The sequence below is a fragment of the Capricornis sumatraensis genome, chromosome 3, assembly GCF_032405125.1.
Source record: "Capricornis sumatraensis isolate serow.1 chromosome 3, serow.2, whole genome shotgun sequence".
Classification (NCBI taxonomy): Eukaryota; Metazoa; Chordata; class Mammalia; order Artiodactyla; family Bovidae; genus Capricornis; species Capricornis sumatraensis.
Window position 1 is genome coordinate 40409674 of NC_091071.1, and position 105183 is coordinate 40514856.

At 46.7% G+C, this 105183-nt stretch overlaps 2 protein-coding genes across 2 annotated transcripts; both read right to left on the minus strand.

The window, feature by feature from the left end:
- Positions 1–1827: 1827 nt before the first annotated feature.
- CCNF (cyclin F) lies at positions 1828–18376 on the minus strand. The gene is made up of 17 exons (XM_068969174.1): positions 18298–18376; positions 17102–17256; positions 15849–15955; positions 14859–14926; positions 13335–13528; positions 12904–12957; positions 12228–12332; positions 11865–11942; positions 10348–10499; positions 7792–7956; positions 5938–6061; positions 5559–5739; positions 5150–5237; positions 3904–4003; positions 3703–3830; positions 2983–3152; positions 1828–2370 (listed from the first exon to the last, which is right to left on the minus strand). The coding sequence occupies exons 1-17, from the start codon at positions 18311–18313 to the stop codon at positions 1886–1888; spliced, it is 2370 nt and encodes a 789-aa protein (XP_068825275.1). The 5' UTR covers positions 18314–18376; the 3' UTR covers positions 1828–1885.
- Positions 18377–18478: 102 nt separating this feature from the next.
- LOC138076202 (ATP-binding cassette sub-family A member 17-like) lies at positions 18479–104116 on the minus strand. The gene is made up of 32 exons (XM_068968417.1): positions 104063–104116; positions 103235–103496; positions 95936–96063; positions 94027–94189; positions 92159–92418; positions 89596–89712; positions 88561–88678; positions 85287–85460; positions 78809–78985; positions 77716–77840; positions 75660–75789; positions 70843–70997; positions 65918–66073; positions 65624–65834; positions 61856–62006; positions 57442–57540; positions 50057–50129; positions 47311–47614; positions 45974–46247; positions 45605–45809; positions 44843–45062; positions 40047–40205; positions 35828–36030; positions 35089–35193; positions 32005–32199; positions 23587–23774; positions 22461–22631; positions 22039–22229; positions 21829–21902; positions 21226–21346; positions 20973–21103; positions 18479–18847 (listed from the first exon to the last, which is right to left on the minus strand). Exons 1-32 carry the CDS (start codon positions 104114–104116, stop codon positions 18479–18481), a joined length of 5463 nt encoding a protein of 1820 aa, XP_068824518.1.
- Positions 104117–105183: the final 1067 nt, after the last annotated feature.

Below are 105183 nucleotides of genomic sequence, written 5' to 3' on the forward strand. Positions count from 1 at the left end.
GATGAGTGCCAACCCCACAGGGGCCAAGAAATCTCAGGGGAGAGCAGGATGGAGGACAGACCTGGGAGGGGATTTGTTTAAAGATAGAGGGGTGTCCATTTCACTGTCACTAATAGGAAGGTGCTACAGCAGAGAACAGACGCAAAGGAGGGGAGCTGAGGGTGCTGGGACAAAAGGGAGAAGGGTTGAGCGGGACCCAGGCATCCCTAGGACTGCTGTTAGGGCGGGACCGTCCATCAGCAGCAGCCTGTTTTCTTGCCCAGTATGGGGAGCCTGAAATGAGATCGTCAGTGAGAAAGGAGGGGAGGGGAGCAAGTCAGGCAGTATTAGCTCCCCACCAGAGCGCTCTCCTGTGTCTGCAGGCCGGCCGGGAGAAAGCAGAGAACTTTTGGGTTTTGATAAGGGGCCAAGGGGACAAGGCAGTTCAGACATGCACACCACTCAGCTATTATCCTCATCACATTTAATCCTCACAACACCCCTGTGAGGTAGGTACTGTCACCCCATCGTACAGATGAGGAAACTGAGGCTCACACATGCCTAGGGGCACACAGTCGACAGGGAGGTATGCAGTCCCAATGCTGGGATTCCCTTACTCAACCACTGCCTACCCAGGGTGGTCAGAATTCGCCTACAGCAGCAAAAAAGATAGTTCCCACAGGGAGTCAAGAGCCCAGAAAAGCCTCTCCGGGCCAGCGTCTCCTGGTCCCTGTAGTTTTGGTTCAAGAGCATTTGGGGGGACACTCCTGGCTAAGTGGTCCTTTCTGGCGTTTCAAGAGGAAACAAAAGCTACGGCAGTTGAGTGTTGGGCTCAGCCCAGCGGGGAGCGCAGCCAAGGTCATGATTCACAGGGACTCACAGGTTCACCCTCACCCAGCAAGCCAGGCCTCTGGTTCATGTTGTTCCGTGTCTTGGTCACCTCAGATGTTACAAATGACATTTAATTTTTTCCTGGCTAACCTCTCTGGGAAAACTGGTTTTGCATACAGTGTCATGAGAGCACCTAGGAGTTTGAATCAAATTGTCATTTTTCAGTTGAGCCTAAATAATGTTGAGAATTTTTAAAAATGTAATACCTTCTATTTTTAATTTTTCTTTTGTTTTTATCCTAGAGGGATGAAGGATGGAAATAAAGACAGGGAAAGAAATGGCCCAGAAATTCAGTGCAGTGAGAGGGTCATGCAGATACCATCTAGTGGGGACACAGATGGACCGCTGCAGGAGAAGGGACAGATTTTTAAAAGGAGCTGAGAATATGGGAGGGAGCGAGCCTGTGACAGAGAATCAAGGCCCTCAAGCCCAGTGTTCAGGCGCAGTCCACCACAGTGCCTGGGGCAGAGGTCCCCCATTGCAGGAGGCACCAGCCCGTGAGGAAAGGAACGCATGCCCAAGGCAGGGCAGTGTGGGCGCAGGGGTGGCGATGTGCTCAGGGCTGTCAGCTCTCCCGGGACCCCAGACCAAACAGACGGGGGGACGGGGAGCTGTGTCTGGGCACTCGGGCCACATGTGTTCTCAGCTGTGAAAGCTCAGTTCCTGGGGTGCTGGCAGTGGAGGGGATGTTTGCCCAGGACGTGGGCTGTTTCCCAGAGGAAGCAAGACAAGACACGGGAGGGGACAAAGACACAGGGCTGACATGGCATGGCGTGACTGCTTTGAGGCTAAACCTCCCTAAGAGGAGGAGCTGAGTTTTCGTTGTGCTTTAGAGATTCTGATGGCTCGTGATAGGCTCCCCAGGAGAAAGAGTCCCTGCCCCTGGATCTTCTCTAGGGTCCCCGTGCGAGGCCAGTGGGGATCCGCAGGGATCCGTCTTGTCCCCTGCCCCGCACTAGCACAGCAGCAGCCCCCCCTCAGCCAGACGTCCACTGCAGCACACGCTCCGACACACTCACAGCTTCAAGAAGCCCAAGTTCATGTCTTCTTCCTCCTCCTCCTCACTGTGGGCTGACAGGTTCTTCCTCTTCACCTGCTGTTGGGGAGCACAGCTCTCCGGGGGGCTGGGGGGGCGACACTGTAAACACGACTTCCGGGCATGGTGGTGGCAGGGCTGTGTGTTCAAGCTGCTGCCTGTGGGCAGCTCTGAGGTAGACCGGGGGGGCCCCCCCAAGGCGTGCCCGGAGTCTGTGGGACTCGTGCTGCTGACGGAGGAGTACCCCGATGTCGTGATGTCCTTGCCCAGCCCCCACCTGCTGCACGGGGGGGGCTCCGGCCCTGGGGTCCGCAGCGCCTGGTGGCCCGGCGCCAGCGCCTGTGTGTCCTGGGGCCCCCATGCCTCCTCCGGGCAGGCCTCCTCGTCACTGGACTCCTGGCAGCAGTGCTCCTCCGGACTCAGGTAGACCACGGTGACGTCGAGGACGCCGCTGGGACCCGTCACTGTGAGAGACGGGGAGACGTCAGGGTGAGCCTCGGCCCAGCCAGGACCCAAGGCAGCCTGGAGTCCCGTCTCAGCCATAGCTCCTCAAACTCGCCGGTCAGTCCCCTTCCCTCTGCTTAAGAAATCGAGGGCAAGGTGTGTCTTCCAAGCTTGAGGTGACACCCGTGTGACATGGGGAACAGGAAGAAAGGACAACAAATCGTGGCCATCTAATACTTAATCCTGAGTGGACGCAGAAACACCCAACTAGAAAATCCATAGACATGGCCTTGAACTGGGCCCTCCAGTTCCCTTCCCCCTGTCTGCAGATGGCTGACCAAACATAGGGACGGAGCCTTGTGTGGCCTGTCCTGGAGGGATGCCCGAGGGACAGAACCCAGCAGGGGAGCAAGGGGCACATGGCACAGGATGTTCTAGAAAGATCTTGTCGTGAACGCAGGTGGGTCTGTTCTGTTCCTGCCCCGTGCGGTCCTCCCGGCAGCACAGGTCCGGCTGGGCCACAGCCTGTCCTCCCTGTGGGCTGCAGTGCCGGGAGCTCTGCTCTCCAGGGCTCTTTGGACACAAGCCCCCGCAACCCCAGCCAGCCCCGCCCGCCGCGGCCCGGCGCTCACCGTCGCCCTCCTTCTCCCCCTCACTCTCCTGGTCGCCCTCGTAGCCCGAGCAGTAGTCCAGGCTCCAGTCCAGGAAGCTGCCCAGCAGCGTCTCCTCCTGGCTGGACAGCTCGGCGGTGGGTGTGGTGACGAAGCTGCCCCTGTCCTCCTGGAGGCTGTTCTCCCGCTTCCTGCGGTGAGGGCAGGTGGGAATGCAGTCACAGGCTGCAGTGTCATGGGGCCCAGCCTGGTCCCTGCCATGCCCCGCCCGCTCTGTGTGCTGTGAGCACCCAGGAAGTGCCCTCGGAGGCGCACAGCTGATTCGCAGAGGTCGGGCCAGCAGCACAGTGAGGTCCCTGCTTATCTGGACTTTGTAGGATGAATAGGAGTTCTTTGCAGGGGCGGCAGGGGGGGGGGGTGGTGGCTTATTCCAGGCACCACAGCCAGGACACTGAAATGGAAGAGACGGGGTGAAGGGGACACGTAGGGGGTAACGGGGACCGAGTGCCCCAGCCTCTCATCAGGGTACAGCTGGAGCGCTGGAGCGACATGTGGAGGGCCAGTGTGGCCCCGGGGGGCTCCGCCTGTGCTCGGGACCACCAAGCCCACAGGGAGCTGGGCTGGAGCCACGCAGGGGAGGAGGCAGGGCTGCAGACCGCCGGCCCAGCTTCCGTTTCTGGGGGATCCCCGAGGGCTGCAGGGGTCACACGGGAACCCAGCTGGGCCCGCGGGCTCACTCACCGCTTGGTCCTCCTCCCAGAGGGTGAGCTGAGGAAGGCGTGAATATCGCCCGCACTGAGGAAGGGCGCAGGTTCCAGGCTCTCCTGTTTCACGCCCAGGGCAGCACACAGCTGGCCGTAGCTCAGCACCTGCAGGGCAGCCAGGGTCAGAGGGCAGGCGAGGCCCCAGGCGGGTGGGCCCACCACCGGCACCCCTCAGTACCTCTTCCAGGCTGATCTCCTCGTAGCGCTTGTCCTCGAATCGCTGCTTGACGGCAGTGAGAGACACCTGCCTGTAGTCCTTGGGGGCGTCATCGTGGAAGCTACCGACAGAGGGACAAGTGAGGGACCTCGAGGGGCGGGGAGTGCTGGCACCGCCCCCAGGAGGCTCCACCTGCAGCCCCCGCTCAGATGGGAGATGTCCTCGGAGCGGGCCCAGCACCGCCAAGCAAACTCCCGGCAGTCCCTTGGTTAACCCGAGAGGCACCTATGACCCAGCGCCCACTCCCAGGTGTGTCCCCAAGAGAAAGGTGGGCAGAGATCCCCGCGGAGACCTGGACACAGTCGTCCACAGCAGTGGGGAGACAGAAAACCCCCAAATGTACATCAGTGCACAGATGGAGAAATAAGACGGGGTCTCTCCGCCCAGGGGCTACCTGCACAGTGGAGACACCGTGTAGGTGTGAGCGGCCTCCCACCTACAGGCCTCACAGTGTGTGAGCCCGTGATGAAGCATGCAGAACAGGAAGGAGAGGAGTGTTGCGCGGTGGGGGGTAGTGGGGAGGGGACACCTGGAGGTATTAGGGAGGCAGGGCAGGTTTCTCTTGAGGGAGATGTTCTCTGATTGATGGTGGTGATGCCTGCACAACTCTATACCAAAAGCCTGTCAAATTGCACACTTAAAAAAAAGTTTCATTTGTAAATAAATATTTCCAGTTTATCTGGATTGAAAAAACAAAAAAACCAGGGGAAGGTAGCAGGGAGGCAGAATCATCCAGCCCCTTGGGTGGGGGAAGGGGATGCTGAGGCAGCATGGCCTGAGAAAGGAGGGGGCCCTGGGGGCTTCAGTGCACACAGTGTGGGTGGGAGCGAGTGGGAGGAGCGAGGCTGCCAGCCGGGGTGAGAGGAGAGGCGAAGGGCCGGGGGCCTGAGGCAGGCGTGGCCGGCCTGTGCCCTGGGCTGCAGTCTGCCAATGCCAGCCTCCTGCAGTGAGTTACCGCCGTTGTGGAGAGACCGTTTTTTCTTATGCTCTACTGTCTGTGAGTTAGGTTTGGGTGGGGAGGAGCTGCTGCCCACACAGCAAATGTTAAAAACGTGTGTGCTAAGTAACATAGCCCTGGGATTTCTAAATGCCAACCCTGAGACCTGCAGCTCACGGCCCAACAGCCCTCCTGTGACGTGAACCCCCTCTGGACCCATGGTGTGGAGGATGTACCCTGTGTGTGGGGCTTGCTTCCTTACACACTTACCACTTCTGATGAAGACTTAAGACACAGGGGATGAGGTCTTCACAGGAGAAGCCGGTAAGGTCCCACAACTGGGTGGTCCAGGGCTGTGCTGGAGAGGCAAGTGGGGGTTGTGGGGCTGCCTTGACGCCCACAGCCCCAGTGGTTCTGGGATAGAGCTTCCTAGGGCTCAGCACTGAAAAGGCCCTGTGCCCAGGGCACGCATGCCCACTGCGCCCTGTGGGGTAATACCAAGCCACCCCCAGACCAAGGCTCTTAGTCCATCCTGTTGCCTCCTCCTCAGGGGAGAGGAGCACGCCGCTTTGTCTTCCTCCCTCCCCCAGACCCGAGCACCAGCTCCTGACTCCCGGAGACCCCTGCCCACCGGCTCAGCCCGGCTCTGAGAGGCAGGTGAGAAGGACCGGCCGCTTACTCTGCCCGTGTGTCAGCCTCGCCAGCAGCAGGGCGGCCGCAGCGAGGTGGGCCGGGGCGTAGGCGGCCAGGCTGGTGTGCAGCAGGGAGAGCTCACAGAGGAAGCCGCACAGGTGCTGGGTTCTTGGTGCCATGGGGACCAGTGTCAGCAGGACATCCTTGTAATCGACCACGGTGGGGACCTGGGGGGACGGGGCAGTGGACGTAGGGTTGCAGCATGCAGAGGACCCTCTGCCCGCTCGGGGGGAGGCTAGAATGCAGACACGCTGCCAGGGCTTCCCTGAGCAGAGAAGCCAGACCCACACACGTGCCCTCTGCTCCCCACACCCCCTGGTGCAACTCGGCTTTGATTCAGGAGGGAAAGGCGAGCGGCCGCTTACCCGGATCTTCCCGTCCAGGGCCGAGATGATCTCGCCCATCATCCTCACCAGGTCCTCGTACTTGTACGTGTTGTCTGTGAGCCACACAGCCTCCCGGATTGTCAGGATCTCTTTGCTGATGAACCTGGAGTGTCAACAAGGGATCTGAGCTCGCGCCCCTCAGTGGGCTTTAGGCTTCAGTGATGGGGTGGCGAGTCCAGCAAGTTGACCTGGCTGCCCCCGGCAGGTGAGGTTAACTGGAAAGGTCACAGCCTGTCGGAGAGGCTGAGGGGCAGGGGTACGAGCACCACAGGCCCGCGGCAGGAGATTGGCTAGGCTGCTAGGCATGCAGGTGTTTCTGCAAAATCCAGCCGTGAACGGTGTAAGCGGCCAATTCTCTTAACCTCCCGACGCATGAGGGTTTGCCCTGCTCTGTGCCAGCTGCTCTGGAGTGAGCATGAACAGCTTTAACCCAGAAGGCAGGCGAGCCAGCAGAACCAGAGCCAGAGGCTGTCTGGAGGTCTGGACCCGGCCCGGGGTTGGGCCGAGGGACTCGGGCAGTCCCTAGGCAGGTGGTCACCCTGTTCTCTCCCCTCTCCCAGTGCCAGCTAGCAGGGGACACGCTGGTCCAGCGGCCTGTGAGGGCCCCTCCCTGCGCCAGGGTCACTCTGTAGCTCCCGCAGTGGCTTGGCTGAGAGAGGGCAGGGCAGTGGGTACCGTAGGCACGGTGGGGCGGTGTGTGACGTCGGGGGGGGGAACGCAAACCCGTGCTTGGGCAGCGGCAGGTGCTGCTTTCAGAGTGGATGGAGGGGTGTCTCAGCCCCTATAAATCTTTTAAAGCGATTATCTCACGGCTGGTCTCCCAGTCTCTGATGGCAAGGACGTAACCATGCCGTTTAGACCTGGGGAAGCTGGGGACCCGTCATGTGTCAGCCCTCTCTGGTGACAAGACCCAGAGCTCCGGGTTCTGAGGCACATGTGAGAGGTGCCAGACCGCGTGTGGCCTGTGCTCACCGGGCCTGAGCCCCACTACCTCCGCCTGTGGACACCCTGCTTCCCTGGCCACCAGGAAAGCATAGCACCCAGTTCCCATCAGGGCCACAGGACGGAGCTCGCTGCAGGCGTGGACCTGCTGGCCTCAGGGGCCATGGTAAGTGGCAGAGAGCAAGTCAGTGCCTTAGGCGCCTGCATGAGCTCATGAAGCAGATACACTACACCCCAGTGACACACGCCTCTGGGTCACTGTGCCAAAGATTGACCAGTCCTCCGCAGATGATGCCACTGTGTGCAGCGAGCCTGCCCCTCACCCCCTAAGCCTTACAAACACTGCCCGGGCGATGGCAGACCATGTGGGAGAAAGCTGGTTTAAAACACAAAAAAATACAACATGTATGGTGGGACGTGCCAACCACGCTGTGTCCACAGGCAAAACTGGGCGGAGAGGTGCTGGTTTTAGGAAGGTGGACTTCCGTGAAACTTAAGACGGCCTACGGGAAGAGCCAGAACCGCCACCTCTGAGGAGCGCGCATCCTGTCCACAGGTAGGAGGGGGTGTGAACCTGGCTGGACGTGGGTCTCTGGACACAGAGCTGACAGCCTGACTCAGAAGGGCAGCCGACTGTGGCCTCCCTCATCTCCGTGTTGCCCTCGGGCCAGGGGAACAGGGTTCCTGCCCAAGCGAGGCCGCCACATGGGATGAGCAGCAGCTGCCCGCGCATGGAGGGTCAGCCCTATCGTCCCTGTGTGGGGAGGACCACCCGCTCTGGGCACCCCTGAAATTAGAACCCCGTTATTATGAGGTAGGGCACTGAGGGCCTGTCCGTCCCACTGGGAAGCCTGCCTGTGAACTGGGCAGGGCCGGCTGGGGGTTTCTCACCGGGTGCAGATGACCATGCAGGCGATGCCCAGCAGCTGCAGCCGGTACCGGGGCACCAGCCGCCTCTGCAGGTACCGGTCCACGCACTCCACGGTCAGGTGGAGACACAGGCTCGAGAAGTCCTTCATGGTCGCGACCTCCACCAGCCAGTCGATGAGGATGTACCTGTAGGAAGAGCGCTGTGCCTGAACACCAGGCAGAGCCCCTGTGGGGCCCCGAGCCTCCACGGGGTCCCGTCTCCCGCCCCTCGAGCCTCACGGGGTCCCGTCTCCCGCCCCCCGAGCCCCGTCTCCCGCCCCCCCGAGCCTCACGGGGTCCCGTCTCCCACCCCCCGAGCCCCATCTCCCGCCCCCAGAGCCTCCACGGTGTCCCGTCTCCCGCTCCCCGAGCCTCACGGGGTCCCGTCTCCCGCTCCCCGAACCTCCACGGGGTCCCGTCTCCTGCCCCCCCGAACCTCCACGGGGTCCCGTCTCCCGCTCCCCCGAACCTCCACGGGGTCCAGTCTCCCGCTCCCCGAACCTCATGGGGTCCAGTCTCCCACTCCCCGAACCTCCACGGGGTCCAGTCTCCCGCTCCCCGAACCTCACAGGGTCCCGTCTCCTGCTCCCCGAACCTCCACAGGGTCCTGTCTCCCGCTCCCCGAACCTCCATGGGTCCCATCTCCCAGTCCCGCCCAGCCATCCATCCCGAGGGTGAGCGGTCACTTCAGGTGTCATGGGCTTATGCCAGCAACCGTCCGAGGGGCTGGGGGCCCCAGCGCTCCTGACCTGGTTCCTGGGAGGCATGTGGGCACACATGTGGACCCTGCCCACCCCTACCCTGGGGCCCCCTGGCATTGGATGAGCCTGGACCATCACTTATAAGTGGGCAGAGGGGGTCTGCTCTGGAGACTGGGGACTGGTCACAGGTCAAAGGTTACTATCCTGGAAACCTGTCTCCTCCCTGAAGAACTCTCACTGTGGGGTTGTTTGTCACAACCCCCTGCAGTTGAGCAAAGAGCCAGGGATGCAGCCCAAGCAGGAGGCACTGAGCCCGGGCGCTCGAGCTCTCGGCCACCACGACGGAGGGCTCGGGCTGCAGAACTAGCAGACACAGGGCCCCTCCTCCTCGATGGCGCCAAGGCCAAGCCGGGACACTGACGTCACAGGGACACTGCACGCAGCGCAAGGATGCCCGGACGGGGTGGACAAAGGAGAGGAGACAGCAGAAAGGAAGCCAGAGAGACGGGCCATGATGGTTAGGGGCTCTGTGCAGCCAGACAGGAGCGTGTTTCTCAGGCAGAGGGAAGGCGCAGGGGGTGAGGGCAGAGTGAGTGGGAGAGTGGAGGGGGTGGCCGGGAGGAGCGCCCAGGGGTATGAGGGTCACACCAGCCACGACTGGGAGCAGAGGACGATGCTCCCTGCGCGGACACCCTAGATAAACGCAATGATCGGACAAAAACTGACCAACCGGACCATACACTTTGAAGTGGTCAAACCCGAAACTAATGTTGGAAATCAATTATAACTCGACTAGAGAAAAGGAAGAAGTCAGCTGTTGTCTGACATGGAGGAAAACAGATGCTCAACTTGGGGCTGAAATAATATTATGTTATTATTTCAGTAAAACTACTTTAGCTCTTGAAAAGCAGAAAAGGTTAAGTTTATGTTAACCCTCACTCCCAACACACAAAAGGAATAGCAAAAGTGTCCCCTCACCCCCACCTGCCAAAAAAAGGGCAGACTGGGAGGGCACAAGGCGGGAGGGGCACCAGCAGCGCAGGTCCAGGACTCAGGAGCACAGCAGCTTGGGACTCCCCTCGTGGTCCAATGGCTGAGACTCTGAGCTCCCAATCTCCCAGTGCAGGGGGCCTGGGTTCGATCCCTGGTCAGGGAACTATATCCCACATGCTACAACTAAGAGATCCTGCGTGCTGCAACTAAGACCTGGTGCAGCCAGATAAATTAATTAATTAAAAAGAAAAAAAAAAAGGCACAGCAGCTTGGTGACACTGAATGTGGGAGCAGGGGACACTGCAGCCCTGCTGTGAGCGGAGACCCGACCGCACAGCCAGGGCCTGCCCGTCATACATCTAAAACGCACTTGAAATCCCTAGCACGAGCTTAGAAAATTATTCACATTTTCCACTTTGCTTTCTAACATGTTCTGTGATTGTAACAGTGTGTCATCTCCAAACTTCAGAGGAGAATGGACTTGTGGGAAGAGGCAGGTCACGGGGTTCCGAGGCTGCAGGCCCCCACTTCCCCTGATGACGCTGATGCACGTGAGGATGGGTTGGAAAGAAAAGGTAGTTTTTCTGGCATCATTTTAGAAAGATGTTTAAAGTGGTTTAACACTTTCTGAGGCCTAAAAAGGGAAACTGGAGAAAACAGACTCATATGGGAATTTTTTTTTCCCCAAAGCCCTAGGTAACTTGGGCATTACTGGTTTTAGAAAACACACACACACACACACGTGCACACATGTACACACACACACAGGGGGATCCCAGTGGGGCTGACAACACAGCGGGCCTGTCACAGGACCTCGTCACCGTGGGCAGTTTGGGCCCCTTACCTCATCGTGTCATTGAGCCCTTTCTGGACAGAGAAGACCCTCTGCTTATTGACAGCGTGGGAGGCCTGGAACAACTGGCAGACTATCTCGCTGGAGGCTTTTGCTTCCAATCCAAGCTGGTGTCTATGTGCACAGGCTTTGGCTAGAGACACCTGTGGGCGGAAGAGTCATGGGGTGAGCAGGGGCCAGGGCCTTCCTGTCTGTCAACACCCTGGCCCACTTACACCCTCTAAGCCTGCTGGAACAGGAGGGCCAAGATTTTACTTATGCTTTTGGAAGTAACTAGTAAGTCACGGTAGAATGTTTAAAACAGACGAGGTAGAGAAGGGGAGGTCAGCCCCTTCTTGCCCTGTCCTTCCTGAGGGGGTTTCTGTTGGCTTTGTCGCCTGGGGGGCGGCCGCTGTGGAGGCTTCTTGCCCTGTCCTTCCTCTGAGGGGGTTTCCTGTAAGTTTTGTCGCCTGGGGGGCTGCCGCTGTGCAGGCTTGCGCGCCTTCTGCTCGTGCGGCCGACCTCCAGGCGCTGCCTGTGCCCTGATGCTTTCTGGAAGACCTGCTCGGATTGCCACCCCACTCACAGAACACTGAAGACTATCTTATCACATCTTGGCCGGCACAAACTGCTCTCCTTGAGAATGTTTGTTTTCAGAAGTTACTAGCTAGCCACTCAGAAGCAAAGAATACGTGTGTGTGTGATCTGCTTGTGGGATTGGCCATGACTTCTCTAAACAAGCACCTTTCCGATGAGCAGTGAGGTCAAATCTGCCCCATATTTTAACGGCTTGTATTTACTCCCTTGTTTCTGCGCATACTGAGGCCCCGGGTACTTCTATGGGGCCTTACTGTTCTTATTGATTAGTCTGACCTTGTCTTAGAAACACACTGTTGATTGTTACATTTCTTGTAAACGTGCTGCGTGCCTTTCTGGACACAAACGTTATAGTGGCCTGTGATGTGTCAGGTGGGCATCCCTGCTGGGGACTTGGTCGCAAGTTTTTAAGGGCCAGTGACTAAAGCCCCAACTCGGTGGGGTCACAGGCACCAGCTTGGCCAAGGGGGACTTCCTCTGATTTGTCTGGAAATAGTGACTTCCTTACAGCTGCACAGGGATAGTGTCTGGTGAACGCCAACTACAGTCCTCCAACGTCCAGGTCCAACACTGGACAACCTGGTGAGGGGTCAGATACTGGAAAGAGGATAGCGTGCCTCACGCCAATCTGCTCTAAGGAGCCTCAGGTCCCACTGCCAAGATGCTGTCCCCGCAGGCCAGCTTTAGGGAGCTGTCCACACTCTGGACAGCAGCTGTGGTTAGTCCACAGCATGTAGGAATGATGAGGCTGGCTGTCTTTGGTGCCATGGGCAAAGCGTTCCCAGGCTGCCCTCCCTGCACACCTCAGAGCTGACCGCCCTCAGAGTTGCCCCACAGTGACCCCCCCCAACCCCGCCCTCCGCAGGAGCCTGGCAGCCCCGCCCTGGGATCTCAGAGAGGAGGCATTGAGACCAAGCTGGCTCCCAGCTCACCTGCGCTTCCCAGCAGCCTTTGGCAGCAAAGTCCCTGAGCTTCCGGAAGCTGTGGAGGCACCGTCCGGGGTCCAGCATCTGTCAATGTGAGATGCCCTTACATGGGCGTGTCTCTGGAGGAACGCAGATCCAACCCCTGGGGTTCTTCAGTGTTCCCCCAAAATCCCCAGAGGGGCCCCAGCTGGGCCTTTCTTCTGGCCCTTCTTCCCCTGAGTGGTGGTGGTCGTTCCCAGGGTAGAGCTGAGAGCAGCCCCAGGGGGCCCAGGAGGACCCCCTGTGCTGGCGGACCCTTGACCAGGGCTGCTCTGAGACCGCGCATCTGGCCAGCGTCACCCACGCTCTCCCAGACCTGGGCCCACTCACATCCATCCGCCTGTCACTCTCCCAGAGGAGGTATGAGCTGGTCAGACACCCGTGGTTAGCGGACTCTTCAAACAGGTTCCGGGCCTGCTTCTGTTTCTCTTCATCCTAGAGTAAGAAACCACACATGCAGCGCTCAACTTTAATAAAATCAGTTAACTAAATTAGCGGAGAAACAACCTCCCTGAAGATACGCGATGTGAGAATCACGTGGCCTGAGCCCACGAGCTCTGCCCTCCCGCCCTGCCTCCTCCTGCCAGGGCCCACACGGTGACCGAGGTGGGGGGTGGTGGAGATCCCCAAGGCCCTCTGGCTCCTCGCTCACACCCCAGGTCCTTCCCTGCTGCGGTCAGAGCACCTGTCGCCAGAGGCCACCACCCTCCCCGAATTGCTGCGGCGGGGCCTTTCACTCTCGTGCGGTGGAGGGAGCCGCCCAAGTGGGCCGGGAAGCATCCAGGCCCGTCCTGCCCATCAGACGCTCTGGCTCCACCAGCTGCACAGACAGGGCTCTAGTCTGGGAGACCTCGGGGCCTCCTCCCACGGCCCCTCGTGAACGTCCCAGACCTTGGTGCTGGTAGCTGCCGGAGAGATGAGAAGCACAGAGCCGCAGACCTGCTGTGCCCAGTGCCCACCCGGGCTATGACGCCGAGCAGCACAGGGGGCGGGCGAAGGGACTCACCTCGAAGAGACTCAGCACCCTCCCCAGGCAGTGAAGTATGGACGCCCTGTGGGTCTAGAGAAGAAAGGGTAACTGTCGATGGGGAACTTCCTGGGGCCCCCCTCGATCCCTGCCACACCCCCTGTGCAGGTCCTCTTGCTCCCCAGCCGGCCTCGACTCCAGGCCTCCCCCAACCTCGTCTCGGAGCCTCTGGCTGTCCTTCTCCGTGGGCACCCCATCTGCAGCCCTGCCCTGCCCCCAGGCCCCCAACCCTGGATCTGCCGTCTCCCCGCCTGCTGGTTGTTTGCAAACGCTCCCGTATTTGCAGTTTTTGGAGCCTCCGCTGCCCTCAAGTCCCTGACTTCACATGGTCCACAGCATCTCCCCTCAGGGCTGTCTCATCTCCTGGGACCCCGTGGGGTGCCCCACCTGCACCCCGGGCTGGGACTCACTTTCTGTAGCTGGCACTCCGCCCTGAGGCTCTCGTGAACCACAGCCTTGCAGCAGCTCCCGGACACCGACCAAGGCGGGCGGATGAAGAGCCAGATGAAGGGCGCGGCGCCCACGTTCAGCCGCTCGGCCAGGCTGAAGTAGCGAGAGGCCCTCAGGCCGTTCACTTCCGCCCGGGCCTCGTCAGACACCGACACTGCAGAGATGGACAGAGCAAGACGGGATGTCTCTGGGGGCGAGCACAGCAGTCCCTCCAGTCCTTACGGAAAGTCTATGGCCTTATGCCACTGGCACGCGAGGCTGCTGGTGTTTTAGGGCAGAAGAGTCGGGACGGGGGCTCCATGCTTTTCTTCCTGTGTCCCGTGAACCAAGTGCCCTGTGGCTCCTCCCACAGCCTGAAGTCTGAACATCCAGGAAGGTGCTCCCCACCCCCGACCCCATGGAGGCATCACAGGCCCACCCTCCTGTGGGCAACTGCTGCCCAGCTCCCAGTTAACGGGGGTTTCTTTCTGGGGTGACAAGAACATTTCAAAATGAGTGGTGTTGGTTGCACAGCTCTGTGAAGACACCGACTGGGCTGTACACCTGGATGGGTTAGCTGAACGGTGGGAATTCTCTACGCAATGCCGGATGATGGGATGATCAGATGACGGGAGGGTGGACGGCTCATCGTCTCCAAAAAACAGTCCAGTCAACCAACTATGACTGGGGCGACCTCTCAGCAAGATGCCAGGTCTTTTAGAAGCAGAAAAATGGTGGACGTACTCAAGACTTTATGCGTTTTGGGAGCTGGGACAGGACCAGGTGCAGGCTCCTTCCTTAGTGAGCCCAGCATACCAGCAGGAGTCGGAAGAGAGGGTCATATCAGGCTCTTTTGAGGAGCACCTGCCCCTGGGGGTGAAGGAATCTAGGTACCAGGCTGGCTTTGGCCTGCGTGAACTTGCCTCCCGCCAAGGGCCTTGGCTCCCTCCCTGTGTTACTGACACCAGGCATCAGGCATGCTGTGACCGCCACCCCAAGTCCCTCAGATGAGCTGTGGCCAAGGAGTGGAGCTGGGGTCTACTCGTGGGCTACGGTGTTCACTAGGGAGCCAGGAGGGCTGGCTCACCTGAGAAGTTCCCATTCCGAGTCTCTGCTCAGAGCCACTCGTTATCAATCAAAACTAAAGGCTCATTAAGAAAGAGGTGACCCCCGACCTACAGAATCAAAGCTCATCAATGGATCCCTGAGCAGGACACCTCTCTGACACAGCTCCCAAGATACAATGGTACACAGCCAGACACGGCGAGAGCAGTGACTAAACTGTGAACACGGGCAAGGGCTTATGTGAGTTCTATTTTTCTTTTTTTTCTGACTGCAGTGTATGGCATGTGGGATCTTAGTTCCTCAACCAGGGATTGAACCTATGCCCACTATAGTGGAAGCTCGGAGTCTTAACCCTGGACCACCAGGGAAGTCCCTAGCGCTTGTTCTAAAGTGTCAACACCAAGTGGGGCGAGGCCAGCCCCAGACCCAGCAGCACTTACAGCCTTCGTTGTAGAGGTAGGCAATGCCCAGCTTCACGGCAGCTTCAAAGTTCCCTTTCTCAGCAGCCCTGGAACAACAGGAACATGAAATACTGCATGATTTTATTCTATTAAGGTTATGTTCTACCACAGCACCTGAAACTATAGTACTTACTTTCTGAACAGAAACTTTTTTCTGGTAATGCGACTAAATATCTATTATCCATGACACGCTACAACATGGATGAGCCTTAAAACATGCTTAAGCAAAAGAGTCACAACAGGCCACATGGTTTATGACCCCACTCGTATGAGATGCCCGGAACAGGCAAATACATGGAGACAGACAGTAGATGCGAGGTTGTCTAGGGTCTGGATTACTATTGGGAAGATACGGACAGACAGCGAATGGTTATGCGGCTTCAGCCAGGGGTCATGAGAAGGTCAAGTCAGACAGTGTGGATGATTGCACAATGCTGTGAATATATTAAAAACCACTTGATCAGTACACTCTAAGTGGGTGGGCTGTATGGTTCGTGGACTATGTCTCAGGCAGCCTGCCTGTGACCACGGGCACACTGTGTGGCTCCTGGCCCCTCTGGCTCTTCCTCCAGGTCTGTCGGAGGGGGTGGGATCAGCCAGGGAATGTAATGCACTAGGATTCAAACCACATGGTCCTGACCAAAGTAAGAGAAATAAGTTTCCATGTGCAGGTGACCTGCATCTGAGCCACGTGGGATGGGTCACAGCCGAAGCGGACCTTCCAGAAGCACCACTGTGACTAATGAGTGGCAGGTCTGAGCTGGGGGTGCGGATGACCCATGACTGTGCTGGAAGTCATGTGACTCGATGGGTGCGGTCTATACTCTCAGTCACTCCCTGGGGGATATGGTGTTGGCAGAGGCCTACATGCAGAAGGAAAACCATGGCCAGGTCCAGCCCTGAGACAGGCTGGCACGGCAGGGAAGGCCAGGAGTGAGAGGAAGCCCGGCTGCTCTTGGGTGCAGATACCTTTCAAAGAGCTTCAGGTTCCCCGGAGAAGGCCACAGCTCCTGGAAACTGGCGCATGCCCACACGCTGGCATGGTTGTCCACCAGGTACTTCAGGTGGGAATGTACCTGAGGAACAACGGGAGTGGGGTGGGGGGTTATCAAGGGACTACAGGGAAGGCCCACTTCTGGAGCTGTTGAAGACAGGGTTAGACAGACATAGGATCTCCTGTCTCCCTCTGACCCTACCAGTAAGGCCTCCTGGGCTCTGTGTATCAAACTAACTAGCAGTTGCTTTGAACAGAGAAAAGAAATCAGACACAACTTTCTCTGTGGTTCTAAAGGTGGGGACAGGTCCTAGAAGTGGGGTTAAGCACCAGGCTGAGAAACAGGATATAATGCTATATACTTGCAACGACCAGGGAAACCGACTCTAAGGCTAACGGGTAGGTCAGAAATCTGTTTTGCTAGTGGGAGCACAGCTGGAATCTGGGCGGTCAATGGGGGCACTAGCAAGCATTTTAAGTGCAAAAGCTCCCACTGCCACTGGAAATGGCACTTGCAGATGTTATGAACACAATGGAGGCAGGTTTGGGAGTCAGACAAATGGGTTCTTGTGGGTGTTCCCCTACTAATTTGCTGGATGCCCTTGGTTAAGTGGCTCAGGGTGAGGCTGCAGTTCTGATGTCTGCACAATAAGGCCCAGAGCCCCTTTCAGCACTGGATATTATATGAGATTTGTCCTCATAAGGGCTTCCCTAGTGACTCAGACGGTAAAGAATCTGCCTGCAATACAGGAGGCCAAGGTTCAATCCCTGGGTCAGGACGATCCCCTGGAGAAGGAAATGGCTACCTACTCCAGTATTCTTGCCTGGAGAATCCCATGGACAGAGGAGCCTGGTGGGCTACAGTCCATGGGGTCACAGAGTTGAACACAACTGAACAACTAACACTTCTACTTCACACCATCCTCAAGAACATACTCTTTTTCTTCTTAACACTGTCCCGTATCTTGAGGGATTCAGATTTCACTGCCAGGAAAAGGTACTTTCTCTGTTAAAATAAACACTGCAAAGAGCGGACTCAAACCTTGCTGTCCTATGTTTTTGCTTTCCTGTCGTCAGAACAACCTCAAATGTCTACTACCAACATCACCGTTGGGGATCATCTACCCTCATCGGTAGCCAGAGTTTTTGTTCTGACATTTGAGACATGAAGCCTTCGTGGTAAAATCAACAATGCCAGGGTTGACACTGTGTTCATCTGACAACTTACAGCTCGGACAGCGAGGATATCTCCAACAGAAAGCCATTTCAGGATATGAAAGAGCACATCTTCAGGGAGATTCAAGATTGTGAGGTTTCGAGGTCTCCTTCTTATTCTCCGCTTTGAAGGATAACAGAAACACTTGGCACACCTACAGTGGATCACTTAAGAAAACAAATCAGAATGGTTTAAGTGATGTGTTGGAAATGAACTGTGATATGAAAAGTTACATCTGAACATGTTTTAACAGTTACTGGTCCTCTGCCCCAGCCATAGTTACAGTCCCAAAGATTAAATAAAGAAGCGGTAGTGGTATAAGAGATATCTTCATTCATTCAAATTATTCGATAAATGTTTACAGTGAGTAGTAATCATGTAAGCTGGCCATTGGGAAACCGTCTGACCCAGAGCCCAGATAACAACGAGGAAGAAAGGAAGAGCAGACAGTGTTGATGATGATTAGCCAGGGAGACGCCTGGACTCTAGCTGATTTCTTTGCTTCTATTTGCACACATGACTAAAACATGAAATGTTAATAAGGATTTGAACAATCAGGTTTTCGAGTTCAAATTCAGAGGGTCCGCCCTGCAGAGAAGCCAAGGGTGGACTTGGAGGGCAGGCCAGTCCCAGTTCTGTGGATGTCAGAGCTGTCCCGCCAGTCTCAGGGTCCTCTGAGACCCTGACAGGGGGTCCTTCCAACTTAAACTCCAGCAACTCTTTCCTCCCTCCAAGCAGAGGAGCTTGTGGCAGAAGGAGCCATCCCTGACGCTTCACCCGGTTCTTCATCCGCTCCTTCCTCCAGTCCCCATGGGAGGTGGCTGCTCCACCACCGGCAAGCTCCCTGCTCAGGGCGTCTTCCTGCCCTCTCCCCTCGTTCCTCACCCGGGCTTCTCATCAGTAATTAACCTAATGCGAAAGCCGAGCGCATACGCAGCTCGACCAATCCTCGCCTTTTGCCCCATTATCCTCACTCCCTTGCCCTAGGACAGCCACGGTATAACCACGGAAATTGCTCGGCGGCGCTCACGGCTCTGCACAGGTGGCGGTCCCCTCGCGCCGCTTTCTCGCGGAGCCGGGCGCCGCTGGGTATTTAAACCGCGCGCCGGGTAGGCGCCGTCGGGACGATCCGAACCCCAGGCTGAAAGGCTCAAGCTGGCCCCACTCAGTCTGGAGGCCACTCCACCGCGTCCGCGCCCCACGCTCACCGCCTCCGCTCCCCATAGCCGTCGTCGCTGCCGTGGCCGCAGCCGCCGCCGCTGTAGCCGCCAGACCCGCCCGCGGGCCCAGAGCGCGCCTCCCCACGCAGGCGCAGACCCGCCTGCCTCCCGCCTGAGTTTTCAAACGCGCCGGGCGTTCCCATTGGCCCACCACGGGGGGCGAGCGCCACTACCCCACCGGGCTCCGCCCCGAGCCACGCCCCCTCGGCATCGGGCGCCCGCGACTGGCTGGTCCAGGATGCGAATTCGAACGCCGGCTGTTGATTGGTGGAGCCTGCGCGGCCGCCCCGCCTCCCAAGCACGGGCTGGGGTCTGAAGAAGCGCGGCTCCGGGGCAGTCGGCAGTGGAATTCCTGGTTTCGCTCCGACCCGCGTTGACCTGCCCTGTTCTGGGATTCGGCCTTGCCGCTGAGTCGGCGGCAGAGATCCCGGCGACCAGAGCCCATGGCGCACAGTGGGTTGTCAGTGAAGGTCTGAGCGGACCGGCAGCGCCTCCGAGCCCGGGGTCTCTGAGCGCGGACCCCGACGCGGTCTTCGACCTGCGTGGACGCAGGCGAGCGGGCGTCCGCGGGAGGCACCTCACCAAGGCTGCCCCCTAACCTTAGTGGCCTGCACCCTGAGCCCGAAGGCCTTGCCTCCCGTCCTTGCTTCAGGCGAGGAGACCCTTGGTTCTGTGCCGCGCCGCTGTTGGTATAGATCGCGGGGCAGAAACAGGCCTGGGTGATTCATTCAGCGCGTCTGACTCCTTCCCTTGAAACGCGGCTCACCCTGGACCCCTCCATCCCTCCCAGGGCAAGCCCTCAGAGTGTCACCTGGGCCTTGTCAGTCTTCACCATCTCCTCGCGGTCAATTGGGAGCCCACTAAAACAGAAGAGCACGCCTGCTTGCTTTAGTGGCTGCAGCACTCCGTTCACCCAAGTATTAGGCAGTGCCCACCCGGCCTTGTCTTTCAGGAACCAGCTCACACCCCACCTCCTCCGTGAGACATTCTGACAAGGAAAGAAATGCAACTTCTGGGAGAAGTGCTTGATGGCCAAAGACATAGTGGTTTTTCCCAGAGAAGCCAGGGAATCTGGGTCAAGGCTCTCTTCTTACACTCTTCCCAAGGCCTCAAACTGCTCTGTGTCCACACCCCTCGCTCACGCTGCTCTCTGAACTCCATCAGGGTACTGGTTCTGTGCTCAGCAGCTGAACACACACAGGACCCAAGGTGCCAAGCCTCCAAGCCAGTCTGGAGTAGGAGACAAGTGAACAGATGATCACAGCGTGGCTATGAGGTTCCAGGGGTGAGGAGGTGGGGGTGGTGTGTGCAGAAGAGGAGTGGGTAGAGCAGAGCAAGCCTGGGGCCTGCTCCACCCGGAGGGGCGGGTCCTCCAGGCCTGCAGGCTTTCAGCCTTTCTCATACACCTGTGTTCCCACTGGCTACAGCTTCCTGTTTGGTACTTTTTGTCCCCCCCCCCCTGCACTGTTAACTTTGTTGCTAGACTCCTCCAGGCAGAGGCCCTGGCTCTGAGCAGTCACAGGAAGTCACAGGAAAGAGGGGTGGGTGTGCAGCCAGATGTGGGGGTGGGAAGTAGGGCCAGGAACAGCAGACACCACACTCTTTCCTGGAGCTTGGCTTAGAAGGGAGGGAGAGGGCTACCTGCAAAGGAGCCCAGCGGGGCTTGTGAGAGGGGCTAGCGAGACCACGCTGGACAGAGAAGCTGTGTGCCCGGGCCCTTCTTGGAGGAGGGCCCTCTTGATAAAGGTGCAGGGCCACACCCATGCACACTCAGGCTTGATGGTCCCAGCTCACTGCTGCTCATACCTGAGCTGCATCATAACACAGATTGCTGGACCTCACCTCCCAAACTTCTGATTCAACGGTGCTGGGGTGGGGCGCAAGAACCCACATTTCTAACAAGTTTCTGAAGGGGTGGATGCTTCCAGCCAGGAACCCCACTTGAGAACTTCTGCCTACGGTGAATCCTGGCTCTGCCATCAGCTGACCATGGAAAGTTGCTGGATGTCTCTATGTCTCAGCTTACTCTTCCAGGCAATGGGGATAATTAAGACTACATCACAGGTTGATGGAAGGCCACACACAGGTTAGGGTTAGTGTTACGGCCAGGGCAAAGAACAGATGGAGCCACCCAAATCAAAATATTGAAATATTGGAAAATGGTGACTTAGGTTTGCAAACTTGTCCTACCTTCAGAACCATGGCCCTGTTACACCGTGGTCAGGGGCATGGCCCTGTTACACTGTAGTCAGAAGCAGGGCCCTGTTACACCATGGTCAAGAGCACGGCCCTGTTACACTGTAGTCAGGAGCACGGCCCTCTTACACTCTGCTCAGAAGCACGGCCCTGTTACAGCCATGGTCACCCCCAGGCCTTCATGCTCCTGATGGGATATGACAGGTGTCCCTCTGATCCCACGGCCAGGTCTCAGTGAGCCTGTAGGCCACTTACGTGTGATCCAAGGGGATCCCTTCCCACAGAAATGGACCTGGATTCTCCACCAGGCCTCTAAGGCTGGTGCCCTCCATCTGGCAGAGAGCTAGCCCACTCCTCCACCCCCAAGCTGAGCTTACTGGGTCTTCAGGTTGCCTCTGTACGCGCCTTGCAGCCCATGGCAGGCTGTGTGCACCCGGGCTAGCCTGGCACAGGAAACTCTTTATTACAGCAAGGCAGTTTTTGAGGGATGTGGTGAGGGAGGCTGGGAGGCAGGTGGAGAGCGAGGCAGAGAGGGTGGCTGAGATGAAGACCAGGAGGAAGGCCTGAAGGGAATTGGAGTGGGAGACCAGGAGAAAGGCTGGGAGGAAGATGGAGTGGGGGGTGGAGTGGGAGGTGGAGAGGGTCGCTGGGAGGAAGAGGGAGAGAGAGGTGGACACGGAAATGTGGGGTCTGCGGGCTTGGCCCTCTCTTGTCTGTTACTCCCTCGGGCAGGGGGCACAGGGCAGCTGAAGCTCAGGAAGATGTCCTCCAGGGAGACCTGGTTGACTGAGTAGTCCTCCAACATGTACATCGCCTTGGCTTGCTCCATAATGCCGAACACCTACGGGAAGGGAGGGGGCCACTGTGGACGGCAGGCACAGGGGAGCGGGGGCGGACGCAGCAAGGGGTGGGAAGACGTAGGGTCTCAGATTGTTACAGAGCCCCCAGAGGCCCATTCCTCTCTCAACTGCTCCCAGACCACCTCTCAGGCAGTCAGTCCTGCGGAATTCAGCTATCTGTGATCTGAAGGAAAGGGACCTGGCTGGGAGTGGTGCCAGAGGCAGAGGTCCCGCTGGGTCCTGGCTTGCCTTGTACCTTGGGCATGTGGCGTGCCCTCTTTGAGCCAGCTCCCCTCTCTGTGAGATGAGGGGGCGGAAGGAGCTGATCTCTGAGGTCCCTTCCAGTTCAAATATTCTTATCAAAATTTTCTATGAAATTCACATGAATGTTGCAGCAGGACTGAATTGGACTTCCACTGGAAGCAGAACTCTGAAAGTGCACGACATCAGAGGTGTGCTCCCTGATGTCCAGGTATGTGCTCACCTTCGCCCAGCTGAGGTCGTCGCCGGGCAGGTGGTAATGGACCATCCCTTGGTGCTCATCCTCCAGGACGCTGCCTGCACAAAGCAGAGACCATGTCCCCCTGAGGGCCAGGCTGGACGGCCGGGGGAGGATGGAGTTGGCCCCGGAATCATGACTCCCAGCCCAGTCCTCAGGGATGCACAGATGCATGGCGCCCTCTGCGGCACATACCTGGGAAGGTCAGGCCCACGAACGCCTTGAACTCCTCCAGGGCCTCCTGCTGCCCGTCACTCCGGATCTTGGCCCGCAGGGAGTAGCCACTGCCAAACTTGCTCTTGAGGTGCTGTGGGCTGCCCAGGCACTTGAACTGACCCTGCACCATGATGGCCAGCCGGGTGCACAGGGCTTCACACTCCTCCATGCTGGGGAGAGGGGGCGGAGCCTGATATAGCAGCAGGGAATGCTGATGCCCGCCCTCCAGGCCAAAACCGTGCACCTGGGAAAGTGCTGATGCCCAGATCAAGCTGTTCCTGATTCCCATGCTCAGGGTGTGGCCCACTCGCCTCACAGACTCTTCACCAGAGGCTAACAGGTTTTCTGTCCACCCAGCCCCTCCTGGCCCACCCAGCTCACAGCCCCCGTCCTGGCTGAACCTGTGGGAGGTGATGACGATGGCCTTGCCGGACTTTCGGGCCCGTGCCACAGTGCCCCAGAGCAGACGCCGGGCCACAGGGTCCATGCCAGTGGATGGCTCATCCAGGAAAATGACCACAGGCTCTCCCAGCAGGGCAATGCCGGCACTCAGCTTCCGCCTGTTGCCGCCACTGCGGCCGAGGGGGAAAAATTGGGTGACTGGCAACCTTAAGTTTCCAGAAGTGCAATCTTCCCTGCTTTTTCCTTTGTTAAGAAAGTGCTCATGCACCCTGGTGGGGTGTTCAGTAACATGACCCACCACCCTCCCCCAGGGGTACACCGTGACTCAGCTGTCCACTCAGCATCTAAACCATTCTCCTGGGCATAGGGATTGGTCCAAGCTGAGCACACGGTCCGTGGATTTCCTCTGAGGGCCTCTATGGGTGTCACAGGGTAAGGGCATAGAACCGTTTTAACTAACTTCTTTTAATGAACACATAGCATTTATGATGGAAAGGTACTTCCCAAATGTTAATTCATTTAATCATCAAAAGATGCAGGGAAACATGAAAACATGATTAAAACAGAAGTTAACGGAAGAAAGAGGGCACCATCCTCTAACTCCTGGGCTCCCTGACCCAGTTCTGCTAACAGTCTGCAGGGGCTCTGTGCACAGCTCAAGGGGCGGCTTGGGACTTGGGACCGAGTAGCCTTGCTTTGTTTAAGCTAACTGGAATTGGGTTAGGATCACTGGTGACAAAGACTCAGGAAGACCCCACACTCTTCAGCTGAACATCAGCTACTCAGATGGCTCACACAGAGCAGGGTGCGGGAGTGTGGGTGTGCAGTGCAAATCTGCTGCAGGTAAGAAGCCCTTGTGAAGCGGCAGGAAGAGTAACAGCTGTGGTGCGTCAGCCCATCCTCAGCCAAGTAACCAGAGGAAGCAGGGCCATGGGACAGCCAAGGCCGTTGACCCATTCTCACAGAGGAGGAAGGCTACCTCCCTGGAAACCTGAGCAGTGGTGAGGACCACACAGCTCCCCCAGGCACAGAGCCAGCAGGCCTTGCCCTACCCCCCAGCACTGAACAGAACCAGAGCACATCTTATTTTGGGACAGGGAGGGCTGAGGGGACCCAGAGTCTCACCTGTAGGTCTTCACCAATTTGTCGGCATACTTGTACATGAGCAAGTCATCAAGAATTTGGTCCACACAGGAGCTGATGTGACGCTCAGGGATGCCCCGGAGCCGGGAGAACATGACCAGCGTCTCCCTGCCCGTCATGTGGTCCAGCAGGGCATCGACCTGGGGACAGTAGCCAATCCACTGTCGCACCTGGAGTTGGAGCACAGCCCAGGGGGAAGGCGGGTCAGAAGGAAAGCTGCCCACTGGGCAGGTGCCTGGCCTCTGCCTCATGCACACCCACAAGTGCCAGGTGAACAGACGTGTGCCAGGTGAACAGACGTGTGCCAGGGGCCACCAGTGATATTTGGGAGCCTGGATGCAGCACTGGCTGCTGGCGTGAACCCCAACCCCAGAGGGCGCACATGGGTCTGGAGCACTTACAATCCTGCCTGCCCAGCAGGAAACCTCAGTGTCCAGAGTTGCCCTATCTCTTGCCACTTACCAAGTGTATGGTCAGCAGAAGACACTTTATTTTTTTCCCGTTTATGCATATTTTCTATTAGACAAGTAACCCACAAATACATTTTCTTTGTGAGGGTGCTGGAGTCTCTTGTCCAGGGCCTGCCCCAGGTGGTGCAGTCACATCTAGGTACACTTCCAAACTTCTGCACAGCTGCATAAAACACAACTGGATCACCTTTATTTACCATTCTGCACTTACCATTTTACCATTCTATCATTTTAATTCAATATTAGGTGTTAAAGATCTGCCTTGGTCAGTAAATATTAATACAAACCTACTTTACCTTGGGCTTCCCAGGTAGTGCAATGGTAGAGAATCTGTCTGCCAAAGGAGGAGGCACAAGAGACACAGCTTCAATCCCTGCGTTGGGAAGATCCCCTGGAGAAGGAAATGGCAAGCCACTCCAATATTCTTGCCTGGGAAATCCTATTGACAGAGGAGCCTGATCATGGGGTCGCAGAGAGTTGAGCACTACTGAGCAACTGAGCACACAAGCCTATTCCAACTCAGTTTGATTGCAACTTAATCATTCAGATTTGGGTTCAGTTCAGTTCAGTTGCTCAGCCGTGGCCAGGCCCACATGCCAGGCCTCCCTGTCCATCACCAACTCCAGGGGTTTATGCAAACTCATGTCCATTGAGTCAGTGATGCCATCCAGCCATCTTATCCTCTGTCGTCCCCTTCTCCTCCTGCCCTCAATCTTTCCCAGCATCAGGATCTTTTCTAATGAGTCAGCTCTTTGCATCAGGTGGCCAAAGTATTGGAGTTTCAGCTTCAACATCAGTCCTTTCAATGAACACTCAGGACTGATCTCCTTTAGAATAGACTGGTTGGATCTCCTTGCTGTCCAAGGGACTCTCAAGAGTCTTCTCCAACACCACAGTTCAAAAGCATCAATTCTTCGACACTCAGCTTTCTTTATAGTCCAACTCTCTAGTCCATACATGACCACTGGAAAAACCATAGCCTTGACTAGACGAACCTTTGTTGGCAAAGTAATGTCTCCGCTTTTTAATATGCTATCTAGGTTGGTCATAACTTTCCTTCCAAGGAGTAAGCGTCTTTTAATTTCATTGCTGCAATCACCATCTGCAGTGACTTTGGAGCCCAGAAAAATAAAGTCAGCCACTGTTTCCACTGTTTCCCCATCTATCTGCCATGAAGATTTGGGTTGGCTGTTTATAAAAGATTCAGGCATGTGTGTGATATTTCCGAGTTTTTGCTGTTATGAACTTGCAGCAAACCAAGCTCCTCTGTCCATGGGATTCTCTAGGCAAGAATACTGGAGTGGGTGGCATGCCCTCTTCCAGGGGAGTTGACCATAAATGCATGGGTTTATTTCTGAGCTCTCTATTCTGTTCCATTGATCTATGTGTCTGTTTTTATGCCAGTACCATATAGTTTTGCTTACTGGACCTTTGTAGTATAGTCTGAAGTCAGGGAGCATGATACCTCTAGCTTTTTATCTCAAGACAGTTTGTTAACATATTTTTAAAAACCATGAGTGGGTACTGAATTTTTATCCAATGCTTTTTCCGCTTCTATTGATAAATATTTTCCTCCTTTCATCTATGAAGGTAGTGCTTTATACTGGTAGATTTCCTACTGTTAAATCTTACTTACGTTTCTGGAATAAGCCTGACAATTGTCATTTTTATTCTTTCAATATCCTGCTGAATTTCTATTGTCAATACCTTCAGTTTAGTTCTGTTCAGTGGCTCAGTCGTGTCCGACTTTGTGACACCATGGACTGCAGCACACCATGCTTCCCTGTCCATCACCAACTCCCAGAGCATGCTCAAACTCATGTCCATCGAGTTGGTGATGCCATCCAACCATCTCATCCTCTGTTCCCCTCTTCTCCTCCTGCCTTCAATCTTTCCCAGCATCAGGGTCTTTTCCACTAGGTCAGTTCTTCACATCGGTTGGCCAAAGTATCAGAGGTTCAGCTTCAGCATCAGTCCTTCCAATGAATATTCAGAACTGATTTCCTTTAGGATGGACTAGTTGGATCTCCTTGCAGTCCAGGGGACTCTCAAGAGTCTTCTCCAACACCACAGTTCAAAAGTGCTCAGCTTTCTTTATAGTCCACCTCTCACATCCATACATGACTATTGGAAAACCAATAGCCTTGATTAGATGGACCTTTGTCAGCAAAGTAATGTCTCTGCTTTTTAATACACTGTCTAGGTTGGTCATAACTTCCCTTCCAAGGAGTAAGTGTCTTTTAATTTCATGGCTGCAGTCACTATCTGCAGTAATTTTGCAGCCCCCCAAAATAAAGTCAGCCACTGTTTCCACTGTTTCCCCATCTATTTGCCATGAAGTGATGGAACCAGATGCCATGATCTTAGTTTTCTGAATGTTGAGTTTTAAGCCAGCTTTTTCACTCTCCTCTTTGACTTTCATCAAGAGGCTCTTTAGGTCCTCTTCACTTTCTGCCATTAGGGTGGTGTCATCTGCAAATCTGAGGTTATTGATATTTCTCCCAGAAATCTTGATTCCAGCTTGTGCTTCATCCAGCCTGGCATTTCACATGATGTACTCTGCATATAAGTTAAATAAACAGGGTGAGAATATACAGCTTTGACATACTCCTTTCCCAATTTGGAACCAGTCTGTTGTTCCATGTCCGGTTCTACCTGTTGCTTCTTGACCTGCATACAGATTTCTCAGGGGGCAGGTCAGGTGGTCTGGTATTCCCATCTCTTTCAGAATTTTCCACAGTTTATTGTGATCCACACAGTCAACGGCTTTGGCGTAGTCAATAAAGAAGAAGTAGATGTTTTTCTGGAACTCTCTTGCTTTTTCAATGATCCAGCGGATGTTGGAAATTTGATCTCTGGTTCCTCTGCCTTTTCTAAATCCAGCTTGAACATCTGGAAGTTCACGGTTCATGTACTGTTAAAGCCTCACTTGGATAAATTTGAGCGTTACTTTGCTAGCGTGTGAGATGAATGCAATTGTGGGGTAGTCTGAACATTCTTTGGCATTGCCTTTCTTTGGGATTAGAATGAAAACTGACCTTTTCCAGTCCTGTGGCCACTACTGAGTTTCCCAAATTTGCTGGCATGTTGAGTGCAGCACTTTCACAGCACCATCTTTTAGGACTTGAAATAGCTCAGCTGGAATTCCATCATCTCCGCTAGCTTTGTTCATAGTAATTCTTCCTAAGGCCCATTTGACTTCAGACTCCAGGATGTCTGGCTCTAGGTGATTGATCACTGTGGTTATCGAGGGTCATCAAGATCTTTTTTGTATAGTTTTTCCGTGTATTCTTGCAACCTTTTCTTAATATCTTCTGCTTCTGTTAGGTCCATATAGTTTCTATCCTTTATTGTGCCCATCTTTGGATGAAATATTCTGTTGATATCTCTAATTTTCTTGAAGAGATCTCTAGTCTTTCCCATTCTATTGTTTCCCTCTATTTCTTTGCTTTGCTCACTGAGGAAGGCTTTCTTCTCTCTCCTTGCATTTGGAACTCTGCATTCAAATGGGTGTATCTTTCCTTTTCTCCTTTGCCTTTCTCTTATTTCCTGAGCTATCTAAATATTTTACTTAAGGCTTTATGTTCCTATATGAAGCTGGCCTATAGCTCATGTTGGACACTGTCTTTGTTTGATTTTCACTTCAGATTGGGTAGCACCCCATCTTCTCTCCTCTGATTCAGACGAGGTATACAAGAAGGAAATAACTGCTTGTTGGTGGCTGGTAGACTTGTCCATCAATCCCTTTTAGCCTGGACTCTTTTAAGAAAGGGTAGATCTTCAATTATTATTTCAACTTTACCTCCAGCATTGGTCTATATAGGCTTTCAGCTTTGTGAACAAATTTTTGGATAGAAGGCTTGAAAATGTTTTAATTTGATGCAAAGAAAATGAAGGAATGTCTCTTTCTTACACACCTGAGTCTGGAGTAAGCCTACTGCCATAGGATGGCCACGGAGCCCTGCTCAGAGCACGGAGGCCCCACGGACCAGGGAAAGTCCCACAGTGGAGCCAAACGATTCTGAGACAGTGAATGATTTTGACAGAAATGCATGTGGACATTCAAAAGTCACTGCTGACTTTTGGCATACCAGCAGATTCTGAAAAGAACCGCTGTTGCTGTTCAGTTGCTAAATCATGTCCGACTGTTTGTGATTCCATGGGCGGCAGCACGCCAGGCTTCCCTGTCCTTCACTATCTCCCAGAGTTTGCTCAAACTCATGTCCACTGAGTCTGTGATGCCATCCAACCACCTCATCTTCTGTTGCCCCCTTCTCCTGCTCTCAATCTTTCTCAGCATCAGGATCTTTTCCAATGAGTCAGCTCTTCACATGTGATAAGAATGTATTTTAGGAAATGTGAAAGAATGTTTAAAAATATTTGCACATGTAAAGGGTGCTAAGCAGAAAGCTCACAAAAGAAGAGAGCAAGGATGTAGATTTGAGTTTGCTAAAGAGATTAATCCATGTGGGACTTCTAGGAGAAAGTGAAGAGGAGCATGTTGAACTATATTTCCTACCATGAATTTTCACAAGTTTCCAGGAGGTGATGTGCAGACAGATTCCAGGAAGACTGAAATCCAGTTTCTTGCCAGTCAGACAGGAGGAGGGTCTTGTAGGCAGATGCCGCCTGATTTTAAATAATACAAAGAAATGTAACGTTCCTTTTCATCTGAGTTTACAGAGCAGGTTTGTACTTGCCTCTCAGTGAGCTTCAATAAATTGGATGGATGACTGGTGATGATAAGGCTAGTGGGTGGGTCTGTCATGACCACCTGGCCTCACCCTGTCTTGTCGTGTCTTTTATTCCTTTGCTTGTTCATTCCTTCTTCCTTTATTCGGTAACAGCTTATTGAGATATAATTCACATATCATACAATTCACCCATCAAATGTGTTCAATTCAGTGGCTTTTAGTATATTCACACTGGTGGTCCATGATCACAGTCAATTTTATAACATGGCATTGCTCCTCCCCAGAGAAACCTCAAATCCATGAAAAGTTACTACCCATTTTCCCCAGAACGCCCAAGCCCTGGCAACCATCAATTTGCCTGTCACCATGGATTTGCCTGTCCTGGATGTTTCATATAAACAGAATCGCACAGTCTGTGCCCTTCTGTGATCTGCTTCTTTCACTCTGCATCCTGCGTTTAAGGTCCATGCGTGGTGTAGTGTAGGTCAGTGCTTCACTCCTTCTTTATGGTTGAATGATATCCTTGCGCATGGATAGATCACATTTTGTTTATCCATTCATCTGTTTGTTGGTGGACATTAGGGTTGATTCTACCTTTTGGCTACTGTGAAAAATGCTGCTATGAACATTCATGTACAAATTTTTGTGTGACTGTGTTAACAGTTTTTTAGTTCTCTTGGATATATATACCTACGAGTGAAACTGCTGGGTCATATGGTACCTCTGTTCTAACCTTTGAGTATCTTCTCTAATAATCTCAGTCTTCCACTTGAAGTCTTTCATCCATTTGTATGTAATGTAATTACTAATGTAATTGGATTTGAATCTACCATCTTGTTAGGGCTGTCTACTTGTCCCATGCGTTCTATATTCCTTTTTCTCTCTCACTTTGTCTTCTATTACATTGATTATTTTTTATGATCCACAGGGCTGCCTAAGAGTCTTCATGACATGGCCATTAGTCTTCCCCAGAGTGAGTGGTGTGAAGGGGAGTATACCCCAAAGAGAAGCTACAGTGTCCCTCATGACCCAGTCTCAAAAGTGACATACCACTTCTTCCACAGTATTCTGTCAGTCACACAGACCAACCCTGGTACAATCTGGGGTGATCTTCTTAAGGGTGTAAATCTCAGGAGGGTTACTAGGGGCTGTCTTGAAGGTATACCACAATGTCTCTTACCTTCTTCTGTATATTTGTTTTCTACACTTTGATTCTCCATGCTTCATTCTAAATTATTTTTTTTGTGGGGAGGAGTTGTTGTTTAGGTACATGTGCGTGATTGTTATTATTTTTTTAATGTGCACCAAACACTGCATTTCAAGTCGTTTGCCGAAATCATTTGAAGCCTAGGATGTGAGCCTCTTCTGCCAGCTTCTCCTGACATTTGCTCCTGCCAGGCACCTGGGAGCACTGGTGGTTTAGAGTCACATCAATTCCATTTCAGGGACTGATAAGAGTCCAGGTGTTCTGCAATTCTTGCATGAACTTGTCTAAGTACAGTTCATCCCTACACCTGGGATGCAGCCCTCCAGGGTCCTGACTCAAGGAAAGGATGCTTGCATCAGGCCTCCCCATGCCCCAGAAAGCTCATCCTGAACTCCAGTGCAGGCCAGTTCAAAACTAAGGGCAAAAAATATTCACATCTCAGCAACTCAGACTTGAATGGGCCACCTCCTTGGGTCCCTGTCCTCCCCTACCTCTTGGCTCATTAGTCTTCACTATCTTTTTAGTTCTTTGAATCCTTCAAAGACATGTTTCCAAAATTTGGTCCTATTTTTCTAGTTATTAATGACCACCAGGAAAGGGATTAGAGTTACCTGATTTGCCATTACCAAAAGGCTTGTCCATAATTTCTAAAATAATAAAAATTAAAATTAATAGTAAATGGATCCTAGCCATGAGATGCTTATACTGGTTATGGTTGTTCGGTCAAGCAGTGTATGCTAAAAGGTGACAGAGAGTAATAATTATGAGCACGGATTCTGGAACTAGCCCATGTTGATTCTTCTGCCTTCTCTCTAAACTTTGTGTTGGTCATGGGCAGTAAAGCTAGTACAGTGCACGCTGTGAATGGCACAGCTTCAGATAGGCCCCTGTAGTTCGGTCTCCTTGTATGCCTGTCATTGAATCCACTGTATACTGACCCCACTCCCCCACCATCATTACACTTAAGTCACTGCATGGCAACGGCTGGTTCTCATGATCATAAGCTCCTTGCAAGTGAGAGTCACTGGGCTTACACAACTGTTGGCATACACTAGGCATTCAAAAATTGTTTCACTGAATTGGTGCCAAGTAGACTCCAAGAAGAGGGTCAGGTGTGAGGGATATATACTAAATTTGACTATGTCTGAGTCAAGCTGTTTAGAAGGGATGTATATGCAGGTCTGAAACACAGGACTGGGATTGGGCTGAGGGTGTGGCTACTTGGGAGCCATCAGCAAACAGAAGATAATGGGAGTCAGTGTAAGGAATGAGACTGGGGGGGTGGGGACAGTGTGTGTGGAAGGACAAAGACGGTGGGCTGATGCTACGGCCCTGGGGAGCAGTGCAGTCTAATGGGCTAGAGGAAGAAGATCCACCACAGGAGTCTAAGGAAGAAGTGCCAGTGAGAGAAGAGCCAGAAGAAAGGGGAAGCTATAGGAGCAAACAAAGGAAAGCTAGAGTGTGAAGGAGAGAAAGGCCTGCGTTAAGAAATGCTTCAAAGAAAGCAAGGAAGCTGAGGCTGAAAGTTAGGAGTGGCCTTGGCTTGGGAAGTGCAGTGGGCACAGAGTCAGGGAAGACAGATTCCAGGGCTCATTGGGAGGAAGAATCCATGGACCGTGGCTGCCGGCTGGGTGTCCTGAGTGGTGCCTGGGACAGCGGTAGATGGTGCCACTCACTCCTCCAGGGAGCACGGGGGGGTGGGGGAAGAGACAGGGGTTTGCGGGGACAGCTGATGGCTTTGTGGGTCCACTGGGCTTGAGATGCCTTGGGTTTCAGGGACATTTTCAAGGCAATGTTGATTAAGCAGCTTGACATAAAATCTGGAGCTCAGAGAAGAGGTCTAGGAAGGAGCTATGGATTTGGGAGTCAGAGATAAACCCGACACCTGGAATTTTCAAAGATGGGTTTCATTCCAGTTCCCTGTCCCCAACCCTCTGTAACACCCACAGGTGTATTTCAGGGGACCCTCTTCCCGATATACCCACACCACCCCTAGGTTCATGCCCCCTTGTCCCAGGTCACCGCCTACCTTCCTCAAGTCAGAGCTGACGCTGATGCTGTTGACAAAGGCGTCCCCTGAGGTGATAGACTCTTCCCCAGTCAATATCTTGAAAATGGTAGTTTTCCCAGCTCCATTGAAGCCAAGAAGACCAAAGCACTCCTCTGCTCGAACAGCGAAGGAAACCTTGTTCACAGCCAACGGAGGCACCTTCCTGGAATAGACCTGAGATAGCCAAGACAGAAGACAAGACACCCAGTGAGGAGGCCTGGAGCCAGAAGCCTGGAGTTGTCAGCTGCACTCCAGTTCTGTCCCCAGGGCTCCAGGACTCCGAGGTATCCAGGCTGGGATCTGCCTTCTCATCCCAGCTGCTGCTCCCAGTGGGCTCAGGAGGTTTTCTCTCTTCCTGCCCCTGCACACTGAGAACATAGTTCTCTAAGATAAGCCTCTTTCCTGCTTTCCTCGAAGCAAAGAAAACCACTTTGATGTTGCCTGAGCTGGTTTCTGAGGGCTTTTTTAAAAAAATATAAATCTATTTATTTTATGGAGGCTAATTACTTTTCAATATTGTATTGGTTTTGCCATACATTGACATGAATCTACCACGGGTGTACATGTGTTCCCCATCCTGAACCACCCCCTCACCTCCCTCCCCATCCCATCCCTCTGGGTCATCCCAGTGCACCAGCCCCGAGCATCCTGTATCCTGCATCGAACCCGGACTGGCGATTCGTTTCACATATGATATTATACATGTTTCAATGCCATTCTCCCAAACCATCCCACCCTCGCCCTCTCCCACAGAATCCAAAAGATTGTTCTATGCATCTGTGTCTCTTTTGCTGTCTCGCATACAGGGTTATTGTTACCATCTTTCTAAATTCCAAATATATGTGTTATTATACTGTATTGGTGTTTTTCTTTCTGGCTTACTTCACTTTGTATAAGAGGCTCCAGTTTCATCCACCTCATTAGAACTGATTCAAATGTATTCTTTCCAATGGCTGAGTAATGCTCCATTGTGTATATGTACCACAGCTTTTTTATTTGCTGATGGACATCTAGGTTGCTTCCATGTCCTGGCTATTGTAAACAGTGCTGAGATGAACATTGGGGTATATGTGTCTCTTTCAATTCTGGTTTCCTCGGTGTATGTGCCCAGCAGTGGGACGGCTGGGTCATATGGCAGTTCTATTTCCAGTTTTTTAAGGAATCTCCACACTGTTCTCCATAGTGGCTGTACTAGTTTGCATTCCCACCAACAGTGTAAGAGGGTTCCCTTTTCTCCACACCCTCTCCAGCATTTATTGCTTATAGGCTTTTGGATTGCAGCCATTCTGACTGGTGTGAGATGGTACCTCATTGTGATTTTGATTTGCATTTCTCTGATAATGAGTGATGATAAGCATCTTTTCATGTGTTTGTTAGCCATCTGTATGTCTTCTTTGGAGAAATGTCTGTTTAGTTCTTTGGCCCATTTTTTTATTGGGTCTTTTATTTTTCTGGAATTGAGCTGCAGGAGTTGCTTGTATATTTTTTAGATTAATTGTCAGTTGCTTCATTTGCTATTATTTTCTCCCATTCTGAAGGCTGTCTTTTCACCTTGCTTATAGTTTCCTTTGTTGTGTGGAAACTTTTAATTTTAATTAGGTCCCATTTGTTTATTTTTGCTTTTATTTCTAGTATTCTGGGAGGTGGGTCATAGAGGATCCTGCTGTGATTTATGTTGGAGAGTGTTTTGCCTATGTTCTCCTCTAGGAGTTTTATAGTTTCTGATCTTATATTTAGATCTTTAATCCATTTTGGGTTTATTTTTGTGTATGGTGTTAGAAAGTGTTCTAGTTTCATTCTTTTACAAGTGGTTAACCAGTTTTCCCAGCACCACTTGTTAAAGAGATTGTCTTTTCTCCATTGTATATTCTTGCCTCCTTTGTCAAAGATAAGGTGTCCATAGGTGTGTGGATTCATCTCTGGGCTTTCTATTTTGTTCCATTGATCTATATTTCTGTCTTTGTGCCAGTACCATACTGTCTTGATGACTGTGGCTTTGTGGTAGAGCCTGAAGTCAGGCAGGTTGATTCTGGGGGCTTTTTAACCACTAGTAACTATAGGGAAACAACTCTCTCTGTCTCTGTCTCCCTCCCTCTCTCTCTGCGTGCATGTGTGTGTGCATGTGCGTGAGTGTGTGTACATTCCTGGCTGTCTGAAGAATCTCTCAGCACAGTCCCCATGGGCTCTCAGGGAGATTAGCAGGCTTGCTGTGGGCTTTCAGAGCCCACATCCCCTCCTTGGCTCCTCCACAGACTGCTTTCTAGATCCAGGAGAGACTCAACCATGTCTACCCTTCAGGGCTTCTGGGGATCCATGGCTCCGGCGCCCCTCCCATCCCAGGCCTCCTTGTCCTCAGGGGCCCCCAGAAGACAATGGGCGGCTGAGGCGCTACCTGCTGTCTCTGGGTGCACGAATGAGCTCAGATGCCATCTGTTCAGAGGAAACCTCTCTCTGAGTCTTTCCCATCAAAACTCATCTGAATCCTCTGCCAGTGCAGTAGTCCCCTTATCCCCGGGGATATGGTTCAAGAACCCCAGTGGGGGCATGAAACCATGGATACCATAGGACTCTCTACTTACTATGTTTCTTCTATACTACATTCCTCTGATAAATTAGGCACAGTAAGGGAATATCCAAATTGCCAACATCAGTACCCTTGGGCTTTGGGGTAAGTAAAATGAGAAGACCTTGAGCGCAAGCACTTGATACTGTGATACGGGATCGGATAACTGAGCCAGCAACTAAGCGATGATACAGCGGAGAAGCTGGACAAACGGGTGGAGTGGGACGGCTTGGGTTAACCACGCTACCCAGAATGGCACACAACTTAAAACTTATGAATTGATATTTCTGGAATTTTCCATTTAATATTTTTGGACCATGGTTGACCGCGGGTAGCTGAAACCTCAGAAAGCAAAGCTGCTGATAAATGGGCGCTACACTGTACTCCAAGCCAGTGGGCGGGGTCCTGGAGGCATGATGGCTGCTTCCCTACACAAGGATCCCCAAAAGTAATGGGGATGAAAAGTAAAGTAATGCTTTTCAAGCTACACCAGACTTTACCTTAGATAGTTCTTTAAGGACCAGTGGGTTTTTCTTACACAGATCTTCCCAAGAGTTCTTGATCATTTTTGCTTCCTCTTCCACATCTTGGTCTCCAGGCACAGACTCCGCATTCTGCAAAACAACCTGTTTTCCCGAGATAAGGATGGCAGGTGTAAGTGCTTTTGCAAGGATAGGAGGAAGATATCAAGGTCCTTCCCCGTAACGTTGTGAAGGTGCCCTGGCCATGCCAGTTCCCATTTGCACACCACCACCCATTCTCGGAAAGTCGCAGGCAGGACTGAGTGCGTGTTGACACGACCGTGATATGCTAGACAGGAAAGCATTGGTTTTTAAAGAAAAAAAAAAGACTTGAAGCCCAGAGGTGTTAAGATACAACAAATCCCATTTTGTACAGGATTTCCATGATCATGGGGCTGGGGGAGGTGCTTTGCCACTGGAAGATATTCAGGTCAAGAAATGACACAACAGACCTTTCTCCTATCTGGCTCCTGAATGACTGAGGGGAGAGATGTTACAAGCTGACTAGTTTTAGGGAATCCACGGCTGGCCAGGGTCACAGGGCCCAGGCCAATGCCCTTCCCCCTTCTCCCATCAGGGCCCGGGGTCCTGGGGACCTCAGTAACCCCTCTGCCCTGAGGGAGGTTTACACCATCTCCAGGCCCTCTGGCTCTGAGAATCAAGGTCACTGCAGACTGCAGGAATTAAGCCGTGAAGCCAGCCTCTTACCTGTCCTTACAGACTTACACTTGGACCCACTCACCATTTTTTGCTTCCAGGAGAGGCCAGAAAACCTGGATTTCAGTTCCCATAAGACATTGGTTTCAGTGAGGAAAAGCAGGATGAGGTACACGAGCCCCAAGATGGCGAGGACTGTCAGGTACTTCCCTGTCCCAAGAGACTCCCAGGCATAGATGTCCTCCTGGACCACATAGCCCTCCGCTACAATGGGACAATGGACACGATCAGATTACACAGAGCAGCTAGATTCCTACGATAACAAATGTCATTTAAAAGGAGCATTATTGTCATCACTGTAGTCACTTCACCCCAGCAGATGGGAAACATATACAGTATTCTGCTTTTCTTGCTGGAACCAATGTTTAGCAGAAATTATGCAGTAAAAGTAAAAGACTTCTCCCTGTCCATATGACAGTCACTTGAAACGCAAGCTATTTACATGTTTGATTCTGTTATCAATCACCCTGTAACGTCAATTGACCACTCATGCAGAAACACTCTGCAGCCTCAAGTCTATTTTAATTTGATTTGCCTTCAAATTTTCTTTTAAATACATGTATTTTTAAATTATACAATACACACTCATTGGAAAAAAGAGACACGTCTGAGGTAGAGTCAAGGTATTTCTCCTCTCCCTACAGCTGTTTTATGTATATATATATATATAATAAAATACTTCCATACTCTCTGGATATAATCTTTTAAAATACAAGTAGACTGATGCTATGCATTATCTTCTCCAATTCATTTGTTTTGTTTCAGTTCAGTTCAGTTTGGTTCAGTCGCTCAGTCGTGTCTGACTCTTTGCGACCCCATGGACTGCTGCATACCAGGCTTCCCTGTCCATCACCAACTCCTGAACCTTACTCAGACTCACGTTCAGTGAGTCAGTGATGCCATACAGCCATCTCATTGTCTGTCATCCCCCTCTCCTCCTGCCTTCAATCTTTCCCAGCATCAGGGTCTTTTCCAATGAATCAGTTCTTTGCATCACAGGTGGCCAAGTATTGGAGTTTCAGCTTCAGCATCAATCCTTCCAAGGAATATTCAGAACTGATTTCCTTTAAGATGGACTGGTTGGATCTCCTTGAAGTCCAAGGGACTCTCAAGAGTCTTCTCCAACACCACAGTTCAAAAGCGTCAAATTTTTGGCGCTCAGCTTTCTTTATAGTTCAACACTCACATCCATACATGACTATTGGAAAACCATAGCTTTGATTAAATGGTCCTTTGTCAGCAAAGTAATGTCTCTGCTTTTTAATATGCTGTCCAGGTTGGTCATGGCTTTTCTTCCAAGGAGTAAGTGTCTTTTAATTTCATGGCTGCAGTCACTATCTGCAGTGATTTTGCAGCCCCCCAAAATAAAGTCTGTCACTGTATCCATTGCTTCCACACCTCTCTGCCATGAAGTGATGGGACCAGATGCCATGATCTTAGTTTTCTGAATGTTGAGTTCTAAGCCAGCTTTTTCACTCTCCTCTTTGACTTTCATCAAGAGGCTCTTTAGGTCCTCTTCACTTTCTGCCATAAGGGTGGTGTCATCTGCATATCTGAGGTTATTGATATTTCTCCCAGAAATCTTGATTCCAGCTTGTGCTTCATCCAGCCTGGCATTTCACATGATGTACTCTGCATATAAGTTAAATAAACAGGGTGAGAATATACAGCTTTGACATACTCCTTTCCCAATTTGGAACCAGTCTGCTGTTCCATGTCCAGTTCTACCTGTTGCTTCTTGACCTGCATACAGATTTCTCAGGGGGCAGGTCAGGTGGTCTGATATTCCCATCTCTTTCAGAATTTTCCACAGTTTATTGTGATCCACACAGTCAAAGGCTTTGGCGTAATCAATAAAGAAGTAGATGTTTTTCTGGAACTCTCTTGCTTTTTCAATGATCCAGCAGATGTTGGAAATTTGATCTCTGGTTCCTCTGCCTTTTCTAAATCCAGCTTGAACATCTGGAAGTTCACGGTTCATGCACTGTTGAAGCCTCACTTGGATAAATTTGAGCGTTACTTTGCTAGCGTGTGAGATGAATGTAACTGTGGGGTAGTCTGAACATTCTTTGGCATTGCCTTTCTTTGGGATTAGAATGAAAACCGACCTTTACCAGTCCTGTGGCCACTACTGAGTTTTCCAAATTTGCTGGCATGTTGAGTGCAGCACTTTCACAGCACCATCTTTTAGGACTTGAAATAGCTCAGCTGGAATTCCATCACCTCCACTAGCTTTGTTCGTAGTGATGCTTCCTAAGGCCCACTTGACTTCAGACTCCAGGATGTCTGGCTCTAGGTGAGTGATCACACTGTCATGGTTATCTGGGTCATGAAGATCTTTTTTGCATAGTTCTTCTGTGTATTCTTGCCACCTCTTCTTAATATCTTCTGCTTCTGTTAGGTCCATATGGTTTCTGTCCTTTATTGTGCCCATCTTTGGATGAAATATTCCGTTGATATCTCTAATTTTCTTGAAGAGATCTCTAGTATTTCCCATCCTATTGTTTTCTTCTATTTCTCTGCATTGTTCACTGAGGAAAGCTTTCTTATCTCTCCTTGCTATTCTTTGGAACTCTGCATTCAAATGGGTATATCTTTCCTTTTCTCCTTTGCCTCACTGGCATGAACTCCTTATTGCCAAACTCAACTTAAACTGAAGAAAGTAGGGTCCTAAATCAAATTCCTTACAGTTTTGTTTACATCATTCAGGTAAGACCTAAATCAAATCCCTTACGATTATACAGTGTAAGTGACCAATAAATTCAAGGGATTAGATCTGATAGAGTGCCTGAAGAACCATGGAAGGAGGTTGTTTTGTTTACGCATATACAACAGACATCGGCCATATCAGGACATACAGATCAAACTAATACAGATCTCTTGCAAAAGTAGATACATGGACGTTATAATGGCTAGTATTGCACTAACTTTGGTTTGTAATTCCACTTTTTGTTTTCTGTGTAACTTAAGAAACTGATGCATAAAAAAACAACGAATCTATGGTTCTAGGTACACAGTGGATAAAGAGGTCTTGTGATATCAATAATTAAAACCGACTGGGGACAGGGCTGCATAAGAGCAGTTTTTCTATACTGTTGAAGTTAAGCTAATACAAATTCAAATTAGAATGTTAACTTAAGGATGTTAAAATGCAATTTCCATGGTAACCACAAAGAAAATAGCTATTGAATATACCCAAGAGGAAATGAGAAACAAATTAAATGTTTCATGTGAGGCAACTAGAGTAGCCCAACTCAGAGAGTGGAATGGTAGTCGCTAGAGGCTGGGGTGGGGCCGTTAGTGTTTCGTGGGTTCAGAATTTCAGTTCTGCAAGTTGAAGAAAGTTCTGGAGAGGATGGTGGTGATGGTACAACAATGTGAATGTATTTAATGCCACAGAACTGCACACTTAAAAATGGTTAAAATGGTAAACTTCACGTTTTTCCACATTTAAAGAAAATAACTAATTTTAAAAGGTGTTGGAAAGGACGTGGACAAATTGGAACCCTCATTTGTTGCTAGTGAAATGTAAAATAGTGCAGCCACTGTGGAAAATAGTTTGGTGCTTCCTGAAAAAGCTAAACATAGAGTCAAAAGCAAACCCACTCCTAAGTATATACTCAAAAGAACTGAAAACTGGTTCACACAAAAATCTGTATGTGAATGTCCACGGCAGCATTATTCATAATAGCCAAAACATAGAAACAATCCAAATGTCCATCAGCTGATGAACGGATAAACTACTGAGTCCATCCATACAATGGACTATTATTCAGCCATAACAAGGAACAAAGCAGAGATGCATGACACAACCTGGATGAACCTTACAAATACTGTTGTAAGTGAAAGAAGCCAGATACAAAAGGTCACACAGTCATTCCATTTACAAGAAATGCCCAGAACAGGCCAATCCATAGAGACAGAAAGTAGGTTATTGGTTGTCAAATGCTTGGGGGAAAAGGGAATGGGAAGTGACTGTTAATGGATGGAACATTTCTTTATTCCCGGTGACAAGAATGTTCTGGAATTAGATGGTGGTGATGGTTGCACAACCTTGTGAATATCCCAGAAACCAATGAATTGTATACTTTATAAAAGGGTGAATTTTATATGAATTATATCTTAATAAAAATGTAATTAACACAGAAACAAACACAACATTGTAAAACTTAAAAATTAAAAAACAATGTAAATAATAAAAGTCTGTTTGTCATACTCACAAACTTTACTGCACTCAATCTGGTCCAAGCTCTTGACCTTGCAAAACTTCTGCAGTTCAAAGTTGTAGTACAGGTTGGATAAAGCCATCCCTAGGCAATGGCCTGGAAGCGGTAGGAACATGTTATCCAGGGACTCTGAGATCGCTGTGTAGCCAAGTTCTGTGGGGGGAACAGAAAATATTAACCCTTCTTTCAGGAAGAAGCGGGTACATCCCCCAGCGACTCTCTAGGCCCCATGGGCCTCTTCTCCTCTATAAAGGGTTTGTTCTTTTTACCTGTGGCTGTATCTGTCTCTGCTCATCACACTCCTGGGCCCAAGACCAGAAATCAGGTTCTCCCTGACTCCTAGTGTTCCCTCTTCTGAGGCAGTCACCCAGTCTCTAAGCTGTAACTATTTTTCTTTTGCAGCACTTCCTGAAGTCATTTTACTTCTATTCCAACTGTTTATGAAGGCAAGTTAGAAAGAGCTTGCTGTGTTTGAGAAAACCAGCACGGCATGGCTGCAGTAGGGGATGCACTTCTGGAAGTCCTGGCTTTGAAGGCTGGAGGCTTACAAATGAGTTAGTGCCAAATAGGAAAGCCTGGGGCACCAGCTTTGGATTTTTTAGAGTGTCATCTTACAAGTAGATAAGGAGAACACAGTTGCTGTGTGGACAGTTTGCGGAGACAAAACCACCATTATTTGCAGATGCTGTACATTATCACATACCTAGAAAAGCCACAAGAATCAACCAAAGTGGTCCTGTGGTTAGAACTCTTTGCTTCCAATGCAAGGGGCATGGGTTCCATCCCGGGTCAGGGAACTAAGATCCCACAAGCTTTGTGGCAAAAAGAAAGAAGAAAAGAAAACAGACTCAAGGACCTGGAGAATATGCTCGCGGCCGCCAAAGGGCAGGGGGCGGGGCGGGGCAGCAAGCCGGGCATGGCGGACGCATGTTACGCACAGGACGCATGAGCACCAAGCCCTGCTGCACACAACAGGGCCCTGCAGCCAATATCCCATGAGAAACCATGATGGCAAAGAATGCATAGATGTGTAAATCACTAAGTCACTTTGCTGTACAGCAAAAATTAACACATTGTAAAACTGGAATTCCAGTTGAGCCATTTCAAATCCTGAAAGAATATGCCAGCAAATTTGGAAAACACAGCAGTGGCCGCAGGACTGGAAAAGGTCAGTTTTCATTCCAATCCCAAAGAAAGGCAATGCCAAAGAATGCTCAAACTAGTGCACAATTGCACTCATCTCACATGCTAGTAAAGTAATGCTCAAAATTCTCCAAGCCAGGCTTCAGCAATACGTGAACCGTGAACTTGCAGATGTTCAAGCTGGTTTTAGAAAAGGCAGAGGAATCAGAGATCAAATTTCCAACATCTGCTGGATCATTGAAAAAGCAAGAGAGTTCCAGAAAAACATCTATTTCTGCTTTATTGACTATGCCAAAACCTTTGACTGTGTGGATCACAATAAACTGGGGAAAATTCTGAGAGATGGGAATATCAGACCACCTGACCTGCCCCCTGAGAAATCTATATGCAGGTCAGGAAGCAACAGTTAGAACTGGACATGGAACAACAGACTGGTTCCAAATTGGTAAAGGAGTACGTCAAGGCTGTATATTGTCACCCTGCTTATTTAACTTATATGCAGAGTACATCATGAGAAACGCTGGACTGGAAGAAACACATGCTGGAATCAAGATTGCCGGGAGAAATAGCAATAACCTCAGATATGCAGATGACACCACCCGTATGGCAGAGAGTGAAGAGGAACTAAAAAGCCTCTTGATGAAAGTGAAAGAGGAGAGTGAAAAAGTTGGCTTAAAGCTCAACTTTCAGAAAACGAAGATCATGGCATCTGGTCCCATCACTTCATGGGAAATAGATGGGGAAACAGTGGAAACACTGTCAGACTTTATTTCTGGGGGGCTCCAAAATCACTGCAGATGGTGACTGCAGCCATGAAATTAAAAGACGCTTACTCCTTGGAAGAAAAGTTATGACCAACCTAGATAGTATATTCAAAAGCAGAGACATTACTTTGCCAACTAAGGTCTGTCTAGTCAAGGCTATGGTTTTTCCAGTAGTCATGTATGGATGTGAGAGTTGGACTGTGAAGAAGGCTGAGCACCGAAGAATTGATACTTTTGAACTGTGGTGTTGGAGAAGACTCTTGAGAGTCCCTTGGACTGCAAGGAGATCCAACCAGTCCATTCTGAAGATCAGCCCTGGGATTTCTTTGGAAGGAATGATGCTGAAGCTAAAGCTCCAGTACTTTGGCCACCTCATGTGAAGAGTTGACTCATTGGAAAACACTATGATGCTGGGAGGGATTAGGGGCAGGAGGAGAAGGGGACAACAGAGGATGAGATGGCTGGATGGCATCACGGACTCAATGGATGTGAGTCTGAGTGAACTCCGGGAGTTGGTGATGGACAGGGAGGCCTGGCATGCTGCAATTTATGGGGTTGCAAAGAGTCGGACATGACTGAGCCACTGAACTGAACTGAACTGAAAACAAGTATACTTCAATTAGAAAAAAGAAATAAAGGAGCGGTCAGTAAGTTGTCTGGTCCTAAAACAAATACAGAAACTGGGGCCTCTTAGAGATGAGAGAAGCCAAATTTTTATCTTATATTGAAAAGTGAAGAAATAACAAACAAGGTTATAAATAACCTTTGGTATATTTAAAATATTTTAAATATTTACAACAAATAAACACAACTGCTCTGCGAAATAACCATGCTACTCATAAGCAAATTAATCTGTAAGAGGGTGAACTTGGTGTGCTGCATGGGAACGGACCTGCATTGGGGCTGTGCTTACAGCCCTCTCCTACCCCGCAGGCTGCCTGGTGCTAACCCCAGGCCACTCCACGTGCCACCAGCTGCCACCCTGCACAAACCACAACACATCTCCACCAACAAGGAGGTGGGATTAGAGCTCTCATTTCAGGCTTCATGACTGGCTACACCACCCGCTCCAAATCAGGGGGGTCTGCAAGGAAGACAGCCCGGGGACACGTGACTTTCTTCAGACTCCCTGAAGAGAGGCTAAACAGACTCTTCATCTGAAAACAGGCTCTACTCTCAGGGCTTGGATTTAGAGTAGTACAGCTTTGGGGGATCAATTTATGAAATTCCTGTCAGCGGATGCCACTGCGATGTACAGGGAGTTGAACTTGGATGTGAGGTCTCCAGACCAACATTTCCTGGACCAGGACCCAGTAACTGAGCAGCAGAGCCATGGGGTCCACCTGTGGGGATGGAAGCACCATTTGGGGGCATAGCTCGAAAGTCGTGGCTCCACATTGTGGCTGAGGCATCAGGGTCATGGCTCTGGTGATCAGACAGTTGCACCTGCGGATACTAGGCCCCAGTGCGTAGTTGCAGAGGGGAAGAGGCACAGTGGCTCGTGTCCTCTTCTCATATAGAAGTCTAAATGTGGAAATCTACCCTGGAGACTGAAGTAGCGCGGAGCAGGGAAACTGCCCCAACTCAGCTCTGTGGCTCCTGGGTGGGACAGAGACAGACTTAACCACAAGGCAGTCTTGAGAGCCCTGCCTGGAGTGAACAGTCAGCCACAGCGGCTCCCAGACCTTCCCGGGTCAGTGACCATCTTCCGACGCCCAGGAGAGGAGTGCTCGACAATCCCACATGTGGTCACAGGGACAGGTATTCACAGCTCCTGCTTATTCACCTGCCTGCCTCCCTTCTTTCTCTGCTGGTCCTACTCTAGCACTGGCTGAGGACGGAGGAGAGGCCACAAACCACCCTACCTAGTCGTCCAACTGAGGAATCTCCTCTGCCACACTCCAGGGTGGGATGCATCCTCTGCTGGCTCTTGTGCTTTCCTCCTCCTTCGCTTTACTCCTGCACTTTGTTGGCCGAGATCCTTGACAAACTTTCCAAGAAAGTGGGGTATGGGTTCGATTGCTGTTGCCCAGCTGAAGTAGTCTTTGCTCTGTCCCCCCATCTGCCTGACGACAGAACTCAGTGCCGAAACCCCTGTCTTTCAGGAAGTGTTTGGGTCTCTCTTCATTCAGTGTCAGACATTTGATAAATCCTTTCAATCTTGAAGTCTGCTTTTTTCAACTCTGGGAAACTTTGTTTCTTGGGCAGTTTCCTCAACCTGATTTCCTGTTTTCTCTTTCTGGAAGGCTTATTGATTGAATACAAAGAGCATCTCCCGCATTTACTGTCACCTTACCTGCCTTTTCTCTCAACTTCTCTATTTCTCTTAACTTTTTGTTCTACTTTCTGGAAAATTCATTGTCTTTATTTTCCAACCCCTCTGCTAAATTCTTATTTTGGCAATCAGATCTTTCTTGTTTCCAAAGTTTTTCTTCTTCATGGAATTCTACAGAAGTCTCTTATTACCTTCTCTCAAACTGAGGAGTAGTCTGTTTCAGTGAAGTGCGTGATCACCAGTGAATAGTTTGATGATTCTGACAAGTATTTTTGCCCATGTAATCAACATCTCAATCACAATACGGCTGTCCCCATCGCTCCAGGTCCCCTCTGGTCTCTGTGCAGTGGACCCCCAGCCCCGAGCTCAGGGCTGCGTCGTCCAAGCAGCACCCGGTGTGCCGTCTGTCAGCACTGCGGCCTATGCTGAGTGTCTGTCCCCTGGGGGGTGCATGTCTGCAACACTGACGGTTTGGGGCTCTTCCAGTGACCACTGCTGAGAAGAGCCTCATGCAGGCCCCTACAGACACATGCTCTCACAGGGACGACTTGTGTGGCTGCCAGAGGGAGGGTTAAAGCTGTGTGATGTGTAGACCTGATGGGCCTCACCTTTTTCACTTGTGACCGAGACAAGAACAAAGGGGCCAATGCTCAGAAAGGTCAGCATGATGATGAGTTTGACACAGGCATTCCCCGCATTGTCAAAGCAGAAGCTGGTCAGGTAGATGAAGGGGATGATGGCCCAGGCATAGAGCATCAGCATCAAGAAGACAGCTGGGACATTCTCCTCGTGTGTAAAAGCCTCCTCATCATAGTATAGAAACACCAACTGGGGAAAGTGGGGCAGAATTTGGAAAAGTCACTAAGACTCAGGCCTAAGCATGAGAGAAAGGATACAATAATCTCAACTTATTCTTCTAAGGTAAACAAGGTGTTGGCAGGACTCCAGCAGCACCGCCCCTCCCTCACTCCTCTGGCCGTGCAGGGGATACCAGTGCAGTGAGACGAGGAGCACAGAGGCAGAACCAGGGAGGACGTGCTCCAGGCTGCACCCCTCACGGCCCTGGTGGGCTACGTCTGGAATGTAAACACCTGTCCCCAGGGCACTGTCTTACCAGCCTGAGGCAGTAGCTCTGGGGAAGTCACCACCTAGAGGCCCCAGAGCAGGGCCCCTGCTCCTAATGACACTGGGACGGGAATCACCTTTCACTGAGGGTCAGCGAGGAAGCTGCATTCACAGCCATGCGGCCCATCAGGGGCGGAGCTGCCAGCCTAGACTTCTGGTTGGGTCCCGGTTCTTTGCAGGGGCCCCAAGGCCAGTCCCCTGGACACAGGGGGTTGGGGGGAGGGGCCCCTCACAGTGCAGCTCACCAGCAGCAGCAGGCTGGGGACAAGGAAGGACAGGAGGTCCCATAGCAGAGACGAGAGCCAGAACGTAGCCACGTGGACGCCGCTGATGAACTGGACCTGCTTGGCCTTGAGGCCTCTCTCTTTGACTGTCAAGATGGAAAAGGAACTCGAAAGGAAAGCCATTCCAAAAAGCAAGTTGATGACAAGATAATGTCCTTTAGGGCCCCTGTCAAAGGCAGGATATAAAGAGAGAGGCAGTCATTTAAGTAGAACCGGTCAAAGCAACCATATTCCAAAATAACAATTTGTAATTAAAACAAAGAGACAAAAAGGGAGAAAGCTGGCGGTAAACGAAGAAGCTTAGCGAGGAGGAAGGAAAGCTGTACATACTCATACAAGATGTCCTCCGCGGTCTCCACGCTCGACTGAGGCTGAGGGTGGTTCAGTACCGTTATGGATGCCCTGGGCCCAGAGAGCAACTTGAACAGGATGTTATCCACCAGCGCCAGCACCTGGGCCGTGGAATGGTACGCCTGGTTATTGAACAGTGCTGTCACGATGGTGTGGTTCCCCACGTCGTCAAAAGAAATGGCTACCAGGTAGTTCTGGTCAAAGGCCTCGGGCTCCTCCTCCAACTTTTTCAGGAGGAATGGTTCCACTGGGCCTGGAAGAAAACAGACCACTGAGCGGGTCGCACCAGGCCTCGAGAGGCAGGGAGGACAGCGGCTCCTCCTGAACGTCTCTCTCCTCACCAAGCCTCACACATATCCCCAGTGGGGTCCTCCTGTCGTGGCGGTGCCCTGACTTCCAGTCATCCACTTGGCCTGCAGGGCTGCCTCCTGCCTGAGCCCCTCAGGCCTGGGGCCTCAAGAAAGTTTTCCCTTCCTTGACTGGAGCAGCAGTGAAGTCTTGTCCAGGCATCTTTCAGGCTTCCCTGCTGTGCAGCCCCCATTCACACCACAGGCTTTGAACTCAGGCGCGCCCTCTGACCCTCTGAGGCTGAGCTATGTCTATGTGACCATCATGGACTGTTCCTCTGTATTACTGCTTATCCACAAGACCTCTGGGCTAGGAGCTCTCTGAGAGCTGTTCATCACCACACTTCTAGCACACAGGCTGATTGACCAAGCACCCTAGAATTTTTAAGCTGGAATGATCACTGTACTGGTGGCTGAGGGTTACTGAGTGCCAGTGTTGCAGTGCGAAGCACCTTTGATGGGCACTCCCCTGGACCCTCCAGTGACAGTGTGAGGAAGCCAAGGTTGGGAGAGGCAAGGCACTACAATCCCAACCATTTCTGCAGCTGATCTCTTGTACTTTACTAAAAATGAATCCTTAAAATTTTCATTTTAAATTAAAATAACACATTAAAAATGTAATTTTTAAAATCAAATAATTATACCAAACTTACAGTGAGAGATGACAGTGCCATGGCCTTCCACAGCACTATCCCTGGCCCCTGCTCACCAGGGCAACCATGTTGAAGTCTTTCAGTCTGGGTCTCTCAGGATCAATAAATAGTCCATTTCTCCACTGACAGCCTATCTCGGAAGCAAGGACTTGGCTCTCTTAGAGGACTATCCCCACCTTCTACGGCCTTCCCTAGAAGGGCCTTCTAGCCACACACTCTGACTTCAGAGAGCATCACGTAGCCTAGAAGCACATGGCTTCACTGCAGGGAGCAATGGGCCTGCTTCCTGCCCCGCTTTCCTGGGCCTGGTACTTACTTTGCAGCTCCAGAGGATTCTGGTCCTCAGCCATAAGCACATCTGTCAGATGGTCTAGAAGCTGTGGACCCAGCCTGGAGTTCGGAGAAATGTAGAATGGAACAATAGTTTGACCATATGATTTTAGGGTCAGCTCCAATGGGCTGTTGTCCATGCTTATATCGAAGTTGAGGAATGAGAGGCTGATGCTAAGAATGACCAGAGGCACCAGGATCTGTATTGACAGCATCATGATCCAGTTGCGCCAAGAATAGGTAGCCCTTTTCAAGAACATGGCATAGAACTGTTGGCAGAGAAGGCTGAACTACAATTTAAAAAAAGGACATACCATTACCATGGTCACAGGTAGGAGCTGGCAGGCAGTGAAGCGGCTCGTGTTCAACTGTATTCTCTCATATTATGTCTAACATTTTGATTGTGTCAAAAATTGCTTCAAATTAAAATTCTTTGACTCAATTATTAGATTAACATTTAATGGCACAAAAAGCAGGCACAGATTGGAAAGAGTTTGAAAGAGAAGTCTAAACAGACACCAAATGTAAACAGGATACATTGTTTTTACCTGTCAGATTGGCAAAAATTTTATGTTGATGAGGATATAGGGGGAGGGAAATGCCATTGCTTGCTGGCATTTTAATTTGATATTACTTTTTTAGAAAACAAATGAGCTGAATGCATAAATTTAATTCGACATCCACACAGTCAAAGAGAAGAGACTGCACTTCTAGTAATGCACCCACAGATGCACCCATGGAGGGATGCAGGCCATGCACAGAGAGGTCCCTGGGCTTCGACAGTGAATATCAAAGCGTGCAGGCATGTGCACTGGGATCCCAAGATTCAGCCTTGGGCCCAGAGGTGGCAGCTGTGGAGGTCGGCGCCACAGGCTCCCATCAGCTTCTCTTTCACTAGCGCTGCGCTAGCTGGGTGGGCTGGGGCCATCAAGCCTCAGGTTTCCCAAATACCAAATACCAAAACACCCCAGAAAGCCTCTCCCAAGCACCCACCATGTCTCCCACATTTGGATTTGAAGCTCCTTCCTCTCAAGCATTCACCAAAAGGCATTGCTATTACCCTGCCGGAGGTGGTGCTCTGAGAAATACTTCCTGGGAAGGTTCTGGAGTTGTTTCCAAAAGCAAAGCTTGGCCAAGTAGAGGCTGAGTAGATCCTTCCTGGGGTTGGAGAAGAGCCTTCTGTGTAGGACAGGCACTGGTCTAGATAACCCCCAAGACCCTTTCCAACTAGGGGCTCCATGGATGGCAGCTTCCCCTTGAACAGGTGATGTAAGACTATGAAACAGTGAGTCCTCTTCACTAACCCATGAAAAGGCTCCCTGGTGGCTCAGTGGAAAGGAACCTGTCTGCTAATGCAGGAGACGCAGGAGACACAGGTTTGATTTCTGGGTCAGAAAGATCCCCTGGAGGAGGAAATGGCAACCCACTTCGGTATTCTTGTCTGGGAAATTCCATGGACAGAGAAGCCTGGTGGGCTCCAGTCCATGAGGTCACAAAAGAGTCAGACACGACTAAGTGATTGAGCATGCATGCATGCAATCCAAGAAAACCAATCTCATTATTTTGTAATATATCTCATAGATAGATAAATCAAGACGACTAAGTAAAATGTATATCAACATTCTTTTTTAAGCATTAAAACCTGTATGAAATACAGGTTGTCCATGTATTTCATAAGAATTTTTTTTTTTAATTAAGGATTTCCCTGGTGGTTCAGTGATTAAAACTTCACCTTCCAATGCAAGGAGTGCAGGTTCAAATCCTGGTGAGGGAGCTAAGATCCCACATGCCTCGTGTCCAAAAAAACCAAAATAGAAAACAGAGCAAATTCAGTAAAGAATTTAAAAAATGGTCCACATTAAAAAAAAATCTTAAAAATTTTTAATTTCAGGTGGTACCATGCATGATCTGTTTCATAGTGAAAGACTAAAAAGAAAGGTTAAATATGCTTTTTGGACAGCAGATTTAATGCTTTTTTTTAAAAGCTAAGTCTCTTGATTTCTTTTTTTTTTTTTAATGCTTATCTATTTGTTTTTGGCTGTGCTGGGTCTTTGCTGCTGTGTGGGCCTTTCTCCAGCTGAGGACAGCTGGGGCCCTTCTCCAGCTGTGGCACACGGGGTTCCCACTGCGGTGGCCTCTCTTGTTGCCAAGCATGGGCTCTAGGGCACTGGAGCTTCAGTAGTTGCAGCCTCCAAGCTCTAGAGTGCAGGGTCAGTGGTTGCGGTGCTCAGACTTAGTCTCTCCACAGCACGTGGGGATCTTCCCGCGTCAGGGATGGTGCCTGCTCTCCCGTGCTGGCAGACAGGCTCTCCACCATGGAGCCACCAGGGAAGCTCGATCTAGTGCTTTTACTCTTCCTTTTTTCTGGTGAAAGAAATGGCCACTCCCTTTCTATGAGCTTTTCTGATACTTCCTTTCATTGGGTTGATCCTGGTCAGAAAAAACACCAGCATTCTGATTTTCAACTGGAGCAAAGAGCACGGTATTCCTGAAATCCAGCAGAGCCAATCTTTTATGTCTAAAATCTGCACAGTTTTTCTTAAGCCCCTATTAAAGGTTGACATTCATGTCTTGACAGAATAATATCATGATTCCAGGAATGAAACAGAAACCTGCTTCCTGCATTTGATGTATCTGCTCACCCCAGTGTTAGGATGGATGGGTAGGCCGGATGGTATTGAGAAAATCCTTGAATGAAGATGTTTAATCCTGTTGACAGGAACTCTGCTCACCAGTGGATGAGAATGGAAGGAGGGAAGCTTGATGATCTGCAAGTCTATGTCGGAATCCATCAGCTTATTAACCCTAAACCAAACCAAAAACACAAAGAAATGAGAACTCTCAAAATCACAACACATTCCATTTTGTTCAGATTTAAAGAATGAAAGTCATGTAAGTTATGAAAAAAATAAGTTAGGACACAAACAATGAGGAGAAAAAAAGCCACACCAAGATTACATACTGTTGGCAAGTGTATACTGGCTGCTGCTGCTGCTAAGTCGCTTCAGTCGTGTCCGACTCTGTGCGACCCCATAGACGGCAGCCCACCAGGCTCCCCCATCCCTGGGATTCCCTAGGCAAGAATACTGGAGTGGGTTGCCATTTCCTTCTCCAATGCATGAAAGTGAAAAGTCAAAGTGAAGTCGCTCAGTCATGTCCGACTCTTAGTGACCCCATGGACTGCAGCCTACCAGGCTCCTCCATCCATGGGATTTTCCAGGCAAGAGTACTGGAGTGGGGTGCCATTGCCTTCTCCAGTATACTGACTAGAAAGGGCTTAAAAAGGAACTAACAACTGAATTAACTGACCAATAGCTTCTCCAAATAACTGAGGCAATGCTAGCTTGAATAGATTTCATTATTTTCCTTAAAAGATACCACACACAAATTAAAACAAAAATATAATATCACTTAATATGTATTTTATGAGCAAAACTATAAATTATAAAAGGTGGCGTTTCTGACACTCCAGGTCTGGGGTTTATAAACTATGGCCAGTGGGCCAAATCCAGCCCAAGTGGTATGGGACGAGCTCAGAAAGGATTTCACATTTGTAAATTGCTGTTACATGGTTAATTAAGTGCCTACATAATACCCTTGTTACGTGACCATTCCTACACAGCCTAAAGTATTTACCAAAGCTGTAATAATACTTTGGCCACCTGATGCAAAGAGCTGATTCATTAGAAAAAACCCTGATGCTGGGAAAGACTGAAGGCAAAAGGAGAAGGGGGCAGCAGAGGATGAAATGGCTGGATAGCATCACCAACTCAATGGACATGAATTTGAGCAAACTCCGGGAGATAGTGCAGGACAGGGAAGCCTGGCGTGCTGCAGTCCATGGGGCTGCAAAGAGTCACACACAACTCAGTAACTGAATAACAACAACACAATACCCTTGATTATGCGACCAAGCCTACACAGCCTAAAGAGTATACTATCTGACCCTTTAGAAAAAAGTTTGCAGAACCCCTGTTCAGGGTCAAATTCAGCAAAGTATGAGGTCAAAAAACATACTTTTACTCATAGTCTTTGAGCTAGTTATTCCATTGCTGGGAATTCGTCACAAGAATATAATTCAATAAACTGGTTCATTTTCCCTCCAGGACAGTTCTGCAAAGGACAGTAAATGAACTGTTATTTATTGCGGTGACACAGATTATCCCAAACTTAGCATCTTAAAACAACAGTAAGCATTTACGATCTCACACAATTCCAGTGGGTCAGGAATTTGGGGGTGGCTCAGCTGAGTGGCTCTGCCTCAAGGTCTCTCCTGCAGATGCAGTCCAGCTCTCGGCCAGGCTACAGTTGTCTGAAGGCTGGACTGGGGCCAGAGGGTCTGGTCCACTCACAGGATAGTGCCCTTATGTGGCAGCGGAAAGGAGGCAGTGGTGTGTGGTTCTCTAAGTGTAGTTTGGACAAGAACACTGGTTGATGTTTTAATTAACATTAATGATTAAGACAAAACTGAAACAACAAAGATGTTATGTCAAAACTTCACTCATTCATCCACAAGGTGAGTAACGTTTTTATTGGACTAAATAACACATTTAAAAACCTCAAAGAGTATTTCCTCAAATTCTATTAATTAAATTGCTTCAGATAGGACATACTTGGAAGTTTAATTCACACTATTAACATTTTCTCAGTCATTACTTTCTAAATCTAGACAGTCAACAAAGAAATAAACTCCAATTTATAGTGTTTACCAATTTTCATGTTGTAAATACTCTCACCAGTATTGATTTCAAATTGTCAACATAATGCTTCCATCACACAGTGTAAGTAGATGTAAAAATAACCTCAAGAGCACTGATCATAGTAAAATGTAACCAAATCATGAGGACATAGGTTTTATTATTTCCCTCTGTGATTATTGTTATTTATAAGAAATATAGATTTGTTCTTTGTCCCGGTTCCAGACAAGAGCTCCTAAAACTCTTGCAAATTTCTAAGTGAAGAGAGCCATAAGAGTGTCCTTTGCCATGGTGACTTGAGATGGGGTCTGGTTGCCAGGGGAACCAAAACCATGTGATTGGCAGGTTAGAGCTTTTGACCACCTTCATCCAGTTACCATACCCCTGTCTCCAACCTCTGAAGAAAGTGAAAGCCAAAGTTGCTCAGTTGTATTCACTCTTTGAGACCTCATAGACTATACAGTCTGTGGGATTCTCCAGGCCAGAATACTGGAGTGGGTAGCCTTTCCCTTCTGCAGGCAATCTTCCCAACCCAGGGATCGAACCCAGGTCTCCCACGTTGCAGGCGGATTCTTTACCAGCAGAGCCACAAGGGAAGCCCAAGAATACTGGAGTGGGTATTTCTATCCCTTCTCCAGCAGATCTTCCCAACCCAGGAATCAAACTGGGGTCTCCTGCATTGCAGGCAGATTCTTTACCAACTGAAGTATCAGGGAAGCCTGCCTCCAACCTCTGGCAACCACAAATCTGTTGTTTCTGTGAATTTTTTTTTTTATATTCCACATTTAAGTGAGATCACATAGTGCTTGTATTTCTGTGCCAGACATTTCATTGAGCACAATCCCCTCAAGGCCCATCCATGTTGTTGCAAATGGCATGATTCCTCTTTAAAAAAAATTTTTATGGCCAAACAGTGTGTGTGTGTGTGTATGTGTGTGTGTGTGTGTATGTCTTCTTTATCCATTCACCTGCTGATGGACACTTAGGTTGTTTCCACAACTTGGCCACTGTAACTAATGCTGAAATAAACATGGCAGTACATGTTTGAGGTAGTGAGTCCACTTCCTTTAGATATATACCCATAAAGTGGAACCAGATCATATGATAGTTCTATTTCTAATTTTTCTGAGGAAATTTCAATATTGCTTTTTATAGTGGTTGTATATCAATTTACATTCTCACCAACAGAATACAAGGGTTCTCTTTTCTCCATATCCTTGCCAACACTTGTCATCTCCTGTCTCTCTGCCATTCCAATGGGTGTTAAGTGATAGCTCATTGTGGTTCTGATTTGCATTTCCCTAATGATTAGTGATGCTGAACACCTTTTCATGTACCTGTTGGCCATCCGAATATTTTCTTTGGAAAAAAGTCTATTCAGGTCCTCTGCCTATTTAGAAATTGGATTTTTTTGCTATTGAATTGTATGAATTGTTTATATATTTTAGATACTAACCGCTTATCATACGTGTCTGCAAATACTTTCTCGCATTCAGTAGGTTGCCTTTGCATTTTGTTGATCAGTTCTTTTGCTGTGCAGAAGCTTTATTTTGATGTAGTTCTTCTTGTTTATTTTCCCTTTGTTACTTGTGCTAATATTCTCCCCTTTACTGTGAGCTGGACCTAGTGACTAACTTCTAGTAAATAGAATATAGCAAACGTGATAAAATGACACTTCCAAGATTAGGTGACAAAGTGAACATGGTTTCCATCTGGTCATCTTTCTCTGATCACTCACTGTGGGGGATACCAACTGCCATATCACAAGGTCACTCCAGCACCCTGGGTGGGGAGGCCCACATCATGAGCAACTGAGGCCAGCCAGCAACAACAAGAGTGAACGTGAAAGTGGATCCTTCCCCAGGTGAGCCTGTAGAGACTGCAGCCCAAGCTGGAGACCTGACTACATGCTAATGCTCAGACGCTCAGTTGTGTCCAACTCTTTGTGACCTCATGGACTGTAGCCCACCAGGTTCTTCTGTCCATGGGATTTTCTAGGCAAGTATATTGGAGTGGGTTGCCATTTTCAACCACCTCAAAAGAGATCTGAGCCAGAATCTCCTACCTACTTTCTCCTGGGCTCCTGACCCACAGAAACTGTGAGGTAACAAATGTTTGTTGTTTCAAGGCTGCTAAGTTTCAGAGTAATTTGCTAGCACCAACAGATAATCAATACAAGCCAAAAAAGGAGCATAACAGACATGAGACACCTGAAAGGGAAAAATCATGTCTAAGTAGCTGTCTCAGTAAGAGTGGAAAGAGAGGATGGATCAGAAGAGAGATTAGGTGAGAATTTTCCAAAACTGACCAATAACAGCAAACCACAATGTGAAAAGCAGTAAAAATCCTAAGCAGAACACAAAGAAAACCACACAAATGCATATCACTGTAAAAATGTTGAAAACCTAAGAGAAAGAAAAAATAATATTAAAAGCAGCCAGAGGTAAAGGACAGATTGCATTAAAAGAATAATAATAATACTAGCAGCTGACATCTCAGTGGACATATGGAAGTCAGAAGACAATAGAATGGAAGGAATAAGCAAAAATGATCTATTCATATAACAGAGAACTATTCAGCAATAAAAAACCAAAGTATTTATTATACATGCTACAACATGAATGAACCTCCAAAAATTATTCTACAGGAAAGAAGCCAGACATAAAATACACACTGTATGATTTTCTACATATGAATCCAAATGATTCCATTCTTATGAAATGTCCATAATAGGTAAATATATAAAGACAGAAAGTAGACTAGTGGTTTCCTTGGACTAGAAATGGGAACAGGAATATTTGGAATATTTGCAAATGAACATGAAAGATCTTTCCAGAGTGATGAAAATGTTCTAATGTTGGCTTATGGTCCCACCATAAATTTACTAAAAGCTATCAAACTGTATGGTATGAATTACTGGTTAATGCTACAGTATGTAAATTATACCCCAACAAATCTGTTTTAAGAAGAAGAAATCAGAATTACATTTAGAAGTATTAAAAACAACCCCTGACAATGTAAAATTCTGTATCAAGGGAAAATTCTTTTAAAAATGGAGGCCAAAAATATATTTTCAGGCAAACAAAAAACTCTGAGACTTCATCAGATCAGAAAATCTGCACTAAAGGAAATGTATATCGTTTGGGCAGAAAGAAAATAGCCTGAGAAGGAAGCTTAAGGATGAATGATGCTTAAGAGTGTAAGAACAATGCAAAGGGTAAATACGTGCTAAATTTAGATGAATGCTGATTGCACAAAAAAACAATAATGTGCTATAGACTTTTAAATATACACAGAATTGAAATAGTTGAATAAATACCACATAACAAAAGTGGAACAAATGGAATTTAAGAGTGCTATAGATTGCATTGTCTGGAATGCAGTAAATGTGCTAGTTTATTGTACACTTTAATAAGCTAAAAATGCACACTGAAATCTTAGGATAACCAATAAGAGAAGAGCAAGATAACATACAAATTATAAACTAACAGAGGAGAAAATACAAAGCAAAAAAAAAAAAAAAAAACCCCACAAAAAACCCTCTAAATCAATTCCAAAGACTAGAAAGGAAATAAGAGAATATGGAATTGATGGGATAAATAGAAGACACTGAGCAATATGACAGATTTAAAACTAAATGGATTAGAAGTTTATTACTCACTAGAAAAGACCCTGATGATGGGAAAGATTGAAGGCAAAAGAAGGAGGCAGCAGAGAATGAGATGGTCAGATAGCATCACTGACTTAATGGACATGAATCTGAGCAAACTCCAAGAGGTAGTGGAGGACAGAGGAGGCTGACATGCTGCAGTACACACGGTTGCAAAGAGTTGGACATGAATTAGCAACTGAACAACAACACAGAACTACTTAAAAGATAAAGATATACAAATGAATGTTTTTTAAACTCCAACTATATTCCATTTATAAGAAACACATCTAAAATATGTAGCTATAGTATGAATGAATGCAAAAGAATGGATAAGGAGAATATGCTTCAAAAATGAGAAACAAAATCATTTTCAGACCAAAATAACTGAGAGCCTTTGGCACCAGCATAAAAACAATAAATGACATGGGACAGAATGTACTTCAGGCAGAAGGAAAGTCTGAGAAGCACAAGGAAAAAAAACACAGAAAGAGCTGAATATGTATATGAATTTAAATGACCATTGTCTTTGACAAAACAATAATGTTTTGTGGACTTAAAAAAGGCAATTAAAATACATAATGATAGTATAATGTATAAGTTGGTAATGGTAGGATGTGTGTGAATAAAATTAAGGTGTTTCAAAGCCTGGATATTTTCCAGGAGCAGAGTAAAGATATTACTTCACCTGAGACTTTGATAAATTACTTATGTGTATCTCAATATCTAGGCTTACCATTAAAATAATAAAATAAGAATATATAGTTTCCAACTAGTATGGGGTAGGGAGGAAACTACAGAATGAGAAAAAAATAATCCTTAAAAGGGAGAGAATGTCATACAGACTCAACAGGACTTGTAGAAAATATAAGGTAAAATGATAGATATATTGTATTGTAAAGTAATTAGCCTCCAATTAAAATAAATAAATTTATATTTTTTAAATGATAGATATAAATTTTAATATATCATAAATAATACTCATAAATAGCTTGCATATTCTATTTCAAAGACAAACATTACCAGACTGGGTAAAACAATACTGACCTGGTCTCCTTGCCACTTTATGGCCCAGTGTGGCTGCCTGGGTAGTTTACCAGGGAGGCCCTCTCAAAGCCTTCCTAGCACTGAGCCAGCATTCCTGCTTCATTCAGATAGCTTGGTGGATGAATCAGCCAATGCCAGAGCTGCCCTACCTTGGGAGATCTTTTTTTTCTTTTAATTGGAGGCTAATTACTTTACAATATTGTGGTGGTTTTTACCATACATTCACATGAATCAGCCACGGGCGTACATGTGTTCCCCATCCTGAACCCCTCTCCCACCTCCCTCCCCATCCTATACCTCAGGGTCGTCCCAGTGCACCAGCCCTGAGCATCATGTCTCATGCATCGAACCTGGACTGGCGATCTATTTCACATATGATAATAAACATGTTTCAATGGTATTTTAAATGAAATAATAAACCTTCCTAATTGTCTAAACCAGTCAAGTTCGGGTTATCAGTTACTTAGAGTCAAAAGCATCCCAACTGATATGATGCCACTTTTTGCTTTTCATCCTTAGGAATTTATGCTAAAATTATGTTTGTTGGATGATATTATATTCAATATTTTCTACACTAATGAATATCCCTATTATTGGAAGCACTAGTCAGAGGCTGGAAGACTATTCAGTGAGGATGTTATAGAAAGGATTCAAACACTGGGCAATGTTTAAGTACCCTTCCAATTCTAAGATTCCTGGAATCTATGGTTTTGTATTCACTTACCGAATGAAGATTTCTTCCATAGTGGTGACAGAGACCCCAAAGCTGGCAATGCCCAGCTCTTCCTGCCTCAGTTCCAAGTCAGTAAACAGAGCTTCAAACCTGGAAGGGAAGAGCAGTTTTATTCATCAAAGGTGGAAGTTGAATCCCTCCTTATTACCCTTGGCTTTCTACAAAGGAAAAAGCATGGACTATGGAGTTAAGAAGATATTTGTTCAAATCTCAATTCTGTCCCTCTTGAGCTTCATGACTCTGAACTTGAACAATGAGCATAAATAATACCATTTACTTCAAAACTTTCTGTAAGGATAAATCAAATATACACCTAGCACACTGCAGGTGCAAAGTAAATATTAATTCATCTCTGAAACTGTATCAAGCATCTTTTCTGACTAAAACACTATAAGACTAGAAATCAACTACATGAAAAAAAAAAAAAACCCTGCAAAACCACAAACACATGGAGGCTAAACAACATGCTACTAAACAACTGATGAGTCACTGAAGAAACCAAAGAAGAAATTTAAAAATACCTTCAAATGAAAATGAAACCACGATCATACAAAATCTACATAGTGTGGCAAAAGAAAGAAGGTCTAAGACAGAAGTTTATAGTGATACAAGTCAACCTCAGGAAACAAGAAAATTTTAAAATAAATGACCTAAACTTAACCTAGAGGAACAACAAGAAGAAAAAACCCAAAGTTAGTAGAAGGAAATAAATCATAAATATTAGAGCAGAAATGAATAAAGACCAAAAACAATAGAAAAAAGCAATGAAACTAAGAGGAGTTCCTTTGAAAAGATAAATAAACTGATGAACCTTGAGCTAGACTCATTAAGAAAAACAGAGTGGGCCCAAATCAATAAAATCAGAAATGAAAAAGGGGAAGCTACAATGGATACCACAGAAACACAAAGGAATATAAGAACTGTATATGAACAATCCTACACCAATGACATGGACAATAAAGAAGAAATGGGCAAATTCACAGAAATTCAAGACTGAGCCAGGAAGAAATAGAAAACATGAACAGATCAACTATCAGTAATGAAACTGAATCAGAAATAATTTTTAAAAACTCCCAACAAACGAAAGTCCAGGACCAGCTGGCTTCACAAGTGAATTCTACCAAACATTTAGAGAGGAAAAATCCTTCTCAAGCTACTTCAAAAAATTGCAGAGGACATAATGCTTCCAAGCTCATTACAAAGATATCACACACAAAAAGAAAATTACATGCCAATATCACTGATGAGCATAGATGAGAAAATTCTGAACAAAATACTGACAAACTGCATTCAACAACATATTAAAAGGTTCACATACCATGATGAAGTGGGATTTATTTCAGGGATGCAAGGTTTGGTTCAGTATCTGCAAATCAATCAATGTGATACACCACATTAACAAACTAGAGAATAAAACTCATATGATTGCCTCAACAGATGAAGGAAAAATTTCTGGGCAAAATTCAATATCCATTTACATCAAAAACTCTCCACAGAGTGAGAATAGAATGAACATTCCTCAACATAATAAAGGCCACATATAAGCCCACAGCTAACATCACACTTGATGCGAAAAACTGCAAGTGTTTCTTCTAAGATCAGGGACAAGACAAAGATGCTCACTCTCACCACTTTCATTCAACATAGTTTTGGAAGTCCTGGCCACAGCAACTGGACAAGAAAAGAAATAGAAGAAGAAGAAAAAAAAAAAGAAATAGAAGAAATCCATATTGGAAAGGAAGAAGTAAAGCTGTCTCCATTTTCAGGTGACATGATACTATATGTAGAAAATCCTCAAGATGCCATAAAAAAACTACTAGAACTCATCAATGAATTTGTAAAATTTAAAGGATACAAAGTTAATATACAGAACTCTATTGTTCTATATTATTCTGTTCTGTACGCAGAACTCTGTACACTTACAAAAAATTATCAGAAAGGAGAATGAAGGAAACAATTTCATTTACCATCACATAAAGAACATTATAGCCAGGGACAAACATACCTGAGGAGATAAAAGACCAGTACTTAGAAAACTATAAGGCACTGATGAAAGAAATTGAAGACAACACAAAGAGGTAAAAAAGATATACTTGTTCTTAGACTGGAAGAACTATTATTGTTAAAATGACCATATAATCCAAGGCAATCTACAGAGTCAATGCAATCTCTATCAAGATACCAATGACATTTTTGACAGAACTAGAACAAATAATTCTAAAATTTGTATGGAAACATAAGAGGGCCTGAATAGCCAAAGCCATCTTGAGGGAAAAAAAAAAAAAAAGACTAGAGCTGGAAGTATCACATAAAGCGACAGTATGGTATTGGCACAAAACAGACAAGTGGATCAATGGAACAGAACAGAGACCCCAGAATAAGCCCACGCAGCTACAGCCAATCAGTTTACAACAAAGGAGACAAGAACAGGCAACAGGGAAACACAGTCTCTTTGTTAAGCTGTGCTGAGAAGTAAACTGGGCAGCTACATGAAAAGAATGAAATTAGAACACTGTCTCACACCATATACAAAAATAAACTCAAAATGGACTGAGACCTAAATGTAAGGCCAGAAATCATAAAACTCCTAGAAGAAAACAAAGGTAGAACACAGTTTCACATAAACCATAACAATATTTTTTTGGACCTATATCCTAAGGCAAAGAAAACAAAAGCAAAAACAAACGGGACTTAATTAAACTTAAAAGCTTTTGCATGGCAAAGGAAACTATTGACAAAAAAAAAAAAAAGATTAGCTACTGAAATGGGAGAAAATATTTGCAAATAGTATGTGACTGATAAGGGGTTAATATCCAAAAACATATAAATGGCTCACTGAACTCAATATCAAAAAGACAAACAACCTAATTTTAAAACGGGCAGAAGACCTGAATAGGCATTTTTCCAGCTTGCATGGAAGGGTGTGAAAGTCACTGTGAAGTAAACTGAGTAATGCGTGGGCAATGAGATAAAGCAGGCAACATGATTAACCTAGTTTTAGAGAGCTTCAGCTGTGCAGGGTTACAGGACATGGAGTGGTGGCTGGAAAGAGAGGCAGGCTCAAGACAGTGCATCTCCAGAGCACACTAATATGTTCATGGACATGAACCAAAGAAGAGAAGTCGATGATATAGATGAAAGAGGAAATAATCAAACCAGCAAACTCCTAAGACCAAGTGGCTCAGTACTTGAGCTGGTGTTGAAAAAAGCAAGCTTGTAGGTCTGTTAAAAGGGATAAATAGAGTACTTGTTGGATGGTGTTTACTTTCTCAATGAAGTATAACTAAGATTCCTATCCGAAAGAAACATGAGGACTGAGGAGAGGGAGAGAGGGACATGTTGGGAACAAGTCTGAGGTCTGAAATAATTACAAGGCTGACCTTGGCTCCCACCCCACATGGAAAATCCACTTATAACTTTATAGTTAGCCCTCCAAATCCAAATGTTCTGCATCCACAGATTTAACTAAACGAGGGGTAGTGTAGTACCATAGTAACCTATTTATTGAAAAATCCGGGTATATGCAGACTCACACAGTTCAAACCTGTGTCGTTTAAGGGTCAACTGTAATATAAAGGAAAATCAAGCACAGTTTTCATCTGAGCCCAGTTACTTGGGTGCCCGTAATTAGAGTTCACATAGTCAAGGACCCCTTTGACGCCATCATAAAGAATTTTATTTTAATCTGAAAGCAGCTGGGAGCCATCAGGGGTTTTTAACGAGGGAGGGAACATGATCAAAAGGCTTCCCTGGTGGCTCAGATGATAAAGAACCCTCCTGCCAATGAAGGAGATGCAGGTTCGATCCCTGGGTCAGGAAGATCCCCTGCAGAAGGAAATGGCAACCCACTCCAGTATTCTTTCCTGGGAAATCCCATGAACAGAGGAGCCTGGCGGGCTACAGTCCATGGGGCTGCAAAAGAGTCAGATGTGACTTAGTGACGAGTCCTATATTTTCAAGTGCACTCTGGCTGGAGTGTGGTGTCTTTCTGCTGCTGCTGCTGCTAAGTCGCTTCAGTCGTGTCCAACTCTGTGCGACCCCATAGACGGCAGCCCACTAGGCTCCTCTGTCCCTGGGATTCTCCAGGCAAAAACACTGGAGTGGGTTGCCATTTCTTTCTCCAATGCATGAAAGTGAAAAGTGAAAGTGACATCGCTCAGTCGTGCCCGACTCTTAGCGACCCCATGGACTGCAGCCCACCAGGCTCCTTTGTCCCTGGGATTCTCCAGGCAAGAGTACTGCAGTGGGGTGCCATTGCCTTCTCCGATTTCTTTCTAGGAAATATCAAAGGCCTAGAAATCCAAACCATTACAGAATTGAGAGTCCTTGGTGAGGACAGGGGTGGGAGAGATGACTGAACACTGAGCATATGCAAGCAATTACTCCAGCCCTCTCAGGTCCATACCTGTGCGTGCTCTCTTTAGGAAGTACAAATGTCAGTTCTTCTCCAATGCTAGACTGGAAAACTGCATTTGGTATGTGCTGGTAAACCAGAAGGGAAATCTTCTCTGTGTCACAACGTGGTTTTCTTACCAGAGTTATATAATATCCTGCACCTGAAACATTTCAAAGATCATGAAATGGTTTTTCTCTTTTTAGTTACACTTAAATGTTCTATAGCCTAGAACATGACAGCTCCATAGGTTAGACAAGCTGGAGAGCTGTGGTGAATTTGCCTTGGAAAGTCTATAACACTATTCTTGAGTCTCTCCTTTGACTCCATAGTTGGGAGGTGATAACAGCATTTAGCAATACTAGGCAAAATAAAGGAGGGCTGCATTAAAGGCAACACTCTGCTTAAGGGATAACTAATGTGGGGAAGTGAAAATTGAGCAGAGACCTTGAACATTAAGGTTAAGAACAAAAGTATCTCTTTCATAATTAAATTATGTTTTGAGAATACATACCCTATGGTAGTCTAAATATTCTTTCAGAAGCTACTAGTAACACTTGTTGCTACATTGCTGGCACTGTAGTCACTCAACAAACAGTCACTGAGCTCTTATGACCTGACAGGCACTTTTCTAGATATTGAGTATATAGAAGCAGATCAAACAGTCAAAAATCCCTATTCTCACTCAAGGAGCTTTCATTACAGGAACGTGAGACATATGATAAGGTAAATAAGTAAATAAGACCATATTAGTGACAAGTGCTAAGGTGAAAGATGAACAGGAAGGGGATACAGAGTATTGGGGATCATGACTTTGAAGGTGGGGAAGGCCTCACTAAGAATGTGACATCTCTGAAAGGACTGAAGACCTGAGGAAGAGGAGGAGGCGTGATGATATGTGGTCTGGGATGCAGGAGGAGGCCCATGTCCTGGATCAGAAAGGGGGCCCTGAGGTGGAAGCAGAAGAATATCGGGAGAAATGGCTGGGGAAGCGGGACCAGGCTAAGCAAGGCGTTTGAGCAACTCCCAGGACCCTGCCTTCTCCTTTCAGAAAGTGGGATGGGAAGTCATCAGTGGACTGAGCAGCAGAGCGGCACACTCATTCCGACAAGCGGGCCAGAGGCCAGCTGTGGGCTGGAAGCAACTTCAATGATTCAGGTAGGGAGACAGTAGGCTGGGCCAGGGGATGAGGAAGGCAAAGCCACGGGGATTGGCAAATGGATCAGATATGGGCTATGAGACGCAGAGGATCAGGGAGCCCTGAGATTCTGGCCAAGCTGCTAAAAGGATGGAGCTGCCTTTACTTTGCGTGAACTGGTGTGTTGGTCAAGAGCTAGAGTTCAGCTGTGCATCAGCCATGGACAGTCCAACAGATACGTTCACTGTCTAGGGGTGTGGACAGTAAACAGTTAGATACACAAATCTGGAGTTCAGCTGAGAGGTCCTGCAGAGACATTTTTCAGCACAGATACGTATAAGTCAGGACAGGGAAAAAATAGTGACGCGACCTGGGCACTTCCAAGCCTAGAAGTAGAAGTGATGCAGAGGAGCAGTCAGAGACACTAGAGGGAAACCCAGATGGCCAGGGGCCAGGAAAAGAGGGGGATGTCTGTGGCGAGACGTCCAGCAGGAGTGCACCCCACTGTGGAGAGAACAACTCGCCCTATGCAGGCATTAGCTCCCTCTTTGAGGAACAAGGTCTCTTAATCTTCATTTTAATAAAGGAAAATAATAGAATGGGAAAGACTAGAGATCTCTTCAAGAAAATTAGAGATATCAATGGAATATTTCATCCAAAGATGGACACAATAAAGGAAAGAAACGGTATGGACCTAACAAAAGCAGAAGATACTGACAAGAGGTGTCAAGAATACACAGAACTGTACAAAAAAGATCTTCACGATCCAGATAACCACGATGGTGTGATTACTCACCCAGAGCCAGATACCCTGGAATGTGAAGTCAAGTGGGCCTTAGGAAGTATAACAAGGAATAAAGCTAGCGGAGGTAATAGAATTCCAGCTGAGCTATTTCAAATCCTGAAAGATGATGCTGTGAAAGTGCTGCACTCAATATACCAGCAAGTTTGGAAAACTCAGCAGTGGCCATAGGACTGGAAAAGGTCAGTTTTCATTCCAATCCCAAAGAAAGGCAATGCCAAAGAATGCTCAAACTACTGCACAATTGCACTTATCTCACACACTAGCAAAGTAATGCTCAAAACTATTCAAGTGAGGCTTCAACAGTACGTGAACCATGAACTTCCAGATGTTCAAGCCAGATTTAGAAAAGGCAGAGGAACCAGAGATCAAATTGCCAATATCCACTGGATCACTGAAAAAACAAGAGTGTTCCAGAAAAACATTTTCTTCTGCTTTATTGATTATGCCAAAGTCTTTGACTGTGTGGATCTCAACAAACTGTGGAAAATTCTTCAAGAGGTGGGAACACCAGACCACCTGACCTGCCCCCTGAAAAATCTGTATGCAGGTCAAGAAGCAACAGTTAGAACTAGACATGGAACAACAGACTGGTTCCAAATTGGGAAAGGGGTACGTCAAGGCTGTATATTGTCACTCTGTTTACTTAAGTTATATGCAGAGTACATCATGCGAAATGCTGGCCTGGGTGAAGCACAAGCTGGAATCACGATTGCCAGAAGAAATATCAATAACCTCAGATATGCAGATGATACCACCCTTATGGCAGAAAGTGAAGAGGACCTAAAGAGCCTCTTGATGAAAGTGAAAGAGGAGAGTGAAAAAGCTGGCTTAAAACTCAACATTCAGAAAACTAAGCTCGTGGCATCTGGTCCCATCACTTCATGGCAAATAGATGGGGAAACAATGCAAACAGTGAGAGACTTTATTTTCTTGGGCTCCAAAATCACTGCAGATGGTGACTGCAGCCATGAAATTAAAAGATGCTTGCTCCTTGAAAGAAAAGCTATGACCAACTTACACAGCATATTAAAAGCAGAGACATTACTTTGCCAACAAAGGTCTGTCTAGTCAAAACTATAGTTTTCCAGTAGTCATGTATGGATGTGAGAGTTGGACTATAAAGAATTCTGAGAGCTGAAGAATTGCTGCTTTTGAACTGTGGTGTTGGAGAAGACTCTTGAGAGTCCCTTGGACTGCAAGGAGATCCAACCAGTCCATCCTAAGGGAAATCAGTCCTGAATATTCGTTGGAAGGACTGATGCTGAAACTAAAGCTCCAATACTTTGGCCACCTGATGCGAAGAGCTGACTCATTTGAAAAGACCCTGATGCTAGGAAAGACTGAAGGCGGGAGAAGGGGATGACAGAGGATGAGATGGTTGGATGGCATCACTGACTCGATGGACGTGAGTTTGAATAAGCTCCAGGAGATAGTGATGGACAGAGAAGCCTGATGTGCTGCGGTCCATGGGGTCGCAAAGAGTTGGACACAATTGAGCAACTAAACTGAACTGAAACTAAGGCTACAAAACGGTGAACTAACCTGGTAACAAGGATGAAGAAGGAGTAAACTAGCAGCATGGAGCTCAGGCACAGGCCTTCTGACTCCAAGTCTCAGAGACTCTTTCCACTCTCCTCCTCGTCATTCTCACAGCCCCTCCACCTGGGCCTCGGTCTCCAACTACAGGGAGTAGACAGGCCGCCTAGAGAAGGCCGCTCCTCACCTGACCTCAGGGGCCCTTGGGGAACATGATCGGTAGACACTTTCTCCCGCTCCTGGGCCAGCCACGCAGACCCCGTGCCGGACGGACTTCCGGCTGCCCCCCGGCCCCGCCCACCGTATTTCTCCTTGAGGAACAGCGGCGACCCGCAGCACTGCAGCTCCCCCTTGGCCATGATGGCGATGCGGTCCCCCAGCAGGTCGGCCTCGTCCATGAAGTGCGTGGTCAGCAGGACGGTGCGGTCGCTCTTGTGCTGCTGCAGAAGGTCCCAGATGGCCCTCCTGGAGACGGCGTCCACGCCTGCGGTGGGCTCGTCCAGCATCAGCACCTGGAGGGCGGAGGGGCGGCCCCGTGAGGACGGCAGAGCCCCGGCCTGGGCTGCAGGTCATGCCGCAGGCCCCCCGGGCCTACCTTGGAGCCCGCGATGAGGGCGATGCCGATGGAGAGCTTGCGCCGCATCCCGCCGCTCAGAAACCTGCTCTGGGAGTCCCGCTTCTCCTCCAGCCCAAGCACGTGCAGCATGCGTTTGACCTCCTCAGGGCACTTCTGACGCGGCAAGCCCTTCAGCTGAAACGGCAGGGATGGAGATCCGGCCTGGGCTTCCAATGGGGCCAGGGAGCGTGCAACAAGCATTTTGCTTGTAGAGCAGTAACTCCTTATCTCCTTTATCTGAGATTTTCCTTTCCACAGTTTTAGTTACCCATTACCCACAGTGAACCATGGTCTGAAAACATTAAATAGAAAATTAACAGAAATAAACTTGTAAGTTTTAAATTGTGCACACCCTTCTGAGTGTCTTGAACTCTGAAATCGTGTGCCATGCTGCTCTGTCCTGCTCAGGATCCCTACCCATCGACATCATCTGGTTTTGACATCCAACCATCAACACTTCCATGACCTGATGATCCAGGATCGCCTGGAGCCTGGATCCTCCTTTTAATGAATCATCAGAAGGTCAACAGCCTAAAGCTGTGTCACAATGCCCGAAGTCCTTCACCTCACTTCATCTCATCACATGGGCATCTTACCATCTCAAATCACAAGAACGGTGCGTGCATGCTAAGTCGCTTCAGTCGTGTCTGACTTTGCAACTACACAGACTGTAGCTGCCAGGCTCCTCTGTCCATGGGATTCTCCAGGCAAGAATACTGGAGTGGGTTGCCATGTCCTCCTCCAGGGGTTCTTCCTGACCTAGGGATCAAACCCATGTCTCTCATATCTCCTGCATTGGCAGATGGGTTCTTTACCACTAGTGCCACCTCTAAGTACAGTACAATAAAATATTTTGAGAGAGACAGATCACATTCACATAACTTTTATTACAGCCCATCAGGCTCCTCTGTCCATGGAGCCCTCCAGGCAAGAATAATGCAGTTGGTGGCCATCTGCTCCTCCAGGGAATCTTATTGACATAGGGGTTGAACCTGAGTCTCCTGCATTGCAGGCGGATTCTCTACCATCTGAGCCACCAGGGAAGCTCCTTTATTACAGTATATTGTTATAATTGTTCTATTTTATTGATTGTTTTTAATGTCTTGCTGTGCTTAATTTATAAATTAAACTTTGTCATATGTTGCATGTACAGGAAAAAAACAGAGGACATATAGACTTTGGTACTATCTGAGATTTCAGGCATCCACTGGTGGTCTTGGAGCAAATCCCCCACAAATAAGGGGGGTATCATATATACATAAACTATACATGAGAAAGATACACAGTAAACTTACTACCTTCAGGGAAAGGGATACAACGCTTTTGCATCTTTTTTTCCCACAAGCTGTGAGGTGTGTGGGATCTTAGTTTCCTGACCAGGGATTGAACCTGGGCCCTTGGTAGTGAAAGGGCAGAGTCTTAACCACTTGACTGCCAGGGAAGACCTGGCTTTTGCATCTTGAACCATCTAAACAAATGACTTATTAATACTAAGTTCAGTTCAGTTCACTTCACTTCAGTCGCTCAGTCGTGTCCGACTCTTTGCAACCCCATGAATTGCAGCACGCCAGGCCTCCCTGTCCATCACCATCTCCTGGAGTTCACTCAAACTCATGTCCATCGAGTCGGTGAGGCCATCCAGCCATCTCATCCTTTGTCGTCCCCTTCTCCTCCTGCCCCCAATCCCTCCCAGCATCAGAGTCTTTTCCAATGAGTCAACTCTTTGCATAAGGTGGCCAAAGTATTGGACTTTCAGCTTTAGCATCATTCCTTCCAAAGAACACCCAGGACTGATCTCCTTTAGAATGGACTGGTTGGATCTCCTTGCAGTCCAAGGGACTCTCAAGAGTCTTCTCCAACACCACAGTTCAAAAGCATCAATTCTTTGGCACTCAGCCTTCTTCACAGTCCAACTCTCACATCCATACATGACCACTGGAAAAACTATAGCCTTGACTAGATGGACCTTTGTTGGCAAAGTAATGTCTCTGCTTTTGAATATGCTATCTAGGTTGGTCATAACTTTCCTTCCAAGGAGTAAGCGTCTTTTAATTTCATGGCTGCAACCACTATCTGCAGTGATTTTGGAGCCCCCCAAAATAAAGTCTGACACTGTTTCCACTGTTTCCCCATCTATTTCCCATGAAGTGATGGGACCAGATGCCATGATCTTCGTTTTCTGAATGTTGAGCTTTAAGCCAACTTTTTCACTCTCCTCTTTCACTTTCATCAAGAGGCTTTTTAGTTCCTCTTCACTTTCTGCCATAAGGGTGGTATCATCTGCATATCTGAGGTGATTGATATTTCTCCTGGCAATCTTGATTCCAGCTTGTGCTTCTTCCAGCCCAGCCACTACAGCATATTAAGAGGGTTATACACCACAACCAAGTGGGATTTATCCCAGGAATGCAAGAAAGGTTCAATATGTTAAGAATCATTATAAGTATTAACTAATAAAGAATCTGCCTGGTGTCTGTCCCCAGTTACTGGGAGGAGCCTCTAAATCCTTGGAGTGATGGGATGTTTTTGTTATTCCTGGTAGTACCCTCAGGTCACACCTGCTACTGAAGTGATCAAGATCCTGGCTGATCATACCAGAAAGATCAACCATGTGATTTGAGAGCTGGGACTTTGAGCCAGGTTATCAATCTGATCTCCCGATCTGCTAGGAGGGAGAGAGTGCAGATTAAGTTTAGTCACGAGGTTCATGATTCACTCATGAACCTATGTAATGAAACTCCAATAAAAACTAGACACTTGGGTGAAGCTTAGGTGAGCGACCCTCTATACAGTGATGCACCAAGAGGGTGACACAGTCTTAAGACATGGAAGCTTTTCATCTGGGACCCTCCCAGACATCACCCTGCATGTCTCCTCTTTCGGCTGGTCCTGATTTATGTATCCTTTATAATATATGCATAAAATATATACTATAATCCTGCGTTCTGTGAGTCCTAGTGAATTGGTGAAGCTGAGGAGTCAGTGGGAACTCCTGACTTTGTAGCCGGGTTGCGGGCAGTGCTTTGTTGGGAGCCCAGGCACGCCGCTGTTTTCTGACGTGGCCTCGGGCACTGTGCCTGTAGCGTGTGAAGCGTGCACTGGCTCCATCCTTAGTGCTGAACTGCATTGCAGTGATGCAGCATATTAGAAGAATAAAGAGTCCAAGGGGCAAGCTGACCCTAGAATTTACATGGAAATGAAAGGGACCTGGAACGGGCAAAACAATCTTGAAAACAAAAAAGGACTCACATTCTTTGATTTCAAAACTTACTACAGGGACTTCCCTGGTGGTCTAGTGGCAAAAACTCCCATGGTCCCACTGCAACGGGCCCAGGTTTAATCAGGGAACTAGATCCCAAATGTCTCAACTAAGACCTGGCACAGCCAAATAAATAATTAAATATTGTTTAAAACTTACTACAAAGCTATAGTAGTTAAGAAATTGTGGTATTGGCATAAGGACAGATGCATAGACCAATGAAATACAGTTGAGAGTCCAGGAATAATCCCATATATCTACGGTCAATTGATTTCTGACAAAGGTGCCAAGACTATTCAATGGGGAAATAATGGTCTTTCCAACAAATGGTGCTGGACAACTGAATACTCACATGCAAAAGAATGAATCTGACCTCTATCTCACACCATCTAAAAATTAGCTCAAAATGTATCAAAGACCTAAATGTAAGAACTAATGCATGAAACTCTCACAAGGAAACAGGTGTAAATCCCAGGCAATGCTTTTTAAAATATGACATCAAGAGCATAACAAGTAAAGAAAATACAGATACACTGAATTTCATCAGAATTCAAAACTTTTGTGCATCAAAGGACATTATCAACAAAGGGAAAAGAAAATGCACAGAAATGGGAGAAGGTTTTTTGCAAATCATATACTTGATAAAGATCTACCATCTAGAATACATTAAAAATTCTCAAAGCTAAACCACAAAGAGATAAGCAACCCAACTGAGAAATGGGCAAAGGACTTTAGTAGACATTTCTCCAAATAAATAAATGACCAATAAGCAAATGAAAAGATGCTTAATATCATTATAGTCATTGGGGAAATGCAAATCAAACCCACCATGAGATATCAATTTATGGCACCTAGAATGGAAGTACCTCAGAAAGTTTTTTAAAAAGTTAAACACAGAGGTAGATCTTATGACTCATGAATTTCACTGCTAGGTATATACTCCAAAGAACTGAAACTAGGTGTTTAAACAAAAACCTGAACACTAGTATTCATGGTATTATTCACATGGCCAAAAGGTACAACCCAGGAGTCCATCGACTGATGAATGGATAACCAAGATATGGCATACAGTTCCATACAATGGAACATTATTCAGCCATCAAAAGGACTGAAATATTGATACATGCTGAAATATGGATAATTCTTGAACACATTAAGTGAAAGAAACCAGACACAGTCGACAGTCACATTTTGTGTGATTCCACTCATATGAACTACTTAGAATAGTCAAATCTACAGTGACAGAAAGCAGATTAGTGATTTCCAGGGGCTGGGGGGAAGGAAGAATGGGGAGTTACCATTGATGGATCCAGGTTTCTTTTCAGGGAGATGAAAATGTTCTGTAGTTAGAGAGTGCTGTGAAAGTGTTTAAACTACTGAATTTTATATTGCAAAATAAGCAAAATGGTGAATTTTATGATATGTGAATTTCATCAATAAACAATTAGACTAAAACAATACTTTCTAGAAACTCTTTAATTCAAAGATCTTAAATGCCACACCCCTTCCTCTTCCTGAATGTTTAGGGAATAGTGTCCATACGGGGCTTCAAGTCCCTCTGAGGTTGAGTCAGAAAGTTGTAAGTTTTCTTACCATCCTTAAAAATAGATACAGAGGAAACCAAGTCTATCACCCAGTGACTCACCTGAGCATAGAAATAAAGATGTTCCGCTACAGTCAAGTTATCATACAAGATATCATGCTGGGGGCACCAGCCCATGGTCTTCCGGATTTGAAGCATGTCTTGAGAAATTTCATATCCATTGATAAATGCCTGTCCACTTGAAGGAGTAATAAGTCCTAGAAGCAAGTGGAAGACATAACATCCTAAAGTCATTGTCATTCAGAGCCACAACAGTGCAAAGGCTTACTGAGGCCCCCCGCTTTGTCTGCTGCTCTTACACATACTATCCTACATTTCATGTCAGAGTCAGCAGCTTTCAAGGAGTATATGTTCCATGACTGTGTACAGGGACATTTAGGGGTAGTAGAAACAGATGCAAAGAAATAGAGGAAAACAACAGAATGGGAAAGGCTAGAGATCTCTTCAAGAAAATTAGAGATACCAAGGGAACATTTCTTGCAAAGATGGGCTCGATAAAGGACAGAAGTGGTATGGATCTAACAGAAGCAGAAGATATTAAGAAGAGGTGGCAAGAATACACAGAAGAACTGGACAAAAAAAGATCTTCACGACCAAGATAATCACGATGGTGTGATTACTCACCTAGAGCCAGACATCCTGGAATGCAAAGTCAAGCAGGCCTTAGAAAGCACTACTACGAACAAACCTAGTGGAGGTGATGGAATTCCAGTTGAGCCATTTCAAATCCTGAAAGATGATGCTGTGAAAGTGCTACACTCAATATGCCAGCAAATTTGGAAAACTCAGCAGTGGCCACAGGACTGGAAAAGGTCAGCTTTCATTCCAATCCCAAAGAAAGGCAATGCCAAAGAATGCTCTAACTACCGCACAATTGCATTCATCTCACATGCTAGTATTGCTCAAAATTCTCCAAGCCAGGCTTCACCGCTATGTGAACCGTGAACTTCCAGATGTTCAAGCTGGATTTAGAAAAGGCAGAGGAACCAGAGATCAAATTGCCAACATCCCCTGGATCATGGAAAAAGCAAGAGAGTTCCAGAAAAACATCTATTTCTGCTTTATTGACTATGCCAAAGCCTTTGACTGTGTGGATAACAATAAACTGTGGAAAATTCTGAGAGAGATGGGAATACCAGACCACCTGACCTGCCTCTTGAGAAACCTATATGCAGGTCAGGAAGCAATAGTTAGAACTGGACATGGAACAACAGGCTGGTTCCAAATAGGAAAAGGAGCACATCAAGGCTGTATATTGTTACCCTGCTTATTTAACTTATATGCAGGGTACATCATGAGAGATGCTGGGCTGGAAGAAGCACAAGTGGAATCAAGATTGCCGGGAGAAATATCAATAACCTCAGATATGCAGATGATACCACCCTTATGGCAGAAAGTGAAGAAGAACTAAAAAGCCTCTTGATGAAAGTGAAAGAGGAGAGTGAAAAAGTTGGCTTAAAGCTCCACATTCAGAAAACTAAGATCATGGTGTCTAGTCTCATCACTTCATGGGAAATAGATGGGGAAACAGTAGAAACAGTGTCAGACTTTATTTTGGGGGCTCCAAAATCACTGCAGATGGTGACTGCAGCCATGAAATTAAAAGACGCTTACTCCTTGGAAGGAAAGTTATGACCAACCTAGATAGCATATTCAAAAGCAGAGACATTACTTTGCCAACAAAGGTCCATCTAGTCAAGGCTATGGTGTTTCCAGTAGTCATGTATGGATGTGAGAGTTGGACTGTGAAGAAAGCTGAGCACCGAAGAATTCATGCCTTTGAACTGTGGTGTTGAAGACTCTTGAGAGTCCCTTGGACTGCAAGGAGATCCAGTCAGTCCATTGTAGAGGAGATCAGTCCTAGGTGTTCTTTGGAAGGAATGATGCTAAAGCTGAAACTCCAGTACTTTGGCCACCTCATGCGAAGAGTTGACTCATTGGAAAAGACTCTGATGCTGGGAGAGATTGGGGGCAGGAGGAGAAGGGGACGACAAAGGATGAGATGGCTGGATGGAATCACCAACTCGATGAACATGAGTTTGAGTGAACTCCAGGAGTTGGTGATGGACAGGGAGGCCTGGCGTGCTGCAATTCATGGGGTTGCAAAGAGTCAGACATGACTGAGCAACTGAACTGAACTGAAGGAGATAATGAAAAATCTGAATCTGGAAAACTGTAAGATACTGATGAAAGAAATGGAAGACAACATCAACAGATGTAAAGATTTACTGTGCTCTTGGATTGGAAGAATTATTATTGTTAAAATGATCAAACTACCAAGGCTACCTACAGATTCAATGCAATCCATATCAAATTACCAACGGCATTTTTTTCCACAGAACTGGAACAAAAAGACGGTTTAAATTTGTACGAAAACACAAAAGAACCTGGATCACCAAAACAATCTTGATAAAGAAGAATGGAATAGGAGGAATCATGCTTCCTGACTTCACACCATACTACAAAATTACAATAATCAAAACAGTATGATACTGGCATGAAAACAAACACATTCATCAATGGAACAGGATAGAAAGCCAGAAACAAATTCATGCACTTATGGTCAATTAATCTACGACAAAGGAGGCAAGAATATACAGTGTAGAAAAGAGTCTCTTCAATAAGTGGTGGTGAGGTAATTGGGACATTTACATGTAAAAGAATAAAATTGGAACATTTTCTCACACCATACACAAAAATAAACTCAAAATAGAACTAAATGTAAGACTGGCTACTCTCAAACTCCTAAGAGAAAACAAAATTCTTTGACATAAATCATAACTTTTTTGGATCTGTCTTCTAAGGCAAGAAAAATCTAAACAAAAATAGACAAATGGGATCCAAAAGCTTTTGCACAGCAAAGAAAACCACAAACAAAACAAAAAGACAACCTACAGAATGGAAGAAAATATTTGCAAATGATGTATCAACGAGGGATTAATATTTCTAAAATATACAGGTAACTTACACTGATTAATATTTAAAAAATCAATCAAGAAATGGGCAGAAAATCTAGAATAAACATTTCTCCAAAGAAGACATATAGATGGCTAACAGGCATATGAGAAGACACTCAATATCGCTAATTATTAGAGAAATACAAAGCAAAACCACAACAAAGTATTACCTTACACAAGTCAAAATGGCCATCTTAACTTCAAAAAATTTACAAATAGTAAACGCTGGTGAGGGTAAGGAGAAAAGGGAACCCTTCTACACTGTTGGCGAGAATGTAAATTAGTACAGCCACTATGAGAAACAGTCTACTACTACTAAGTCGCTTCAGTCGTGTCCAACTCTGTGTGACCCCATAGACAGCAGCCCACCAGGCTCCCCCATCCCTGGGATTCTCCAGGCAAGAACACTGGAGTGGGTTGCCATTTCCTTCTCCAATGCATGAAAGTGAAAAGTGAAAGTGACATCGCTCAGTCGTGTCCGACTCCTAGCGACCCCATGGACTGCAGCCCACCAGGCCCCTCCGTCCATGGGGTTTTCCAGGCAAGAGTACTGGAGTGGGTTGCCATTGTCTGGAGGCTCCTAAAAACTAAAAACAGGATTACCATATGATCCAACAATCTCACTCCTGGGCATATACCTGGAAAAGACAAAAACTCTAATTCAAAAAGATACATGCACCCCATGTTCATAGCAGCATGGTTCACAATAGTCAAGACATGGGAGCAACCTAAATGTCCATCAACAAAAGAATGGATAAAGAAGGCTTTACTCAGACATAAAAAAAAGAATGAAATAATGCCGTTTGTAGCAATATGGATGGACCTAAAGACATCATACTAAGTGAAGGAAGGCAGACAATGCAAGACAAATATCATGACATCACTTATATACGCAATCTAAAAAAATGAATACAAATAAACTTATTTACAGAACAGAAACAGACTCACAGACGTAGAAAACAAACTTATGGATACCAAAGCGGAAAGGGGGCTGGATAAATTAGAAGTTTGGGATTAACATATATACATTACTATAGACAGATAAACTATATTTTACCACAGGGAACTATATTCATTAATATCCTGTAATGACCTATAATGGAAAAGAATCTGAAAAAAGAATATATATGTGTGTGTGTCCCAATAACAAAGGCACCTGAGAACAAGCTTCACAATATCGCTGCTCTTCAAAGTTTTCAGTGGAAGGATGTCAGCAATCTGTGAGGAGGGTTGAGGCAGCTGGAGTCTGAGGAGCTCACAGCTCTCCAGATGTCTGGTGGTCTGTGTCCAAAACCAGTAGAGGAACTGGTCAGCTTTCAGAGCTCCTTGAGATTTGGAAATGTATCTTGCTGGTTTTGTACAGAGCCTTACATGGGTTAACCCTTCAATAAATACATTTTTCTTGAATGAATGAGGTTTCAAATATCACAGATACTATTTTAGTTGATGGGAAGAATTATTTAGGCATAAAAATTATTCTGAAACAGACAACTTCAACATAATCCACCAGGTATCACTCTAAAAGTGCTCCTGGCAATCAAAAGTATGATTTGTTTGGATGAAATGTTTGGTTGAGGGATCAGTGGTGCCTCACTGTACTGGAAGGTTCTGCTTGGAAGGAAACATGCCCACCACTGTACTGGAAGGTTCTGCTTGGAAGGAAACATGCCCAGCAGTGTTCACAGTTTCCTGGAAGTGTTTGAAACTAAGTACCTCAGACTGACTGAAAAAGTCAGATATTCCCTTCTCCTGACACAGGGTAATGTGAATCACTAGATGGTAAAAAACAAACAACAAACAAAAATGTCAGGGAAATCCGATGGCGGGAAATGGAGCCAAACAATCTGGATCTGGATCAAGGATCTCTCCAGTGCCTCCTTGGGTGAGCTGGTCCACACGCACCTGTGAGAATGCTGCAGGTGGTGGTCTTGCCTGCTCCGTTGTGGCCCAGCAGAACCGTGATCTGGCCCTGGTATAGATTCACGGTCAGGTCTTTAACTGCCAAGTGTTCATCCCTTCCCTTGTAGAACACCTGTTGAAAAGCCAAGTGTGACTGATAGCATAACATACACGCTGTGGCGTTTCTGTAGAACCTATGACAGGCCGAGCACCCACACCAACATCCCCTGGAAGTTCAACAGTGGAACTCCAAGTGGAAATTCACAAAGGGAGCCCCTTCTTTCAGTTTAGCTGCCTGGAGCTACTGAGGACCAGCAAGGTGCAGGGGGGTTTCCCTGGCCTCGGGAACCCGGTGGGAGAGCAGCAGGACCACAGAGGCCAGAGTTCGAGGATGAAGGGATGGAATGAGATCATCTCCCTGCTTCTCAAGCCCACCTTGCTCCTCACTGCCTGGCCAAGCCCCAGAGAAAGGGCACCCTGCCTCTTCTGTGGGTGGTTGTCCTAGGGAGAGAACCCCAGACAGACTGGCCTGTTTTCTAAATCAGATGTTTTCAGTATTTTAAACACCATTTATTTTTTTTCTTATTATACAAGTAATCCATTTATAAGAGCATAAAGAAGAAAATGAAACCACCCACAATGCCATTTGCAGAGATAACATCACATTTCAGTCTATGCCTTAGACAATTTCTGCCCTGTCAACTCCATCAGGGCTGGATGTGGGGTCCGGAGTGCAGACACTATAGGTGGGTGAGACTTGGGTATCACTCCTCCCCACAATTTATCTACTGTGCTTGGGAGCACGGTGCTGAGGAAAGGAAGCTGGCACACTTCCTTGCCTCCAACACCATTTGGTGTGATTATTATGAATCAAGTGTGACAGGCCTCTTCCCTGACTTCTCACTCCCCTTTCTGAAGTCAAGGTGGACACTTGGCAGAATTCTAGGCCAAGAAGAAGAAGGGGTGATCTACCGAAGGGCAGAAGAGAAGGGAGGGAGGGAGGAAGGAAAAAATTTTTCCCAAGAGAAAGCCCCTTGCTCTTATCTTTCCCTGTAGATGAGCTTCAGCAGCCGTCTTGTAACCAGGGAATGACAAGCACACAGCAGGGAGCTACATGCTTCCACTGGTCCAGGGAAAATAAACGAAAGTCAGTGAGTAGAAAGAGCAAAGGGCTCTGGGATGGCTTTACTGAGCAGCCAACGTCATGGCAGAACCATGTGCCTGCAGGCTGCCTGTTTTGAAAAAAAAAAGAGAGAAATCCCTGCGTACTGAAGCCACAGTAAATCCAGTGAAGATGGAGCATTCCCAGCTGCTCCCACAGGGTGTGGAGGGGCTGGGGATGATCCCCCGTACCATGGATCCCCTGGACTAGGACGTGATCCACTTGATCTCATAGGTCAGGAAAGGTGACACAAAGTGCTGAGCTAGTGCCTTGCCTCTGACCGTGTATCAGCCACACGGAGGGCACCACCTCTCCATAGGTCCATCCTGTCTGAGGAATGGAAGACTCCTCTGGAGGACACAGCAGGTATAGAGCTTACCCCCCAGGCATCCTGTCAGGGGAGCCCTTGGTCAACACAGGACTCAGCAGACGCTGGAGAGAGGATGAACACTTCCATATCTGGAAGCCAGCAGTAACATCTGGTTTACCACTTGATTTGGTTGCATAATAACACTGGTGGATCAAAGCTGGCCATCAAATGACTGAGTTCTAGGGTGTCCCCAGTAAGAGATGCCTGGCATTTGTAAGACTGTTTCAAGAGAGATCATCTGGACCCTCCATCTAGTAATTTAACTTTATGACAGACAACAGGACATTTTACGTTAAACTTCTAATTTGGGGGATAATGTGACAGAGGGAATTAAAAATCTATCACGAGGCCACTCCTTTGGGGTCAGCCTACCCTCACTGCCTGTTTAATAAAGTTCTGCTTGTTTGAGATGTAAAAAAAAAAGAAAGAAAGAAATCTATCACAAAATGTACCTTGTAACTGTCAGAATGAAACAGAAACCTCTATACACTATTTCTCAAGTTCTCAGAAGATCTGAGAGCTGATACCTTGTATAGATGCTGGATTTCAATGCCTTTTATCAAATTGGTAGGCTCATCCTGAATGAACTTGTTTCCCAGAGCTTGCTGAGGATCCTCTAAGTCTAGCACAGGATTCCTAAGGGATATAGGTTCTCCCGACCAGTAGGAGGGCTAGAGAGGAAGTAAACTCATTAATATGTTTAGGTGAACTGGCTTCTTGTTCTGAAAGAGAAATATTTTGGTAAATTAAATTCTCACACTTCCCTCCTCCCACCCCTATCCTCAGCCTCGCCTGCCAGATTTCCTGGTATTGAACACTTGATGATGCCTGAAGGAGTCAAGAATTTGCTCACAGACTCACTATTAATAAACTGCATTTCAACCTACAACCTATGGTCCGGGGGATGGAGCTACAGAAGATGCCTCACTTGCACACTCCTGGCGCAAGGGGGAAGCTGTTGGGACGGCCAGCAGCCTCCCCATGGGCAAAGGCCTGGAGAAACACTGGTGCTAACAATCCACCCACTTCTCCACAGACCAAGAAGGGCAAGCACGGCGGCCTTTGCCAAGGCCTGAAGTGAGGACCTGTGCAATTCAGATGGGATCAGACTGAATCTGCAAGAGGCAAAAATCAGGCATAATGAGTTCAACTTTGTAAGAAAAATGCAGTCATTGTAGAAGAGAAGAGATTCTGAGGACTTCATGGGGTCGTCAACGAAAGCTGTGCTCTCGGGTCACAGAGGTTTCAAAGAGCGCCAGGGCCTTGCCACTAGTCCAAGAGAAAAGAGGCCAAGGAGTCCTGAGGGCTCTAGCTCTTTGGGGTGGAATTCTGTGGGGAAATGTAGGGCCTGCCACTCAAGGGGGCCCATGAGACAGCCACCACACTCTTAAGGGGCCTCTGCACAGGGAATTAGCAGTGGGGCAAGAGTCAGAGACTGAGACTCATTAATCATGCTCCTTTGGCAACCATAAGTTGACAGGTTTGGGGTGAATCCAGACTGGAGAACCCCACTTAGATTCCTCAGAGTTTGAAGGTGCAACCAATATCACCAAGAGGGATAGGAACATTGATGACAAGCATTGATCCTGGTGTCAATCTATAAAACAGCAGCATCAGTACTCACCATGAGAAAGAAGTACCAGGGCTTGGGTGTACCATACTCTCCTGGGAAGATGGCCTCCACATACCAGGCCACCAAGCCATATATGACAGAGTCCAGCAGCAACATCAGCAGCACCTGAGTGAAGTTAAACTCTCCTCCTATATGGCCCATGTTCCTCCACTGGACGCCTGTGCCTGTCAAAAGGGAGAACAGTCACCACAGCAGAGACAGAGAAAAGTTACCAGAGTTTTCCAATCAAACAGTAGAGACCAGGACAATGAGAAGACTGGACTATTCACCTCTGGAGTATTAAGAGACAAAAACAAGGCAAGGAGTATTAAGAGACAAAAACAAGGAAAGCTAACTGTTAGTTTCTCTTTTGAGATAAAACTTTTTTTTTTTTTCTTTTGGTCACACCGCACAGCTTGCAGGATCTTAGTCGCCTAACTAGGGACTGAACTAGGGCTCAGCAGAGAAAGTGCGGAGTCCTATCCACTAGGCCACCAGGGAATTCCCAATACAACATTCTTCTTATTGCCAAAATGGTCCCTTCCTACTCCTCCTGACCTGCTCCACTTGGGTTAATTCTTACTTTGTAGGTCAGCACAGGTATCTCCTTTCCCAGCAAGCACACATCCTCTCCCTCTGGGATTACCTGCCTAACCCATGTGCGTCTGGGTCCCCTGCGCAAGCTGTGAGCACTGCAAGCTCTACTCTGCACTGGAAATCTGCTCACCTACTGCCACCCCAGCTTGGGGCCAGGGACTGTCAGATTACCTCAGTTTCTCCAGTCTCTGACCCAGAGCCTCACATGCAGCAGGTGCTCAGTACACATATGCTCCATTAAGAAAGGAAGGTGCTGAGAAAGGGCCTGGGATCAATTCCTGGGTGTGAATAAAGGCAGGTATCCTTTGTGATGCCAACGGTCTCATCTGAATGCAACTTGACTGCGCTTCTCATGTAAAGCATCCAAGATGCCTGCACCTGCTGCCATTCAGCAGGACTGAGGAGGTGGTAACTAACACCACCACAGCAGATAAATCAAGGACTGGTGAGCAGACAGACAGGCTAGAATGGTGCTTACTAGTCACCTGGAGATGTGGTTCTGATTGTATGTCTGGGTGGGTCTTGGAGTCTGTGTTTCCAACAAGTTCTCCCAGGGCTCTGATGCTGCTGGTACCCAGGCCACGCTGTGAGGACCAATATCAGGAGACCTCTGAGGCCCTTCCTGAGATGACATTCCCTGACTTGTGTCTGCCTCTGTGCCAGTCAAGAGCTGTGCCTCTCACTGTGGCTTACAGACAGGTCTCGCAACCCTCAGCGGCCATAAACAGTCAGGGCACTCAGTTCATGAAGGGCAGGTGCATCCTTGTTCAGTGCAAGTCCACAGTGTCCCAAGGAAAGGAAGAATTGAGGCTCCTTCCCCACCTCAGCAGACATTTAATTGCCACTTTATTTATTTATCAGGAATATACATTTCAAGTACAAAAAAATGGAGTTTAACAAGCAATTACAAAGAAATTACCCTTGTGCAGCTACCACCTAACTCAATCACCCCCCAAACCCCAGATATACACACCCCCATTACAACTTCACCGCCATCTTTGTTTGTAGGCAGCATCTAGTTGGGTTTTGCATTTTTATCTAAACAGTCTCTTTTTACTTGGTATTCATATTTACTGTGATTATTGACTGTCTGGATTAAAATCTACCACTTTGCCAGCTCTTTTCTATTTGGTCCAAATTTTTGTTTCTTTTTTCCTCTTTTTCTTGCATTAATAGGAATTTTTATGATTCCATTTTAGTTCCACTATTATTATTTATACCTCTAAATTTTGTTTTTCAGTTTTGTTCTAGGGTGTAAAGGGACTTCCCTGATGGCTCAGATGTAAGGAATCCGGCTGCAATGCAGGAAACCCAGGTTCAACCCCTGAGTTGGGAAGATTCCCCTGGAGAAGGGAATAGCTGCTCACTCCAGTATTCTTGCCTGGAGAATTCCACGGACAGAGAAGCCTGGAAGGCTAAATACAGTCCATGGGGTCGCAAAGAGTCGGACATAACTGAGTGACTAACAACACACCAGGGTGTAAAATCCTCTTTAGAGTCTATATTCAGTATTACTTGAAGATACTTCATGTGCAGTGTGAGGAACTTACAACAATTTTCCAGTTTCCAGTGCTTCCCTCCCACCCTTTGCTACTGTTGTCATGCATTTTATTGTCACACAAGTTATTAGCACTTACACTGCTCCCATTTTTGCTTTAGACAGTCAGTTCTCTTTTAGACCCAAAAAAACTCCACAAAAGACATTTATTCTATTTTCCATTTTTAGTGTTCTTTATTTTTTTGTGTAGATCCAAGCTCCTGTCTGATATATTGTTTTTGCTCAAGGAACTCAACATTTCTTGTAGTGTCTCCTAGCAATCAATTCTGTCGCTTTTGTTTATTGGCAAGTCACCCCTGACTTTCTCCTGGATATAGAATTCTGGGTTGACAGGAGTTTTCTTCAGCACCTTAAACATGTCACTTTATTTCCTTCTAGCTTGTTTATGTTTGCTACTGCTAAGTTGCTTCAGTCGTGTCCAACTCTGTGTGACCCCATAGACGGCAGCCCACCAGGCTCCCCCGTTCCTGGGATTCTCCAGGCAAGAACACTGGAGTGGGTTGCCATTTCCTTCTTCAATGCAGGAAAGTGAAAAGTGAAAGTGAAGTCACTCAGTCGTGTCCGACTCTTAGCGACCCCATGGACTGCAGACTACCAGGCTCCTCTGCCCATGGGGTTTTCCAGGCAAGAGTACTGGAGTGGGGTGCCATTTCCTTCTCCATATTTGAATATGCTTTTTTTGGTGAAGCACCTATTTTTGCCTGTTTGCTTTTTAATACTACAAAGTACAATTTTTAATTGATTTCATGAGTTCTTTAAATATCCTTTAAATACAAGCCTTTTGCAGGTTAAATGTGTTTCAAGTATCTTCTCCCACTCTGTAGCTTCTCTTTTCATTTTCCTTATGGTGTTCCTCAGTTTCAAGTCATTCTTTATCAGTCTTTTCCTGACAGCTATTTTTGTGTCTTGTTTAAGAAATCTTTCTGCTTTAAGAACATGAACATACTCTCTTTTATCATATCTAAAAAAACTAGTTTTTTGACATTGGAAACAATTTCTGTGTATGGTGTGAAATCAAAGTCCAAGTTCAATTTTTTCCATAATGTTCTTCAGTTGCTCCAGGATTGTTTATTAAACCCCACTGCTCTGAAGCATTGTCTCTGATACCTAACAGTGCATTTGTCTGTCTCTTCTTTTCTATTAGTCTATTTGTCAACTATCATTTTAATTACTATTGCTTTATGATAAATCACAAAATCTGGGAAGGCACGTTTTTCTCTCGTGTTCTTCCTCAAGAGCTCTTGGCTCTTCTTGGTCGTTTATATTCCCATGTAAATCTGAGAATCAGCTCACTGAGTTCTATTAAAAAAAAAAAACTGCTGGAGTTTGGACTGGGTAGGAGTTAGATGTTACTTGTTCGCACAATTCATACAATTATGCTTGAGAGTGAGGTGCTGCTGAAAGGAGTCTGGCAAATTCCCCTGCCCCTTGTGTCTCTCTGATCCTGACTGTTCTTCTCTGACTTCTCAGTCTCCTCTGCAGTAGAAGAGGCCATGTGACACAATTCCTCTCCCCACACTACTTCTCTTGACTTAACCAAGCTTTTGATTATTCTATTTTCTATTAAGTTTGAAAGTTTTACACTGTTTCTAGCCTTTTGCTGGTGGGCTCAGTAATCAATTACCAGATCTACTCTGCTGCAAAGTCTAAAGTTAATCAACATCTTTACTCTCCTTCCAGAAAGTATTTATCCCCATTGACTTCTGACTTTATCTCTTCAAAAATCCTTTTATGTATTCTAATTCCATCTCTTAAAAAAACAAACCATAAAGACATTATCATCATTATTATTTTATACAATATATAGGGATTTCCCTGGTGGTCCAGTGGTTAAGACTCCATGCTCCCAATGCAGGGGGCATGGGTTCCATCTAGATCCCACATGCCTTAACTAAGACTCTGCATATCCAAAAAAATTTTTAAGAGGTAATGCATTAATACAATGATACCTTTGTTTTGTTTCTCAACTGGTTCAGAAATTAAGGAGGAGGGAAAGGCATTATTTACTGGGCTTCTTAAAAATTAAAACCAATCTAGTAAATTAGTTTACTAATACAAAAACTATGGTTTTTCTAGTAGTCACGTATGGTGTGAGAGTTGGACTATAAAGATAGCTGAGCACCGAAGAATTGATGCTTTTGAACTGTGGTGTTGGAGAAGACTCTTGAGAGTCCCTTGGACTGCAAGGAGATCCAACCAGTCCATCCTAAAGGAGACCAGTCCTGAATATTCATTGGAAGGATTGATGCTGAAGCTAAAGCTCCAATACTTGGGCCATGTGATGCAAAGAACTGACTCATTGGAAAAGACCCTGATGCTGGGAAAGATTGAAGGCAGGAGGAGAAGGGGATGACAGAGGATGAGATGACTGGATGGCATCACTGACTCCATGGACATGGGTTTGGGTGGACTCCAGGAGTTGGTGATGGACAGGGAGGCCTGGAGTGCTGCAGCTCATGGGGTCGCAAAGAGTCGGACATGACTGAGTGACGGAACTGAACTGAACTGAAAAAAAAAAAAAAGAGGCCAAAATGTTTCTGCCATACAACCATAGGTCTGATTTACGTTGTATTAATATACAGTGATTCCTGCTTCAGATTAGAACTGAAAGCCCTGCACTGGACTTACTGAGAAAATGTAGAGGAATTCCATTTGTTCACTCACTATCAGGCCTGCCATCTGATTTGAACAGAGAGGTCAGATGACCAGGAAAACCTAATTCAGTGAAAGCATGAGGACTCTAAGAAATATTATCCTTGGATTTTTAACATTTCATCAATTACATTCTCAGAGAATCCTAAATGTTTATGGTCATATGCATTTGCATTTCCTTCAGCTGTTACGCCAGACAGCACTTGTGGGCTATCCCATGCCTTTCAGGAAAGAACACTGATCATAAATAATCAAGACAGTCTTATCACGGGAACGACTTTAGCATAGGCCCAAGCAGTCACTCTGATTCCCTCAGTTTTAACAAATAGACTCCATTAAGCATCTACAGTCATTCAGTAATGTGGAAGGAATCAGATACACCATTTAAAATCTACTCTTTCCCCTGTAAGTATTTGTGATTTATGGGATCAACACTGCTTTGTTAAAGAAAATCACTCACCTTCAATAAATTCTGGTCAACTTAACATCTTTTATTAAATTTTAAGCACCCTTAATCCATTTAGCGGAGAAGGCAATGGCAACCCACTCCAGTACTCTTGCCTGGAAAATCCCATGGATGGAGGAGCCTGGTAGGCTGCAGTCCATGGGGTCGCTAAGAGTCGGACACGACTGAGCAACTTCACGTTCACTTTCCACTTTCCTGCATTGGAGAAGGAAATGGCAACCCACTCCAGTGTTCTTGCCTGGAGAATCCCAGGGACGGGGGAGCCTGGTGGGCTGCCGTCTATGGGGTCACACAGAGTTGGACACGACTGAAGCGACTTAGCAGCAGCAGCAGCAGCAACCCATTTAGACCATCCCAACTTAACAAAGAAATCCATTGGTAGGTGATGCCTCTCACCTGGCCATTGGAGACTATCCCAGGGGCAGTAAACAGACCTGAAAACTAGACCCAACTTCAACTCCTATCCCTGCTATCTGCTGCAAAACCAGCTGTGTCATTTGGGATGTGGACTCTGGTGATAAAAACTAACACTGAGCAGTGAAGCAACTTGCTGGAGTGCTCAGAGTGGATCATCCTAGCACCGCTGAAATGTGAAACAGTTTCACTCAGTAAGTACTGAGACCCCACAGGGCTCAGAGTCCTACATTTAGATTGATATGTTGGCTGCAATCTTCTGCAGTGATGTAGGTGTTGTGGAAACTCTTCAAACTTCAGAAACGTGAGACAAAGGAAAACCTGGCATTGTACTTTCCACCCCAAAGTGTGTAAGCTGTAAGAGAGCTAGGACATGTCTGATGAAGGTCCCTTAGACTAGCTTGTTGTGAAAGCAGGCCCACCTGGAGCCCTATGAGGATATAATATGGTATCTGCAAGAGCACAACATCATCTGTGAAGTTCTGAGGGGTTATTTGAACTTCTAATCATAACTCTATGTATTTTAGATCCATACAATTATATAGGCATATAATTCCCTAAATCATCAGCACGCTCTAGTTTTTCCCCAAAACTACATTGCAAGCTGCACAGTCTAAGCTTTATTCCATATTTCCTAAGTATTCCTTACAGTACCTATCATCGATGTAAGTATACTATAAATGTTCCGAACACTGAATAAAATGAACCAGTCATGTTCACTTGGAAATAAACGTCAACTTTGCCTGTCAGGAAGTGGCAAGACATCAAGGCAGTTTACCTTGAGAAAGGTAAGGCTCACCTCTTGCTTCATATGTGGAGATTAATCGGACTCCCAGTGCCATGGCAACATTGGAGAGGAGGCAAAAGGTAATCTTTTGGAAGAAGCTCCTTTGGGTGTATGTGAACGTAAGGTAGAGATAAGGGAGGTAGGTGAAGAAGAAGATGATGCCTCCTGAGGCAGTGGCAACATGAGCTGCAGATTCAGAAGGCAGAAATGAAAAGAGTTTCATCAATAATGCACAAGCAGTCTTTTCAGAAATTTTGATAGAAACTTTTTACACTTGCACTTTCACTATCAAAAGATGAAGAGGATTTGTTGCACTTAAAAAAAATGAATACATCTTATGAAAATGCACAAGCATTTAACTTCCTAGAGCTTCCTCTAATAGTGCATTAATAACATCTCCAACAGTAAAAACCGTCTTTTTCAAAGATGAAAGTGAAAGTCACTCAGTCATGTCCAACTCTTTGCAACCCCATGAACTATGTATATGTATCTCCAGGCCAGAATACTAGAGTGGGTAGCCCTTCCCTTCTCCAGGGGATCTTCCTAACCCAGGGATCGAACCCAGGTGTCCTGCATTGCAGGTGGATTCTTTACCAGCTGAGCCACAAGGGAAGCCCAAGAATATTGGAGTGGGTAGCCTATCTCTTCTCCAGGGGATCTTCCTGACCTGGGAATCAAACAGGAGTCTCCTGCGTTGCAGGCAGATTCTTTACCAACTGGGCTGTCAGTTCAGTGCAGCCGCTCAGTCGTGTCCAACTCTTTGCGACCCCATGAATCGCAGCACGCCAGGCCTCCCTGTCCATCACCAACTCCCAGAGTTCACTCAGACTTACGTCCATCAAGTCCGTGATGCCATCCAGCCCTCTCATCCTCGGTCGTCCCCTTCTCCTGCCCCCAGTCCCTCCCAGCGTCAGGGTCTTTCCCAGTGAGTCAGGGAAGCCCAAAGATGAGCAGCAGATTAAACAGCACCTATGGAGCACTGCCTGGCACCTGGCACTTTATATGCAGTATCTTATGTGATCTTCCTAACCTCCCTGTTTTCCAGAGGAGGAAATTTATTTATTTACCCACATTAAATAAATTTGCTCAAGATGATGGGACTCATAAGCAATCAGTCAAGGATTCAAGATTTCCCAGGCCCTGAAGAAAGCTGAGAGCCAAAGAATTGATGCTTTTGAACTGTGGTGTTGAAGAAGACTCTTGAGAGTCCCTTGGACTGCAAGGAGATCCAACTAGTCCATCCTAAAGGAGATCAGTCCTGGGTGTTCTTTGGAAGGACTGATGCTAAAGCAGAAAGTCCAATACTTTGGCCACCTCATGCGAAGAGTTGACTCACTAGAAAAGACTCTGACGCTGGGAGGGATTGGGGGCAGGAGGAGAAGGGGACGACAGAGGATGAGATGGCTGGATGGCATCACCGACTCGATGGACATGAGTTTGGGTGAACTCTGGGAGTTGGTGATGGACAGGGAGGCCTAGAGTGCTGCAATTCATGGGGTCACAGAGTCGAACACTACTGAGCGACTGAACTGAACTGAACTGAGCATAGTGGTTTCAGATTTGGAGATAAACCAATCAAATGGAAGTCTGGGAAATGAATATAAAATAAAGGCAAACATTTTCGTTCCAGGAAATTAAGAGAACAAAGATCAAAAATGTAAGGATTGCATACCTAACAGAAAGAACCACCATTAAGGCATCAGGCATCCCTTCACTGAACCCGACCACATGAATGATGGCTGACTCTGGGTCTCCTCTAGCTTCTCTGAATTTGCTTCTTTTGTAAAGGCTGATAATAATTGCTAACACGTTATAAGTGCTATCATTTTCCAGAGAAATGGATATGGCATCTTTGCATCTGCTCAAGGTCAGGATAAACACTGAGAGGCAAATGCAGTGCTCTGAGGCCAGAACAAGAGCTTCTGATACGTAACAAGTAAATCTAGTTGTTGGTCGACTTGATATATAGTAGTCTGCATCTGTTAATCCCATACTCCCGATTTATTCTCTCCCTTTTCCCTTTGCTAACAAGTTTGTTTTCTATGTCTGTGAGTCTGTTTCTGTTTTGTAAATAAGTTCGTTGGTATTTTTTTCAGATTCCACATGTAAGTAATATCATATGATATTTGCCTTGCTCTGTCTGACTTACTTCACTTGGTATGATAATCTCTAGGTCTATCCATGTTGCTACAAATGGCATTATTTCATTCTTTTTTATGGCCAATACTCCATTCTCTATACACCACATCTTTATTCATTCATCTGCTGACAGACACCAATGTTGCTTTCATGTCTTGACCATTGCAAATAATGTTGCTATGAACATTGGGGTGCATGCATCTTTTTGAATTACAGTTTTTCTCTTTTGCAGATATATGACCAAGAGTGGGACTGCTGGATCATATGGCAATTTTTTTTAACTTTTATTTATTTATTTTTGGCTGCGCTGGGTCTTCATTGCTGTGAGCAGGCTTTTCTCTAGTTGAGGTGAACCAGGGCTACTCTCTAGCTGCGGTGCACAGACTTCTTGCTGTGCGGGCTTCTCTAGGTGCAGAGTATGGGCTTTAAGGTGAGCTTCAGCAGTTGTGGTGCACAGGCTCAGCTGTCCCATGGCATGGTGGATCTTCCTGGGAAACTGGAAGGTCCAGGAAGATCTGAACCAGAGATCGAACCCATGTCCCCTGCATTGGCAGGAGGATTTTTATCCACTGCACCACCAGGGAATTCCCCAAGTTCTCTTAAACCCTCTTTTTTTGTGTCGCCAGCTGCCAGGCCTGTCCTCTATTAGTGTTTCTATCTGCACCTCTCCAGGTTGACCCATAATTCAATTTTTCTGCACTCTTTGGCACCACTTCTTATTATTTTTGCCTTTCATGATTCATCTATTCTACCTATCATTTCAGAGGTAACACCCCTCCTGACAGAACCAAATTCCCAGGAGTTCCTCTTTTATTATGGCGTCTTACTATTGTTATGCCACAACTTCACAATCAGGACCTGGAAAATTATCTTACCCCTTCTTTCCTTCCAAACTGTGATTTATCATTTCCATCTATTTTGAAATAACATTTAGAAGCCCAGAGAAGCATAAAGGTATACATAAATGGAGATAATTTCACATGTCTTTCATGGTGAATGGAATTATTCCATTGTTAAAGTAACCATACAAGTGAAAAATTGACTCTGAAGGAATAATAATTAATGCCATAGGTAATGGACACAACAATGCTACCAAGAAAAGAAGTTATAAACACACTCCCTGACAGAAAATTGTATCAGGACTCACCTTTTTGGAAGAAAGTGCTGATCATGAATGCAAAGAAAATTGTGGCAATTGCAAAACACATTAGAAACACAAATATCAAACTAGGGTCACTGTTTCCAAACACTGCTGACTCGTCAAACTACAAAACAATCACAGGTGCACATAATTATTACATGGAAAGAATGATGAAAAGGCGTAAAAGACCCTTAAAACAATGTGTACATTTTAAAAATCCAGGACTATCTTAAACAAAACAATATATATATAGGTTTTTAAGGCAGACCTTTAATCCGGCTTCCATTACCATTTACAAATCATGCTCTGTATGTATACCTTTTTTAAGGAAAGCATAAGTTTGAATTCAATTTCTGGCCCAATGTGAATGTTCTTTTTGCTTTAATAAGAGAGTTTATCCTATTTACCATTATAACTACTACAAATAATTTTAGTATTCCTTTTGATATTTTATATCTCCTCTTTTTATTGTTTTCAGGCAATTTTCCTTGTTTATATATTTTGCTATATAGTCTGAGTTTTCCTGCCTTTCTACATTCAAAATGCCCCAGTTTTGGTAATTTAGAAGGCAAATTTTCATGTATCCATATATTATAATTTAGTTATTAAACACAAGTTACTGAATTGGAACACAAAATTCCATTGACAGCATAAAAGGAAAAATTAACATGATACCTGGGCATAAAAGAACATTCTTAACTTTTACAATAGCTATTTTCAATTATTAACAGAGCACAAAATTTGCTATGTTTTAAAGTTTATAACTCAACTTTCCTAATGAACTAATCACACTCAGGCCCACTACTTGAAGACTGGAGAAGTGGAGGGAGGGCAAAGCTCTCCCAGATCATAAATTTCAATGCTTCCTCTGCCAAAGGCTTAGCAAATACCACCACATGTCAACCTGAGGTTTATAAAATGTTCATCAATTACTGTGTTTTCACCATCTCTTGAATCTCACCACCGCCACCCACACCACACCATACTTTCCCCCCATTATCTTCAGAGCTTAGCACATCCTGAAAGACAAGAGACATGTACCTCTATGCAGAACAGAAAGGTCATGAAAGAAACCACAATGGAGGCAGAAATGAAGAACACGATGAACCAAGCCACCCAGTGTTGCCAGCTGTGCAGCCCCATCATGCACATATACTCCTAGAAAGAGTGAAAGAACCAGACGTTACAGGGTCTTCAGGCTCAGTATGAACTGGTCTGGTTTAGCTGTCTGTTACTGAAACCTGAGCCGTCTGGAATAAAGGGTCCCATGTGTGTCCTGGGAAGAAGCAGATCATGGATGTGATGGGGACTGAGTTGCAAAGAAATCAACAAACCAGACAGTGGAGTTTCTCTGGTAGAGACAGACCTTGGATCAAAATTATTCTTCTTTGGCTATGGTTAGTAAACTGCTGGTTCATTCATTTATTGAACACTGACTATCCGTGAATGGCTCCTATGGCCCTGAGGATAGAACCTAAAGTCCTCGGCATCCTGTGCTCTGGTCACAGAAAATCTTCCCATAATTCAGTAAACACATCTCAACCTCTGTGTCTTTTTTGTTTGCTTTGCCTCTCACACATGTTGCTCTGACTCTTTCTTCTCTCATTCTCTCTTTACCTATTGAAATCTTGCTTGATTTTCAAAACCTAGTTCAAGTGTTACCTGCTCTGTGAAGCCTTCTCTGCTCAGCTCCACCCTTGCCCCATACAGCCATCACATCCACACATCCCATTACCCAAGCACTGGGGGCTCCTTTGTAATGTGTGACCTTACTACCATGAATCACCCGAGGAAAAGGACAGTGTCGTTTTTATCTGTAACTCACACGCATATGTCTAGCAAACACAGGTGAAAAAAATGTCTGGTAAGTGAATAAAAGCAAAGCTCTATGCTGGGTACCATGCAGAAAAAATACCACAGGCAGAGCAACTGCATTCCAAAAGTTCACAGTCTCGTACTAGAGATAAATATGTGGTAATAACCCTGTATACTCCATGCCCTAAGTACAGAAATAGAGTTTTTATCTTTTATAAAGACCAGAAGAGGTAGTAGGTCAATGAATCAAAAACGAGTTGGTTAAAGCAGGGAATCACAAAAATGACATACACGATTTAAAACTTCATCTTTACATAAACACGTAATGTGTGCCAGTACTGCGATGTCAGAACACGAACTCTTCTTCTGAAGTGTGTGCTACTCACTGGAGCACTGGAGCTCATGTGATTGTGCTGGGTCTTCACTGGGGTGCAGGCTTTTCGCTAGGGGCTACTCTTCATTGTGGTCCACGGGCTTCTCACTGCAGTGGCTTCTCTTGCTGTGGAGCATGGGCTCTAGGAACCACAGGCTTCACTAGCTGCAACACACAGGCTCAGTAACTGCAGCTCTGGGCCCTAGCACATGCGCTCTGAGACACCAAAGGCCTTCTGATTTCTTATTTAATATTACATCTTCTGTTGTATGTGCTTTTGTGTGTATGTGTGATTTCCTTTGTTTTCTATCTTTTGGTATATGGACTATATTTTCTTTCTTTTTATTTTCTCCAGGGTTTTTAATAATTAAATGTCCTACTTTTCAATACTATCTGGTGTTTACTTTTAAGCTTTTCAGAAGTGTTCTTTATTCTTGTCTAGAGAACAAACTTCAGTGTGAAATAGGAAACATACAACGAAGTCAATGATCTGAGTGAAAATATTCAATGCCCACCCTCTTCCCTCCACCAATCTGTTGTTGAAATGACTTAACAAATAGGAAAGAGAAAACTCCCTCCCTGAACTGGCAATGAAAAAGGGTTTCCAACAGCACACCAGAAGCTTCTGGCTTCCGTGGAGCTTTTCAGTCCATGCAGAGCCAAGTGGAGAGGCCTGCCATCAGGCCCTGTCTCACCAGCACCCGTCGCAGTGGGTTAATATCCCTACCTTCCACCACGTCTGATTAAGCAGGAAACGCCCCACCCGCCACGGCCTCCCACAGCAGACTGATCACATGAGAAGGCAGAGCAAACAAGACATCACTGGTGAGGCCAAGCATGGCTCACGGAGCCACTGGGCACCTATTTTTTTTTTTTTTTGGCCACCTATTTTACTACATAAGAATCAACAAAAAGAGAAGAAAGCGGAGAGACTGAGAAGAGAAGATTTTCTTAAAGAGCAAAAAGTGAGGAGAGAAGTAACAAGAGAGATTAAGTAAGGAACAGAGGAGGGCAGAAAGATCTACCCTATCTTAAGTTGTGGCTTCTAGAGAACGCTCCCTGTCTACCCTGCCACAAAATAAGACTGAGTTAATTTTGGATGATTATTCCTCTCATTTGTCAGTTAGTCAGTTCACAAACATTTTCGCACACCTATCATGTGTGAGGCAGTGTGCTGGCAAGTCAGGAACCTAGGACAGACGCTCCCCTTCTGAAAGTAAGAGTTCACCTAATAACATGAGCTAATCTGCAAGCCGGTTAAAACAGTGAAAGAACATCCAAGTTCCAACTCACTTCAAAGGCTGCTCTCATACCTAAAGCCACCTCTCACCTGCCCTGGCCGCCCTCCTACCCTGGCCATTGTTTATTAGCAATTCCCACACATTCCTGGCCACCTGTCTGTTATGACAGGATTACCTTCAGCTTTCTCTCCTTCTCCAGTACGATGGAATTGATGGTGATGAGCTCAATGCAGATGAAGCTGAGCATAAGGAAAAGAGGGAACTCATTCTGAAGGACGAGGAAGAAGAGGTCCCGGACATATGCACCATGTGGGAATCTCTTCAGAAGCACACTGAGGCTCTGAAACAGCCCGGTCATCTCAGCGGGAGCGTGGTGCCACATGATGGCTCTATCTGTCGCGTGCTGTATGGCCAGGAAGCCTTCTTGGTAGTATCCTACATGAAAAAACAGTGGGTACAAGCACAAGAGATTAAGAACAAAGATGCAAAACAACTGATAATCAGATGGGTGATGGCTAGCCATTCACATACAGTCAGGAATAGAAAAGGCACTGCTATAGCCAAGGTGCTACGATATAGAAGAAAAAGTCACAGTGGGACTCGTGTGGCTGAGGGAAGGTGTCTTTTATCAGAAAAATTAGACAGACAAATGAGGGATACCCAACACAACCATCCTCAGGGCAGGGGGGCATCTCCTCCCCTGAGTCCTCAGGCTCTGGGGAGGGTGCCCACTCTGCAGTTGTGCTCTCCACCACACAGGAAGAGTCAAATTCAAAGAACTTGGAAGATGCAGCCCCTCTCAACTGCTGTGACCTGTCCCTGAACTGTCCCTGCTGTAGTCCAAGGGTTATGGTCACTGAATTTTGCTGCCAAACCTCAAAATCAGTCTTCACCATAAACAACCCTTGTTTCAATACAGCATAGCTGGTGTGCCAAGGTCAGTTTTTGGGAACAATACATAGACCGAAAGGCAAAGATCCCTGGTCCTGGAGTTTTCTAAGAAATAATAGCCCACGTCCAAGCAAGGGTCGCCAGCCCTCCACACTGGGAGAGCCGAGCAGGGTATGCCAGCATTAGGGTAGAGAGGACCGAGGTCTTCTGGTGCCTGAGACCTAGGGAGGCCTCCAGATGTGTCAGGATGAAAAGGGCAGGAACAAACTCTTAACGATAAAAGTCTGGGAACTGTTACATATCCGTGATTGCAAGCAGGAGAACTGCCACAGAACTGCTGACAGCCTTTCTAGAATCACATGAAACTATAAACCCTGGGACTTGGATTCCCACTTGGGGGGCTTCCAAGCCCAAGGCTTCAGGTCAATAGTGTAGCCACTCTACAAGGCGCTGCAGACTGGCGACTTAGTTTCCTAAAAGCAGTTCATCCCCGAGGGCGCAGAGGACGGTCACCCTAAACCCCTCATGAAGACAGAGACCAAAACACGACAGGGGCTTGGAGGGCACGAGTCCCAGAGAGGCCTGGTCCATGCGCTCCAGGCAGGAGGCCACTGCTTACTGTGGAGGAAACAGGAGGCACGAGTCTCCGCGCTGCCCCACTGTTTTCCCTCAGCACAGGGAGCTAACGACAAGCACACACTGTTATAAGCGGGAACATAGAGAAAGCTCATTCTTGAAAAATGCTGCCATTCTTCTCAAACAATTCAGTATCATTACAAGACAATTAGCGGCTAAACTGCTGGACTAACTTACTCTAGAATGTAAGCATTTTACTAAATGCGACATTCCTTTTTTTAATGTTAATTTATTTGGCTGCACTGGGGCTTAATCATGGCACGTGGGATCTTCAGCTGTGGCATGTGGGATCTAGCTCCCTGACCAGGGATCGAACCCAGGCCCCCCACATTAGGAACACAGAGTCTTAGCCACTGGACCACCAGCGTAGTTCCCTGAATGCCACATTTCTAAATGCACTGCTTCAGCCTCTTCTGAAATGTTAGTTTAGTAAGTGTTCAGACACAAAAACAACACAAACGGCATCATTAAGACTGGATGAAACCAGCTCATGACGATGCACAGAGGCTTCCTCACCTGGAGCTCCCCCTTCAGAAACTCCATAGTCTCGGGGCTCTTGGCTTAGGTTCGGAGGATAAAGAAAGGATGTGAGCCAGCCCTGCATGTCATCTTGTTGGAGGATTAACCTCAAGGATAAATAATTCCTCTGAAAGAAACTAAAGCGCAAGTAGTACTTAACCTATGAAGAACAGAGAGAAAACAAAGGCAGTCATGAGATCGAGGAACTCAGAAATGGAACAGGACACAGCAAGGGTGTGCCTGACATCAGCTGTGACAGGAGGAAGGGCACCCGCGCTGGGAGACATCCTCTGGGAGCACACACGGACATGTCTTCCCTGCATCCTTCTGTGACCAGCCTAAGAAACAAAAGGGGTCACAACTCCCATCAGGAAAGCTGTGCTGCGCAAAGGCTCTGAGTGCAGGCTCTGGAGCCAGACCACCGGGATCCAAACCCCCATCTCCTAATGAGCAGCCACGGCAATCTGGGCAAGTTACCTAACCTTGCCTAGGTTTCCTCATCAGTAAAACAGGAATGATGTTAACAGTACCTACCTCCAAGGTGCTGTGGGATCAAGTAAGATGGTCCCTGGGATGGGCTTGGCATTTGTAAGTGTCCAACATCCCGCACCAGTTCTAACAACTGATTGTTAAACTGTACCAGTTCCAGTTCAGCCGCTTAGACAGGTCCGACTCTTTCCAACTCCATGAACCACAGCACGCCAGGCCTCCCTGTCCATCACCAACTCCCAGAGCCCACCGAAACTCATGTCCATTGAGTCGGTGATGCCATCCAACTATCTCATCCTCTGTTGTCCCCTTTCCCTCCTGCCCTCAATCTTTCCCAGCATCAGAGTCTTTTCAAATGAGTCAGCTCTTTGCATCAGGTGGCCAAAGTACTGGAGTTTCAGCTTCAGCATCAGTCCTTCCAATCAACACCCAGGACTGATCTCCTTTAGGATGGACTGGTTGGATCTCCTTGCAGTCCAAGGGACTCTCAAGAGTCTTCACCAGCACCACAGTTCAAAAGCATCAATTCTTTGGTGCTCAGCTTTCTTCACAGTCCAACTCTCACATCCATATATGACCACTGGAAAAACCATAGCCTTGACTAGATGGGCCTTTGCTGACAAAGTAATGTCTCTGCTTCTCAATATGCTGTCTAGGTTGGTCATAGCTTTCCTTCTAAGAAGTAACCATCTTTTAATTTCATGGCTGCAATCACCATCTGCAGTGATTTTGGAGCCCAGAAATATAAAGTCAGCCACTGTTTCCACTGTTTCCCCATCTATTTACCACAGCAGAGCACAAAAGCTATATACATCAGTGGTTTTCCCATCCTAAAGCAGAAATCAAATATTCTGATATTTAAAACATTGCCTTTTCTTTAAATGAACAGATCCACTATATCTGAAGTCCATGGGATTAGTAATAATGACAATGACTATTCCTTCTGGAAAATACCTCTGCTCCAGGCCCCATTCTGAGCACTTTATAGGCATAAAACTCGTTTAATCCTCACACTAGTTCTATGAGTTAGGAACTACTATTAATTCCATTACACTGATAGAGAAACTAAGGCCCAAGAATGACAGTGGCTGTCCACAGGTTACACAGGAGGAAGAACAGAACTGGGACTCCAGTCTATGGGGTTGGGCACTGAGGCCCCCTTCTGTAGCCCAGTGGCTGAAAAGACGCCATCCTGCACCCTCAGGACACAGGCTCGCTCCAAAATGTCTTCTCTTTCGAAGAACAAGAAAACAGGATGTAAGGTATGAAATCAGGAGTATTGTCTGATCTCCTCTGGATATAAGACAGCCACCAGCCAACAAAGCTGATGACGCACAGCTTGGGAATAAGATTGCTTACTGAACTCACGTTGAAGGCGGGCATCATGAGAAGACTGTGATGGAAGAGATGCTCTTACCTCAAGTGGCAAGAGTTCCGTGCTGTCATTGAAGTTATGATAAAAAACAATCCCAGCCAATACGTAAAAAGCTTTGGGATCTTGAATTATGTACTTTTCAAACAAAGGTACTGAAGAGTAGCCTAGAACTACAAAGAGAAAACCCCAGTTAGTGAGTGGTTGGCAGGGGAATGAGGATGGGGGTGTTAAATGCTCCCCAACTACCCCCTTCTACCCCAAAAGATACGGACTTCCACCTCCTCGGCTGGCAAATGTCACTCACTCACTCCTTCATCCTGCAAACAAATGTGCACATCCTACATAAGACACCCAGAACCATCATGGGCAGTGGGAATGCATAATCAATGATAACAGCTAAACCTCTGTAGGGTCTCAAAGCTCTTGTGTATTTGAGTTCTTCTAGGCTGACTCACTGGAAAAGACACTGATGCTGGGAAAGATTGAGGGCAAGAGAAGGGGCAACAGAGAATGAGACGGTTGGATAGCGTCACCAACTTGATGGATATGAGTCTGAGCAAACTCCGGGAGATGGTGAAGGACAGGGAGGCCCAGTGTGCTGCAGTCCATGGAGTCACAAAGAGTCGGACACAACTTAGTGACTGAACAAACAACAAAGCTGCACTTGGGACTGACGTAGATGGAACACAATTCTTGTTCACATTAATGAGAAAATTATCACTGCATTTCCAGCTTCTCTTCATGGTTATAAAAACCAAAAGTGGAAACAAAATCATCAAGAAGTATAGCTGCTCTGATGAATTAAGTTTTAAAGGTCACCTGCCCTCACATCAGACTGGCAATTCAGGATCCTCCTTGAGAATAATTCTTTCTTGGAAGGTTGAAGGTGTGACTACACCACTGAGCACGCAGCGCTGCCAAGGGCAATGTCTGATTCCTCGGAAGTAACTAGAAACCTGTGAGACTTCTGTTCCTTGATACCTGGGTTCAGAAATGTCACCAACACAGGCCCACTTCTGCTCTTTCTTGTTCCCTTGCTTGTGATGAGTGCGTCCGCCCAAGCTGGAGATGCCAGTGTTCAGAAAGCTTTTCTCTATTGCTGTTTTCTTCCTGTCATTTGTTACCTTTCTTTCTTCCAGAAATCTGAACAGACGAGCTGGGACTTCCAGACATGCCCTTCATGTCTATCCCCTCCTCCTTCATACATATTCCTTCATCCATTTCTTGGTCTCTTGGCTTTACAGTCTTAAGAGGCTTGACTTTACCTTCCCCATCACCAACAGAACTTCACACATGTCCATCCTATTATTTCCATGAATGTTATTTTGATAGTCATTTTTAATTTCTAAGTCCTCTGTTTCTTCCACTGTTTCCTTTTTTATGGGGGCCTGGTTTCACTTTGGAGTGGCAATATTTTCTCAAATGTCTCTGAAAATACGAATGAGAATTTTTTATCAACTAGATTAAAAAAAAAAAAAAAAAACAGGGCATGTACCTGGTAGAACTCTGAGTAATCCTAAAGGTTAAACAGTGGAGTCCTTCAGCTACCACTGGCTCCTGATTCCTTTATCATGACACAATCTCTGTAAGCCAATTTCTTTTGTATATTAAAAAAAATCCATGACTTATGTTTTTGGCCATGATGGAGTAACAGAGATTGAATTTATCCTCCTACCACAAATAACCAAAAAATTGGACAGGCAAGGAAAAAATCAAGTTTTTCAGACAATGGCCAATACACAGCACAGCATTATGATTCCTGGGAAGAGAAACAAATAAGATGACCACTAAGAGTGCTCTGGTTTTCTGTCTGAAGGCACATTTCGGACCACAGAACAGGGAGAGGGAACCCAAGTGGAACGCAGACAGCTATGTGGCTGTGCTGACAGAGGTTTGAGTTGGAAGAGTCTGAAGTGGCTTTAAGTTGCAGGCCAGAGTCCCCAGGAGAAGAAGGCTGCACTGGGAAATGGCCCCAGAAACCTGCTCAGAGGACCCTTTAATGACTCCTATGATGTGCCCTGCCTGGGTGAGCAGGACAGGATGGGCTCAGTGGTGCCCGGAGCCCACTGAGACCAAGAGGCACTTGAGTTCTGACCAGCCAGTGGGGACAGTTCCTGGTGATCACTTGAGGTGTTCAGAAGAGTCACACCTTAGTAATGGAATAAATTAACTTTAAAGCAAAAGCTGTTCCACACCTTGCCCCCCACACAAAGATTAAAACAACTCCTGAAAAGACTTTTTGGTGAAACTGAACTTTACCTTTTTACCAGAACAAAACCCACTCTAGATTAAACAACCACTTAATCCACAAAAGCTGAGACTTGATCCAGTTCTCAAACTGTATGACCAAGACTTTTCTGTTTTGTAGATAAGTTCATTTGAACCTTTTTCTTAGATTACACATATAAGCATTGTCATATGGTGTCTGTCTTTCTCTGTCTGACTTCACTCAGTGTGACAGTGAAGGTGAGGGATAAATTGGAAGACCGTGACCGACATATACATACCATTATATATAAAATGGATAATAAGTACCTACTGTATAGCACATATTACTGTACTCTGTAATGGCCTACACGGGAAAAGAACCTAGAAAAGTGGAGATGTGTGTGTGTGTGTGTGTGTGTGTGTATGTGTGTGTGTGTATTACTGATTCACTTTGCTATATACGTGAAGCGAACACAATGTTGTTGCTGTCACCGTTGCTGTTGTCTAGTCATTCAGTCATGCTCAACTCCTTTGGGATCCCATGGAACTTCTAATAAAATTTTTTTTTTTTAAAAAAAAGACTTTCTCTTCCTCTGTATTACTTTTTTGATTACTTTTTTGATGTTAGCAGTTTCTGGGACTAAGACTTCTCAGCTGAAGTTCTAAATGGAATAGACGGCTCTGTCTCTTTTCTTCTATATTTTGTCACTTCATCTCTCTCTGTGTTGTATTCTGAAAGTCTCCTTCAGCTCTCTCTTCCAGTTCACCAGTTTTACCTTCAACTGAGTTTTGTATTATATTCTGATTATTTTTCACTTCTAGAAGTTCTGTTTGGCTCTTTCTCCCCCCTCACATCTGCTAGGCAACTCTTATAGTGGAATGCTATCTACAAATACTTTCAGGTTGTGTTTTATATTTTTAAATCTAGTAAACATAGTGATTTCATAATGTGAGGCTAATAATTCCATTATCTGAAGTATCTCTGGTTCTGTTTCTGCCGTCTGTCGTTCACACTGATCTTCACCCTTGCTCTCTTGCTTCCTGGTATGTGCTCACTGACTGTGACACATCTGTGGCTGCCCTTCTTTGAGATACAGAATCATGGCATGTTCTTGCATAGGAGGGTAACATTTGCATCTGGCCATCAACATCTCACTTTGTACTTTGAGGGGTTTTCTCTTCTCCTTTTCTTTTGAAAACCAGGGGATGTGAATCTGGGCTCCAAACCCCGGGGGCGGGCGCTCCTGCTGCTGTGCTGTTTTCTCGAAGCCCCTCCGGGGTGGGAAAGACGCTTGTTCCCTTCTGCCTCAGGCTTACAGTGAGAGTACAGGCATTTGGGGTCCCGGCTCCATGGGAGATGGTCTCCTATGAGACATCCCACCTGAATGGCTCAGTTCCCTCTTGTACGATGCAGGTTTCACAAGAAACAGTTTGGGGATCCCATTGACCTCTCTCTGTGTTCCTTCCTTCACCTGGATTTTTTTTTTTTTTTTTAGAAAAATATCTAAGAGTACGGAAGTACTTTAACAATACAATAAATAAAATGTAGGTTAAGAAGAGTTCATTCAAGACAATCCAATTTTTGTTAGAAAAAAGGAAAGAAGTGTATATACAAGGCTTTGAAAAATCAAAGTGAAAGTCACTCAGTCGTGTCCAACTCTTTGTTACCCCATGGACTATACAGTCCATGGAATTCTCTAGGCCAGAATACTGGAGTTGGTAGCCATTCCCTTCTCCAGGGGATCTTACCAACCAAGGGATCGAACCCAGGTCTCCCACACTGCAGGTGGATTCTTTAGCAGCTGAGCCACCAGGAAAGCCCATACAAGGTTTTAAATAGCACTTATATCTGGGTAATAGGATTATGAGTACATTTGCCTTTTATCCTATACAAAGATTTGTTGTTGTTCTTTTGTTTCCTTAGCCTTATTTAGGTTGCCTTTTTAAACATATATATATACATACACACATATTTTGTTAAATTGTACAAAATAGTATACTTACAGGAAGGCATACAAAACACAAACATTCAGTTTAATGAACAATTATGAAATTAACATCTAAGTAATTAATCCCTGGATCAATATATTTTTCAGTTCAGTTCAGTTCAGTTCAGTTGCTCCTTCGTGTCCGATTCTTTGGGACCCCATGAATCACAGCACACCAGGCCTCCCTGTCCATCACCAACTCCCGGAGTTCACTCAGACTCACGTCCATCGAGTCCGTGATGCCATCCAGCCATCTCATCCTCTGTCGTCCCCTTCTCCTCCTGCCCCCAAATCCCTCCCAGCATCAGAGTCTTTTCCAATGAGTCAACTCCTCGCATGAGGTGGCCAAAGTACTGGAGTTTCAGCTTTAGCATCATTCCTTCCAAAGAAATCCCAGGGCTGATCTCCTTCAGAATGGACTGGTTGGATCTCCTTGCAGTCCAAGGGACTCTCAAGAGTCTTCTCCAACACCACAGTTCAAAAGCATCAATTCCCTGGCACTCAGCCTTCTTCACAGTCCAACTCTCACATCCATACATGGCTACTGGAAAAACCATAGCCTTGACTATTTTATTTGTCTTGATAGTTGGGTTGGTCCAAATAACCTAGTGTGCCATATTTCCAGAGGCAGAACAGCAATCATCTCTTTCTCAGAGATCCCCAGGAAAAAATCTTGCTGTTTCCTTGAGTCTTGCTGAGCTATGTGTCTTCCCTGGACAAACCCCTACAGTGAGGGGACTGCCAACTAGTACAGAGAGATTACAACTCATCCTGCACCCAGGGCGGAGCCAACATGGCTCAGAGTGGGAGAGGAGCCAGGCCTCCAGGGAGGAATGGGCTCTGTCTGTATATCAAAAGGGTGGATAGAAAGGGAAGAAAAACCCAGATGTCTATCGTGGTTTGGAAGAGATCATCAAGCTATTGTTTGTCCTTACTTCTAGGCTGGAGGATTTGCTTAGGGCAATGGCCTGAAGGTATTAGTTGCTGTTGTTCAGTCGCTCAATTGTGTTCGACTCTTTGTAACGCCACGGAATGCAGCCTGCCAGGCTCCTCTGTTCATGAGATTTCTCAGACAAGAATACTGGAGTGGGTTGCCATTTCCTCCTCCAGGAGATCTTCCCAGCCCAGGGGTTGAACCCGCATCTCCTGCATTACAGCCAGATTCTTTACCACTGAGCCACTAAGGAAGCCCATGGCATAAACAGGGGAGTTTAACGTTTATTCCCTATCTCTTTAATATTGTTTGCAATTTTCAATGCAAGGAACTTTTGTATTTATTGTAAATTTTAAGTTCCTTAAAAAATTTTTTTAATTCCATAAAAATACATCCCAAGCAGTTAACAAAGAATTCTGGTAAGTGGGATTAGGGAAGGGACTTTAACTCTGAACTCTGTTCCGTGTCACATATGGTTCTGTAATAAGCTGAGAGCTGTCTGAGGACAGGAGTGAGCCATGGGAACGGCAGGGAGGTGGGAACAGGTGAAGACTGCAGTGTCACAGCACTCAAGCAGCAGAGAATCCCAGGCAGGAAACGCATGAGCGCAGCCCCGCACGCTGAGGGCAAAGGAGAGGAAGCGCTGGGCCGAGCAGTCAGCAAGCCATCTTTCCCTCATGAACGTCTGTGGGTACCAGCCCCTTCCAATCACCACTCCAGAGGACAGCCAGAGAAATCTTTGTACAACAAATGACACTGCAGTCTAACCTGTCTTCTCAAAAGCCCTGCAATGGACCCCTTCTGCATGCAGAAGAAAGCCCGACGCCCTGACAAGGCCAGCGAAGCTCTGCACGCTGTGGCTCCTACAGACGTGCCTGACCTCACCTAACCCTACCACGTCAGCTTCACCTGCTGACTTCCAGAGCCTCAGTCACCCCAGGGACTGGCTGCTCGCTGTCCCCCTCCTGGATAGCCCCTGAAACCCACCACCCTCCCATTTCCTGTGGGTGGATCATCGTGTTTTATCACACTTATCACCTCATCAGGGAGGATTTCTTTTTTTTTTAATTTTGTAATCTCGTATTTATAAAAGGTAGCTGAATTAGAATAGTATTTTAGAATACTAGGAAAGCATAAAGCACAGCTTTCGAAACAGCTTCCCCACATTCTATAACTGAGGACCTTTAAAGGAACTGCCACATTGAGTGGCACTCAACAAGTCAGGGAGTAGAACCCTTTCTTTTCACTTTCTGCCTTATGTATTATTAGAACACTTTATAAAAACATATAATTATAGTAACTTTGAAAAATTATTCCACATTTTGAAAAATTTTATCTACCTAACTCCATTTATTCATTCAGTAAGTATGTCCTGAACACCTACTGTGCACCGGGCACAGTGTGTGCATGGAACACACACGCCTCTGCCCTGTGGCGGAGGCAAAGCGCTGCGGGGAAAGGCAGGCAGTGCACAGGAGCACAGTGAGCGGCAAGGCTTTAACTAAACAGCTATGAAGATGCTATGAGCACACCCAACAGGATTCTGTGAGAGAGAAAAAGGCAGAATTGGGAAACCTAAAACTTACATTCCTAACTGCCATTTTAGCTGAAACCAGAATGATAAGAAGGAAAAGCTGGAGGCAAAGGGTTCTGTCAGAGGGAGGAAAGGCTCCCAGAGTTCAGGATATGAAAGGGGGCACGAGGAGGGCAAGCACGCAAGACTGGGGAAGGCCCGACCTGGCTCAGTGCGGCGGGGAGCCACTGAGGGCCGCAGGCTGGGCACTGGCCAGATCCCACCCATCTTTTAAAGACCTTTTTGGCTCCACATAGAGACTGGATGAGAATGGGACAAGAAGAGGAGAAAAGAGATCGGGTAAAAGGCTAACTCAGAATCTCTGAGTGTTTTCTGTTTATTAGACAGAGACATATTATAACTGCAAACCAGGACTTCTGATTAAATATATGAGATGACCAGTGTCACTTTGGTGAGTCAGAACAAACACTTCACATTTTAATTAGCCTTGAAGGCTTGCGACATAAATATACAAGTCTCTTGTGTGTGTTGTGTGAAATAATAAAGATACATGCAGACTCTTCAGAATTTGGAGAGCCCAGATGTGGAACCACTACTGTAAGAACTCACAGGAAAATACTTCAAACAAGACTTTATAAAAATGCCCGCTCTGTCCTGCCCCCATCTTTATGGCTAACCTTCAAACTCAACAGTAAAGAAGTCTTTCACCATTTCAGTGATATTCTTCAAAGTTTCACTTTTGGAAGGGATATAAACTAGTTGAAATTTATTTTTCAGAGGAAATTGATTGAAGAATTCTGGCAGAGAAGTGATGTCAATTACATTGTAGTCTACAGGAGGTCTCTTTCTTGGCAAACTACCAAAACGAAGATATATTATAACTGCACAAAACAGTAACGGCATCAAGATTTCAAGGACCGTTATCAGAGTCTTTCGTTTCTAAAATAAAAACAAAAGCCATATGTTAATCCAAGATAGAACACAAGCATTAAGACACTATATGGGAAATGTTCTTCCATTAAGAACACTTTCAATCAACTACACTTCACTAATAAATATGCTAATCCAAAATAAAACACAAGCATTAAGTCACTACATGGCAAATGTTCTTCCATTAAAAACACTTTCAATTAACTATGCTTCACATATATGTGTGTGTGTGTGTGTGTGTGTGTGTGTGTGTGTGTATGAAAGAATGCTTATATTTCTTCCAGCCTCCCTGTACAACACATGAAAAAGAAAAAAAAAAACAGAATGAGAATTAGCTAGAAACATCTGCTTTTATCTTTTCTGTAACACCAATGGCTAGAAATCAGTAGCAACAACGGTTATCTTCAGTAATTAGAGCTAATGGAACTACCACAGAAAGGTGGCTCATTTGCAGAAAAGGGCTCCTTTACAAGTTCTTAATTTTTTCTTTACTGCATGATTAGAAACCAATTTAACTAAATCATTCAGTTCTTCCGAAGGAGACTCACATTCTCCCTACAGATAACCATACCCACCTTTAAAATGAAATTCTTCCAGAGAAGAAGTTTTAAGTTCCTGAACATTGTCATTTTTCTAGCTGAAGAGGAGCGATCGCCGCTAGCTGGGAGACAAATGGGGAGATGTTACTAACGTTAAAATGCTGAGCGGCTCTTCGGGCCTGGGGACACTCTGCTCCCAGGCTTTTGGAGCCCCGCCTGGACCACTTTTCCTCCTTCCGGTCCAGCAGTGCTGGCCCCTCCCCTCCCTGCCCTCTGAGTATTAAAGTGCTCCAGGCCCCACCTGTGGACTCAGAGCAGCGCCACTCTGTAGGTGCTCTCACTCACTATTTTGGGTTTAAATCCATCTACATAATGACTTTTTAAATTTACATTTCCAGCCTTGAGTTGCTTCTAGAGCCAAATGTTCAACTGCCTGCTTGTCATCTCCACTCAACCTGCCCAAACGAGTCTACTCATATATTTCTCCTACAACAGATAATCCTTACAGTCTTCCTCTCCTCAGACAATGTCAGTTCACTCTTCCAGTGACACAGGGTTACTGAGTCTATTTCTGAAATAGACCAGAAGTCAATCCTGTTTCACCACTGCTTCTCTTCGCACCCTGGTCCAACATCGCCTCACCTCTCGCCTGAATCCCTGCAAGAGCCTCTTCAGTGGTATCACTGCTCCTGCCAACCTGCGGCCCATCCTCCCTGCAGCAGCAGGGGCAGTCCTGTCAGGCCACATCCACTCCTTCACTCAAAACTCTCCCGGGGCTCCTGTTTCGCTGCAGGGAAGAGCCTGGCCTTGTTGACAACAACGAGCATCCCAAGGGACGCAGCCTGTTGGCTCGCTCGTGTCTGCTCACCCGTCCCCTACTCTACTGCCCCTCCTTCTGCACTCCAGAGTCATAGGCTTGAGCAGAGGAGCCCCATGTCTGCCCCACACCTTTGCCCCCGCTGTCTCCTCTGCCCAGCACACACTTCCCTCTCATGTTGACATGGCCAGCTCTTCTACTTTTCTCAGATCTCTATTTAAAAGTCACTTTCTCAGCCTTTCTTGATCATCCTACATAAAATTTCAAAACACTGAACATTTTGTATCAATCTTCCCTGTCAATTTTGCTTCTTAGCACCTTTAAACTATTTAACTTGATA

Coding starts and splice junctions, on each gene's coding strand:
- LOC138076202 (XM_068968417.1), bottom strand. CDS start 104,116: ATGACAATGTTCAGGAACTTAAAACTTCTTCTCTGGAAGAATTTCATT. Junction 94,190..95,935: donor CGGAACTCTTGCCACTTGAG/GTAAGAGCATCT, acceptor TGTTCTTCATAG/GTTAAGTACTACTTGCGCTT. Junction 45,810..45,973: donor GCGGAGGACATCTTGTATGA/GTATGTACAGCT, acceptor TGCCTTTGACAG/GGGCCCTAAAGGACATTATC.
- CCNF (XM_068969174.1), bottom strand. Junction 14,927..15,848: donor AACCTGAAGCTCTTTGAAAG/GTATCTGCACCC, acceptor CTGTTGTTCCAG/GGCTGCTGAGAAAGGGAACT. Junction 6,062..7,791: donor TGCATGGTCATCTGCACCCG/GTGAGAAACCCC, acceptor TTGACACTCCAG/GTTCATCAGCAAAGAGATCC.